A 144,179-nucleotide genomic window follows, 5' to 3' on the forward strand; every position below is an offset into this window, starting at 1 on the left:
AAATTGTAGGTTTTTCTTTAAGACAAATACGCTTGAGCCAACTAATTTTACCCAATTGCCCAATGCCCCGAATATTAAGAGAGATCGTACACATTTATAACAAAAATATAAACGAGAAAAAGGATGAGATGTTACCGAGCATTCCAGCGGATACCGATGCTTTGTCCGAATTCGTTTGTGTCAGTGCTTAAACCATTCGAGGAGCTCGTTGTCGGTTTGTTATTATTATGTCTAGAAGATGTCTCCGAGCCAAGGTTCTGTTTAGATGATTTATCTCCGACAATGGAAGAGGTTTTGCCTTGTTTTGTTAATTGTGAGAATCTTAGTTTTTGGCCACTCCGAGCGAGATGTTTAATGTATAGTATGTTTGATCTTGGGCGGTTTTTTGGGTTCGGTATTGGGGCAACAGGTGGGATGTGACTCACGGGATTGGTTTTGAGGATATCTTCTTTGGAACTCCATTTGAAAGGATGTTCTTTATCTTTCGGGATCAAGGTGGATTTTGTGCGCGCTACCGATTTTGGTTTCTTTTTGGATTTGGCTTTGCGAATGGAAAGTAATTCATCTAGGTTAAAAGGGTCAGAGGAAGTCGAATGGGTATGTGTAGGGGGTGGATCAGGCATTAGGCTAACCGGAGAGATATGGTGGTGTAGATTAGGGGATATAGGTGTACTTGGGTTCGAGTCTGGTATAACAGTTTCTGTAGGGGGAGAAACGTTATTTGTATTCGCATTTGGAGTAACTGGGTTACGGGTTGTGTTATAGATTGGGCCGCGAGGTGAATTGGGCTGGGATGGAGTGTTAATGGGCTCACTTGAGATGTGTGGGCTTGGTATTACATGGTCTCCGATAGGATCAGAATTAGTTTGGGAGTCTGGTGGGATGACATTGGGAGTGGGATCAGGGTGTGTAGGTACAGGAGTAGAATCATTAATATTAGTAGGTATGTCTACGTTGGGGGTAGGACCGTTAGGGGCATTTATGGGGGAGGTTGGAGAATTACTTTGGAAATTGTGAGTTTCCATACGTTTAGAAGAGTGAGATGTTGAACCATTTTCCGAAAAAGAATTACCAGGGTTGTGATCCGAGGTGTTACCGGAGTGGATGTTGACGTGAGTATGTTGCGAGGGATCGTAATGAGGGTTATCGTCAAGAAGATCATCATCATCGTCCATGTTTGATTCCTCATCGGAGATATGTTCGTTGATGTCCGAATCATAATCCGAATTGGATTCAAATGGTAAGTCATCCTGATAATTGAACATGGAAAAGTTTTGTACTTCTTTAACATAAACCGAGACATTCTTATTATCATCATGTATAATGACAGCTTGATCATCGATAGGTTTAAAGTTCATGGTCTTAATGATAACCGTACCATGCGATAAGTCTTGGTTGTTTTCGTTGGTAATGGAGCAATTAAAAGTTTCAACAATTTGGCCCCAATTACAAGCAATATCCCGAAAGGTGGACTCTAGCCAACAAGTGATCGGGACACCGAATATATTGATGCAAGCAAGACGGCCGGAAGTGGTATATTCTTCCGGATCCCACGGGTTAATATCGTCGAGCCAATTCCAAAGTGGGTTTTCCGGGTTATTTAGCATCTCAAGTGCAGGTCGTTTATCCTCGTAAATGAGCATTAGTTCATGACCCCCGAGATATTTGATAGTGAACCCGGCAAGATTTTCACTTTGACAAATTTCATGAAAATATTCGAGATATTCTAAATCCTTGACCTTACCGATAACCGCGTGACCTAGTAAATCGATTAGGGGTTCGTTGACATTAACCTTGATAGTTGGAATTTTAGATTTGGAAGGCAGTTTGTTGGTGATCACCTCCTTGAAACTTCGGTCGTCAGTAATATTAGAGGGAACAGGTTTGGGCTGTTGAACCTTAACTGGCTTAGTAGTCTGTTGAGTCTTGGGTTTTGGGTTATCAATTGAAGTGGTATCCCATGCCCTGTAAACCTTGAGGAGAAAGTCCCCGGAAACAACTAGACCTAAACGCCTAGCAAGTGAATCTTTGTCGAATTCCGGGACATCTATGAAACGAACAAACCCAAATTTTTTACCACTTTTAAGAGTTTTTTTAGGGATGTAAACTTCGTGGATGTTGCCATAACGTTTGAATATACCCCAGAAATCCACCGATGTCCAGTTTTCGGGGAAATTATGGAACATATACGAGGTGATGCGTGATTTATCAATCGGTTTCATGGATGGAGGGGTGTTAGATTTAGGTTTACCGAATTGCTTGATGAGGCTGACAGAGGCTTCACGTTGTCTAAAGTGATTGTAGATGAGATTTGAAGATGAATTTAGATTGGTGATATTAGATTTAGGGTTATGAGGAGCGGGGATAGAAGTGTTGGGTGGCGGATTGATATGAGATTTGGAAGGTGATTTCTTGTTATTCCGATCGACTGGTACCCAGATACCTTCGTTAAGGGGACGGTACTGGATGTGGTTGGCGGTGGCGCCGGTGGATGTTGGGCGGCGGTCGTTGAGCTTGGGGGTGAAAGGAGAAGTATGAAGGGGATACATGATACCAGAGGAAACAAATACAAAGCAACAGGATATAATATAATAAATTATAGAACATGAACGAATGAAATTAAAAAAAGCAAAAAGGATATACCGGAGTAGTACGCCGGCGGTGGAAAAGTAGAAGAGAGCCGTTCATATTCTAGAGAGCGTATGAGAGAGAATGCATAAGATATTTGCTCTTTACATAAAATAAAACATGATAAAAGCGAATTTATCAAAATTACAAGTGAAAATATTCATAACAAAAATTACTAAATAATTACTTTGTTGAACAAAAATTATTTACTAAATATTTATCTTTTCATGGTAAAGTAACCAAACTTTTTACTAATCATGTTTTGAATTCGATTATTTAAGTACCACATTTTAATATCGCAAATAGTTAATTAATCATGTCTATCAAATTAATTGTGATTTACAAAAATCAAATCGTAAAATAAAAAAAATATTTAACGCTTATTCCAGCAAAACATAATAATCAAATTTTCTTTCTCACTAATTTTTTTATTTTTTTTTAGAAAAGCAAATTATATTAACTAGGGGCGTGCATGGTTCGGGTAGAACCGAAAAAACCGAGGACCGAGTAAGAACCGAACCGAAACCGAAATACCCGAAGTTATTTGGTCCAGTTCGTGGTCCATATTTTTTAAATATTTCGGGTATCGGTCCGGTCCGGGTCAAACCCGAAAAAACCAATGTTTTGGACCGAACCGAATGATATATATTGGTGAGAGATTTTTTAGAGGAATAATATGAGTGTTCTATTATATTTATTATCGGCATTGCTCCTACATATCATATTACATTACGTCTATACATATATAAATTTAGAAAACAAGACAAACTCTTATAATAACTTCAAAAGGTTACGTATATTTAGACCCAAAAAGATAAATTCTCAACATCAACATAAACTCTTGTAAATCCCAACAGTAAGTAGATGGATAAACTCTTTTAATAATTATAATTTTTAATCAAAACAATATTTACGTATATATAGCATGTACATAACTTATAGCAAATAGCAAAAAAAATTATAATTGGTACATGATACATGCTCCTAATTTAATGATAAATCGGTGGTCTAATAATGTAATAATGTATGTGTGTTATATATTGATTGTATAAGTTTTTTCATTTATATGTCGTACGTGTTATATATTGATTGTTATATGTTATATGATGTAAATTTCTAAATATGGGAATGAAATAATATATAATAGGTTTTTAACAATATAAATGGGTCGGGTATTTACTCGAACCGACTTGGACCGAAGCTAGAATCGGACCGAACCGAACCATGTATAAATGGTCAGGTCCTCGTGTTCTTATTTTCCAAAAAATTTGAGTTTCGGTCCGGTCCAGGTATTGTCTGGTTCGGTCAGGGTATGGACCATGCACAACCCTTTAAACACGAGATAATATAATTAACCAAACACTAAAAAGTAATTATTTAATTATTATTTTATCAAAGTGCATAATTAAATTTAAACATCTTACTATATATCTTTTGTATATCTTATTATTTATTTATAGATTATAATAATCTAAAATTCATATTTAATTTTCAAAACGAAAAATTCAAACGCTCTGTTTTACATCAATTCAAATGTTATTCCATGATAATATGGTAATTTCAATAAATTTCCTCCGTCTCCACTCATACATACATTAACCAAATTCTAACAATTCTAAAAACACATAGTAGTACTATATGAAAATAAAAATGAAAATAAAAATGAAAATAAAAAATATATAATTGTAAAACCCGGCCAGCTAATCTTATTAAATTCTCCTTTTTCTGCATTTCCCAAAAATATACATATAAATAAATTTTACACCGCATTTTTCTCATTTATTCATATTCATTTCTCTTTGATCAAATTTCAATGGATCGATGAAAGCTCAACTACATTAACACTTCAATATCTCTACACAAATTTTCATTCAACTTCTTTTCTTCTTCTTCTTCAGGTATTACTTTTTCATATTCATTTCTTATTCAATTTTCATTTACATATATTATTGTATGTCTGTATGTGTATACGAATAATTGATTATGTTTTTACCTAACTTCTGTGTTAAACTTCATAGATCTATTTAATTTCACGAGTTTTAGCTTTATGTTTGTTCAAATATGTGAGAAGATAATGTTCTGAACTTGAAACCCTAGCTTCCTGCTTGTAGCTATAGATCTTACTGATTTCGTTTGATTTGACTTTATATTATATAGTTTAGTTTATGATTAAGCTGCTGTTAATTTGACTTTTATGAGTTTGAATAGAGTATATAATTAGGTTTGCTCTCTGATTTTTGGTGAAGTTGGAAATCGATTACATTATTTGTATTTTATTTTCTGTCATTTTTGCAATTTTTTTTGGTTTAGATTTGTGTGCTTCATGTTTAAATTACCGCTAATACGAATCTATAAGTTTAACTTAATTATTTATTTATGTTTTATGAATGATTTGAGAATTAATTGTGTTTTTTTGTCATTTGTTTGCTAATTTTTTTTCAAGTTTGAATTTGTGTGCTTCATGCTGCTAATTTAAAGTTTAAGAATCTGAATTGAGAATTCATTTGTGTTTCGTGTATTTTATTGAGCATTGCAGTTTTTTATTTTTTATTTATAAGATTTAAGGATTGGAGAATTAATTGTTGTTTTTTTCAATTGTTTTCAGGTGTGAATTTATAGATTTATAATGAGAAACCCTAACCGGTATCACCTGTTGGTTTTCTCATACTGTGTTCTGCTATTTACCACTGTAATTCACTTAGTTTTATCTGCGGATTATGTTCCGGCTGATAAGATTTTATTAAACTGTGGTGCCAATGGTGAATTAAGTGATGATGATGGGAGGCAATGGACTTCTGATGTGGGGTCAAAGTTCGCATTAGCAGGTGCCGATTCAATAGTTTCAGAAGCCGCAACACAAAAACCTTCGGTTCCAACCGTCCCTTACATGACTGGTCGTGTTTTTCGATCCGAATTCACGTACAGTTTCCCAGTAGCATCGGGTAGAAAATTCGTCCGTCTGTACTTTTATCCCGCATCATATGCTAGCCTTAACGCATCCAAAGGCGTGTTCTCTGTTGTTTTCGGACCGTATACCCTTTTGAAAAACTTTAGTGCATACGAAACGGCAAACAATTTGAACTTTGATTTTATAACTAAGGAGTATTCGGTCAACGTTGACTCGGGAGCTTTGAATATAACGTTTACTCCTGCTTCGGGAACGCCTGATTCATACGCGTTTATCAACGGTATCGAAATCGTTTCTCATCCCGATATTTATTCGTCTAACGGAAATGCGCTGATTGTTAGTACAAGTACAGCTTTCGAAATTAGTAACGACACGGTTCTCGAAAACGTTTATCGGTTAAACGTTGGTGGACAAGCAATTTCACCTTCTAAAGATACTGGGCTTTTTAGACAATGGGGAGGTGATAATCCGTACATATTTGGTGCATCCGTTGGTGTACCCGTTGCAACCGACCCGAACATAACCATAAGTTACCCAACGGGTATGCCCGATTACGTTGCACCTGTCGATGTCTACAAAACGGCTAGGTCAATGGGTCCCACGCCAGAAGTTAACGTGGGTTACAATCTAAGTTGGTACTTTGATTGTGACGCTGGCTTCTCGTACCTCGTTAGGCTTCATTTTTGCGAAGTTGGTCCTGAAATTTCCAAAATTAACCAACGAGTGTTTGAAATTTTCATCAACAATCAAACGGCTGAAACCGAAGCGGACGTGATTGCTTGGACTAACAAAAAAGATGTCCCGTATTATAAAGATTATGTCGTGTTTTTTCCTTCCGGGCCCCCACATCGAGATCTATGGCTCAAATTGCATCCCAACACGGCATCAAAGCCGCAATATTACGATGCGATTTTAAACGGTGTGGAGATTTTTAAAATAAACGCTAGTGACGGTAATCTAGCGGGGTCACTTCCAGCTCCGGCTCCGGTACAACCGATTATCGACCCGAATAGGGGAATTTCATCAGGAAAGTCAAGTAAGTCAAACAAAATTGGCATAATCGGTGGCGGTGTTGGTGGCGGTGTTGCGGCGGTTATACTTATTGGGTTGCTTGTTTGTTTCGTGACCCGTAAAAACAAGAAACGGAAGGATCCAAATTCGAGCGATGGACCATCCGGTTGGTTACCACTTTCGTTATACGGGAACTCACATTCTTCCGGGTCGACTGCTAAAACAGCTACAACAGGAAGCTATGCGTCGACTTTACCTTCGAACCTATGCCGACATTTCTCGTTTGCGGAGATCAAATCAGCTACTAAAAACTTTGACGAATCGTTAATTCTTGGTGTAGGTGGATTTGGTAAAGTTTATAAAGGTGAAATAGATGGTGGGACCACTAAAGTTGCGATAAAGCGAGGTAATCCGTTATCCGATCAAGGTGTAAACGAGTTTCAAACTGAAATCGAGTTGCTTTCAAAGCTTCGTCATCGTCATTTAGTGTCTTTAATCGGTTATTGTGAAGATAATAACGAGATGATTTTGGTGTACGATTACATGGCTAACGGAACGTTACGTGAACATCTTTACAAAACTCAAAACCAACCGTTAACTTGGAAACAAAGGCTCGAGATTTGCATAGGTGCAGCTCGTGGTCTTCATTATCTTCACACGGGTGCCAAACACACGATTATTCATCGTGATGTTAAAACAACTAATATTTTGTTAGACGAGAAATGGGTTGCGAAAGTGGCTGATTTTGGGTTGTCTAAAACGGGCCCCGCTTTGGACCATACTCATGTCAGCACTGTTGTAAAAGGTAGTTTCGGGTATTTGGACCCCGAATACTTTAGGAGACAGCAGTTGACGGATAAATCGGATGTTTACTCGTTTGGAGTGGTCCTTTTTGAGATCTTATGTTCTCGACCCGCTTTAAACCCGACTCTACCAAAGGAACAAGTGAGTTTGGCTGAATGGGCTCAACACTGTCACAAAAAGGGTATACTTGATCAAATAATCGACCCGAATCTAAAAGGAAAAATCTCGCCTGAATGTTTCAAGAAAGTGGCAGAAACAGCGGTGAAGTGTGTGGCGGATCAAGGTATTGATCGGCCGTCAATGGGTGACGTTTTGTGGAACCTTGAATTTGCTCTGCAACTTCAAGAAAGTGCGGAAGATAGTGGCGGCAAAGGCGCGATGGTGTTAGATGACGGTGTTTATGATGAGGTGCCGCTAAAAGGGAAAGCAAGTAATGGTGATTATGAAGGTGATGTAACCGATTCGAGAAGTACCGGAATGAGTATGAGCATTGGTGGAAGGAGTTTAGCGAGTGAGGACTCGGATGGGTTAACACCGAGTGCAGTTTTTTCACAGATTATGAACCCGAAAGGCCGTTAAGATGGCTGATTCAGGTGATACGCCGGAATTTATTTTATATTATTTTATGAATTTATATTTATATGTAATGTAATTCTTTTTCGTACACGAGGTTGATCAACTTGAGCTCTCTTTTTCTTTAATTATTTTTGTTTTTGGTACTAAATACTTTCTCTAATTATAATTTACGTGGTATATATGTACGAGGGGAAGCATCTAATAACTGTTTACTTTGATGGTGTTGATCATAACTAAAATAATTGTGTACTTGAGTACTTTTTAGCTGTTAAGTGTCAAATAAAGATAAAGATGACACACTATAACAGAATCATTACTGAACATTACTTATCTTAAAAATCATACTACTAAACTTCTTATCTTAAACAATTAACTAAACGCTACCATTTCATCTATTCATAACTGTTAGTCTGTTACTACCATGATGGAAAGGCTCATGTTGAACTTTATGATTGAATTGTGCGTGTAACGCCATCACTATGGCTAAGCACAACGATGATTATGTCGGATGAAGTAGGAGTGATCTTTGGGTACATGTACATTCTTGATGCACTTGTGGGTCAATTTTTGAACTGATTCTAAATCAACAATGGAATGGGTTATATGTTGTATTTTTTTATTTTTTTTTTCCGGCGAAAATAACAAAAACTCATATAGAAACCGAGGCCGTTTTCCAAAGGAAAATGCCCCCAACAAGGGTTACAAAAAGACGGGTGAAACGGAGAAGTTCGCATCTAGAAAGCAATTACCTAAACGAGAACAATCCATAACCGAACCTCTCTAACAACTCAAAAACCATAAAGACAAACTAACAAAATAAAATCGATTACAAAACGATGAAAAGGAAACACACCAAACGAACAAAACAAGACGGACCTGACTGCTTAACCTCTAGGATCCGCCCTTTTCAATTTATACGTTGTATTTCAACCAAACAATTATTATGTATTAATAATGGCCTAATGGGTATACATGGTCTATGGGTTGGCAAAAGACACAAGTCAAGCTCATTAGATGGCTGCCAGTTGTATCTTAAGGTGCTAAAAGTGTTTTAATAGCCGAGATTGAGTGGGATTATTATATTTTCCTTATTCGACAATACATATACGTTTGAATTTATAAATTCAAAATATATGATTAAACCTTTGGGATTAATATTGACATTTCTTTTGTAAATTTGGTACAAGTATTTATTCATGACAACAGCTATAAATTATAAATAACGAATTAATATACATTAATCTATCTATCTATCTATCTATCTTCTATAGTTTCTATTAAAATTCTATAATGATGATGTTATTATTAGGTTAATTTCTTTGTTAAGAAAAAATCAAAAATAAAAAGAAAAAAATCTAAGTCATCTTGATGATGTCATTAACATTAATTAAATATTTTATTTATTTATTTAAAGTTTTTATCATATATATCCTTCTTAACTTTAATAATAACATATTTACTCACTTAAATATGATTATAAACTGCTGCTAGCCTCCTCAAACGTACAATCGAATACTCCGTATGAGGTAAGATCCGTTGTTGTTAGATTTGAAGTTTTTTGGTATTTTTTTTTATTACAATCTGTGTTTGAATATATGGCTTTGATGGAAATTGATAGTATCATTTGCTTAAATTTTGATAGTCGACTAATTGTGGGGATAGAGGTTTTTTGTTACGGATTTGACACCACACCCTACTAATCTTAATTTTAGAAATTAGTTGGTATATTTTGCAGTAACTTATAGGGCCAAATTACAATATAAAAATAGATAGTAGCCAAATAAAACATGTTTTTTGCAGTCATCTACATAGCGACTCTAACTCGAAGCAAAGAACATAAATGGATCATAAATGGTCTATTCCTTGGCTAATACTCAGTAGTTCGTAGTATATTATTTTACATTAGCTTCACGCGTTTATTTTAATTTTATGTGTAGCTTGCTAGATGTTGAAATACATTGAGATTATGGATGAATTCGGAGTTGTTGAACTCGGGACCTGCACAAGATACTAATCAAAGGAACAGAAGGTAGGCATTGACATGATATCTAACGTGATACAATGAAATCATGATATATATATATATATATATATATATATATATATATATATATATATATATATATATATATATATATATATATATATATATATATATATATTGTCCATTAGTTTTTGTTTGTTTGGATCCGGATAAGGGGATGTAAGTTTGAAGGAAAAAAATTCCAATAGCAAATATAGACAGCGCTACTATCATGTAACACATCTACATTTTTATTATGTTATAATGTTACTTATATAAAGGTTAAATGATAATATATATGAAGTATATGTTATGATTATTTTAGTAGTCTTCTTTTTATGTTCTCTTTTAATGTGATACGTCTTAATGTCCTAATTTTTTTAACGACAATTATTCATGCTTGCTTTTTCTTCTTCTCCAAGCTGTGTACTATGATATTAAATACCATAATCGATACATGCTAATCATCTAATTCTCCTCAACGGTGTAAAGCTATTATAAGGTGAGAATACATAATGTGATCACTATTAGTTATCTTTATATATCTTTAGCTGAATGTAATTTTTTTTATTGTTATTAATTTCTCTTAATTAATAGGCTACGGATACTATAAATCACGTTTCGTCAAAAAATTGATATGTATATCTAACTAATTACAATTGTTTACTTCTTTTACTCACATCACCAGTAGCACTACAGTTTTTGTTTTGACAAACAATACGATGAAATAACGATACTGATTTACATACATATACAACGATATTACTACAATAATGAAAATGATAATGATCCACCTTTTTATTTTGGGTTGTCCCATTTCAAGTATCTACTTGATGCTTCAACCAATCAGAAGTGGTTATTCTGGAGAGAGAAGATTTCTGATTGGTGTCAAATGAAATTAGTGAAATTTTCTAAAACTTTGTGCAAAAAGTAACTCGACACTTGTAGTGGGACGGATGGAGTATTATCATATTATTATTATTATTATTATTATTATTATTATTCAAATATAGGTTTTCTTTACGGAATTAATTACGTTACATATGTATGCGAAATACATGTCTCAATAAAATGTCGTAATGTAACTTTTATGATAAGAAAAATAATAATTGTGATCAAAATTGGAAGAAAGTGGTGGGAGAATAAATGTAGTTCATTTATTCTGACTAAGTATATCCATATGTTTGTAAATACAACGACAAGTTTCTTAGTCGGAATATGTGATTTCACGGGTCATTAAACTAAATGACTTTAGCATTTACGTTCACTTAATACCAAAAATATATCATTAAACTGTTTCATTTAAACAAACATGTGATTCCACGGGTCATTTCACTAGTATATATATGATATGCTTAATCGTACTTTAAAGACTAAGTTTAACATTTTTCTTATATTATAACTATAAGCATTTTGTTAATGGCGACTCTTAGGACTATAGTTAACACGTTAAACCACTTATATATAGCAGTTAATTATAAACTTTATGGTGGTGGTTACCTAATAGTACAATTGTTTTAAGCATATTAGTTACAACTAGGTCTGTTAACGAATCGAACTCGAGCGAGCAGGAAGAATTTGAGCTCTGCTCGCTTAACTATTACTCGGTTCGAACTCGACTCGAGCTCGATTAAAAAAAATCATACTTTGTTCGAGTTCGAACTCGATGTTCGTTTAAAATTTGGAAGTTTCGTGCTCGAATTTTAACTCGAATTCAACCTCGTTTAAGCTCGAACTCGAGGTCAATTAAGCTCGAACTCGGGCTCAATTAAGCTCATTTAGATCTTAAAAAGATCTTTTTCATAATTAAAAAGAAGCTACATAATTAGTATAAAAACTAGAAAGTTACCGACCGCGCGTTGCGGCGGTGGCGTTCGGGTCATAATGTGGGTGCTCTGTTTGTGCTTATTATGTTTGAAACTATTTAGGATACGTGGGTCTTATGTTAATACACATAATGTAAACATTCATATAGGGAAAATGGCACGTGTGTTAAGTGTCGTTGTCAGAAAATCTATTCAGTTTGAACGTAGTTAGTTTCGTTTCGTTGATAAAATTATTTTGAGTCTAACGGCGCTAGAGGAAGATATGGGTTGTCATTGTGTTTAGCGTTTTTTAAAAAGTGTCCGTTTCAAACGTAATTCTTATCGTCTTGTTCATAAAATTATTTCGAGTAAGACGCTACTGTCGAAAAATTTTAACTCGTGGCGAGCGGGAAGATACGGGCTGTCGTTGTGTTTAGCGTTTTTTAAAAGGTATCCGTTTCGAACATACCTTTTATCGTTTTGTTCATAAAATTATTTCGAGTACGACGCTGCTTTCGAAAAAATTTAACTCGCGGCGAGCGGGAAGATACGGGCTGTCGTTGTGTTTAGCGTTTTTTAAAAAGTGTCCGTTTCGAACGTAGTTAGTTTCGTTTTGTTCACAGAAATATTTCGAGTTTAACAGTGTGGTCGGTGGAATTTAACTCGGAGCGAGGAGGAAGATACGGGCTGTCATAGGGTTTGGGGGGAGTTTTTTATTTTAATTAAGTAAATTGACGTTTTACCCCCTGGAGTTCAGGGTAGTTTATGTAAGGTGTGGATAGTTGAAGGGGGTTTTGTGCATTTTTTGGGGTGAAGGTTGGTCAATTGTCGTTTTGACATTTTTTGGGTGGGGTTGGGGGTCAAACGACCAAAATGCCCACGACTATTAGTATATAGGTATATAGGGGTAATAACTCAAAGATTAAAGATAGTTATCATATTGAATAATTAAATGTATGCATTTAATAGATAATACATTTTAAATTCCTCAAGTTGATAAATTTGTTTAACCTCTCTAATTATACTTGAGTCTCTCATTGTAAGTTTCTTCCACCATCCAATGTGGGATGAAGCTTTTTCACTTCTTATATTTTTTCATATTTAACAATAATTTTTTGAATAATATCACATAGATTACTTAAAAATTTATGTAAAATCTTTTCTTGTGTATATGTGACTGAAACGTAGAGATCAAATAAAATGAAGGCTTTCTGAAAGTTCTATTCCATTCTTTGCTCCATTAAAAATTTAAAACGGCATAACGCAAAGTTACACCTTTTATTCCTTTAATACCCCTAAAGTAAATAAAAGATAAAAAATTTCTTCCTAAATTAAAGGGATAACAATTTAAAATTCAACAAAAAAAAAAAAAAAAAAAAAAAAATAAGCACCCAACGACGATGATGATTATTATTAGATATAAATATATTAATATAGAGATTATAGATTATTATTATTATTATTATTTTCTTTAATAATAACAATAATAATAAGAACGTGATAAAAAATAATATCATTATTATTATATTGATATTGATATATACCGATATACGTAATAGACTAGACTAAAATATGGAGGGCGCTTCGCTAGGTCAAAATGCTTCGATATGTATATTCTAATTATTAACTATCGAAAAAGTTATGTATGTGAGCCATGTATTCCTTATGAGTCATGTATTGCTGCAAACGATTTCCCGCCACAATACTAGAGTTATGTCTATTTTAAACAATATTTAAGTTATTGAGCAAAAACATATCCCGCTACAATGCGCGGAGCATTATTACACTCGTTAAATAAATAAAATGACGGCCGGTGAACATGAACAAGAATATATGTAAAATAAATAAAATGACGGCCGGTGAACATGAACAAGAGTATATGTTAAATAAATAAAATGACGGCCAGTGAACATGAATACACGAGTTATAAACTAGTATAATTTTAATATTAATATATGAATAATATATTTATAATATTAGGAGAACTGGTATAATAATATAAAAGCTGCTAAAGACTTTTACAAACAAACAATATAAGACGTTTTCCCGGAATAGAAATATAAAAAGTAGAAGATTAAATACTATCAATAAAAATTTTAATAATAAAATGTCTTGCAGCTTAGTGGTAAAACATCGACAACTTATCACTGTGGGCGAGGGTTCGAAACTTTGTACGCTATACGTTACTGTATGTTTTTCTGCAAGGCTCTTGGCATGTATTGATCAGCTCTACTCGACTATCAAATGAGTATTCGAGTCATATAAACTCGAGTAACTCGTTCGAGTATTCGAGCGATCCGAGTTGAATATTAATTTTTTATACTCGGCTCGTGAAACTAATCGAGCAGTATTTTTTGTTCGAATTTGACTCGAGTTCGAAATCGTTAACGCTCAAATTCGAAATCGTTAACGCTCGGTTCGTTAACAGCCCTAGCTACAACCCTAAAGTTGCCGTTTACAAAATTCTCCATACTTGGGCAATGTGGGATCGTAACAAAATAAAACAAACATTCCTTTTAATCAATCAATCTTATCTCAATTTCAATCATCTGGAAATAGAAGAGCATCAAATTAGATCAACTTGATTATTATAGGTTAACTAAAAATTATCAACATGGCTTATAAAGATGAACAAAACAGTTATTGGGCAAGTTGTTTAAAACATCAAGTCCAAAGTAAACAGAATAACCCAGTCAATTTAGCCCGTTAAATTATAGATAAACAGACCTCAACTATTCTTGTTACATCCGAACGCATATAGTCAATAAACAAGCTTTTTTATAATATTATATATTGAACCAAGTTTAAGGATAAAAAAATAAATGAAAAACTTATCTACTCTAAATATTTGTTATGGGAATGAGACACAAACTCACCTTTTTAATGCTATTGTTATAATGTTCTCTCATTGTTTTTCTTCTCTTTTGCTAAATGGCTTTAAACTTGTAAGTAAAGTAATATAATGTATATGAAGTAAAAAAATTTAGTAGAGAATGAAACAGAACATCTTTAAAGATGTTACAAAGGTCCAAAAGGCTCAGGGAGTGTCTCAAATCCTTGATCAAATAATAGACCTTCATCAGTCTTATCATCTGCACTGTGCAGCCAGCTTGTGTTTTTCATGTCCTCTTTTAATAAAATCGTATCATACCTCGAGCTTTCGTACAAGTCCACTTCTGATGATAGTTTAGAAGATTGTGGACTTTGATCATCCACTGGTAAGCCTCTATTATTCCATGAATATCCATTACTGTAATTTCCATTATCAGATCCTACAGTGTTACCAATTGAACCGTCTACAGACCCTGGTCCAGTAAAGGTCCGTCCAGGTTGGGGTCTGGAGTTGCTGGACCGTATGCTTTGGGGGAAAAGTGTTGACCCGGAAATTGGACGCCCACCTCCGTTTCTTATATCCTGTAGAGAACAAAGACATCAATATAGCCACAGTGGAATTGAGTTGGATAATAGTAATATATGGCAAAATAATGTGGGGCGAGTATAACGGGCCAACGAGGTCCAAATTAGATTGACCCGTAAACAAATTTTCATCTATGTTCTTTAACAAGTTTACATAAGCAGTCTTGTAAAAGTATCAAAATATGGATATTTATATAAAACCAATTAGCCGGTCATATAGATTAAAATGACTCTTGACCCATTTGACCTTCTTGTAGCAAAGACAGCCTAAATCGACCCAATCATAAGTTAAGGGATCAAAAATTGCCCACCAGTGGTACTTAATAGACTGAAACTAAGAGATGAGAAGGATATTCATATTCATACCATATGTTTAATTGCCATATCCAGTGATTTCTTCGATATATTCCTCCCAAATCCGGTACCATTTTCTGAATTTGATGACTTCACAGGTTTTCTCGCCAATGACTCGGGCAAATGTGAAGATCTTCGAGGCTCAAAACTTTCGACAGCATGGCCATTACCATGCAGACGCCCTCTGATAGGGGGCTCCGCAACCCGTCCCCTGTTAACAATGGGGGAAGAATGCCGTCTGGTGACACTGCCATTGTTTGAAGCTTCTTGACTCCCCTTGACGGTGGTGGACCCACCTGGTCTGGACCTACCAACAGAGAGAGGCCTGTCTGGCAAAGTTGTTCGGAGATTTGGTGGTGTTTCGTGAGAGAAATCAGCATGATTAATAGGCTGAGGTGGTGCGCGTAACCGTGGGCTAGGTGAGCTTGGTCTGGAAGTGGACCCCACACTACGGGGAGTTGAAGATAAACCACGTCCATTAGAAGCTAAAGATGTGGTAGATGGCGAGAGAGACGGTGTAAGGCTCCTACGAGTGGGAGTCGATGGCCGGGAAGGTGTTCGTATGGTAGGTGAGTTCAAGTTTCCGGGTGTTAGTGGTCGGGACCCAGGAGTTGAAGGTCTTGTAATTTGTGAAGGTCTTGTTGAAGTAGTGGTGGAATTTGGGCCGGTTCTAGAAGGAGTTGAGCCTCGCGACGGGGTTGTACGTATAGACGGGGTTGTATGTATAGACGGAGTTGATGATCTTGTGGTTGTTGAAGAGCGGTTAGTTGGGGTGGATGATCTTATGCAAGATGAAACTGAAGCAGAACTGGTGTTTAAAATATTAGTGTTTCTGTTAGAGTAACTTGTATATTGGCTGGTGGAAATGGATGGACGTGTTACTGAACTGCTTCTTGTTGGTCTTGAAGGATGAACGCTTTCCGATTGAGATACAGAAAGCTGCAAATTGAGATTATTAGCTAAGCTTAAGTTGTGGTGAAAAATTCATATGAAAAACATGTATGTGTAAATAGCATCATCATTTGTTGTATTAGAACCATGCATTAGAAAACAACATGAAAAAAACTTAGCACATACCCTTGAAGTCGTCTTGCTTATAGAGCTTGATCTAACTGAAGACCTGCTTCTAGAAGCGACAGGTGTCGGTTGAGATTCTTTCGCATCTGAAGAAGGAAAGAGCGGAGTTCCAGGGGGAGTTAGGAGCCTGTTAAACAAAAAGGTATTATAATTCACTATTCATAATTCAAAATCTAAGAATTTTTTATTGAAGTATTGAACTGAAACACAAGTGCTATTATGTATTTATGTTCCAATTTGTACTTATATACAAATGTGATATTCAATTCTCACTCATTTATATATGTTTACAAAATACTCACTTCTGAATGTCCTAAAGGAAAGTCAAAATATTAGCAATATTTCCGGAATATTAAGCAGAATACAACGAAAATAAAACATATATCTTAGATAAGAGATGATAGATAACACAGATGACACAACAGCAATTATTCATTTACTTATAGATCAGCTACAGCCGATTATTGCAAATCAATTGATGTAAATGTGTTTAAAAGTGATAAAACTAGAGAAAATGGTGTGACACGCAATATGGATTGTTTTCCAAACAAAGTAACTAGAATAGGTGGTTGGAGATTACTTATAGTAGTTCGGTGTCAATGTGATATAAAGAGCATGTCCTTTATCTAACACTTAAGAGGTGGTTAAAAGCATCGGACTTCCATTTTAAAAAACACATCAAATGATTTCTTAAAATCTGCCAATGCGAATCAAACGACAGTTCACAGATATTCTACATCTAGCTTACTAACAGTTACAACATATTGCACTAGAAAACTAAATGAATATATATGATGTCACTATCTATGCCTACTTGCCAAAGCTTGTACTTATTTCTTCATTCAAAATCGTAATTACTCCTACCAAGGATCATGTGTATGAGCTAACAATACATCCTTACGCAAAATCCAAGGTTAAATCCATTGCACATGGACTTCCATCAGCCATCAATAAGATGTGGGGCCTGTATGCACATGATCTTCATTTCTTTATAAGCCAGAATCCGATAAGTAGATGTAACTAATCGATTATAAGTTATAACAGATCAGCCTAAATAAATAGATACTAGATCTGACTTAAAACCGAGATCGCCATATTCATTATTCATTCATTTGACATTAAACACCACATCAATAAAAAGCTTACCAATCATAATCATTCTTTCCGCCTTCATTAGACGCCAACAAGTCATCCAATACGCTTTTTGCAGGTTTTGCTGATCCAACCGAAAGCCTAGCTAGCCTCGCTTGCACTAAATATACACAAATCCGAAATAATCAACTAAATATACATAAATTAGAACCAAAAACAAATGTCAGCATCAAATAGTAGTAATAATTAAAACATACACATACTAATACATACGGAGTATGATATATGATACATTGATACTACGTAGTAATTGAAACTCTAGCATAAATCCAAAGCAAAGGAAGTATATTATATAAAAAATAACGCTAGATACTTATCGTAAAACGAAATTAATCATGTAATACAAAAACATAACGTCGTTCCGATTAATAAAACTTACAACTATCATTTTCAGTCAAATCGCATAGAATATGCATGAATCGTATCGATCAAAATCAAACACTATAACCTAAGCTGCTAAAAAAAAACTACAGAATTAAAAATGATACTAAAATTAAATCAGTAAACGTACAGTCAGATTCATCAGATGATGCAGCGGAAACACTATTCCGATTACGAGAAAACGGATCCGTGTTACTATAATTTTCACCGATGCTGTTTTTATTGAATTGAAGTCCTCGCTGGTGAGGTAACATTCCGGCGGTCATACTATTGTGATTGTTGTTGTTGTTTTGATTACGAGCTCCGGCGCCGACGAATGAGTTCCGATTCATGATTTCATACATCAAATTTTGAGATTAATAATAATAGTTTGAAAGCAGATCTGGTTGATTATGAAGTTGAGGAGTGATCATCTGCATAATTTTAATTTTTCGGTTACAGATATATTTGTGTATCCATCGTTTTTTTGGGAGGATGGATCTTAAATTATATCGGTGTATTTATTTATATATATTTATTAAACCAAAAAAAGCATATTTATTAATTTATTTACATTTATTTTCCTTAAAAGTAATGTTGATCTAAAGCATATTTTTAAGCTTTCCTTAATTTTGCCAAAAAAAAAAAAAAAAAAAAAAAAAAAGATATATGCCTAGTAGAACCAAAAAGCAAACATTATCGAAAATTTGTTGTAAATTAGTTTTGATAGATAAAGACATTTTTTTTATTCGCTACAGGCGAACTCACAACTTCGAAGTTATATTTTCCTATAATATCATTAGATCATAAGGCCTTTAGTAGAATGTTATTAGATGTATTGTATTTACAACATTAAAAAATTTCATTCCTCGTCCCTGAACTTTACATTGACTTTGACTCTCGGTCCTTTTTCTTTTTTTTTGTGCATTCTGAGTCCCTAATGTATCATAAATCTACATCCCTCATCCTCCCGTCTATTTTCTGTCAATTTTTCCGTTACCCTCCTATCACGTGCAGAACATGTGAGGGTAAAAAAGTCATCAAACTACAAGGATGAGGAGCGTAATTATGTCTTCTTCTTCACATAACAAAGTTATCATCTTTTATTAAATCCCATTTATCACCCACTCATTCTTTAGAAGAAAAAAAATCAAAATCTCAAATGGACCCAGTTCAATTCTTCATCTTCTTCAATCTCATCACATTTACAATCATCACCACCAAAATCCGGATTCACTCGAGTCAAACGTGAAGGTTCATATATATATAATCCAAAAACAACATCTCAACAGCTGAAAAACCAATTTTTATTTTTTGAAAGTTTGACTTTTTAGTTGACTTTTGGGTTTTGAAAATCGAGAAAAAAATTGGAAATTGTGTTTGAATGGAAAGCTTGGTAATCCTTTCATGAAGGTGTGTTCAAAATACCAGAAGCTAATTCGTTGTCATCACTGAGATCTGTATATTTTATTTTGAAAAAAAATTGAAACTAAAATTCAATTGTTCATCGATTTTGTTTGTGTTTCTGCAAAATCTAAGAATGGAGATGTGTTTAATGGTTGATTCTGCAGCTATTTGCAACTTTTCATGAAGTTTCATGGAGTTTTGAGGTGTTTTCCATTAACACCACCACCAACCACCGCTAACCACCCATCTTCGGCCACACTCTGTTCTTGGTGTTCGAAAACTTATGATGTTGCTGTTCAAAAACATAAAATATATATATATATATATATATATATATATATATATATATATATATATATATATATATATATATATATATATATATATGAAGAAGAAACAGCAACACCAGTAGTTACGGGTGGATTGAGTGTAATGTTTGTGAAGTTTGGCAGGTGGGTCCCATAATTTATTCTCCTTGTCCCTCCTTTTCCATACAAGCCAAAAGAAGCCAAAATGGGTGAACCTTTAATAATTAAATATATTTAAGACAAAATGACCTTTTTACCCTCACATGATTTGCACATGACTGAACAAACGGCTAAAATTGACAGAAACTAGACGGGGGACGAGGGATGTACTCTTTTCATAGTTTAGGGACTCGGAATGCACAAAAAAAAGAAAAAGGACCGGGAGTCAAAGTCGATGTAAAGTTCAGGGACGAGGAATGAAATTTTGTCTTACAACAACAACAATACCCAATCCCGCACATGCGAGGTATGAGGGAGGTGATATGTAGACAATCATTCCTCTACCGTAGAGTAAGAGAGAAGTCGTTTCTTTAACCATGAGTCGAGGCCCATAGGAAGAGAAAGTCATCCCCCTCCCTACTCCAGGGCAAAGAGATTGCTTTCGTGGGGACCTTCGGCTAAAAAAAAAGTTTAAATAAATAACATGAAAAGAAAAAGAGACTCCATGAAAGTTTAGATGTATTGTATTTGTTTGCATTTAAATTTAGCATTGAAATGTTACATATTTGAGTTATATATGTATATAAAACATAGTGCAATGCTTGTAACCAAAGTCAGATTATTGTTAATGATTAGTGCGCTGTATGAAAAGCCCCATCAACCAAGAGATTGGGAGTTAAAGACTCGTGATATGCGTTTATATATTCGTGAATAATATTATGTGGATGAGTGAATTTATTTTAAAAAAAATGATTATTTGCTAATAAAAGTATATTGACCCCTTCCATAATAATAATAACGAGAATTGGGTTTGCCTGCAGCAATGCACGGACATGATGATTGTCATTGTACAAAGTTATATATTTGTAGTTAAAAACTACAGGCGAGATAGCAATCATTGTATGCACCTATAAGAAATGAAGTTGAAATCATAACAACCATACAAGTAGTGCAGTACAACTACTGAGCCTAAACTAGCATAGTTGCATGCACCTATAAGAAATGAAGTTGAAGCCTTGAACAAAAGTGGGTAGTGTTTAAAGGAGATTATGTAATTGCTCGTGGGTACAAAAGAGGAACCATGTATATGGTTGATGTTCCTTTCGAGGAATGGCTAGGTGGTTTTGTAGGTTCTAAAAGTGTGACGATCGCTCCAAATTCATATGGACAATACGTCATTCATTGATTTCATTGTGAGGTATTTGACCTCTATATGATACGTTTTATAAACATTGCATTCTTTTGAAAAGGCACACCATAAATGAATATTTAAATCAAAGGTTTTCGACATCTGATGATTTCTACATATAGACAATCACTGTAAATAATAGTTTACAATAGTACTTCCATTGACAATGCAGTCAAAATAAGATACATGGTGATGATTTGGTGAATGCAACGTTTCCTTGAAAAATATGTCATATATGACTCCATGCACATAGCTTGTCTAACATATAAGCAAACAGCGAAAGACTTCTAGGAAACCTGAGAATAAACATGCTAACAAGTGTCAACACAAAGGTTGGTGAGTTCATAGTTTTAGTGTTTCGCATAATCTGTATATAAAAGTGGATCACAAGATTTCAGTTGTTTCATCCAGAAACGTTTTTCAAAAGTTTGTCAATAGATTCTACGTAACAGAGCACCCTGGTAACTAAACTTTAACGTTTTAATAAGTACCTCTGTTTTAACATACATGCAACCAACATGTACAATACACGCAAACTAACGTGTACTAACCTCAAATAGCATACGTCTGTTTTATAGTTCAGGCTAGGGTTTCTATACCAGAAACAGACGGGGATGTCAAGCCCTATGGATCCATATACTACTACTCGCGCCCACCAGTTCTTATAACTGGCAGTTAACAGTTACCAAAGCTAAGGGATTTTCGGTTCAAACTCAGTGTAGAATTTAGTATGTACTTGTATCCATTGCGTTTAAAATAAAGTGCATGTATTCTCAGCCTAAAAATATATATTGCAAAAGCAATTAAAAAGGGAGCAAATGAAACTCACAGTTTAATATTGATATACAATATTGCAGGAAAGCACGTAGATGCATCGGAGATGATAAACACGAGGTTTGATTCACAAAAATACCCCCGAACATTACCCATAATTTCCTTGGCAATAACCCATATTTTTCTTAGCTCTAGCTCGCTCGGAAACTCGTTTTGAAAATTACTTGGACAGCACTCTGTCGTAATATTTTATGTACATTATTATTTTTGTATGGCAAAAATAATAACACTAATAATAAAAAAAATAATAAGATTAATAATAATCTTATTAATAATAATAATAATAATAATAATAATAATAATAATAATAATAATAATAATAATAATAATAATAAATAATAAATAATAAATAATATTACGGAGTATATATATATTTGTGTATGTGTGTGATTCAAATCGAGCGAGAACACTGGAATTTATAGATGTGGCCTGACAAACACTGCCATGCGATCGCATAGGTTTGAAGGCCTGTGGCCATGCGATCGCATGGCCTCCCCTTCCAGCTCACATATTGTTTGTCATCAAGCTTGTCGACATATTTTAAAAATAATATATATTATATATAATTTATATTAATTATATATATAATATATTATATTCACGTGCATAGTTGACTTGTAATTTTCATTCCGATAAGTCGTACGTCGTCACTCGACTTATATCCCGGTTCCGGTTTTTCGAACGTCCTTTCGTATACTGAGATAACTTGTACTTTAAGTTTCGTGAATCGTACATTTGTCAAAATATAGTCTTAAATCATCCATAAACTATACCACTCGAGGTATAACTTATACATTTGAGTGTTTTGGTCATTTACTTCTATAGATCATTGTCTCGCTATTTGTTAATATATATATATATAATACATATATTTTTATTTTGAAATAGTGTTTTACTGTAGCAATTTACTGTAGCAAAGTCAATTTTTACTGTAGCAAATAGTGATTTTCGAAAACACTGTAGCATTTTGGGTATTGTAGCAATTTGAAAATACTGTAGCAAATTAGTGTTTTACTTGTTCATCTTAAACGTTTTAGTTCACTTATCTAAATACCAATCGAATTAACAAATGAATGTTACTATCGTTTACTAAATAACTTGAAATTATATATATGTATATATATATGTATATATCTTTATTTGATATACATAAATCAGTTTTTAAATACACATTGGAAGTTATTTATAATTAATTTTAATAATAAATATTTCAACTTATCATATATATTCAAATATATATTTAAACCAATAAGTTTAATGTACGGTATCAAACAATTAATACATTGTTACTTTTTCAAGTTATAGTATATATGTATCTATTTACATATAATTGTTCGCGAATCGTCAAAAACAACCGAAGGGTATTTAAATATATAAAAGTAGTTCAAAAATTTTGAGATTCAGTTTTACAGACTTTGCTTATCGTGTCGGAAATGTTAATCATACAAAGATTAAGTTTAAATTTGGTCAGAAATTTCCGGGTCATCACAAAAAGTCCTAACGGGCTAATGCTGTCCGAGATTGTTGAGGGGTCTTGTTTGAATGGGAGCTCAAGTGAAGTCGAAACTAGTGGAGATTCGAGTCGAATTGGGTACACTAGAGTCTTCGTTACTTCGGGTAGATCTTCTACAATTGCAACTTTGTTGCGATCGACCGAGGAAGATGAACAAGAGATTTTTCTAGGAGTCGTGGCATCCGTACAAGGGTCTAGGCTTATTTTGATGTTCAATTTACTAAATCAAAAACGCCTAAATTTGTCGAATTAACAAATGAATGTTACTATCGTTTACTAAATAACTTGAAATTATATATATGTATATATATATGTATATATCTTTATTTGATATACATAAATCAGTTTTTAAATACACATTGGAAGTTATTTATAATTAATTTTAATAATAAATATTTCAACTTATCATATATATTCAAATAGATATTTAAACCAATAAGTTTAATGTACGGTATCAAACAATTAATACATTGTTACTTTTTCAAGTTATAGTATATATGTATCTATTTACATATAATTGTTCGCGAATCGTCGAAAACAACCGAAGGGTATTTAAATATATAAAAGTAGTTCAAAAATTTTGAGATTCAGTTTTACAGACTTTGCTTATCGTGTCGGAAATGTTAATCATACAAAGATTAAGTTTAAATTTGGTCAGAAATTTCCGGGTCATCACAAAAAGTCCTAACGGGCTAATGCTGTCCGAGATTGTTGAGGGGTCTTGTTTGAATGGGAGCTCAAGTGAAGTCGAAACTAGTGGAGATTCGAGTCGAATTGGGTACACTAGAGTCTTCGTTACTTCGGGTAGATCTTCTACAATTGCAACTTTGTTGCGATCGACCGAGGAAGATGAACAAGAGATTTTTCTAGGAGTCGTGGCATCCGTACAAGGGTCTAGGCTTATTTTGATGTTCAATTTACTAAATCAAAAACGCCTAAATTTATGCTTGAAGAGGTCGATGAAATAGGTTGAAGATATACATGAAGATTATGTAAAGATAAGATGATGATGAACTTTGAACTGAGTACAATATGCGATGATGTAGATGAAATTTTGATGTTGAAATCTTAATGATATACGATGGTGAGATCGTGATATGATGATGAACACTTGAATCTGAAACTGAGATGAAGATTCAAGATGAAAAGTATTTGTTGATTATTTATCTCAAATGAATATATGATCGATGTATAAAGAGAGATTATGGGTCAGATTATGAGATGATAGAGAGATAATGATAAGATGAAATATGAATGCGTAAAATGAGATTGATGATGTTATGTGATGTATGGTGAGGATGATCACGTGTACAGATCTAGATCATAAAAGAATTTTTGTCTTTTTTTTATATTTTAATTTAAGAAAATATGCACATGAACAAAAAAGACAAATTTACCCTCACCATACATCACATAACATCATCAATCTCATTTTATACTAATAGGATTAATAATATCGTACACACAAAGCTAATGTTAAATTTCTGTATATACTAAAAGTGGTCAACATGTTTGTCGTTTTGCCTTTAACCAGTGCCATATAACACTGTTCATTACAAATTTTGTTATTTTACAACTTTTTCTTTTTCCTAATTCTTTTTTTTAAGTTGAATTAACCGATCAAAATCATTCATTCGATTAATCGAACAAAATCACCCCGCAGCAAAACGCGAGTTTTTTTTCTCGTTAGGTAACAAATTGTCATGTTGTTGGGGCCCGGAGTTCCTAGAAGGTTTCAGTCTTGGTAAAAGATTTCATATTCAAATCTCACTGAATTTGAGTGGCCGTAAAAAAAATTAAAACTATTACAAAATATTAGAATAAACTACATACATATAAGTAAAATGGTATTCTTCTTCTCTAAGTAGTCCGAAATAGAAATTTTGTATCCGTTTACCCGATTACCCGAAGTGAGTCGTGATGTTTATATGGGTACTAACTAAACCCGAAGTCCAAATCTTGTTGCTACTAGTATGCCTGAAAACCTTCGTTCAAAGAAAAATAAATCAGAATAGATACAAAAAAATGATTTAACTAAAGAGTCCCTAAAGTTATGATGAAGTTATTAAACAATCCCCAAGAAAAAAAAACACTGTTTCTAATGATGTTTGGTTTATACCAGTTCTTTTATGTGTTTTTTCAATGAAAATGATCCGACTTGGGTAAAAATATGTTTCAAAAATTGTTTTGCAATATATAAACTGCAGTACGAAACCACTTTAACTCGTTGTGCTAAATCTCCTCAACGTCTCCGGCGACACTACCGGCGACGGCGATCTTCACCGGGAAATCGATTTCTCGTTTTCCTCAAAATTCGTTTCTAATTACTCCGTACTTCGTATCACAACTTCATTTCCCTTTCAGGGGGGTAGTGTAGCTCTCTCCTTCATGTCTGTTCATCTTCTTCTTGGTTAGAAACCCTAATCTAAACATTCTGCTTTCGATTTTTTGATTCTAATTTCTGTTTTTGTTTTCTTCTTCTACGTGCTATTCTATTTGAAATACTCTTTTATCATGTCAAACATACCGACATCCCCTTTTACACCAAAAGCATCGAACAACCAATCCCAGTCGAAACAATCTTTCTTTGCTGATAACAAGCATATCCGATATCAGCCTATCAATCAGGGTATTTGGGTTAAAATTGATCATAATAAGCAAAACTCACCTTCAAAAAACCCTAACCCTAATTACAATAACCAGCAGAATCCAACCCAACTTGTCCGATCCAGATCTGGTCTCAATCATCACTCGACAAGGTTAAACTCATCCTACAATCAATTATACAACAACTTCAAAATACGGGAATCAGCCACCAACCTTATCAATCGTTATGGCAAGCCTTTTCCAGATGCGAATAATTCTAAAACAAATCAATTGCCAAAACCGATCGACAAGTCTAGAATTACTTCATACCTCTTCCACAACTTTCCCGAACACTGGTGTTCAACGGACTTATGGGATGTTTTCAAAAAATATGGCAATATCCACGAGGTTTACATCCCCAGGAAGACCTTAAAAAACGGAAGGAAGTTTGGTTTTGTTAGATTCTTAGACGTTCCAGATTACCACAAAGATTCTCTTGCGAGGAGACTAAGTCTCATTGTTGCGGGTGACAATTTACTCAAAGTATACAAGGCCCGTGATCCCGAAGGAAAGAAACAAGCTCCACAGCCTAACAATGCAAAATCGGGTTCTAGGAACAATGTTAAGGTTGCATTTAACTCACCTGTAGACGAAAGGAATTTCAAAGAAGTGGTCCTAAACAAGCAGGCTACAAACTACGGCATCCCCTCGATTAAGGTAAATTCTAATGATGATCTTATCCAAATACTTGGTCAAGCGGTTATTGCCAAAGTTAAAGATCTTGAATTCCTTGAATATTTTAATGAAATATGTGAAAGTGAAAACCTTGGTGGGTTTACTATCAAATACCTGGGCGGGCATGATCTAATGCTTATATTTGAGGAACCCAACCCGGCCCTAGACTTGATTAACAATTCGGAACACCCATTATGGAAATGGCTTGAAGATATAAACCCATGGGATCCCGAAATTTACAAAACCTCTGGTAGACTTGTTTATGTTAACATATTCGGGGTACCTATTACTTGTTGGTTAGAATCCACATTCATTGACATAGCAAAAAATTGGGGCGAGGTAATTGAAACGTTTAATTGCTCTATAACCAATGAGAACAACCAAGATTTATCGCATGGCTCGGTAATTATCAAAACAAACAATTTCTCACCGATAAACGGCCAAGTTATTATCAACCCCGGTGACGTCAATCAATCTAAGGCTTACATCATTGAAGTTCAAAACTTTTCTATGTTTAACACTTATGGTGATATCGATAATTCGTCGAATTGGGATGATGAAATTCTTTCGGACGATCACATTTCTGACGAAGAGTCCCACTTGGATTGTGAAAATCGAGTTGAAGGAAACGCTGAAAAGACCACCCGTAACAACAACCACGATCCCACGCCTCCTCACCAAACCTCCTCTAATTCCTCTAAACGAATGGATACTCGTCCCTTTAATAATAATGCCGATAACCAATCTCTCCAATCTCCTAGCATATCGAAACCCATCAACCACTTTGACACCACAAACCCTCACACCCATAATCCTTCCAATCCCGAAACTGTTTTAAATAATACTAGCTCTACAAAAGAAACTAGCCCATCGAATGAAACTGATCCAATTGAACCACCTCCTATTCCTGATTTTAATACAGCAAGGCCATATAATACCACCTCATATCAACCAAAACCAAAAACCATCCCTTTGGAGTCCACTGTAATCACGCAGCCCATTACCACCAATACCCCCCCAAGCCCACCAAGAGAGGATACCCTTGCAATCCCGCAGCCCAACACTGTTATTAACGGCCCATCGAATCATGTAAATGATACCCCTGTTACACCTAGCCACATCTCGGGTAAATCTAATATGGACAGCTCACCTCAACACATTCTAACAAATGATTTATGCTCACCAATAGTGACACAAGAACATGCATATTCTGTTCCCGAAACCCTCCCTCACCATACCACAAACGACACCCCCTGTACTACCCCTTTAAACCCTCAATCCAACTCTCCATTAAATTTTATGCCTGCCCCTAACGCTACACAACAAACAAATTCCGATCCTTTCAACCTCGAACCTTTACTTTATACGGGTAAAGAAATTTCTAAAAAGAGAAAAATTTCTAGCACCATCGCCAAACCTATCATTAAGTCAAAAAACACCTCTCAAAACCCAGATTTTAAAAGACCTAGATCCAATATGCTTTACATCAAACATCTAGCTAGAAGTGGCCAAAAGCTTAGAATCTCTCAACTGGCTAAACGTTGTAAGTCCTCGTCTAACGGTGGTGGTAGCACATCCTACTTCTCGAAGGGATCTCATATGGACATGGTACATAACAAAAAGACTAAAAAGACAGGTTCTACCTCTAGCAAAAGCTTGGATACGTTCGAATTCGGGAAAAGCATCGGGATTCGTCGCAACAACCCATGAATCCACCTCCGTCACATCGATTCTGTAAGTTTTTTCTCATGTGTACGATTTCTCTTAATATTCGGGGTATTGGACAAACGGGTAAAATAAGCTGGCTTAAACGTATTTGCTATAAAGAAAAACCATCAATTCTAGGCCTCCAGGAAACCAAATGCGGCCAAACACGTGACAACACCATTGAATCTTTCTGGGGTAATTCTGATTTTAAATTCGTCCAAAAGGATTCGGATGGTGCTTCCGGAGGTATCCTAACTATTTGGGATACTAATATCTTTTCGTTCAACTATGCTATTGAGGGTGAATTCTTTCTTGCAATTTGTGGCACGTGGGCGGGTCATGACTCTGAAATTGCCTTCATTAATGTTTATGGCCCCCATTCCCATTCAAAAAAACTTAGACTTTGGAGCGAACTCTCATCCCTTACTAACTCCCTTAATATCCCACACATTGTTTTTGGTGACTTCAACGAAGTAAGAAACAAAACAGAACGCATGAACACAGAGTATAATCAAAATTGGGCAGATAATTTTAATAACTTTATAAATAACTCTGGATTAATTGATCTTCCTTTAGGCGGTAAAAGGTTCACAAGGATTTGTGAAAAAACAATGAAGTTTAGTAAACTTGACCGATTCCTCATTTCCGATGGCATCTTCACTATCTGGCCCAACACATCCTCCAAAACTCTTGATCGGGACCTTTCTGACCACTGTCCCATTATCCTAAGAAATAACCTCCTCGATTCTGGCCCTAAGCCAATACGTGTCTTTGACACATGGCTAGATTTAAAAGATGCCGACACCATCATAGAAAAGGCTTGGTTGATCCCAATTAGTGGGAATAGGCCTGACTGCATTTTCCGTAACAAACTAAAAAACGTTAAATTAGAACTTAAAAAACATAGTAATCAACTTGATAACTTAGACTCCCAAATACGTGATCATCTTACTGAATGTAATAATTGGGAACAAACCGCCGAAACTAGACCTTTATCCGAAACTGAAAAACAAAAATGGATCGATGAAAAAATGCATCACATCGTCAAAGAAAAAAAGAAAACAAACATGCTTAAACAAAAATCTAGAATCAAATGGGCGCTTGAGGGTGATGAAAATTCGAAATACTTTCATAACTATATCAAAAGAAGAACAAGTAAAAACAACATCCACGGGCTTTCAATTAATGGTACATGGACTGAAGATCCTAATCTAATAAAACAAGAAGCATATTCCTATTTTAACAACATCTTCCGATCCAAACACTTACGTGACGAATGCCCTTTCGATCATGTTTCACATCTTGAATACATTTCTTCCTTGGACAATCAACTCCTAGAAGCTAAATTTAACGAAAAAGAAATATGGGAAGCCATATGTAATTGCGATAGCTCTAAAGCTCCTGGGCCGGACGGTTTCAACATGAGATTCTTTAAAAAACATTGGGAACTGATTAAAACCGACCTCATTAAATCTCTAGATTGGTTCTGGGAAAACTCAGAAATCTCCAAAGGATGTAATGCATCTTTCTTCACATTAGTCCCGAAAAAACCCAACCCAATCGGATTAAATGAATATCGCCCAATCTGTCTAATAGGTAGCTACTATAAAATTCTCACCAAAATACTCTCCAATCGCCTTGCCATGGTCATTCATAAAATCATTGGTAGTGAACAAACAGCTTTCCTCAAAGGTCGAAATATCCTAGATAGTGTCCTAATTGCAAACGAAATAATTGATGAATTAAAACGTAAAAAACAAAAAGGTTTAATCTTTAAAGTTGACTTCGAAAAGGCATTTGACTGCATTGAGTGGGACTTTCTATTTAAAACCATGCACTTCATGGGTTTTGGTCCAAAATGGATTGGTTTCATTCGGGCATGCCTTTGGTCATCATCTATTTCTGTACTAATCAATGGCTCTCCCACCAAAGAATTTTCCCCTGAAAGGGGAATTCGACAAGGTGACCCCATTTCGCCATTCCTGTTCATCATTGTTGCTGAAGGTCTTAACATACTTGTCAAAAGAGCATTAGCCAATGGTCATTTGCAAGGATTAAAGATCGGACATGACAATCTCAATATTACACACCTCCAATATGCTGATGATACAATCTTCTTCGGCGAATGGAATAAAAGAAACGCCAAATATATCTCCAAACTACTAAAATGTTTTGAAAATATTTCAGGCCTCAAAGTTAACTTCCGTAAAAGCAAACTTTACGGTATAGGTACATCTACGACCGAAACCGAACAAATGGCTTGCTACATGAACTGCTCTGCGGGTCATACCCCGTTCTCCTATCTTGGACTTCCTATTGGTGTACCCACATCTCACGCCTCCTCGTGGCAGCCGATCGTTGAGAAATTCGACAAAAGGCTTTCAGATTGGGCTGCTAAATCTATTTCTTTCGGAGGTCGACTTACGACCATCAAATCAATTCTTAGTAGTATCCCATTATACTACTTCTCCTTATTTCATGCACCATCCGCTATCCTTAAGGTACTTGAATCTAAAAGACGGAAATTCTTCTGGGGAGGATCTTCAAACGATAATAAAATTAATTGGATCAAATGGGACCAAATAATTTTGCCATACGATTGTGGGGGTTTAAACGTGGGGTCCCTCTTTGCTAAAAACATATCATTATTTTGTAAATGGTGGTGGCGTTTTAAAAACGAAGATAATGCATTATGGGTAAAAATAATCAAAAGCATTTATGGGCCGGGGGGAGGGTTGGATACTAACTTTTTATGCAGGAACATTTCAGGTCGCACCATTTGGAAAGAGATTATTAAAGCTGGAAAAGTTGCTGACAATATAGGCACAACCTTCACATCCTCGATTTCAAAGCGCATAGGAAATGGCACATCAATAAGCTTCTGGCATGATATATGGATCGGATCTGAGTGCTTAAAAGATACATTTCATAGACTATTCATGTTGGAATCCCGCAAAGAAGCAACTGTTGCTGATAGAATAATGAACGTTAACTCTACCTCGATCGGTAATTGGGATTGGTCCCGCCCTCCTAGTGGTCGTGCAAAGGATTATCTCACGGAGCTCAACAACCTAATAACATCTGTTATTATTTCAGAACGCCCCGACTCATGGAAATGTTCCCTTGACACATCCGGCATCTACACTTCAGCAGCACTGTCAAATCTGATCAATAAGCTTAAATACGGCACAAACTCTAGAAACCTTTCACTACCTCAAAACAAATTCGTTCCACAAAAGATATTCATTTTCTCATGGAGGGCCGTTCAACAAAAAATCCCGGTTAGAACCGAACTCGATAAAAAAGGAATTGACCTTCACACCATCTTATGTCCCTTATGTGAGCACCAAATTGAAACCATTGATCACGCGTTGTTAAATTGTCAAAAAGTATCTTCAATATGGATACAATTTCTCGATTGGTGGAATCAAAACAACATAAGTATCTCTAACATCAATGATGCCATCATCTCGGATCAAGGCATATCACATAATTCCATTGGTTCTTCAATATGGCAAGCTGCTAAATGGATTGCGTGCTACATTATTTGGAAACATAGGAACTTAAAGATTTTTTCCGGAAAAATATGGAACCCCGCTGTGATAATCTCCGAGATCCAATCTCAAAGCTTTAGCTGGATCTCAAATCGTTCACGGAAGAAAACACCTATCGATTGGCATCAATGGCTACTCAACCCGTCATTTTACGTGTCACCTCCTTCAAACCGCATAGGCGTCGGTTAACATAACTTAACTCAAATCGGGATGGTTTCGTTATTCTATATAGCCTATGTGGGTTAGATTAAATGGGTTGGTTGTGTGTCAACTTTGTAGTCGCTTGATCGGCACGGTTGTCCCCTCCTTCCCCGCTTGTTGTTCTTTTACGCAAGTTCGTCCCTCGTAGTGTTATCTAGTCTACGTCTCCCCCGATCATAAGTTCAGATAATTATTCCATATTTTCTCAGCTGATCCGTTTCGTTTATAGCATTGTATAAAAGCATATAGGGACTTGTATTGTAATATTCCATATAATAATAATAATATTTTTGCTTTTCAAAAAAAAAAAACTGCAGTACGAAACTATTTAGTCAAAAAATTAGAACCGAAAAAACATGTTTTGTTTTACAGGGACTATTTAAAGAAAAACCATAAAATCAAGGGCTATTTGTATAATAACTATCTTCAAAAACCAAAACAACAAACAATAACAAAATTGTGTTAATCTTGGTTTCCATATCCTCCAAGGAAACATTCTATTAATCCCAATCTGAACGCACCTGAGATTTGTTCATAAATTAAACACATTAATCAAATTTTGTTTCTATTTTTGTTATTGTTTTAAGAATTGGAAGAGAAAAGATGAATGATGCCGATGTATCGAAACAAATACAACAAATGGTTGCATTCATTCGGCAAGAAGCCGAAGAGAAAGCTAATGAGATCTCTGTTTCTGCTGAAGAGGTTCATTTGATTCACATTTTAAATCTATTTTGTTGTACAATGTTGTTGAATTTCATGTGTGTGATAATTGTGAGAAAATAAAAAGATGATCATTTTGTAATATGATCTGTTTATAGCCTTTTGCAGCATGATGATATAAGGATATATATTGTTGTTGTGATATAACATTGCTATAATATAACAAATCACGATTTAAAGTCTATGTGGTGTAATGTACATAAAAATGCTTGTATTCGTATATAATGTATTCAACTTTTAACCAACACAATAAAAATGTGTTAAAACGTTACACACAATAATTTTTTAGTCATACATTCTTATATATTTTCACGCATTTAACCCTTTATTTATGTGTAGGAATTCAACATTCAAAAAATGCAAATAGTCGACACGGATAAGAAGAAAATCAAACAAGAATTCGAGCGCAAGACAAAGCAAGTAGAAGTTAAAAAGAAAATGTTAGTTTTCAGTCTTGTACTTCTATCTAAATTCGCAAGTTACAAATTTAGATAACGAAATTCGTATCTTATAATTATGTTATCTTATAATTATGTGCTATGTAATTTGCAGTGAATACTCGATGCAACTCAATGCATCGCGTATTAAAGTGCTTCAAGCACAAGATGATTTGATAAGTGCAATGAAAAAATTTGCTAGCAAGGAGCTTCTTAATGTTTCTCATAACAAGAAGACATACAAAAAACTTATTCAAAGCTTAATTGTTCAGGTACCCTTTAAACCTTTGAACTCCCTCTTTTAAGGTTTAACAAATGTAAAATACAGATTCCATCAAAACAAATGATAGTATAGTATAGTAGTTGAGGTCTTGATACATATTATGGAATGACATTGGATAATAAGTTAGGCTATGACATGAGTAAAAATATTCGACCTTCCTGAAAAAAATTTATCCTTTAAATTTTGATCAAAACAATAACAAAATCTTAATAGAATGACGTTGATATTTTCAGGGTCTACTAAGGCTAAACGAGCCAGGAGTATTGTTAAGATGTAGAGAGATCGACTTGTCACTTGTTGAATCCGTTTTAGAGGATTGTAAAAAGGAATACGTTTCAAAGGCAAAAACACAGGCGCCACCCAAAATCGACGTTGATAAAACTGTTTATCTCCCACCTCCTCCAAACAATTCAGATCCTCATCGCTCTTCGTGGTATTATTATCAAACTTTATTTAAGTTGTAACACAATCAATAGTTTGTAGAACATAACAAACATCAAAATATACATAAACTAAGTTTTTCTTATGGACATCTAACTTATGTTTCTTGTATGATTTTGAAAGTTCCGGAGGGGTTGTGTTAGCTTCTTTAGATGGGAAAATTGTTTTCGAGAACACCCTTGATGCGCGACTAGATATAGCTTTTCGAAAGAAGCTTCCCGAGGTATGTATTCGATCTCTGAAATTGATTACATTGTTGCTATGTATTTTTTTTTTTTTTTTTTTTTTTTTTTTAACGGCAAATGAAGTATGTATTATATATATCAACACGAAATAATTACAATAATGTCACGCTTACAAAAACGGAACTACATCTAGGAAAACAAAACGACAAATATATAACCGAGATAGTAAGACTCCACAAGTGTGCAGGAAAACGCCGTAGTCCGTTCATTATCATTAAGGTCGAGATTGGACTTGAGAAGAATTAACTAAACAAGCTGGAGTGGGGACAGAGCACAGTGTTGGCAATTCAACGACAAAGCCCCCTGATCCACCTCAAATTCTCTCGACCAAAACGACTACTCCAGGAGTGGGGCAAAAAACCTGCGTGGAGAACAATTAATTAACCTATCCCGGATCTCCTAGACGATAAAGCTAGCGAATCATAACCTCGTGGATTTGCAAGCCAGACATCCCATTCAATATTGGTGCCTTTGATCCTATTAGAGATCCATTCGAAGCATTTAAGTTGGATGTCTTTGAATACCATTGCGCATGTCGGTTTTATCTTAGTGAAAGTGAAAGCGTTCCTACTTTTCCAAATCATGTATCCCGTAACCCATTCCGTAGCTTGCCACAACAGTTTTCCCAAGTCGGAGGTGAAGTTATATCCATTTCCAAGAAAAGATTCATTTATACCCAAGTTTGTAAAAGGGCCGAGCTTCCACCAATCATAGACACGATTCCAAATGTCAAAAGCGAAAGTGCATAAGATGATGGAGTGCTCTACTGATTCCAAACCATTGTCACAAACCGGACAACGTACCGTACCCAAGTCCATACCTCTCTTGTCAAGTTCAACTCTTGTAGGTAACCTTTTGTGTCGAGTACGCCAAATAAACAACTCAACTTTGAGGGGGACCAGTTTGTTGCGGAGCGACTTTATGCTCACGGTTGCGATGTCAGGGCTGCTCCGGACCAGAATATCCGTAAGCTTGTGAACCGAAAACGAGCCATACTTACTCCAAGACCATGACCATTCTTCTTTACCTGAGCTACACGGGACAAAACTAGATAAAAGATTAGTAAGAGTGGTGAGGTCCCCGGCCAATCTCCCCGAGATATCGCGGGACCAACACCACGTGGCATGAAAGTTCCCGCCCTCCCATCTCGCCCGGTCAAGAATTGTGGCAAATTTATTTGTGTCTAGTCTATAAAGCCTATTAAATTTGTCTTTAAGAACCATTTCCCCAAGCCATAATTCATCCCAAAAACATGTACTAGACCCATCTACGACTCTTTTTTTGAAAGAATTAGCGAAAGCGGAGTTTTCATTAAAGATATTTTTACCCACCTTAAGGATACCCGCCCAAGTAGAAGAAACTCGTGAGGAAGGGGGAGAAAAAGAAGTGTTAAGGCCCCCGTCCTCCCCGTAAATATTTTTAATAATAGACACCCAAAGTGAGTCATTCTCATGTTTAAACCGCCACCACCATTTTGCAAGTAAGGCACGATTTTTAAACGCAAGAGGGGCAATATCTAACCCACCAAATTCATGAGGCTTAAGACAAGTATCCCATTTAACCCATGCCATTTTTGAGACCTCGGAAGATCCGCCCCAAAAAAACCGACGTCTCAACCCCTCAAGTTTATCAATAACACAAGACGGGGATATGTAAAGCGAAAAGAAATAAAGAGGTAGACTAGATAATACCGATTTAATTAATGTAAGTCTACCACCATACGAGAGGGATCTAGCTTTCCAATCCGCCAGCCTCTTACCAAACTTGTCAAATACCGGATCCCATGACTTCGAGAGTTTCATCGACGATCCAAGTGGAAGCCCAAGGTAGGTAATAGGGAGTGTACCTGCTGCGCACCCAAGCCAGGCCGCCATATTTTCCGTTTCAACTTTTGAGACCCCGAGTCCATAAACACAGCTCTTATGAAAATTGATTTTTAGTCCCGATGTCAATTCAAAGCACTTAAGAATTTTAGTAAGATTTTGCACATTACGCCTATCCCATTCACCAAAAAATATAGTGTCGTCCGCGTATTGCAAATGCGTGACCTGTAATTCCCTCCGCCCAATTGGGATCCCAGAAAATCGGCTATGAAGTGCAGTAGATTTAATTAGATGGTTCAAACCTTCGGCTACCATGATAAAAAGATAAGGGGAGAGGGGATCCCCTTGCCTCACGCCTTTCTGAAGAGAAAATTCTTTAGTTGGGGAACCGTTGACCAAAATCGAAATGGAAGCGGAAGAAAGACTTGCGAAGATCCATTGTCTCCATCGAAGACCGAATCCCATTAACTCCATGATTTCCATTAGAAAGTCCCAACTAATGCTATCAATAGCCTTCTCAAAGTCAACTTTAAAAAAGAAGCCTTTTCTTTTGGTTACTTTGATATCATGAAGGACTTCATTCGCAATTAACACGCCATCAAGAATATAACGATTTTTAATATAAGCACTTTGTTCGAAACCGATAACCGAAGAAATAACCCTTTGTAGCCTTTTGGTCAAAACCTTAGATAGAACTTTAGAAAGTCCCGATTAACCTTAGATACATTGTTGCTATGTATAAAAGTATAAGATTCTTGTTGTAGAGGAGCATGCAATATGATTAACAACTCAGATTCTTTACATATATTAACACCAATACATTTTCCATAAAATGCAATATTCACATCAATCAATGCAAGTTTATAAATTTAAGTTGTTTTTCACAAAATCAACGACTGAATTTGTCCTGCTCCTCCTATCCATATACCAAAGTGGTGGATACTATTTCATATAATTTTACATGCTAAATGATTTTCACAAAGTTCCCAATTTTTTAATAATATAATTCTCACATGTTTTTCTCATTGTATATGTAGATTCGCAAGACCCTTTTTAGGGAGTAAGTGGTGGATTTTGGCGAATTTGAGGTGCAAATAATACCCAACGAGTGGGAAAATGATAACTCATTGACTTTCATGAGAAAAGTCAAACTCGTTGATATTCTTTATTTATTTAATTTAATAAAAAAATTGGATTGGATGTTTGTATCAATCACAATTGTTTGATGGGTCAGACAGAGTTATCTTATTACCTAGTTTATTTAATCTCTACCTTCCATATTTCGAAATCAATAATTAAATTCTACTCCATATACTTTAGCGAATAATCAATCAAATAGAAAGAAATAGATGATTAAATATATATGTTGTTAAAGTTTGTTTTCAAAAGAAGTATTCCGTATGTTTGAATACAAATGAACTGATGCATTTCAACAAACTCGTTTTATTATTCCACATATTAATCAATCAATCAGTTATGCATGTTGTAGTAATAGAAACTAGTCATAAAAAGTTTGCTCATTTGAAAATTCAAAAATATCACTTTTGTCATAAAAGAAGGCTCATTAATTTGAAAATTAGGAAAGCAACATTTAGATCAACGATTTCAACAAATGTGCATAAAAGGAAATAAAAGCCTAAGCAATAGGTATTGGTATTTTGCGTTATTTAAAGTACATAATATCTTTCTAATCATGGAAAAATTAATCTTGTTAAACAAGGCTTTATGACATAATTACAACATAACTATATATCTATCTATCTAATTATTAATAATTTATCGTTGAAAATACACTATGAAGTATAAACAGCAATATTATATTTTAACTTAGAGACTCAGAGTAAATTTATCTATTATTTTTATTTCTTTATTAGTGAATGATAAGTCAACATCATCCCGCCCTCAAATTCCCGCTATGTTAAGAAACACGACAAATTATTTATTTATTTATTTCACCTATTATTATAAGTTTATAACAACCCTAAATTCATCGTCATCTATTTATATTCATATATACGTATACGGAGTATAATAATATAAATAAAATAAAAACAATATCCTCGGAACCTTATTTTCTGTTGTATAAAATGAATAGTCAAATACACTAGTGGGTTACTTGCGTGTGTATTCATGAGTGGAATACCCACCCATCAACTATCTTTATCTTTATTGTCTTGAAAATTGGAGTATGTTAATGTTAGAGTATTCTACCATCCTTTTGATAGTCATCGATTCAGGTAATCTCATCCATATGACCATATCACATACAGATAAATCATATATACATTGTTAGAGCTTTCTAGCTAGCTTTCATATATTTCTAGCTTTCCATATATTGTATCTTTTATTGGCGCCTTTTATTTTTTTATGAATGCTTCTTGTTTTAAGAGTTAAGAGGAAAAGGAAAAGTAACTTTTTCTTAACTTTTCTTTTTCACAAACATTAACATTACTTAAAAATGAACATTTAAAAAATACTCTGTGATAAATGTTAGTATTATTTTGACAAGAAAAGACTCGAAGAATAACATTAATTAAAACACTACTCTGATGCATCTTATCATTTATTTTTTCGATCATTTTTCCCGTCAAAATAATAACGTTCATTACAAAGTATTTTTTTTTAATATTTATATTTTTATGTGATCTTAATGTTTGAAAATTCTTTCTTAAAAAATAAAAAATAAAAATGAAAATTTACTTCTCCCTCTCTCAAAAAAATAATTCCCTCTTGATAATGACTATATATATATATATATATATATATATATATATATATATATATATATATATATATATATAAAAGCAAAGTTGCAAAAGACGTGAGACGGGGTCGAGACAACCGGGTCCTAAAAAGGTCGAAACGTTCAAGACAGGGTTGAGACGGGGGTCGAGATGGACGTTGACCAAAATTGACTTTTAAATATATAACTATATAAATGTGTTATGTGTATATGTATACATATTTTAAAGCCAAAAACTTTAATTGATAAATTTATGCCCATAATCGCTATCACCGTTAATTTAATACAAAAAATTAAAACTAAAATACGACAAATTTGAAGGATTTTACCGACTTTCGGGCTTTTCTGAATTTTGACCGACTTTGACCCGATTATTTTCAACGTTTACCCGAATTTTGACTGTTGACTCTCATATTAGACGGTTTTTTCGAAACGGGACGGGTTGTAACGGTTCGAGACGGGGTGTTTTGCAACCGTGTGTATATAAGCATTTGTAATCTGGTGTGAACACACTGAAAATATTGGGAATCTACTTTCTTGGATATTTGACTAACTGACGTTATTCAAATATTGGGTTATCAACATATCATCATAAAGAAATCATTATTGTTCACTTTTAAATAATGGGTTATGATTCTTTTTAGTAATTAATTAGTAATCTTTAAAAGTTTATTGGCATATTACCTTGTGTATCTTTGACTTATGTTCTCCTCTATGAGCTTGATGGAACTCAAGAAAAAAGCATGAATTTTTGAGTTATTTGTTTTTAATCACGCAGTTTTGTGTTTCTTCAATCCAATTATCTGTAGTGAATTACTACAAGTTGTTGAATTTTGGAACCATATAATTTAAAGATGGTGGGATTCAATTCTGAATCATGTGGAAGTTTGAAGTACTTTTTCTAATCCTATAACCTTGTTCATGAAATCAATTGATACATGTATAACAAAATATGCAGAATTCATTAATTGATTATAAATTTCAGGATGATGGGCTTCAAGTTCAAATCATGTGGATGTGTTCTTTCTCTGTTTTTTATGTTATTGGTGATGAGTGCAGCTGCAAAAGTCACTGATCCTTCTGAAGGTGAACTATTAACTGCTTGAAATTCTGTTTTTTTTACTTATAGTTAATAGTTACTTATGATTATTTAGAGTCATAATTTTTGATAACTGATTTAAGGTTAACCAATTGCATTGAATATCATAAGTCATAGCACAACATGACATATGAATTTCATTGAGTTGATCAGAATCAAATCAAATTATCCTTATCAAAACTGACTAATTTTGTTGTTGATTTTATTTATAATTTATTTTCTTATTTTTTTTATTATTATTTTTTTTTATTGCAGTATCTGCATTGCTAGCGGTTAGAGGTAGTTTAGCTGACCCAATGAATCATCTTAGTAACTGGAACAAAGGGGACCCGTGTACATCAAATTGGACCGGAGTTATATGCGCTCATAAAAACAAAGTCGATAAATATTGGCATGTTCAAGAAATGTATGTTTATTATTATTATTATTATTACTAGTACTAGTTTTTACAATTTTGTTCTTGTTGTTGTAAATGAACTAATACAAAATCCTATCTTCATTTTATTGTGTTTACAGACAACTATTAAACATGAATCTTTCTGGACATTTAGCACCTGAACTTGGCCAATTTTCTCATTTGACAATTTTGTAAGTCAAAATATGAAAGTCAACGTCTACATAACTTCGCTCGTTTCTTTAAAAATTTACTATTAACTTTTTTTTTTTTTTTTTATTTTTTTTATTTTTTTTATGAATTGAAGAGATTTCATGTGGAATAACTTGACTGGCAGTATTCCCAAAGAGATTGGAAATATTTCATCATTGGTACTTCTGTGAGTACAAATTATAAGAATTGATTGTTTTTTTTTTTTTTTCAGTTTCGAAAAGCAAAAAATTAATTAATTTTGTGTTATTAAGCAAGTTTTAAGGACTAATCTCTTTGTGCAGGCTTCTAAATGGAAACAGATTAAGTGGAAGTTTACCTGATGAGCTTGGATATCTTAGAAACTTAAATAGATTCCAGATAGACCAGAATCATGTATCAGGATCGATCCCCAAATCATTTTCGAATTTGATTAATATTAAACATATGTAAGCGGATCAACATACAGTTTTTAAGGAAGTATGCGTTTGTTCACGTGATTTATTTAATGTTGTTCTTCGATTTTTGCAGCCATTTTAACAATAACTCGTTGAGTGGTCAAATTCCTTATGAACTTTCCAACTTATCTACTCTGATGCATTTGTAAGTGATACTTTTAACAACTTATGTAAATGTAATGTTTCCTTCAAAATTTTAAAAAAAATTTGTTTCAGATCCTGCTGCCAAATGACCCGTTTCAACCCAAACTCATTTTGACCGACCCGCATTGTGCTAACTTTTTTAAGTTGTATTATTAGGCTTCTAGACAACAACAACTTGACCGGGTATCTTCCATCAGAACTCGGGAATTTATTAAACATGCGCATACTGTAAGCATATTTTTCATCGGTTATATGAATATTTAAACCATTCCAAAAAAGTCAAGAGATTAATACTTATTTAATTGTCAATCTTATATTGTAGTCAACTTGATAACAATAACTTTAATGGCGAGATTCCTTCTTCATACGGAAACCTATCAGCATTAGTGAAAATGTAAGTTCCAAACTCTAAACATTTTGCCAACTAACTTAGTTCAGAATGACGAAACCTTTTTTTTTTTTTTTTGCAGAAGTCTTAGAAACTGTAGCTTGCAAGGAGTTCTACCTGATCTAAGCAGAATACCGTTTCTCAGCTATATGTAAGTTTGTATTGTGTACTCTGTTTTGTATATGTATGTGTATATGTATACGCTTGTATGTATACATTTATTGATAATGTGTTGTTTGGTTGATGTTTGCTGATAAATTTAACAGAGATCTCAGTAGAAATAGCCTCACCGGATCGATACCATCAAATAAACTGTCAGACAGTATGACAACTATGTAGGTTTTGAAGATATTTTCTGTTTTTTATAATTGCTCTTAAAACTGTTTTTTATATTTATATTGATTGGATTTTATTGCTACGGCTACTGTGTAGTGATTTATCAGATAATCAGCTGGATGGATCTATTCCTGAAATGATATCAGATCTTCCAACTCTTCAAAAACTGTAACGAGCTTTTTCATTTCCCGTTATACCCCTATTAAAAAAATAATCACAATGGAAGTTAACAATACTATATATGATTATATATATTATATAATTGTTGTATGCTTACAGATCCTTGGAGAACAATTTTTTCAACGGTTCCATCTCTTCTGAGCTATGGCAGAACAAGTCTTTTCGGGCAACTTCAAGACTTTTACTGTAAGAAACACAGCATAATGACCAATTTAAGTAGCTACAGAGCATAACATTTGACTCTTGAAAGTCAAAACTGTCTTTAACTATGTAGTCAATATTTATATTCTTTAATATCTTTGTTACTCATATCTTGACTGTGTGTAAAATTGTTACTCATATCTTGACTGTGTGTAAAATGTCTTCAATTGATGCAGCGATTTTCGAAATAATTCCTTTTCAAATATTATTGGAGCTTTGAATCCGCCTGTAAATGCTAGCTTAAGGTATGTCATCTTTCTAAGTTTTTTCAATGGACTTTATGAGTAGAGGTAGCAAGATGGGCATGTGTGGTGGGTTGAGTAAAAGGTTAAAACGGGTTTCCTTGGAAATAGGTTATTTTTGTGTAGCTGCAATGGGCCCGTTTACCGCAAGAACACTTGCTGTTCAACTCGTTTGACCCATTTTCTTTGTAGCAAAAATATTATTTGACCCGTTTGAGATTAGAAGTATAGAACTATTCCAAGTTGACTCATATATAAGTAAATGGGTCGGCATTTTCACCACTGTGTGTGTACTCATGAAATTGTGTTTCAGGCTAAATGGAAATCCAATTTGTCGAAATTCAAGCATACAAAACAAAGATCAGTTTTGCGAATTTACGGATTATGGAGATTATGCACGCAACGTTTCTACAAACTCAAATGCGTGTCCAATGCAATCATGTCCCACCGACAATTACTTTGAGTATGTTCCGGGCTCCCCAATCTCGTGTTTTTGTGCATCGCCTATTAGGATCGGTTATCGATTAAAAAGTCCAAGTTTTTCCTATTTTCGACCCTACGAAGAGCAATTTGAGATGTATGTCACTAGTTATCTTGGTTTGGACTCATATCAACTATTTATAGACTCAATTACGTGGGAAAAGGGACCTCGTTTGAGGATGTATTTGAAACTTTTTCCTAAAGCTGGCACTGAGCATTCGGGTACGTTTAGCACTAGTGACGTTTTGCGGATCAGAGGAATTTTTACGACGTGGGTTTTTCCCGGAAGTAATTTATTTGGACCGTATGAGCTTCTGAACTTCACACTTGTTGGACCTTATTCACACTGTAAGCTTTTTGTATGACCAAGTGTCTGTTGTGACCCATCTAGTCATTTACTTATGAACGGGCCAATTCAGCGTATGTTTTATTAAGTGTCAGTTCTGGCCCATTTAGTCATCTACATATAAATGGACCAAGTCAGTTTATGTTTAATTGAGTGTCAGTTCTGACCCATTTAGTCATTAACTTATCGACGGGCCAATTCAGTGTATGTTTTATTGTCAGTTCTGTCCCATTTAGTCATTTACTTATGAACACGCCAATTCAGCTAATGTTTTATTGTCAGTTCTGACCCATTTAGTCATTTACTTATTAACGGGCCAATTCAGTGTATGTTTTATTAAGTCACTTACGAATGGGCTGATTCAGTTCTTGTTTTATCTTTAATGGATCAGACGAGCTAGGTAAAACATATCATTAACAAACACATGTCAAATGGGTCAAACGGGTTGAGAGTCACCCACAATGTACTCTTTAAGCATAAAACCTCTTGAATAATCTTTTTTTTATGTTAAAGATGGAATATATTTCAATTATAACTGACACACTAATTATTAGAAAACAATTTGTTTTTTTTTTTTTTTTTTTTTTTTGACAAAGTTGGCTTAACCAGATCCGAATTTCAAAATGCTATCCATTTGACCCATTACTTGACCAAACATGAACCGCCTTTAAGCATGTGCACCTAGTTTCTCGTGTTCTTGTTAAGCTCAGATTGTATTTTTTTACTGATTCAGTGAACGTTGCAACACCGGGAAAAGGTGTAAGCAAAGGAGTTGTAATAACTGTTGTAATCGTGGCAGTTATCTGCGCTTTATTAGTTTCTTCGATACTAACCGTTTTGATCAAAAAACAACAAGAAAAATACAAGCAAAACTCATCAAGAAAATCGTTACGTAAGTTTCTGTTACAAGTTCAACTTACATTTAAATTAATAATACTACTTAACTAGATGATAACCAGTATGTTACTATTTGCAGTGTCTAAACTTTCCATAAATATGGATGGTGTTAAAAGCTTCACTTATCGAGAAATGGCAATCGCAACTGAAAACTTTGATAAATCTAGTCTCGTTGGCCGAGGAGGTTATGGGAAGGTTTATAAGGGAAACTTATCGAATAACATAACGGTAGCTATAAAACGTGCCGAAGTTGGATCATTACAAGGTGAAAAGGAATTTTTGACAGAAATAGAAATGTTGTCACGATTACATCATCGAAATCTAGTCTCACTTGTTGGATACTGTGATGAGGAGGAGGAGCAGGTATTATTTTGATTTATTGCCACCTAGTTGTCCCATTTTACGTGTCTAAATTGCTCGTTTTTGTTGTCTTAAAACAAGTGTCCATTTTTTGTGTTGGCCAATAAGTAATGTTTTCAGTGGTAAAGATGCACTTTTATTGGATAACCGTGTAACGACTCTAAAACTTTGTGCACTTTCAAAGTGGACACTGAAATTGGGACAGGGGAGGATTAAAGTTAAGGATACTTTTTTTAGTTACAATTGACATTTATTTTTGAATTTTGCTAACGCCAGTTGCCCAGTTCTTATGGCTGTCGTAAGTATGCTTTAAAGTGTTGTACTGAGCGGTTAATTACTGACTTGAAAGCGCACTTATTAACTTGTACAATTAATTTATACATGTTAACGACAACCCTCTCTAGCAAAATTTATGGTTAAAACAATTTGATTTATGCAGATGCTGGTTTATGAGTTCATGCCACAGGGAACACTGCGTGATTGGCTTAATGGTATAAAACTTCTGAGATTTGATCTTTTCAATATTGGTTTATAATATGGATATGCAATATGGAATTGATTATCTAACTATTTGTTATCCCTAGTTTATAATGTTTGGATGAACATATTCTTCTTATTTTATGGTTATTGACAAACTTTAAAATTTATCTTTTTATTCATACATTCATAGCCAAAACTGGAGAATCGTTGAGCTTTCGAAAGAGGTTAAATGTAGCGTTGGATTCAGCGAAAGGCATTCTTTATCTTCACACTGAAGCTGACCCGCCCATATTCCACCGTGATATTAAATCAAGCAATATACTTCTTGACTCCAAACTCACGGCCAAAGTTGCTGATTTTGGACTCTCTAGGCTTGCACCAATCTTAGATGATAATGGAGTCGGACCTAATTATGTATCCACAATTGTTAGAGGAACACCCGTAAGTCTTACTCCATCTTTCTATTAGTCGTGGAAAAAATGAACGGGTCGGGCAAGTTGGGTGACAGGTTGACACGAGAGTTATCATAAGCCATATATATGTCCCAAACAATTTTTTTATGGCGTCCCAACAAGTTGTTGAGATTTCTTATTTCAATGATTTATATTTGGTATTGCAGGGTTACCTTGATCCCGAGTACTTATTGACCCATAAGCTAACGGACAAGAGTGACGTATATAGCCTTGGAGTTGTACTTATGGAGATCTTGACTAGCATGAAACCGATATCACATGGCAAAAATATCGTCCGGGAGGTAAACTTTCTATCATTTATATATATCTGGCAATTGAGACCCATAGTCTCAAATTTGGGTCAATTGGGTCTTGAGAAAAATTAGGCCTAGCAATATAAATTAAAACTTAAAAAAAAGGTCCAATGGATTTCAGTCTAACATATTGGGTCATATACAAAATATAAAGAAACGGGTCGGTATCAATTCTCAAAGTTCAAAAAAATAGATATAGGTCTAATGGGTCTTGTAAATGGGTTAAATGGGTTGAGCATAACAAGTTTCATCCGCCAAATATTTATGAAAGCATTCATGGTTATATCATTTATTATGTATTTTATAATTTTCTTATATGTATAATAAATAATAAATAATGATAACGAGAATAATATAGTAAATGTAAAAGTAAATGACCTATTTGGACCCATTTGACATATGAACCGTTTCAAACCGTTACCCAACCTGACCCAGTCTGGCCCATTTGGACCCGTTTAATAGTTTGACCCATTTGATGCATGACCCATTTCAACCCAAAACCATTTTGACCTGTTACCCAAACCCACCCGTTTGCCGGGTATACATTTATAGTTATCTTTTCAAACATATTTGCTTATTATTTTATTAATTTTTTGTTTTTCAGGTGAAAATAGCTCATGAAAGTGGAACAGTGTTCTCAATCATAGATAACAGAATGGGTTCATACCCTTCTGAATGTATCGAAAAGTTTGTATCTTTGGCTCTTTGGTGTTGCAAAGATAAGCCTGAAAACAGGCCATCAATGTTAGCTGTGGTTCGGGAGTTGGAACGTATACTTGAAAACATGCCTGAAACGGGTTTTGACTTTTCGCAGCCTGAGTCAAAGCGTTTTGTAGAATCATCATCGTCATCCTTATTATTATATAGCTCTTCTAATGTTCCAGGAACTGATCTTAGCAGTGACGCTAACCCCGTCGTTAATCCTCGATGACAAAAATTTTGCACCAAATATTATATATATGTATATGTATATTTGTATAGACTATAAACGAGACGGCGCAGAGCAGTTTGTTGTACATTGTAACTGAAGTAAATAAACATTTTGGTGAGATCTCAAGTGTAATCTTATACTATTTCATATCAAATATATACTTTTGTACCTTAACAATCGCAACCTCTGCCAATGAACAAAGTTAACGATCATTATTACATGATGTGTAATGTTGAATTTAGTCAGAACTAATAAGGGTGATGATCCGTACGCAATCAAACATGCTTTAATGTGTTGTATTGTATAACATTATTAAGCGTATTTAGTTGTGTACGGTTAAAAATTGGTCGTGTACAAATCACTACCCAACTTATAATGATAACAATGGAGTATTCTTTGCAATGTTTGTTTTATAATTTTACCACGTATATGTGTTCTTATGGAAACTAATGCAAGAATTTGAAACCATTGGGACATCAGATATTTATGTTCAACCATGATGAGGAATTGAGTAATTGTCAGTGTGGGTCAAAATGGGTAGGGTCATGAACACTTGTACTAATTCAATACATTCAATATACTTGGTGTATAGATTATTTAAAATGTTTGGTGATCATTAACAAAACCGCTAAGGGTTTCAAAATCAAAATGACAAATCTGTATACAAAAGATCGCGCATCGTGAAATTGAAGGTTGCTTGTGTGGTGATAATGTACAATAAGTACATAATTATTGTAGATTTATCAAATTCACTGGTGAAAATTTCACCATCCTTTTTCGATAAAAACAATTTACTATGTTTAATACACTAGAGTATACCTGGGATTACTTTTGACCCGTATGACTCTTCTCCTACCCATTAAAACAAAAGAACAAAATCGACCCATTTGTAGCCAAACGGGTCAAAATTGAGTATGAATTACATCGAATATGGAAGGGCGACTTGTCAACGCGGTATATTTTTTTTATAGTTGGTAGTGACAGAAAAGCAAACAACAAACTAGATGATCATAATGATATCCACCAACAAAATTATATTTATATACAGAGCAGTTCATAACAATAATGTATAATATAAAAATATAAATATGTAACACAAATCTCACATGAATAAATTAAATAGATCTTATTTTACAAATGCATCACCCAACATAAAAAATAATGAATCACTCCTTACTCTACACTTTATACTCCATTATGTATCTAAGGTTCTATTTTTCTTTTTAAACCAACAAAAAAAAAAAAAAAAAAAAAAAAAAAACAGAAAATTGAATTAAGAAACTCGCTGGTCAGAATCGTCAGCCTATACATTTCATTTCAATTTTTTTAAAAAAATTATACAATATATTATTTATATAATCAGGGATTTATATATGTATGTATAGAATGTTTCATGTTTTTTGATCTTACTAACGCCCGGTTTTTGCACGCTTCATGCCACCCGCATTGAATGGTGACACACTACCGCTCGGTCCAGGACTATCTTCACGCAAATTTGAGTTCAACATCGCCAATTCTTGTAATTGTTGTCTTTTTATATAATCCTCGGTCTCATCCTATAATATAAAAATCAGTTATAGAAAAAAGTATAAGGAAATCATCCAAGTTATCACATGATTATAAGCATTTGACTTTGGGAGTCAAGTAGATGACTTTCAAATTCAAGAATTTCTTGCATTATGCAAAGTTCAGACAGAAGTTTGACCTAAAAAGTCAAATGCTGCAAGTCAAGTAGATAACTTTCTATTCAAATGCTACATTCTATTCAAGAATTTCTTGCAGTATGAAAGTCAAGTAGATAACTTTTTAAATTTGATGGAGGTAAAAATGTTGAGGGAATGTAGAAATTTTTTAGGATGTGTCAATTACAAGTTTGACCTAAAAAGTCAAATGCTGCAAGTAATAGAAAATGAGCAGTAGTTTAAAAAGAAAGATACCACTGGCTTAAGCAACTCTTCGATTATTTCCTGTGCTTGTCTCAGCCTTAAATTAACGACACTTGCAGGTAAATCGGCCTCGATCAATATATGAAGTGGCTCGTTTAGATGCTCATAGCCCGGTCTACCCCTTAGCTTCTCTTCCTTTTAAATGTAAACATCAAATTAACGATAATCAGATTTAAAAACCACATGAATGCATATCAATTAGCTCTTTAACTTAATCAAATTGTTATATAATATTGAAATATAGAACCTTATCAGGATCCTTGATTGAGCCTTTTCCTCGTATATACACACGGCAGCCCGTTGTAGCTTCTATACGTTTTAGTGAATTGCCTCTAGGTCCCAGAAGCCGGCCCACAAAGTTAAACTAGATATCAAAGCGAATATGTCATTGAATTTGGTGGAACATTGATGTACATTAGAGGTGGAGGAAATCATAGTCCATTTATATCAAATTTTAGAAAATAAGCTATATGCCAACTATATCTAAATCAAAATAATATAGTGTTGGTAAACATATTCACACAAACAAACTAGACAAAAAAGTGTTGGAGGATCCGACTAGGCCCGAATTAAATTATGTTATTTCACTTTCTCATTTTGACCCGTTACCCAACCCGCTGACCCGCCCATTTTACCAACTCCAACATAGATGAATCGAGCTTTTCTATTAAAAAAAAAGGTAACTTGGGGTGATTTTCAATTAAGTTTTAAAAATCTTGCAACTAACACTTACATTGGGGTAAGAGTCGACGGGAATCTCTAACCGCAAGATTCGCTTCACGGTGTAAGAACTCGGACTTGCGGGAGCTCCTTGCCAGTCCATATTCATTCCACTTAGCCTCTGACATGAACAAAAAAAAAATTTAATAGTTCTTTTCTATATTTTGGGATTTAAACAAGCGCTCACATTTTTTTAATTGAACGAAATAAAAAATCAGGAATAAGTACCTCTTGTTGAAAACCATTCCAACCACTATTTCCTGTCCCGGGAACGTGTGACATAAGATCTGAAGATGCCATCGGGCTCGGGCTTCTATGACGCAATCTGTCAAGTTCGTTAAATCCTTGGTTCTGCAACATGCTTGAAACCCTCATGATTTCTGAAAAAAAAAAAAAGAATAATATAATAGGATATTTAGAGGACCTTAAATGCAATTTTAACGGATTTATACTACTATAACTATGATATGAAAACAACATATTTTGATTGCAGCACACATTCTCTGTGTTTAAACCATTGTTAAGTGTTGTGAAAGATCATTGGTTATACAATTATAATCACTTTGTTCACTCGTTTTACTACTCTGTTCAAAGCTTAAGACATATAATGACATTTTCGTTCGATCAGGCTGGCTACTTGTTTGCTTTTTACCAGCTCACTATTTACTATTTTCAAGAATAATATTCTTTAGTTTATACATGCTGTATTGAATACTTATACTCCATAAACATAACAGAGTAACTTTTTCACTCATGGTTCAAGTAAAAGGACAAGTTAAACGTGTGAATATAGTAAAAAGGCACTTGTTACATACACCATGCAGTTAAAAACATAAACCCTAAAAATAAAGATCAAATTAATCAAACCTTGATTCAAGAATCTGGTGCATATGGGGAAAATTTGAATAAAAGGCTGAAGCTTGTGATGCTCAGCCAATAATTCAGCCAGATATTGACTGCATAACAAAACAACATCACAACAACCAAATTAATAATTACAACTAGGATTAGGAATACATAATAAAGCACAAACTTTAAGAAATAAACCAAAAATCCCACTAATAATAACATAAATTTAGTATAAAATTATCACAAACCTATCAACATCTCCAGTAGTTCTAATCTGTGGAGAAACAGTTCTTGATTGAGTGAAGTTGGGATTATGCAAACCTGACATGGGTTTCTTGCTTCTTGTTTGATTAAAAACCACCAAAATAAATGGTGGAAAATAAGCAGAAAAAAGGTTGTAACAAGAGAGGAAAGGTTAATTTTTATGTTTCTTAATTTTCTTGTATCAATATTTTGCTGATAATAAGGGGGCAGGCAGAGTCCAAAAAGGTCTGTCAAAGTTGAGCAGAAAATTTGAGGCAATTATTTTTCTTGCTTGTTTGGTATTGGAAATTATTATTTAAAAAATCAAAATTTTGCAAAATAATATCTTTATGAAGAAAAAGTTGCCAGCTTGACTTTTGATTGATACTGTTTAAGGTAAGAAAACAAAAAGAAATGAAAAAAGAAATGAAAGAAATATATACTATTTTCTCCCTTCACATTTGCAGTTTTTTAAGGAGTATATATATATATATATATATATATATATATATATATATATATATATATATATATATATATATATAATTAAAAAAAATTTGTCACATGTCATCTTCATAATATTTCTTAATTACCTCGAATATGTCTAGTTAAACTTTCCTTAATTATATATAAACAAGTTAAGGAGCTCGCGCTTCGCAGCGGAACTCCAAAGCAAACCCTAATGGAAAACCAAGTGTTTGAAAAACAAAAAGAAAATAATGTGTATGAAAGGTGACTCAAACCATTTAGCGTTATTTAAAAGGCATCCGTTTTGCGAGTAGTTAGTTGCGTTGTGTTCGTAAAATTATTTCGAGTTTAACGGTATTGTTGGAAAAATTTAACTCGCGACGTTGGGGGGTTATTTTGAAATAGTGGATGTTGGTATTATAATAATGTTGGGAATAGTGAATTCAGAGTTTCGGGGGCCGATTTGTATTTTGATCAAAGTTGAAGGTTATTTTGGAAAAATGGATTTTGGTAATAAAATAATGTTAGAAATAGTAAAATTATACTTTCTATTGAATATATTTATAATACATCGGATATAATTGAAAGAATAAACACATACTTCGTAAAAAACATCCTACCTACTACGGAGTAATATTTATGTTGATTGAAATATATTTTTTTTATTATATTCTGTATATAACTATTATACATAATTATAATAATTATAAATATAATTATAAATATAACCATAAATATAATTATAGATCAAATTAATTCAATCAAATTAATTTTCTTTAATTTCACCGTATATATATATATATATATATACTTGAAACAACTCACCATCATGAATGTATTTACTAATTACGTCAAACCACTATCCAACATCGTCACTTTTATTTGAGAACTCATCACCTTAGTGGATTACTTTAGTTTAAATTTATTTGTTTTATCAATATTGAATGTTGATCATGATATTCGGTCAACGTTATTTAAATACCCTAATTATGCGATAATATTACATGTATACCTTTTCCGCTCATTAACAGCAATGTAACGCACGAGCCTAAAACCCGATAATACGAAACATAAATTTACAAAATATGTGTAACGCACGTGCTCATAAATAATAATATGATAGTAATTCAAAACGTGTTGAAGAAGGAATGGAGCATACGGGCTCAAAAATCTACTATATCAGTTAGAGAACCAAGTAAGTTTTAATTTTTTTTATTTAAAAAACTATGCAACACACGAGCTCAAAAATCTACCATATCACATTTTTTGACACATTTCTATCTATAGTCACAACAATAATTGTTTGATAAACTCAATTAATTTTACACGGTTATTTTACCCACTCGTGCAACGCACGAGCTTTAAAATATATATATATATATATATATATATATATATATATATATATATATATATATATATATATATATATGCGATATTCATGGATAAGTTTAAAAGGGTACAAACCGAATAAGCAAAATTTCAAAAAAAATGAATTTTTTTAGAGTCCCTTAATATGCAAATAGGATAAAATGAAAAATTACAAGAAAAAAAGATAACAAAATCGTTAACAAATCGTTCATTAATGATAATAATCGTGATGAATAATTAATTTATCATTCATCAAACGAGTGATGTATGATTAATTTATCATTCATCACTCGTTTTGATGAAGGATAAAATTAATCATTCATCATGATTATTATCATCCATCACATATTTTTAAACGATTTCGAATATTTTTTATTTATAAAAAAATATATTAGGAGATCATTTTAATACAGATTTATGAATTTATGAATCTAAAAAAAATATTTAAAAAAATCTGCAAAAACTATTAAATATAATATTGTAATGTTTCTTCTTAAACTATATATATATACTGTATGTATATTTTTCGTTTTGGGAGGATAATTTCATGAAGCATAAAGTATGAAAATGTGGTGATGAACTAACGGCGGTCAAAATTTATTAAGTCAAAATATATGAAAAACACGTGTCATGCATGCTGGCAAGAAATGATACTCACCAAGAACAAAAGTGGGGCCCGTAGTCAGCATGCGGCCAATAAGCTGTTGACGTGGCCAACGTAGTTTTAGCTGGAATTACAGCTTGGCCCGACATCTACACTCAAAACGGCACCGTTTGTCCCCTCACCAATTCGCGCTTTATTATAACCAACTTTTAATTACAAAAAATTGATTGATTGATTAATAATGGTCAAAGCTATTAAAATCGTGATTTTATTCCCAAGATACAATACGATACTAGTGGTCAATGCCCGTGCGTTGCACGGGGCATGTTTGGTGGTGGACATGCCCGCTGAGGTTAACGGTTCCTGGTATTTTATGTTTCATGCGGTATACCATATTAGTTTGACATAGTAATGTACAAAATATAAAATGTCTATTCCAATAATTCCAAACGTCATTTATGGTAAGGGAAATCTATGCTGTTATTAAGGGGAGACATGTTTCAAGCGACTAATATATACATGGAATATGCAGTAGTCGGTGCATAACAAAACAGATGACCAGTTCAGTGTGTAACGGAAACGCGAGGCCTGTATAGACTAACTGTCATTTTAGAAGAGGCTGATTCAGCTATGGCACTCCCGATGGATCACATATTTGCTGCAGGAACAGATTGTGGTGTTTTTAAGTTGATCCGCTGGACGAACATGGATTGTACACCTGCACCATTTGAAGATCAATTTTATGTTCCCATGGTATTTGTTAAAATGTGATACACTGAACATGAATAGTCAATATATTTAACATAGCAAGCATTTTCAACAGGGTGGACAACACCTTGGACAGAATAAGAAGGATGAATGAAAAATAAACACAAAAATTAATCGACAGTTTAAATTAAAAGCAGAATATACAATTACAGTGATTATAGGTGACGCCGAGTACGTGGCGTGTCAATGTGATTGAAGTCTTGTAAACAACCATTAACATTTAGGTTGCGAAAAATGTGTAATAAACAGTAATGCTAAGCAGCTAGGGGTTATGTTGTGGGGATCGGACGATATAGATACACAAATTGGTCTAATATGCTTTAAGCAGCCTGAATTTGGTCGAATCTATAATCGGGGCATAAGGGTGTTCTAAGAATATCTAATTATTTATACAGGGGTGTTAAATCGGATATTAACAGGCTATGAGTAAAAAAGAATGTAGTGGTATTACAGAATATAGAATAGGGAATAAAAAGCAAACCTGCGAAGCTGGAGTTGATTTACTTTAGAACGCCAGGACTGAGACATGCCTGAACAGTGATAGGGTTGAATAACACCCCACCTGAAAAATTGTATGTATGTTAGGGCAGGTGGGGATTATGTTTTTGAAATAAAGAGTTAACAGAAGCAGTTAACATAAAGGGGAAAATGGAGTCAGGCGTTACCTCTAAATACTTTGGTTAAGGTTGTGGAAGGTTTCCTTGTAAACGACGTTTCTTGTGTAGTTATGAAGCCGTCCTTGAGTATCACCAACCATGACTATTTTTAGACCTTTAGGGTTAGTGACTCTTGATAGTGCGACGTATAGCTGTCCGTGGCTAAAAACTGGTTTCGACAAGTAGAGGCCGACGTAGTCTAGCGATTGCCCCTGGCTCTTGTTAATTGTCATGGCGTAGCATGGCCTAACTGGAAATTGAATACGTTGCATAACAAAAGGCCATTTTGTTTGGGCGGAAGTTAGCACAATTCTGGGTATGATGACCATGTTACCTACATGTGAACCGGTGATGATCTGAGCTTGAATGACGAATTTTTGGGACGCTGTTATGATGAGGCGGGTCCCGTTACACATGCCAGCGCTGGGGTATAAATTTCGTAGTAGCATTATTGGTTGACCTATCTTGAGTTTAGCTTGTGAGGAGGTACCCCGGGGAAATTTAGTTTATTTAAAGATTCGACCGGGTACGATTGGTGTTGATTGATTGCATCGGTTGAGCCATTGCATATTTCATCCGAGCTTTTGTATATCATAGTTTGTCCCTGTAGCTTTTTAAACATATGCTTGTTTATCTGGTCTGCGTCATCGTTCCGGGGCGTTAAAATTGCTCTCTCACTCAAGTAGTCTTCATTTTTATGTCTTTCAAGAAAATCAGGGAAAATGGTATCTGCGATCGCATCAATTGGAGGTTTATCTGATTTAACAATGAATTCGTCTGGGATCTCGATCCATGTTGGTTCCTCTTCTCCATCTTTACAAACCGCCGGGACCTTACCGTCTCCAATATCTAGTACCCATTTATTGAACTGCTGTTTTCTAGGGTCAACTTGACCATCCGCTGTAAACTCGTTGACCCGCATAATGCGGGAGAGGGTGTGTAGCTGACAGCTTTGCCATAACTCAGATCGGTTTATGCAGGCTTGCACAATTTCCTGTCTCTTTCCTTTTGGTATAACGGGCAATATTTGTCGAAAATCACCACCAAGTAAAATAGGTACTCCGCCAAATAGTTTGCTTCGGTTCGCCTCATTTTAGCACCTAAAATATCTTTTAACGTTTTGTCTAAAGCCTCAAATGCAAACCTCTGAGTCATGGGAGCTTCATCCCATATGATTAACCTGACTTCCTGCATCAGTTCTGCAAGATGTGTTTTTTGTTTTATTCCGCACGTGCTGTTTTCCATAAGTTCAAGAGGGATGACAAATCTACTGTGGGCAGTCTGGCCTCCCGGTAAAAGTAGTGAAGCGATGCCTGCATATACAGATTATTAGTTTTTCCATTGCGTTTAAAAATGCAGTCAGCGTATATACCGTTAATGATGGTGAAGTGTTTAATGTATTAATTTTTTTTTTTAATATATAAGTAATACGTTTTTGAGTTTTCCATGTATAATGAATTTTGAAGTGTCAAGAGGTCTGATGTAGTGAACTGCATATAAAACAGTACCTGCAACCTGTGATCTTTAATTTCAAATTGGTCATATATTTCTTCTATATAGTTTAACATTATGTTTTATAGCTCTTTGATTATTTAATGGTTTATATTATGCCAAACTTAAATACCATTCTCATTTTATTATTGACTGCTCATGTACGCAGCTATTTAAATATCACTTGGCTTGATATTAAAACATATTTTTATTAACATTAAACACAGGAAGTCTGAAATAACACCGATTGTTGCTTTAGTGCCATATGAGTATATGACACAGACAAAGTGATAGAAGGTGAAAGTATATAGAAAATGGGTTGCGAAGAATCCACCTGACTTCACTCCAGCTGGTTTTTGTTGTCTGTTCTTGATAGCAGGTACTGTGTATATACCTATTTACTATATATAATATTGATAAAGAAAATTAATTTTTATTGATGTTACTGATCGATCTTCATATATTTTTTTGCATTTACTATGCAGAATATTTGATATTGATAATTAATTCTTATTGTTGAAGCACCTTCAGGTGGGTTTCAGGTTTCCTTTGTCAAAAAACGTCACGGTGGCAACGAACACTGCTAACCTAAACAACGCTAAAGAAAGGAGTTATAACCACACAACACGACACAACACTTCTGATGAATGGAGCCACTAAAATCTCTCTCATAAATGAGTTAACCCATTCGAAACCTTTTTTTTTTTAAATATTAAGTGCAGCTTGTTTACAAATCTGGTCTTTGAAGGTTCCTTTTTAGCATTCTGAAAGGGAAAACATACATGTATCTAAATATACTACATAACTAAAGTGAGTTAAGTCTTTGATTTTGCTAAATGTGTGATGAGCTAACCAATTTTCTCAAGGGTGTTTTTTTTTTTTTTACATAAGGTAAAAAATGACTCATTTATATAGCTTCGAATCTAAAGGTTTGGAGAAGAGAAGTGATAAATCATGTTCGTAATTTATAATATAACGTGTTTGAGTTTAAAAGGAAATTACCTGAAGATGCAACGGCAAGTGCTATCAGTTTCTCGGACCTTAATTTTGTGAGAATGGTCTTGTGTCTTGTATACAAAAGTTTTCCCGATACCTCCGGGACCATATAGGAAAAAAAGGCCGCCTGTTTGTTGAGTTACTGCTGAGATGACTTGATTATAAATCTTAAGTTGTTCCGGGTTGAGGCAGCTATACAGGTTCTGATGTTCATTCCTCAATTCTGCGAGATTGTAGTTTAACTCTTCGTGAATAAAACGGTTGTCGAGCTGTGTCAGGAGGCCCAGGTTGAAATGTCCCGTTCATATTGATTATAAACGTTCCATATTAATTGGTTTTGTTGCGAGGTTTTGACCTCTATATGAGACGTTTTTCAAAGACTGCATTCATTTTTAAAACAACCATAACCTTTATTTTATCAATAAAGGTTTCAAAAGCATTACGTAGATTATCAAATAATGATAATCTAAAATATACTGTTTACACACGACCATTACATAATGGTTTACAATAGAAATATATTACATCGACATATGTTTCTTGAATGCAGTTTTTACATAATATCATACAAACATGGACTCCAAATCTTGTTCTTATTTTGGTATGCAACAGCGGAAGCTCTTAATATTCACCTGAGAATAAACATGCTTTAAACGTCAACAAAAATGTTGGTGAGTTATAGGTTTAACCTATATATATCAAATTGTAACAATAGACCACAAGATTTCATATTTCAATATACATCCCATACATAAAGATAAAAATCATTCATATGGTGAACACCTGGTAACCGACATTAACAAGATGCATATATAAGAATATCTCCATCATTCCGGGACACCCTTAGGATATGATATAAATTTCAAAGTACTAAAGCATCCGGTACTTTGGATGGGGTTTGTTAGGCTCAATAGATCTATCTTTAGGATTCGCGTCAATTAGGGTGTCTGTTCCCTAATTCTTAGATTACCAGACTTAATAACAAGGGGCATATTCGATTTCGATAATTCAACCATAGAATGTAGTTTCACGTACTTGTGTCTATTTTGTAAATCATTTATAAAACCTGCATGTATTCTCATCCCAAAAATATTAGATTTTAAAAGTGGGACTATAACTCACTTTCACAGATTTTTACTTCATCGGGAAGTAAGACTTGGCCACTGGTGGATTCACGAACCTATAACAATATATACATATATATCAAAGTATGTTCAAAATATATTTACAACACTTTTAATATATTTTGATGTTTTAAGTTTATTAAGTCAGCTGTCCTCGTTAGTAACCTACAACTAGTTGTCCACAGTTAGATGTACAGAAATAAATCGATATATATTATCTTGAATCAATCCACGACCCAGTGTATAAATATCTCAGTATTGATCACAACTCAAACTATATATATTTTGGAATCAACCTCAACCCTGTATAGCTAACTCCAACATTCACATATAGAGTGTCTATGGTTGTTCTGAAATATATATAGATGTGTCGACATGATAGGTCGAAACATTGTATACGTGTCTATGGTATCTCAAGATTACATAATATACAATACAAGTTGATTAAGTTATGGTTTGAATAGATTTGTTATCAATTTTCACGTAGCTAAAATGAGTAGTTTTTACCAATTTTGTTTTGCTCGCCATTTCTTCGTTTCTAATCCGTTTTGAGTAATTTAAGCGGCCACAGTTTCGTATTGAACTTGACTTTATGAAACTAAACAGAAAAGGTATAGGTTTATAGTCGGAAATACAAGTTACAAGTCGTTTTTGAAAGAGGTAGTCATTTCCGTCGAAAGAACGACATCTTGATGACTGTTTTGAAAAACATACTTTCACATTGAGTTTAACCATGATTTTTGGATATGGTTTCATGTTTATAAGAAAAATCATTTTTCCAGAAGTATAGCTTTTAAATCAAAGTTTTTCATAGTTTTTAATTATCCAAACCAAAACAGCCCCCGGTTGTATCTACGACGGCGTAAATCCGGTTTTATGGTGTTTATCGTGTTTTCGGGTTTTAAATCATTAAGTTAGCATATCATATAGATATAGATCATGTGTATAGTTGATTTTAAAAGTGTAGTTAGAAGGATTAACTTTATTTGCGAACAAGTTTAGAATTAACTAAACTATGTTCTAGTGATTACTAGTTTACCACTTCAAATATGATAGCTTTTTATGTATGAATCGAATGATGTTATGAACATTATTACTACCTTAAGTTCCTTGGATAAACCTACTGGAAAATAGAAAAATGGATCTAGCTTCAACGGATCCTTGGATGGCTCGAAGTTCTTGAAGCAGAATCATGACACGAAAACAAGTTCAAGTAAGATCATCACTTGAAATAAGATTGTTATAGTTATAAAAATTGAACCAAAGTTTGAATATGATTATTACCTTGTATTAGAATGATAACCTACTGTAAGAAACAAAGATTTCTTAAGGTTAGATGATCACCTTAGAAGATTGGAAGTGAGCTAGCAAACTTGAAAGTATTCTTGATTTTATGTAACTAGAACTTGTAAAATTTATGAAGAACACTTAGAACTTGAAGTTAGAACTTGAGAGAGATCAATTAGATGAAAAAAATTGAAGAATGAAAGTGTTTGTAGGTGTTTTTGGTCATTGGTGTATGGATTAGATATAAAGGATATGTAATTTTGTTTTCATGTAAATAAGTCATGAATGATTACTCATATTTTTGTAATTTTATGAGATACTTCATGCTAGTTGCCAAATGATGGTTCCCACATGTGTTAGGTGACTCACATGGTCTACTAAGAGCTGATCATTGGAGTGTATATACCAATAGTACATACATCTAAAAGCTGTGTATTGTACGAGTACGAATACGGGTGCATACGAGTAGAATTGTTGATGAAACTGAACGAGGATGTAATTGTAAGCATTTTTGTTAAGTAGAAGTATTTTTATAAGTGTCTTGAAGTCTTTCAAAAGTGTATGAATACATATTAAAACACTACATGTATATACATTTTAACTGAGTCGTTAAGTCATCGTTAGTCGTTACATGTAAATGTTGTTTTGAAACCTTTAGGTTAACGATCTTGTTGAATGTTGTTAACCCATTGTTTATTATAACAAATGAGATGTTAAATTGTTATATTATCATGATATTATGATATATAATATATCTTAGTATGATATATATACAGTTAAATGTCGTTACAACGATAATCGTTACATATATGTCTCGTTTCGAAATCATTAAGTTAGTAGTCTTATTTTTACATATGTATTTTATTGTTAATACACTTAATAATATATTTACTTATCATTTAAAATAATTAACCAAGTGTATCAATATCTTAATATGATTCATATGTACCTAGTAAGACGTTGTTATAACGATAATCGTTATATATATCGTTTTCGAGTTTCATAAATTAATAGTCTCATTTTTATGTATATAACTCATTGTTAAAATACCTAATGAGATACATACTTATAATAAAATCATGTTAACTATATATATAACCATATATATGTCATCGTATAGTTTTTGCAAGTTTTAACGTTCGTAAATCACCGGTCAACTTGGGTGGTCAATTGTCTATATGAAACCTATTTCAATTAATCAAGTCTTAACAAGTTTGATTGCTTAACATGTTGGAAACATTTAATCATGTAAATATAGTTTTCATTAAACATATAATCATAGAAAGGTTCGGAAAAGTTCGGGTCACTACAGTACCTACCCGTTAAATAAATTTCGTCCCGAAATTTTAAGCGATTGGAGGTGTTGGCTCATCTTCTGGAAATAAGTGCGGGTACTTCTTCTTCATCTGATCTTCTCGTTCCCAGGTAAACTCGGGTCCCCTACAAGCATTCCATCGAACCTTAACAATCGGTATCTTGTTTTGTTTAAGTCTCTTAACCTCACAATCCATTATTTCAACGGGTTCTTCAATGAATTGAAGTTTTTCATTGATTTGGATTTCGTCCAACGGAATAGTGAGATCTTCTTTAGCAAAACATTTCTTCAAATTCGAGACGTGGAAAGTGTTATGTACAGCCGCGAGTTGTTGAGGTAACTCAAGTCGGTAAACTACTGGTCCGACACGATCAATAATCTTGAATGGTCCAATATACCTTGGATTTAATTTACCTCGTTTATCAAATCGAACAACACCTTTCCAAGGTGCAACCTTAAGCATGACCATCTCTCCAATTTCAAATTCTATATCTTTTCTTTTAATATCGGCGTAGCTCTTTTGTCGACTTTGGGCGGTTATCAACTGTTGTTGAATTTGGATGATCTTCTCAGTAGTTTCTTGCATTATCTCCGGACCCGTAATCTGTCTATCCCCCACTTCACTCCAACAAATCGGAGACCTGCACTTTCTACCATAAAGTGCTTCAAACGGAGCCATCTCAATGCTTGAATGGTAGCTATTGTTGTAGGAAAATTCTTCTAACGGTAGATGTTGATCCCAACTGTTTCCGAAATCAATAACACATGCTCGTAGCATATCTTCAAGCGTTTGTATCATCCTTTCACTATGCCCATCAGTTTGTGGATGATATGCAATACTCATGTCTAGACGAGTTCCTAATGCTTACTGTAATGTCTGCCAGAATCTTGAAATAAATTTGCCATCCCTATCAGAGATAATAGAGATTGGTATTCCATGTCTGGAGACGACTTCCTTCAAATACAGTCGTGCTAACTTCTCCATTTTGTCATCTTCTCTTATTGGCAGGAAGTGTGCTGACTTGGTGAGACGATCAACTATTACCCAAATAGTATCATAACCACTTGCAGTCCTTGGCAATTTAGTAATGAAATCCATGGTAATGTTTTCCCATTTCCATTCCAGGATTTCAGGTTGTTGTAGTAGACCTGATGGTTTCTGATGTTCAGCTTTGACCTTAGAACACGTCAAACATTCTCCTACATATTTAGCAATATCGGCTTTCATACCTGGCCACCAAAAATGTTTCTTAAGATCCTTGTACATCTTCCCCGTTTCAGGATGTATTGAGTATCTGGTTTTATGAGCTTCTCTAAGTACCATTTCTCTCATATCTCCAAATTTTGGTACCCAAATTCTTTCAGCCCTATACCGGGTTCCGTCTTCCCGAATATTAAGATGCTTCTCCGATCCTTTGGGTATTTCATCCTTTAAATTTCCCTCTTTTAAAACACCTTGTTGCGCCTCCTTTATTTGAGTAGTAAGGTTAGTGTGAATCATTATATTCATAGATTTTACTAGAATGGGTTCTCTGTCCTTTCTCTCAAGGCGTCGGCTACCACATTTGCCTTCCCCAGGTGGTAACGAATCTCAAAGTCGTAATCATTCAACAATTCAATCCACCTACGCTGCCTCATATTCAGTTGTTTCTGATTAAATATGTGTTGAAGACTTTTGTGGTCGGTATATATAATACTTTTGACCCCATATAAGTAGTGACTCCAAGTCTTTAATGCAAAAACAACCGCGCCTAATTCCAAATCATGCGTCATATAATTTTTCTCGTGAATCTTCAATTGTCTAGACGCATAAGCAATCACCTTCGTCCGTTGCATTAATACACAACCGAGACCTTGCTTTGATGCGTCACAATAAATCACAAAATCATCATTCCCTTCAGGCAATGACAATATAGGTGCCGTAGTTAGCTTTTTCTTTAATAATTGAAACGCCTTCTCTTGTTCATCCTTCCATTCAAATTTCTTCCCTTTATGCGTTAATGCAGTCAAGGGTTTTGCTATTTTGGAGAAATCTTGGATGAATCTTCTGTAGTAACCAGCCAATCCTAAAAATTGACGTATATGCTTCGGAGTTTTTGGGGTTTCCCACTTTTCAACCGTTTCGATCTTTGCTGGGTCCACCTGGATACCTTCTTTGTTCACTATGTGACCGAGGAATTGAACTTCTTCCAACCAAAATGCACACTTTGAAAACTTAGCGTACAGTTTTTCTTTCCTCAATACTTCTAACACTTTTCTCAAATGTTCTTCATGCTCTTGATCATTCTTTGAGTAAATAAGTATGTCATCGATGAAAACAATGACAAACTTGTCAAGATATGGCCCACACACTCGGTTCATAAGGTCCATGAACACAGCTGGTGCGTTAGTCAATCCAAACGGCATAACCATAAACTCGTAATGACCATAACGCGTCCTAAAAGCAGTTTTTGGAATATCATCCTCCTTTACTCGCATTTGATGATATCCAGAATGTAAATCGATCTTCGAATAAATCGATGAGCCTTGTAGTTGATCAAATAAGTCGTCAATTCTCGGCAGTGGATAACGGTTTTTGATGGTAAGTTTGTTCAACTCTCTGTAGTCAATACACAACCTAAATGTACCATCTTTCTTCTTGACAAACAAAACAGGAGCTCCCCATGGTGATGTGCTTGGTCGAATGAAACCACGTTCTAATAGTTCTTGCAGTTGGCTTTGCAGTTCTTTCATCTCGCTGGGTGCGAGTCTGTAAGGAGCACGAGCTATTGGTGCAGCTCCTGGTACAAGATCTATTTGAAATTCAACAGATCGATGTAGAGGTAGTCCCGGTAATTCTTTCAGAAATACATCGGGAAATTCTTTTGCGACAAAAACATCATTGATGCTCTTTTCTTCAGTGTGTACTTTCTCGACATGTGCTAGAACATCATAGCAACCTTTTCTTATTAGTTTTTGTGCCTTCAAATTACTAATAAGATGTAGCTTCGTGTTGCCCTTTTCTCCGTACACCATTAAGGGTTCTCCTTCTTCTCGTACAATGCGAATTGCATTTTTATAACATACGATCTCTGCTTTCACCTTCTTCAGCCAGTCCATGCCAACTATTACATCAAAACTCCCTAACTCTACTGGTATCAAATCAATCTTAAATATTTCGCTACCCAGTTTAATTTCTCGATTCCGACATATATTATCTGCTGAAATTAATTTACCGTTTGCTAATTCGAGTAAAAATTTACTATCCAACGGCGTCAATGGACAACTTAATTTAGCACAAAAATCTCTACTCATATAGCTTCTATCTGCACCCGAATCAAATAAAACGTAAGCAGATTTATTGTCAATAACAAACGTACCCGTAACAAGCTTCGGGTCTTCCTGTGCCTCTGCCGCATTAATATTGAAAACTCTTCCGTGGCCTTGTCCATTCGTGTTCTCCTGGTTCGGGCAATTTCTAATAATGTGGCCCGGTTTTCCACATTTATAACAAACTACATTGGCATAACTTGCTCCGACACTACTTGCTCCGCCATTACTCGTTCTGACACTATTTGTTCCTTTCATTCTGTTAACCCCTGGTCCGTAGACCTCACACTTCGCAGCGCTATGACCATTTCTTTTACACTTGTTGCAAAATTTGGTGCAGAACCCCGAGTGATACTTTTCACACCTTTGGCATAGCTGCTTCTGATTGTTGTTGTTGTTGTGGTTGTTATTGTTGTTGAGATGATTGTTGTAGTTGTTGTTGTTGTTGTTGTTGTTGTTGTTGTTGTTGTTGTTGTTGTTGGGCCGTTTGTTGTAGTTGCGATTGATGTTGCGATTGTTGGGATAATTGTTGCGATTATTATTGTAATTGCTGTTGTTGTTGTATTGGTGATTCTTATCACCGTTTTCCTCCCACTTTCTTTTGACTTGCTTCACATTGGCCTCTTCAGCCGTCTGTTCTTTAATTCTTTCCTCAATCCGGTTCACTAGTTTATGAGCCATTCTACATGCCTGTTATATGGAGGCGGGCTCGTGTGAACTTATATCTTCTTGGATTCTTTCCGATAATCCTTTCACAAACGTGTCGATCTTCTCTTCCTCATCTTCGAACGCTCCCGGACACAATAGGCACAATTCTGTGAATCGTCTTTCATACGTGGTAATATCAAATCCTTGGGTTCGTAACCCTCTAAGTTCTGTCTTGAGCTTATTAACCTCGGTTCTGGGATGGTACTTCTCATTCATCAAGTGCTTGAATGCTGACCACGGTAGTGCGTACGCATCATCTTGTCCCACTTGCTCTAGATAGGTATTCCACCATGTTAACGCAGAACCTGTGAAGGTATGCGTAGCGTACTTCACTTTGTCCTCTTCAGTACACTTACTTATGGCAAACACCGATTCGGCCTTCTCGGTCCACCGTTTCAATCCGATCGGTCCTTCGGTTCCATCAAATTCCAAAGGTTTGCAGGCAGTGAATTCTTTGTAGGTGCATCCTACACGATTTCCTGTACTGCTAGATCCAAGGTTATTGTTGGTATGTAGCGCAGCCTGTACTGCGGCTATGTTTGAAGCTAGAAAAGTACGGAATTCCTCTTCATTCATATTCATGGTGTGTCGAGTAGTCGGTGCCATTTCCTTCAAAATAGTCAAATGGAACAAGTTAATCATACAGAATATTAAGAGTAGTTAATAGTATTTCGTAGCATAATATGAACTCATTTATAAAAGCTTTTTCTTCATATTAGCGTTTTATAAGTTTAAATTCGGGTAGTACCTACCCGTTAAGTTCATACTTAGTAGCTAATATACAATTCAACTACTACAATTCTATATGAAAAACTGATTATAATAATATTTCGCGTTCAAACTTTTATACAATATTTTACAAACTTACAATACCGCTTATTTTACATAAAGCATGAAATATAGCACACAATAACTTTGATACAAGATAGTTGTGAAGATAATTCTAGCTAGTACACAAGTCTTTCAGCAAAGGCAATAAAGACACGTAATTCATACGTCCAGAAACAAGTCATGCATTCTGGTTTTACTAGGACTACTTCCCATCCTTGGTCTTGTGGAACATAATCGTTATGGCCGTTGATAAGACAGCGTGTTGTAACGTCGTCAAAGGGATGAGGGTTACGTAATGACCAATAGTCTCGTAATAACCTAAAAACCTCATTTCTTACCCCAATTACCGACTCCGTCACTTGTGCGAACGTTTTGTTTAATAGTTGTAGCCCGATGTTCTTTTTCTCACTTTGGTGAGAAGCGAACATTACTAACCCGTAAGTATAGCATGCTTCTTTATGTTGCATGTTAGCCGCTTTTTCTAAATCATGAAGTCCTATATTCGGATACATTGAGTCAAAATAATTTCTTAACCCGTTGCGTAAAATAGCATTTGGGTTCCCCGCAATATATGCGTCAAAGTAAACACATCGTAACTTATGGGTTTCCCAATGTGATATCCCCCATCTTTCAAACGAAAGTCTCTTATAAACCAAGACATTCTTGGAACGTTCTTCGAATGTCTTACAAACTGATTTCGCCGTAAATAGTTGTGCCGAAGAATTCTGACCGACTCTAGACAAGATTTCATCAATCATGTCTCCGGGTAGGTCTCTTAAAATATTGGGTTGTCTATCCATTTTGTGTTTTTATACTGTAAAATAGACAAGAGTTAGATTCATAAAAAAAATACTTATTAATACAAGCAATTTTTACATATATCATAAAGCATAAGCACACTATATTACATATATTACACCACACGAATACAACTATCTTATTCCGACTCGATTGTTTCTTCTTCTTCGGTTTTGGTTCGTTTTGCCAAGTTTCTAGGGATATATGATGTTCGCCTAATACGAATTGTTGTTTTCCACAACGGTTTAGAAAAACCTGGTGGTTTAGAGGTTCCCGGGTCATTGTTACAACTTAAGGGCTTCGGGGGTTGACGACACATATAAAGTTCATCGGGGTTGGAATTAGATTTCTCTATTTTTATGCCCTTTCCCTTATTATTTTCTTTTGCCTTTTTAAATTCAGTTGGGGTAATTTCTATAACATCATCGGAATTCTCGTCGGAATCCGATTCATCGGAGAATTGGTAATCCTCCCAATATTTTGCTTCCTTGGTGGAAACACCATTGACCATAATTAACCTTGGTCGGTTGGTTGAGAATTTTCTTTTACTTAACCGTTTTATTATTTCCCCCACCGGTTCTATTTCCTCCTCCGGTTCCTCCTCTTCCAGTTCTGATTCTTCTTCCGGTTCTGATTCTTCTTCCGGTTCTTCTTCGGGAACTTGTGAATCAGTCCAATATATATTCGACTCTTCGTTATTATTAGGTGAGTCAGTGGGATTTGTGCTAGAGGTAGACATCTATCACACAATATCAAACATGTTAAGAGATTAATATATCACATAATATATACATGTTAATAACAAAAATGTTAAGCAATCATATTTAAAGAAAACACGGTCGAAGTCCAGACTCACTAATGCATCCTAACAAACTCGATAAGACACACTAATGCAAATTTTCTGGTTCTCTAAGACCAACGCTCGGATACCAACTGAAATGTCCCGTTCATATTGATTATAAACGTTCCATATTAATTGATTTCGTTGCGAGGATTTGACCTCTATATGAGACGTTTTTCAAAGACTGCATTCATTTTTAAAACAACCATAATCTTTATTTTATCAAAAAAGTTTCAAAAGCATTACGTAGATTATCAAATAATGATAATCTAAAATATACTGTTTACACACGACCATTACATAATGGTTTACAATAGAAATATATTACATCGACATATGTTTCTTGAATGCAGTTTTTACATAATATCATACAAACATGGACTCCAAATCTTGTTCTTATTTTGGTATGCAACAGCGGAAGCTCTTAATATTCACCTAAGAATAAACATGCTTTAAACGTTAACAAAAATGTTGGTGAGTTATAGGTTTAACCTATATATATCAAATTGTAACAATAGACCACAAGATTTCTTATTTCAATATACATCCCATACATAGAGATAAAAATCATTCATATGGTGAACACCTGGTAACCGACATTAACAAAATACATATATAAGAATATCCCCATCATTCCGGGATACCCTTCGGATATGATATAAATTTCGAAGTACTAAAGCATCCGGTACTTTGGATGGGGTTTGTTAGGCCCAATAGATCTATCTTTAGGATTCGTGTCAATTAGGGTGTATGTTCCCTAATTCTTAGATTACCAGACTTAATAAAAAGGGGCATATTCGATTTCGATAATTCAACCATAGAATGTAGTTTCACGTACTTGTGTCTATTTTGTAAATCATTTATAAAACCTGCATGTATTCTCATCCCAAAAATATTAGATTTTAAAAGTGGGACTATAACTCACTTTCACAAATTTTTACTTCGTCGGGAAGTAAGACTTGGCCACTGGTGGATTCACGAACCTATAACAATATATACATATATATCAAAGTATGTTCAAAATATATTTACAACACTTTTAATATATTTTGATGTTTTAAGTTTATTAAGTCAGCTGTCCTCGTTAGTAACCTACAACTAGTTGTCCACAGTTAGATGTACAGAAATAAATCGATATATATTATCTTGAATCAATCCACGACCCAGTGTATAAATATCTCAGTATTGATCACAACTCAAACTATATATATTTTGGAATCAACCTCAACCCTGTATAGCTAACTCCAACATTCACATATAGAGTGTCTATGGTTGTTCCGAAATATATATAGATGTGTCGATATGATAGGTCGAAACATTGTATACGTGTCTATGGTATCTCAAGATTACATAATATACAATACAAGTTGATTAAGTTATGGTTTGAATAGATTTGTTATCAATTTTCACGTAGCTAAAATGAGTAGTTTTTACCAATTTTGTTTTGCTCGCCATTTCTTCGTTTCTAATCCGTTTTGAGTAATTTAAGCGGCCACAGTTTCGTATTGAACTTGAATTTATGAAACTAAACATAAAATGTATAGGTTTATAGTCGGAAATACAAGTTACAAGTCGTTTTTGAAAGAGGTAGTCATTTCCGTCGAAAGAACGACATCTTGATGACTGTTTTGAAAAACATACTTTCACATTGAGTTTAACCATGATTTTTGGATATGGTTTCATGTTTATAATAAAAATCATTTTTCCAGAAGTATAGCTTTTAAATCAAAGTTTTTCATAGTTTTTAATTATCCAAACCAAAACAGCCCTGGTTGTATCTACGACGGCGTAAATCCGGTTTTATGGTGTTTATCGTGTTTCCGGGTTTTAAATCATTAAGTTAGCATATCATATAGATATAGATCATGTGTATAGTTGATTTTAAAAGTGTAGTTAGAAGGATTAACTTTATTTGCGAACAAGTTTAGAATTAACTAAACTATGTTCTAGTGATTACTAGTTTACCACTTCAAATATGATAGCTTTTTATGTATGAATCGAATGATGTTATGAACATCATTACTACCTTAAGTTCCTTGGATAAACCTACTAGAAAATAGAAAAATGGATCTAGCTTCAATGGATCCTTGGATGGCTCGAAGTTCTTGAAGCATAATCATGACACGAAAACAAGTTCAAGTAAGATCATCACTTGAAATAAGATTGTTATAGTTATAGAAATCGAACCAAAGTTTGAATATGATTATTACCTTGTATTAGAATGATAACCTACTGTAAGAAACAAAGATTTCTTAAGGTTAGATGATCACCTTAGAAGATTGGAAGTGAGCTAGCAAACTTGAAAGTATTCTTGATTTTATGTAACTAGAACTTGTAGAATTTATGAAGAACACTTAGAACTTGAAGTTAGAACTTGAGAGAGATCAATTAGATGAAAAAAATTGAAGAATGAAAGTGTTTGTAGGTGTTTTTGGTCATTGGTGTATGGATTAGATATAAAGGATATGTAATTTTGTTTTTATGTAAATAAGTCATGAATGATTACTCATATTTTTGTAATTTTATGAGATACTTCATGCTAGTTGCCAAATGATGGTTCCCACATGTGTTAGGTGACTCACATGGGCTACTAAGAGCTGATCATTGGAGTGTATATACCAATAGTACATACATCTAAAAGCTGTGTATTGTACGAGTACGAATACGGGTGCATACGAGTAGAATTGTTGATGAAACTGAACGAGGATGTAATTGTAAGCATTTTTGTTAAGTAGAAGTATTTTTATAAGTGTCTTGAAGTCTTTCAAAAGTGTATGAATACATATTAAAACACTACATGTATATACATTTTAACTGAGTCGTTAAGTCATCGTTAGTCGTTACATGTAAATGTTGTTTTGAAACCTTTAGGTTAACGATCTTGTTGAATGTTGTTAACCCATTGTTTATTATAACAAATGAGATGTTAAATTTTTATGTTATCATGATATTATGATATATAATATATCTTAATATGATATATATACAGTTAAATGTCGTTACAACGATAATCGTTACATATATGTCTCGTTTCGAAATCATTAAGTTAGTAGTCTTATTTTTACATATGTATTTCATTGTTAATACACTTAATAATATATTTACTTATCATTTAACATAATTAACCAAGTGTATCAATATCTTAATATGATTCATATGTACCTAGTAAGACGTTGTTATAACGATAATCGTTATATATATCGTTTTCGAGTTTCTTAAATTGATAGTCTCATTTTTATGTATATAACTCATTGTTAAAATACCTAATGAGATACATACTTATAATAAAATCATGTTAACTATATATATAACCATATATATGTCATCGTATAGTTTTTACAAGTTTTAACGTTCGTGAATCACCGGTCAACTTGGGTGGTCAATTGTCTATATGAAACCTATTTCAATTAATCAAGTCTTAACAAGTTTGATTGCTTAACATGTTGGAAACATTTAATCATGTAAATATAGTTTTCATTAAACATATAATCATAGAAAGGTTCGGAAAAGTTCGGGTCACTACACGGGTCAGGTTGGGGTAGATCAGGGAAATCGCTTAATGATTTACCATGTTTGTTCAAGATATCTTGAATTTCCAACAAACAATAGTTTCTAAGCTGCGACTCACTTAGGATCAAATCAGGGAAGTTGTAGAGTTTGCGTTTTTTGTAGAGGATATCTTCGGCCAAAGCCTCCCAATTCAGTTCCCACAGGGTCAGTGGTTTAGTCACATTGCAAAAAAGTAAAATTGTGACAAACAAATCCCGGAGCTGTGTACCAGATGCCCATAATCTTGCCTCAGTTATAACTGTTGTCCACTCTCTATCGTCATTGATCAACCCATACGCGAAACACGCATCTTTAAATGTGGGATGCAAAGTTCCATCGACGGTACGTATTTCTTCATACGTTTGGGGGCCCTTTACTTTGTTTAACAACAACCTGAGATAATAACGTTCGTCCGATGCTGGGTGTAAGTAGACGATGAGTCCAATGAAGCTGCCATGTTTTTGACGCGTCCACGTTTTCGCATCTTGATTCCAAACATAATTTTTAGGGATTTTTGCATAAGTAAGGTTTCGGGCAGAGGGGTCTCGTTTGTTAAGCTCAAACCACTCGGTAAACATGGTTTCTTTGATACTCTCCCTATGCAACAGTGCAGGGAGGTTATTTGAATCACGCAATGTGATTGTATGGTGATTCGGTAGATGATACGACAGCTTTATGACCGATGGCTTGGAGAAGTGAATGTCAAATGAAAACATTCTCCAAACAGCCTCACACGGCGATAGATACCGACGGTCCAAATAATTCTTGATTTCATCGACTTCAGTAACCAATTCTGGCATGGATCCGTTGACCGGGCCGAGGTTTTCTTGAATTACTATAGTTGCTCGATCGGGACCTTTGTTTAAGTATTTAAATAAGTACTTTATGGCCAGAGATCGATTACACCATTCTACATTGATATGTGCATTGTATTTGAGAAGGAGATATCTATTATAAGGTACAACAAAACCGTTGTCAAGTGTGCCCTTTCCTTTACTGACTTTTATTCCAGCATTTCACCGTCGATAGTGTGCGTATCCATCTTCATCTATGGTTGTTTCTGCGTTGTAGGGTTTCGGGAAATGTTTAGAGCACTTTTTATCGATAATGCAAGGTGCGTCCAGGATATTCCCACCGCATGGACCATGTAGCATGTATTCTGTAACAGCTTTATAGGCATCTGGATCTTGTGTTTTGGATGGGATTTCAGCGGAGATGATATCATCGATGTCTTCCGGGGTCTTACATTTAAAGTCAGATGTAAGCCAAATTAACATATGTACATGAGGCAATCCGTGCTTTTGAAATTCAATTATATAGATGCCTGCAAAATAAAGCAAAGAATGGTTACTTTCATCATGTGAAATGCAACCGCTGTGTTGTAATGGGTATCAAACGGGTGACTACTCACGTGACAGATGGATAAAAAAATGGTGGTGGGTACAGAACCTGGACTGGTAGTATGTGAACTTTTTATTTGTTTATTATACGATTTAATCTATAACTCATTAGTTATACTTTTTATTTATGATTTATTTAACATATGTAATCAATATTATTTAATTTAGTTTAATATATTAAATAAACCAAGAGTGCAACGAAGTCAAATATTGCATACTGCATATATATGAATTAGGACGTATTACTTATACAGGTGGCAATCTTATTCTTGTTATATCAATTCAACCCTTAGCTTCAGAAATTAGATTGTTATATACATTCAACCTTTTTTTAACAGCCCATCAAACCATTCAGGCAAGTGTTGGAGTGATTACAAAGTGATGACTTAAGTTATGGTGGTTGCGAAAAGGAGGATAGAATGATGTACCTGCTTCGCATGTGCCAAAGATGTGGGCTTTCATGATATCAGCCATCATGGCATCGAGCTTTTGCTTGAACACTCTTGCAACAATTTCTGGCCTATCAGGTGCCCGCTGACCTTCAATATAAGAAAGCATCCCTTCAATTTCGGGCCATTTGGGGTTTGACGTGAACGTGATGAATAAATCAGGGTTATCAAATTCTCGACATAGCGCCATTGCATCCTGGTAGCTCTGAACCATATAGCGTGGGCTACCTGTATGCGTAGACCAGAGAATTATCCGCTTTCCAATTGCGGTTGCCCGGGTGTCGCCTCGGGTAACAGCGTCGCAGACGTTATTGTATAGGTCGGTGCGTAGCTCATTTTGGTGATTCCTAAGCCACTTAAGTATCTGTTCTTCTACGGCTGTGTAAGCGTCTACTAAATATTGTTGGAATAGCCTTCCACCTCTAAGGATAGTTGTCCCTTCATTTTCCCGTTGTTGAATACGATAACAATAGAACTCTCGCATTGTCACATAACCTCGGTGAGTTTTCCGCCTGCCACTATTTGTATGGTATGCTATTTCTTCATGGTAGCCTGTTTCTCCGTAGGGAAATAGCAAAGGATACTGTAGTGCCATGTATAGTTGGTGAAGTTCTGATATTCGTTTTGGTGGGGATTTTTTTTTTGGACAATAATATCCCGAGCAGTTGTGCACTGGCCAAAGTCACTTGTTATCAATGCTGCAACCTCAGCCATGTTAGGGGCGTTATACTGACGCGTATTTGTAGCCTTAGCAATCAAGTGGAGCTCAAAGTTTGAAGTCGTGTTGTTAGTAGCCCAATCTCAGGCCATGCGAAAGGCCTGAGCAACCGCACTGAATTCATTTAACATAATAATCAGATCATTGGTGATGTTTTCATCTAAGGACTAACTTGATTCGGTCCCCACAAAAGCAGACATACGGTTTCGTACTTCATTCCGTGTGTCGTAAAAGTATAGCTGTGCATACCGTGGAGGTCCCCCTTCCTCTGGTAAAAGCGACCCAATCCTATGGTATGTTTGGCCACTAATGCGAAATGTGTAAGGACTGCGGCCACGGTTAATAGAGTGGTCAATCTTGGCCCCAAAAGATGTGAATGAAAACATACTGTTGTAGATCCTAATTTGCTCTCTGAATTTGGCTGTTGAGTGGTCACTATAGTTGAGCAATCTTTTTAACACCAGAGGAGGCTCTTTAAGCTTTGGGAGAAGAACTTTCCCATTTTGGCAACAGAGGGAGAATGTTGGCCTGGTAGTTTTTTTGGGTTTGTTACTCCTTTCCTCATACCACATACTTGAATGACAAAACATACACGTGTAGGAAGGGGATCCGTGGCTGTGGTAAGATACGGGTACACCCGAAAAGTAGGGCATATTGTTAGTATCTGTCTATCTCTAGATGTACATGGAACATTCATAATATCAGTGGTTAACAGCCTCTGTAGAAGGCGAGTAAACTACCTGAGGAATTTGCCGCTTTTTTGGTTACGGCGCTTTTAGGCTGCTGAGAGAATGGCCGACCTGTACCTGAGTGGATAAAAATTATCTTACGAAAACTGGGACTAAACCATGACGAAGACATAACGCGTAGGGTGTGACAAACCTGTGGGGTCGCTCGGCTGCATCTGACCGCTGGATGTGGTGGGTGGGGCTGACAGACCTGTTGTGTCATTCGTGTGCATTTGACCGCTGGATGCGGTGGTTGGGGCTCCTGAAATGAAATCAGTAGTTACCATTACCTAAACTTTACTTATATGGTAAAACGCAACTGCTACTGTTATTATGTTGTTAATAATTATTATTAGTAAAATTATTAATTTATTAAGTTTATTATATCTTTCTAATAATTTATATGATCAATAAGCTAGATTATGTTTAATTTTTTGATTATAATTATGATGATCCTTAATATTATAGTTTATATGATTATTTGTGATTATTATAGGTGCGATGTGTTTTTTGAATTTGCAAACTAAAACGCTATGCACTTACTGAAATTTGAACCCATAACGGGCCCGAAAAATTGCAGCCCAGTAAACCGTTGGAGCTGACCATGGATCGTGGTGTTGATTGACGTGATGTGGAATGATTAGAGCATCATTTCTGGAAAGGGGCCAAAATCTTCCTTTGCGCTGACCTCTGCTATGAAATAAAAGGGTATTGTTAGAAAGTGTCAGTATTAATACCAAACCTGAGCTGCCATAAGTTACATTGTGGGTAACGCTGGAATTACCTGCTGCCAAATCCCATTTGTCAGTTAACTTGAGAGCACATAACGTTTATGTTTTCCCTAGCTGGGTAGTCCCTTTTGAGGAGCAAATTGATAGACCATTAGATGCGATGTCCAATTTTACCAGGGTTGGTAAGGGGCCTGCGGACCAGACGGGAGGGAGGGGCAGTTGTATGTTTATTTAAAAAGAAAATTTAGTTCAACATCAGAGTGGTGCATGACATACCTGGTAAATCAGCCGCCGAGGTGGATGTATTCGCATTTGATGCCACGTGAGATGTGTGCATATGATGATGTAGAGACTATGTTAATATAGGGAGGTTAATGAATATATGTAGAGGCCTTTCCCTTTACCAAGGCCTTTCACTATCCTGGGAACATTGAATAGAAATTGGGTTAGTCATAAAGTGATAATAATAATAATAATGACTATGCAGAAGGTGAGTGGGCTGTGATATGTCGAAATAATTTATTATTATATGATTAATATTTAATAATATTAATATTAAGTAAATAATAATTACTATGCAGAAAGTGAATGGTTTGTATAGATGTTGAAATAATTTATTATATTATTACAAATATCAATATTAATTAATATTAATATTATTAATATTAATATTAATAATTAATAACTACATACATATAAAACAGTCCACCGGCCAAGACGTATTGCGTGGCATAAGACATTGCTGGCGGGAATTTTTTTCTTACTTGTTGCAATGTGTTGGGGACATTGTAAATGAGGGTGAGTGATGATACCTGGAACAGGATTTTCGTTGGAAAAGTGGTGGCAACAACAATAACATGGAAAGGACAGTGTTGTCGCCTTAAACCGCTCGGGCCCAAAATATTAAATCGAGTGCAAACGAATACACGATACCTGCACCTGGGTACAGGTGTGAGGAGAAGGGTAAAATTACAAACGAAAGGGGCGTAAATTTGTTGGTTCGTTAACGAACCTGGTGACTTCTATAACACAGATTAACAATCAGCATACAAAGAGATGTAGGTAAATTGGGTTCAAACAATGAGATATAATAAACACCATAACTTTATTCAAAAACCAAAACAATGAGTTTCTTATTTTTGAGGCCATAGCATAAGGCCAAACAGGGAAACCAAAAAAAATAAAAACTTGCGTTTAAACTGACAAACAACGCGCGTGTTTAAAACGATAAATAACATAACCATAACTCAGAACACGGAGTTATTTATTGAAATACGCAGACCCATTTCATGCCTTGCTCAGCCCAGCCTTATCCATCTCCTTAACTGCACCAGCAGGTGGGTCGTCTTCTGAGTCAGACGATGTGACAATAAATCTGCAGTGTACGTTAAAGAGTGATGTTAGAATGGTAGTCTATAGGGGTAGCATGGTAGTATATGTAAATGAAGAAGCGTAAGTGTATGTATCAAATGATGAACCAACTTAGTTCTTACTTGCGACGGCTAGGCCGTTCCAATGCCTTTGCTGGAGTGGGGATTTCAATTGATCTCTTCACCCCTTTTGGAGTTGTGGATGACGGGATGGTTGATGGAGCTCCTCCCTTAGCAGCTGTACAAAAGGTATCTGGTTCCAAACTTTCGGACATGACAAATGCACCCTACTTTTCATCCAAGTAAACTTTTATGCAATTAAAACTTTCATGTGTTCCATGCTCATAGTAGGAGTTGATCTTCAATAGCAAAACTTGGGTAGTAGTAAGCAGATTAGCGAGTGCATTTGGTAAGACGGTTGTGCAGGTCGCCTAGAGGTGCGTGGAAACACAAATATGTTAGTAATTACCACCGGCATGTTATGTGCACACGCTGATATATCATTAGTTACAGTTGAAAGTTATGAGCCGGAAAATTTACCACATCTTGTCCAGCCAATAGGGCTTTAGCGGTTGTCCCAGTCAGCGGTTCAGCTGTTTCATTAAAAAGCACCACAACGGTTTCAGCGGTCGAATCCCGAACATCAAACTGAATGCGAAACCTGCGAGAACATGTTTTTGGCAATCTAATATGTTAACAAAGATAGTGTTTATTGGCATGCTATAATAACTCAAACAGGAAGACGGGCAAAAAGGAACCTCGCAATTGGCTCGGGATCATTTTTGTCACATGATTCACACCAAAATCTGCCATACTATCTCGAAATGCTCTTCTTGGCCTCGCAAATACTACAGCTGTTGTAATACCAGCTGTTTTTCATCCGTATGTTGGTGAGTTCCACTTTGCATTTAAAAACATCGGCCTAATAGGTTGCACATTAAATAGGGTTTCCATAAATTATACGTAATTAGGAGCAGCAAAAACATATAACGCAAGCAATGTACATGCACGTACCACATTGTTTTTCCCTCTGCGGGCCAGTCCCAGGAGGTCGGCGATGGAACCTTCTATTTGGGCCAGGAATTGCCCTTGGGGAGCCAAATCTCCCGTGTCAGTGGGAAACTGCATGCCACTGCAATGAACCAAACCATGACATGTGAGGAGGGACTGGGGTGTGAAGTAAATTTTATATAGCAAGTTAGAAAGCCTGTTCGCACCTGATTTTCTTGATAAATTCAGCCAGAGTTGGGATCTGAGTGTCGTTAATTATCAGAGTCGCTGATGTGCTCGAAAGAGATGTGCCACCTGCAGATGTGGGGGGCAAAAGGTTAGGGGGTGGTATGTGGCAGCGGGAATGCATAAGGGGAGAGTAAAAAGCCATACCATAGTAGTCCTTTCTAACAGCGAATGAGGATAAAATGATGTTGTATTGGGCAGGTGCAGCTGCTTTCATAGCAAGGAAAGAGTCACCTAATTTACCCCACAATGTGACCCGGACTCTCCGACGGCTTAGACAAAAGCAAAAAAGGGGGTGGGTTAGAGGAAACAGTGAGCAAAAGCATTACATGAGTGTATTACCAATTAAAACCAACAACTAACCTCTCATCGACCAGTTCGAATTCAAGTGTTGTGGACCCGCTTTTCTGGGGAGTCACCGAGTTGACATTCAGTACAAACCCCACAACATCTAAAATATATATATTCGACGCGTTAGACGGTGGACAGAAGAAAAATATGTAGGTAAAACAGAATCTACAGTTGTAGTTGGAAACAGCGGTACCTATTAAGAATTGGCCACCATTTGGCTGTAACTCTTCAAAAGGTATGCATGCAAACGGATGACGTACAAACCCTTCATGCGCAGCATTTGATATTCTCCTGAGGAAGGTGGAACCATGCAACTGAATTAGGACCTTGTTATCCCTGAGGAGGCGGTAGTCGTCCTTATTGGGGATAACCTCGAATTTGTTGAGCGAGTAAACCGTTCCTTCCTTAAGTCTTGAGATAAAACAGTGGGCTACCGTGCTCCTAGCAGTCAACTGAATCACGTTACCCTGAAAAAGAATAGAAACATGTTATCATTGTAAATGGTGTGTTTGTATATACTTAACACATTCCAATGCATGAGTTGAAGCATTAGCTTTTGTAGTGAAGACATAGTTTATTGTGATTCTAACAAAATCTACAACAATTAAAGCAGGCAACGTTATGAAACACGTGCCTGACAGAATGCAGCTTTCATGCAAGCCTTTCATCATACACTGAATTTGCATTCAAGGGTAACTCAGCAAAAGGATGATATATTGTATAGGTAAAACCTAGAATTGACACAATTTAAACATGGTTTCTTGTTTGGAAAGAGCAAACATGACATACATTACATATTAAAAAGGAGGTTACATTTATATACACAATACACATATATAAACACGTAAATGTAGTGAATTCTAACCAACAAATCTTGAATGAATTCACAAAGTCGATTTCAGAAAAAAATAATCAGGCTAAACCTTCATGAATACAAAGATATACGAAAACACCCGAACCCCTATGTATATATAAGAATACAATGTAAGGCATCTGTACATTCAGGCATGGAAAGCTAAGTATAGGTACTGTATTGTTACTAAATACCTAATCAATAAGACAACATTCATGTGTTAGATGACCACTCATAAAAGGATTATATATTATAAATTCAAAACACAAACATGGAAAGGTAAGTATGGCTACCGTATTGTTACTAAATCCCTAATCAATAAGAGAATAAGCATGTGGCTACCGTATTATAAATGCAACAATCATGTGTGACAATCATGGGTATTTGTATTGACTTGTGAACACACAATGCAGCCATAACATTGTTGTCACATGAATAGAAGCTATCTACATACATTCATTTCAGCTCCAATTGAAAAGGGAGTGCTATTCTCTAATTTATAAGAGTTTGTCTGGTTTGTTAATTTAAACAAAACAACAATGGTTCTAAGATTAATGCAATTATTACTAACATAAACTGATTATTTAAACAGTAATAATAATCAGTGACAACTAACAGCATCTAATTGTAACATATCTGCTGATTTTCATGCCACACCTTCATCATTCTTCAGTTTAACATACAGTAATAATCACTGATGTCTATGTCGTGCCTATTTCATTAATTAGTTCAAATATATAGCACATATTACATATATAATAAGTAACACATATATAAATATCAAACCTGCTCATCACTTGCTATGAACTCAGTACTAAGGTATTTCCCATATTTGGTGTGGGTATCCCAAGTGCGGCATATCATGATTCTAACCTCCGCCTCCTGACCCACCTGCAATTCATTCAGGTAGGAATAACTTCTTTCGTTAGGTTGGACTGGGTGGTCTTGAATTGCAAGTGCCATTGTAATTGCTATATGTGTTTTTGGTGGTAATGCATTATACAATGGATGAGAGCTGCAATTTATAGGGGTTTACCATACAGCCTTTCTGAGAGAAGATGAAAGGGGTGACCCATCGAATTCCACATAGTAATTGTAGTAACTGGTACAGAACAAATTAATGGGTATTATCTCTATTAACTGTAAATTAAACATAACAATTAATTAACAATGAAGACATCCATGAAATCAAGGTGTTACCTGACAAAATTGACACCGGGTATGGAGGAATGATCGACAGCTATGAACCAATTTGGAATCAACGGGGTAACCAATCGGGGCCCCAATCAAAGGGGTGAACAAAGGGGTGACTTGGACGGGTGACGATGCACCCAACCCTTCACGTGCCGAGCTATTCGGTGGGACTTCTCCGGTTAAATACACATGCAGAAGACTTTGAGAGGTGTTGGTGTTGATGGCGGTCGTACAGGGTTTGGAGGGGAAGGATGGGACGTATAATAAATAAATTTTTTAAATACAACCGATGGAAATAAAAATAATACTGGCAGCAAATTTTCTTATATTATTCTTATATTATTAAATTCTTATATTATTATTATATTATTTAATTAATGTGTGTTATTGGTGAAAGAGTCATTTTTTACATTGATTATTAAGAGGCAAAACTTAAACACAAATACCTCATTTATGGAAGTGGGAGTCAAGTTTTATATGTATATAGATATAGATGTTGATTTCAACTAATTAAATTTATAGAAATAATTTTTCTAGATAAAACTAATTTAGATTAGTAAATTTGTTAAGCAGTCTTATTTTGCAAAAAGAATGAAACCAATTTGTGGCAATACCATTGGATGAAATAGCTGAATATGGAGTACTAGAAATGTTTATTTATAAGATAATAAGATGAGAGATTTTCTAGAGAAAAAAAAAAAAAAACTAGAGAGAGAGTGGGTGAGGAAAGGCACGGGTAGGGCAATACAACGGGAACTACAAGAGAAACGACAACGGGAGGATCAATCAAAACCGGTTAACATCGTACATGTTTTTCAATTTCTCCGATGAATGGAAGGTGGTCGACTTTTGGAAGATCTTCAAGCAATATGGTGAGGTGAGAGACGTATATGTAGCCGAAAAAAGGCTACTAAGTGGCCGGAAATTTGCTTTTGTTAGGTTTGCTGAAGTCCAAGATAGCTTCAAGCTTCTTAAATCTCTGTAAAATATTAAGTTCAACGGCGAGGCAATCAAGATTTTCATGGCAACAAAGAGGGCACCAAAGACGTCCGGTCAGGCACCATCGAAACCTCATGAAAACCAGGGTCAGCAGGCAAATAATACAAGTGGGTTTAATCGATTTCATGATGGCATAAGCTATACTGATGTATTAGGAAGGAACAAGTACGATCTTAGAAATGTTATTAATAGTAAAAAGAGAATGGAAGATGGTTCATTAGGGGCTGATAATAAGGGGGATGGTGAGGATAAGACTAAGACATTGCGGTTTAAGGATGAAGGTATTTTCTTGAATAACCAGGAGCTGCTAAAGAAGGCGGTTGTGGGAGAAGCCAAGAATATGGAAGTTCTCAAAAATCTTGAATCACTTTTGATTACAGAAGGTTTTGTTGGAGTGGATGTTAAACGCCTGGGGGGCCTAAATGTAATGATGATTTTTTCATCAGTAGAAGAGGCGATTAGCATGGTTGAGGGAGAGAACCCAATTAAAAAATGGGTACAAAAACGGGTCTATGGGATTTCTCATCTTGGCCGGAATGTCGTATGACATGGTTAAAAATGAGTGGGGTCCCGCTACCTTGTTGGTCGGAAGAAACCTTCACATCGATTGCCGAATGGTGGGGAGTAGTGTATGTTTTGGATAATTGCAAGCTTTCAGGAAACCAAAGTCTCTTGCACGGTCGTGTTTTTGTTAAACTAAATGAACCTGAGATTGTCAATGGATCTGTTAAACTAGTCTATAAATCTAAGGTTTATTTTGTTAATGTCATGGAAGAAAAGTTTGAAGATAGCTCGCAAAGGAACTCTTGTGTATGTAATCATGCATCGAAGAACTTATGGTATAACACGGATGTGCAATCCAGTGATGGATCAGAATATGACGATTCTGACTTCATTGATTCAGATGATATTCATAACTCTGAAGAAGATGAAGGTGAATACCCCATAGACGATGATGAAATAGGCTTGTACAACGGGGTTTGTCATACCCCGTCCTAATCCATCTGGACGAAGTCTTCAACAGTTGGTCCCATAGCGAGGTACTGACCTCTATATGCTATAAACGACTCCATGTAATATGAGCAAATGCACAGCGGAAGATTTCTTTCATACATGAGAATAAACATGCTTTAAAGTGTCAACCAAAAGGTTGATAAGTTCATAAGTTTATCATAAAACAATAAAAATTTATCATTTTGATAGACCACAAAATTTAAATCCTGCATGGTACAAATGGGCCCGAATCCTATACCCACCTGTAATGTACATGCTATATCTTTTAAATACAGTACCTCTTTCTCGTGTACGAAACCATTTTCATAAATCATAGTAACCGTACACATATCTTGTGCACAAAAATAACATACACATAATCTGTGTATAAAATCATTCTCTCGATACATAACATTCATATCAATTGGTGGCAATTATCATGTCCACATAATTAAATGGTGGCAATTATCATGTCCACATAATTCAATGGTGGCAATTATCATGTCCACATAATTCAACAATAATCTGCAGAACTTCTGTCTGCATAATAATTCATTCGAGGAATGTTTTGCTTGTATCTATCTCGTCAAACATTGATAAAAGCATTTCATGTATTCGCAGTTCAAAATATATTTCAAAGGTATTTAATAAAGCAGTTGTAAAAACAGCGCATGTATTCTCAGTCCCAAAAATGTAAAGAGTAAAAGGGAGCAAATGAAACTCACAATACGATATTTTGTAGTAAAAATATGCATACGATGGAACTGAACAATGCAAGGTTGGCCTCGGATTCACGAACCAATATCATTCATATATATTAACGCATATATTCGAAATTGAGCAATTTCATATATTATAACCTTGTACATTATATATTTAATTTGTATATATATTTAAAAATGATTATCTTTTATATAGTTATATATTTATGTATTTATTTATTCTAAAAGTATTTAATTTGTTATGTGTGAGTATTTATATAAAGATTGTTAATATAAATAATTTCTTACTTTTATGGAATATTACTTATAAGTATATTTTCATATATGTAATAATACTAATAATAGTTGTAACTGATAGTAATGATAATATAACAAAAATGACATTACATATAATTATTATAATGAGAATCATAGTAATAATAATAATAATAATAATAATAATAATAATAATAATAATAATAATTAATAATAATATTAGTAAAAATGATAATAATAATAATAATAATAATTATATAGTTGTAATGATAATAAAATAACAATTTTTGTAAAAGTGATAATAATTTTTAATAATAACAATACTAATAATGAATATAATACTTGAGTTAATAATAATAATAATAATAATAATAATAATAATAATAATAATAATAGTAATAGTATTAAAAATGGTACAATTACTGATATTTACTAAAATAATAATAAGTTGCATTATTTTGTCACTAATTATAATATTTAACATGGTAATTTTATTATGTTCATAGTAATGATAATAATAATAATAATAATAATAATAATAATAATAATAATAATAATAATCATAATTATAATAATAATAATACCTATGTAATATTAATGATAATAATAATAATACTAAGTAATAATAATATTGGTAATGATAACAATTTTAACAATACTAATTATTACCATTAATAACAATAACAATAATAATAATAATAATAATAATAATAATAATAATAATAATAATAATAATAATAATAATAATAATAATAATAATAATAATAATAATAATAATAAACATTTTTAAAATGAAACTACCTCTTAAGAGCTTAAAAAGAATAAACTCCTAGAGTCGGGACTCGAACCCGCGACCACCCGCATACCCACTAACACCCTCTACCATTCGTCTATGTGTACTTTTCTGATTATTACCCCTGTGGAAAACTTTATAACCCGTATATTCTATTCCTTGTTCTCCGCCCAGATTCAATCGGTTCCCATATAAATCAACAAGCAAATATTTATGTTCTTCGATATTAATAACTAGTCAATACTCAAACTTTAAATTAATTGAAAACAAAGCAAAAAAAAAAATAAAAAAATAACAAGAACTGCTACTGCAGTTCGTCGGTATTAATAGAAAAAAAAAATGATCTTGACTTTGAAAGAGTTTTAGGCCAAGCTTATAACATGAAAAAGTTTTTAAATTGATGTTAGAAACTATCTGGTTCGTTAATTCAGTTTAAATCATAACAGCAACTTCGAATTTGATCAAGAACGAATGTTTGACTTTTGGAAATCACAACTTTGACTCATGAATTCATGATCGATACAAAGAATTGTGTTGTGAAATTTTGCAGATACAATAAATAAGGGATTCCTAACACAATGAAATTTATAGATTTCGCCAATTATTTCATTTTCGAATTTTTAAAAAAACAAGTTGGAACAGAGGTTTCGTAAAAGAAAAAAAATATAAAAAACATCTGGTTCTTGATAAATTCGCAGAATTGGTTATGTGAAGCAGTTTGATAGATTGATTCCACAAATAATCATTGATCAAAAATTATTGTAGGGTTGTTATAGGTGTCGTTATTTGTCACGGGTATACAGAAAATATAAAGGGAATATGACAGATACATAATATGCGAAATTACCTGGCAATCCGTTTCTTTTTTTTTATTTGTGTAATTACTGTATTTATATTCATATATATATATATATATATATATATATATATATATATATATATATATATATATATATATATATATATATATATATACCTGATAATGCTAAAAACAAACATATATTTCATAGCATTATCCCTCAAGAAAGACAAGCTTTTAGTTGCAATTGTTCTCTTTACAAGTGATATTCGGTTAAATAATAAAAGGTGAAGACAAAAGATAGATTCGATGAATTGAAGACGCAAACGACCAAAAAGCTCAAAAGTACAAAATACAATCAAAGAGGTTCCAATTATTGATAAGAAACGTCTCAGAATTACAAGAGTACAAGATTCAAAATGCCAAGTACAAGATATTAAATTGTACGCAAGGACGTTCGAAAATCCGGAACCGGGACCAGAGTCAACTCTCAACGCTCGACGCAACGGACTAAAAATTACAAGTTAACTATGCATATAAATAAAATATAATATATAATTAATTATATAAATTATATATATATATTATATTTATATAATAAAACATCGGCAAACAAAGATCCAAAAGGTGTGAGCTGGATCCGATATCTCCGCGACTCGCGGAGTTCTAAGAGCAAATGGGCCGCGACTCGCGGAGCCCCAAATTTTGAAACTGCCTATAAAAGCTCGCGCATTCTGAACATTTTATATATCCTTTTTCTTCTTCTCTCATAAAACGTATTATATATATATATATATATATATATATATATATATATATATATATATATATATTATAATTTTAATTTTAATTTTAATTTTAATTCTAATAATAAGGGTATGTTAGCGAATGTTGTAAGGGTGTAAGTCGAAATTCTGTTCGTGTAACGCTACGCTATTTTTAATCATTGTAAGTTATGTTCAACCTTTTTACATTAATGTCTCGTAGATAAATTATTATTATGCTTATTTAATCCGAAGTAATCATGATGTTGGGCTAAAAATATTAAAATTGGGTAATTGGCCTTTGTACCATAATTGGGGTTTGGACAAAAGAACGACACTTGTGGAAATTAGATTATAGGCTATTAATGGGCTTTATATTTGTTTAACTAAATGATAGTTTGTTAATTTTAATATAAAGATTTACAATTGGACGTCCCTATAAATAACCATATACACTCGATCGGACACGATGGGCTGGGTATTTATATGTACGAATAATCGTTCATTTAACCGGACACGGGAATGGATTAATAGTTTATGGAATTATTAAAACAGGTGTAAAATTATGTACAAGGACACTTGGCATAATTGATAACAAAGTATTAAAACCTTGGGTTACACGCAGTCGATAACCTGGTGTAATTATTAAACAAAGTATTAAAACCTTGTTACAGTTTAAGTCCCCAATTAGTTGGAATATTTGACTTCGGGTATAAGGATAATTTGACGAGGATACTCGCACTTTATATTTATGACTGATGGACTGTTATGGACAAAAACCAGACGGACATATTAAATAATCCAGGACAAAGGACAATTAACCCATGGGCATAAAACTAAAATCAACACGTCAAACATCATGATTACGGAAGTTTAAATAAGCATAATTATTTTATTTCATATTTAATTTCCTTTATTTTACATTTAATTGCACTTCTAATTATCGCACTTTTATTTATTGTCATTGTATTTAATTGCACTTTTAATTATCGTACTTTTTAATTATCGCAATTTTATTTTATCGCACTTTTATTTATCGCAATTTCCTTATCGTTATTTACTTTACGCTTTAAATTAAGTTATATTTATTTTTATTATTTTACATTAGGTTTTAACTGCGACTAAAGTTTTTAAAATCGACAAACCGGTCATTAAACGGTAAAAACCCCCCTTTTATAATAATAATATTACTTATTTATATATTTGTATTTTTATAAATTAAAACTAATATAACGTTAAGCTTTGTTTAAAGATTTTCCCTGTGGAACGAACCGGACTTACTAAAAACTACACTACTGTACGATTAGGTACACTGCCTATAAGTGTTGTAGCAAGGTTTAAGTATATCCATTCTATAAATAAATAAATATCTTGTGTAAAATTGTATCGTATTTAATAGTTTTTCCTAGTAAAATATAAGCTATTTCATATACACCTCTGCGCACATCAATACCGTACCTATTTATTTATTTATCTGTATATATGGTATCTATCTATATGTATATTGTATCAATATTTATATCCAAATTTTTATATCTCTTTTACTTATGTAATTGTATTTACAATTTAGAATTTATCTTGTTAATAAATATAACTATAATAATGTTACTCTTAGTATTATAAATAATAGGAATACTAATGATAATAATTCCTATAATACTTTATAAGTAAAATAAAAATTTTTAATACAAATAATAACAATAATAATCATAATACTAATAATAATAATTTTTAATCATGATAACTTATACATATCAAATTCTATATATTTTATATATAATATATAATAATATTAATAATAGAAATATTAACATTTATAATGAAAGTAAGGTTAGTAACATAACTTTTAATATTTTAACTTATACTTAGTCTTTATTATTAATATGATATAAATGCATCTATTGAATTTTTAATATTTATACGTTTTATAAATATTCTCACATAATAGTTATTAATAGAAATCCTTTATAGCTATATAGATTTATACTAATTTCATATATCTATTTATATCTGTTTATAACATCTTAATTATTTTGTTTATTACTTTATACTTTTAATTCCAATTGAATAATGGTTATTTTATTTATTCAAAATATTACATATACTTATATTTATATTTATATATTTTTACATAATTAGTTTCTAACATTTACATCATAAATTATATTTCAAATTATTACTTATATAAATATACACACATATCGATTTACAATTAATTATTCGTGAATCGTCGAGAGCAGTCGAATGTCAATTGAATATATGAAACAGTTCAAACTTTTTGAGACCCAACCTTACAGACTTTGCTTATCGTGTCGAAATCAATAAAGATTAAGTTTAAAATTTGGTCGGAAATTCCCGGGTCATCACAGGGTTCTAATAAGCGATAATGACGATGATGATGTTTGCAATCAGGCTGATAATACCGTGGAAGATAATGTTTGTAACCATGCCGATGATGAAATATCGCCGGAAAAAATGGAGGAACAGCTAGATTTTGTGACAACCCGAAATTTTTTGACCAAATTTAAACTTTATCTTTAAATGATTTAACGTTTCCAACACGATAAGCAAAGTCTGTAAAGTTGAATCTCAAAATTCTTGAACTATTTAATTACCTTTCGATTGTTCTCAATGATTCGCGAACAATTATATGTAAATAGATACATATATATACCATAACTTGAAAACGTAACAAAGTGTTGAGTATATGATACTGTGCATTAAACTTATTGGTTTGATTATCTGATTGATATATTTAGATACAGAGTTAAAATATTATGCCAAACGATTGAATTAAAAGATAATTATTGAGTCCCTTAAGGATTATGATATTATTACGGGTCTCTGTTGTAAGGTCCACGTTGATTTGGGAAATCATTCATTCTTAACGGTATTCGGAATAAATGGTAAAGTGTTTATTTAAATAACATAATTTAGACACATACAATAATAAGGAATATTAACTGTTGGAATTAGATATATGAATAACTTGCGATATGTATTTTAAAACGTGTTTATTAATATTGAAAATATATATTTAACAATAAGATAAAATATAATATTAACTTGGTCATAAAAACAAATTGTTATTATATATTAACAAATAGTGAGACGATGATTTATAGAAGTAAATGACCAAAATACTCGAAAGTTTAAGATATACTTTGAGTGGTATAGTTTAGGGATAATTTAAGGCTATATTTTGACAAAGGTACGTGACACAAAACGTAAAATCCAAGTTTTTTCAGCGTACGAAAGGACATTTGAAAAACCGGAACCGAGACATAAGTCGAGTGATGACGTACGACTTATCGGAACAAAAATTACAAGTCAACTATGCATGTGAATTTAATATAATATATAATTAATTATATAAATTAAATATATTATATATATAATATAAAACTATGTCGACAAACAAGAAGTTAAAAATTTGTGAGCTGTCCCAGGGTGCCATGCGATCGCATGGCCTTGAAGCACAAATCCCATGCGATCGCATGGGGTACTTTTTCAGAAAAGGTTCTATAAATTACTTGACTTTTGGCTCAGTTTTCTTTCGCAAATCATATATTACTCCGTATTTATTTATTATTATTATTATTATTATTATTATTATTATTATTATTATTATTATTATTATTATTATTATTATTATTAATATTAAGATTAAAATTATTATTAATCTTATTATTATTAATATTATTAATTAGTATTATACATAAAATACTACGACGAGGTTATGAGCGTGTCACTTTCAAAATGGTTTTCAAGCGGGATAGAGCTAAGGAAATTATGGGTTATTGCCAAGGAGGTTATGGGTAATGTTCGGGGGTATATTTGTGAATCAAACCTAGTGTTTATCATCTCCGTTACGTCTACGTACTTTCCTACAATATTGAATTTCAATACTGATACGTAAGCACTCATATCTTATCTTTTATATATTAATTATGTATCCATGTCTAGTGCTCGAGTATATATATTTATATATGCTTGTATGCTAAATTTCGTCGTTAAACAGTTTATAATGAATCACTAATTAAATACATATATTACTGGTAAAAGGTATATGATATACATGTTTTTGGAAAGCTGGCGAAAAATCAATAACTTTTCATTTAGATATCGAATAGTTTCGATGAACGGATTAAAAGATATGATCAACTGAATTATGATTGACGTTAATTGAAATTGCTTTTGAATCTACAATTAAGATTTAAACAACTTGTTTACGAGATTGATAAAGTGAACTTTTAAATATTACCAACCGAGTAAATGAATCCTTATATAAGGCACGTCTCGTTTTGTTGAACTATTGTCAAAATTGACTTTTTGAAACGACTTTGGGTAACTATTATATGTCGATCTCGAGCATTAGGATTATGATACACTATGACCAGACCTAGCTTGATAGACATTTATTGACCATATATACTCTCTAGGTTGAGATCTACGGTTATTTGGTATTCCGAGTTTCGATCACATTTCGGTGAACAACTTTATGTGCTGCTAAGGTGAGTTTCATTTGCTCCCTTTTTAAATGCTTTTGCAATCTATATTTTTGGGCTGAGAATACATGCACTTTATTTTAAACGCAATGGATACAAGTACATACTAAATTCTACACCGAGTTTGAACCGAAAATTCCTTAGCTTTGGTAACTAGTAACTGCCGGTTATAAGAACTGGTGGGCACGAGTAGTTGTATATGGATCCATAGGGCTTGACATCCCCGTCTGTTCCAGGTATAGAAACCTTAGCCTGAACTATAAAACAGACGTATACTATTTGAGTTTAGTACACGTTGGATTGCGTGTATTGTACATGTTGGTTACATGTATGTTAAAACAGGGGTACTTATTATAACGTTAAAGCTTAGTTACCAGGGTGCTCAATCTTGTAAAATATTTTGATAAACGTTTCGGATGAAACAACTGAAATCTTGTGATCCACCTTTATATACAGATTATACGAAACATTAAAACTATGAACTCACCAACCTTTGTGTTGACACTTGTTAGCATGTTTATTCTCAGGTTCCCTAGAAGTCTTCCGTTGTTTGCTTATATGTTAGACAAGCTATGTGCATGGAGTCTTACATGGCATATTTTTCAAGGAAACGTTGCATTCACCAAATCATCACCATGTATCTTATTTTGACTGCATCGTCAACGAAAGTACTGTTGTAAACTATTATTTTTGGTGATTGTCTATATGTAGAAATAATCAGATGTCGAAAACCTTTGATTTAAATATTCATTTATGGTGTGCCTTTTCAAAAGAATGCAATGTTTACAAAACGTATCATATAGAGGTCAAATACCTCGCAATGAAATCGATGAATGATGTGTTCGTCCATATGGATTTGGAGCGATCGTTACAGTTGGTATCAGAGCGTTGGTCCTAGCGAACCAGGTCTTGCATGAGTGTGTCTAACTGATAGTTGTTAGGATGCATTAGTAAGTCTGGACTTCGACCGTGTCTACATGTCAAAAGTTTTGCTTATCATTTCTTGTTGGAAATTACCTGCTTATCATTCCTAGTCTAGACACGTTTTACTGCATTGATTGCATGAATAGTGTATAGACAAAATTCATATCTTAGCGTATCTGTTACTGTAAACTTTTCCTGACATCTTTCAAAAATTTCTCCGTGATTTATGAAATTTGGTATTATATATACATATGTAAATTATGTATTGAAGAATACCAAACTAAATTCTATAATCTAATTCATATCAAAAATTATCTCTCTAATTATATAAGATGGATCCCGTATCTAGTTCAAATTCCTTAAACTCTGACAGCTATTCCGATATGGATATTCACCTGAATTCCGAAGACAGTGTAATCGGAATGGATCAACCAATTAGCCATCATCTATTCTGGATGAATTGGGGATGGGTTCGTAGCTTACTTAATTATTGGAGACAAGAAGAAGGCGATCCCTTCCATCCACCACATTGCCCTCTTGGCGAAGAACCTGAAGCACTTACCGGCAAACCTGTTCGTAATACCATTTTCTCTCTCATCTCCAGAATATCTCGTCATGATCATATACTATCTCAAATCCTGGATCTTATTCATCCGCTCGTCCGAACCGCCAATCATCCCGGTGTAGTAGAAGAAGTCAACGAGCTTCGCGCTCGGGTAGTAGCTTTGGAGGATATGGTGCAAAGGTTACAAGCACCAGCAAAATTACCGGCATCAACAGTACCACTGACAACAACACCAACAGTACCATTACCACCACCAACAACATCCACACCGCAAGCCTAAACATCACAATATGTACCTTGAACATCAACGTTATACGCATTGTAGTTACCAAGAAATACCAGCAACAATAACCGATGAAGTATTAACTCATTTCCCCTGAAGAAATTTTATGTATATTTAATATATATGAATTTTGAAATCAAAATAAATCTTTTCGTACTAAGCTATTACGTGTGAATCTTAACTGGTAGGTACTACTCGGTTAGTTCATATTACTAATATGCAATGATGTACATCATTCCTTAACAACTTAACCATTGTTAACTACAATCTCTGTTTCAACTTAATGAATTCCATTTCATAATAAACCAAGTGTATTATTCAATTACATAATTGATTTTACATTTTCATTTTCGATGTACTCGAAACTTTCCAGAAAACATCATCTGTGCCTTGTAAGGTTCACAAAGATTCCACAAGCATCAACATCCTTCACCGAGAAATAAGAATAAATAATAAAGTATTGATTTCATTAGCGAAATACTCCGCAAAGATTATGTAATCTTTAATATTTTAAAGATTAATCATTTCTAAGTCAAGCCGAAAATCAAATGAGCTTAATATGATATTAACTCATCAAATCTGTATTACATCTGAAGAAAATATACATACATATATTTTCATAAAGACGGTAATAAAAATTCTTTTATACAAAGTATTAATTGTGCAATCTTTAACGGGTAGGTAATACTCGGGAAATATATAAGTTCACAATTAATATGTTATATTGTACATTCTTCAATTTTGATTCAAAAATCATTAACTATACTCACTATCTTCACAATGATACACAATCATTTCATACAAATTCAATCACATATTCTGATATCGACGGATCAGAATCCAAGCCATAACTCTGAACCGGTGACATCATTCTTAGATTCTTACATCTTTCAAATGCTATACTTTGACTTCAAAACTATGCTAGAACACCACTTCTATTCATAAACCCAGGAAAAAAATATTTTGTATCGTTCAAAATTCTAGAACATTATATGTATCTTGACAATTACAATCTTCATGCAAACCCTTCAAAATTTTGAAAACACCTCGAATTGATAACCAACGATTCAGTTATGATAACTATGAATGCTGATGAAGCAGCAAAAATGTAGACGACCTTAAAAGCCAAAAGTTTGATGATAAAGAATAATGTGTTGGCAAAGCTCAGAAAAGAGAAGGTTTGGAACTGGAAAACGGATTGAGCAAAGTATGAAGGAGGCTGTGGATAAATCACAAAGACTAAACCTGTCTTCAAAGAATCCAAATAATTCAGTATCTGCTGAAGCCATTAACGAATACCTTGCTTCCGAATCTAAATCCTTGCGGACAATATTCTTCATCATCCTCTGATATTAGAAATTCTAAGATATCATCGTATCTTTCATTATAAATATCCTCCATATTTCTGGAGATAATTCCATAATCATTCTTATCAGAAATCAATTTTCTCCTTGCGATATCTGTGTAACATCATAAAAGAAACTATTTTAGTTTCTAAATTCTGAAACCTTCGAGTTTAAAATATGAATATTTTTTAAGTGGTATTGGGAGCTGAAGCATGAGTTAGTATAATATAATGACACTTGATCAACGTGATTATATTACAGTAAGTCATGCTGAGTTTCTAATGGAACTTGATAAAGGTTCACAGATCATACCCTCATCATGAACCATGTTACATAACTCTTTCATTCTATTTAATCTCTAAATATATCAAGAAAATACTTTTCTTGATGATTCGGTCTTTTCCAGGTATTCTGGTAATTTGACAAGTCAGATTGTGCCATTACCGTTTCTTTCTTAGAACATTAATTATGTTCATTTCGAAATTCATACCTACGAATTCTGGACCATTATTCGCTTGACTTAAAGTCGGGAAGAGAAAACGAAAGCATGAAACTCCGAAATATAATGGAAAATATAAAGCCCGAAAACAACCCTGAAATTACAAACCGTGTATATCAATGCGTATAGCAATATAAAGACACGGGATAATGAAAAACAATATAACCCCAAGGTAATAGTAGAAGAAAATAACCTCCTCTGGTGGCAGATGAAAAAGAAGAATGAATGATATGATAGCCAATAAAATATCAAGAATCAGAACTGGATGAAGCATTTTCACAAATCTTTTATAAGTATGAAATAAGAAAGAAGATTATAGGAGTGGTGAAAATAAATGAAACGGAAGAGGTTAATTTATTGCAAAATATCAGACATAGCAATCGAGGCAGATTACGCATTTAATCAAAGGAAATCCTAATTTCCTTAAATTCCGAAGAATCAAATCTTATTTAGATAATGAAGATTTTCTATTCCTTAAATTCCGGAAATCAATCGTTACTACGTCAAGAGATAAGACGCATCTCTATTCTCCATTTCACTCTATTACGATAACTTCCCCTTTACGCTTCAGGTAATTGGATTGTTTTATTTATATTATTAAACGGTGAAAAAAAAATTTAAACTCATATTCGTCATGAAAACATTTTTATTGTTAGCCATGACGACCTCACTCAAATTTCAGGACGAAATTTCTTTAACGGGTAGGTACTGTGACAACCCGAAAATTTTTGACCAAATTTAAACTTTATCTTTAAATGATTTAACGTTTCCGACATGATAAGCAAAGTCTGTAAAGTTAAATCTCAAAATTCTTGAACTATTCAATTACCTTTCGATTGTTCTCAACGATTCGCGAACAATTATATGTAAATAGATACATATATATACCATAACTTGAAAACGTAACAAAGTGTTGAGTATATGATACTGTGCATTAAACTTATTGGTTTGATTATCTGATTGATATATTTAGATACAGAGTTAAAAGATTATGCCAAACGATTGAATTAAAAGATAATTATTGAGTCCCTTAAGGATTATGATATTATTACGGGTCTCTGTTGTAAGGTCCACGTTGATTTGGGAAATCATTCATTCTTAACGGTATTCGGAATAAATGGTAAAGTGTTTGTTTAAATAACGTAATTTGGACACATACAATAATAAGGAATATTAACTGTTGGAATTAGATATATGAATAACTTGCGATATGTATTTTAAAACGTGTTTATTAATATTGAAAATATATATTTAACAATACGATAAAATATAATATTAACTTGGTCATAAAAACAAATTGTTATTATATATATATTAACAAATAGTGAGACGATGATTTATAGAAGTAAATGACCAAAATACTCAAAAGTTTAAGATATACTTTAAGTGGTATAGTTTAGGGATAATTTAAGGCTATATTTTGACAAAGGTACGTGACACGAAACGTAAAATGCAAGTTTTCTCAGCGTACGAAAGGACATTTGAAAAACCGGAATGGGGACATAAGTCGAGTGATGACGTACGACTTATCGGAACAAAAATTACAAGTCAACTATGCATGTGAATTTAATATAATATATAATTAATTATATAAATTAAATATATTATATATATAATATAAAATTATGTCGACAAACAAGAAGTTAAAATTTTGTGAGCTGTCCCAGGGTGTCATGCGATCGCATGGCCTTGAAGCACAAATCCCATGCGATCGCACGGGGTACTTTTTCAGAAAAGGTTCTATAAATTACTTGACTTTTGGCTCAGTTTTCTTTCTCTAATCATATATTACTCCGTATTTATTATTATTATTATTATTATTATTATTATTATTATTATTATTATTATTATTATTATTATTATTATTATTATTATTATTATTATTATTAAGATTAATATTATTATTAATCTTATTATTATTAATATTATTAATTAGCATTATACATAAAATACTACGACGAGGTTATGAGTGTAGTGACCCGAACTTTTCCATGTTTATATATATTAATTGAGATTGATATTTACATGATTAAATGTTTCCAACATGTTAAGCAATCAAACTTGTTAAGACTTGATTAATTGAAATATGTTTCATATAGACAATTGACCACCCAAGTTGACCGGTGATTCACGAACGTTAAAACTTGTAAAAACTATATGATGACATATATATGGATATATATATATATATAGTTAACATGATACTATGATAAGTAAACATATAATTAAGTATATTAACAATGAACTACATATGTAAAAACAAGACTACTAACTTAATGATTTTTAAACGAGACATATATGTAACGATTATCGTTGTAAAGACATTTAATGTATATATATATCATATTAAGAGATATTCATACATGATAATATCATGATAATATAACAATTTAACATCTCATTTGTTATAATAAACAATGGGTTAACAACATTCAACAAGATCGTTAACCTAAAGGTTTCAAAACAACACTTACATGTAACGACTAACGATGACTTAACGACTCAGTTAAAATGTATATACATGTAGTGTTTTAATATGTATTCATACACTTTTTAAAGACTTCAAGACACTTATCAAAATACTTCTACTTAACAAAAATGCTTACAATTACATCCTCGTTCAGTTTCATCAACAATTCTACTCGTATGCACCCGTATTCGTACTCGTACAATACACAGCTTTTAGATGTATGTACTATTGGTATATACACTCCAATGATTAGTTCTTAGCAGCCCATGTGAGTCACCTAACACATGTGGGAACCATCATTTGGCAACTAGCATGAAATATCTCATAAAATTACAAAAATATGAGTAATCATTCATGACTTATTTACATGAAAACAAAATTACATATCCTTTATATCTAATCCATACACCAACGACCAAAAACACCTACAAACACTTTCATTCTTCAATTTTCTTCATCTAATTGATCTCTCTCAAGTTCTATCTTCAAGTTCTAAGTGTTCTTCATAAATTCTACAAGTTCTAGTTACATAAAATCAAGAATACTTTCAAGTTTGCTAGCTCACTTCCAATCTTGTAAGGTGATCATCCAACCTCAAGAAATCTTTATTTCTTACAGTAGGTTATCATTCTAATACAAGGTAATAATCATATTCAACTTGGGTTCAATTTCTATAACTATAACAATCTTATTTCAAGTGATGATCTTACTTGAACTTGTTTTCGTGTCATGATTCTGCTTCAAGAACTTCGAGCCATCCAAGGATCCGTTGAAGCTAGATCTATTTTTATCTTTTACAGTAGGTTTATCCAAGGAACTTAAGGTAGTAATGATGTTCATAACATCATTCGATTCATACATATAAAGCTATCTTATTCGAAGGTTTAAACTTGTAATCACTAGAACATAGTTAAGTTAATTCTAAACTAGTTCGCAAACAAAAGTTAATCCTTCTAACTTGACTTTTAAAATCAACTAAACACATGTTCTATATCTATATGATATGCTAACTTAATGATTTAAAACCTGGAAACACGAAAAACACCGTAAAACCAGATTTACGCCGTCGTAGTAACACCGCGGGCTGTTTTGGGTTAGTTAATTAAAAACTATGATAAACTTTGACTTAAAATTTGTTATTCTGAGAAAATGATTTTTATTATGAACATGAAACTATATCCAAAAATTATGGTTAAACTCAAAGTGGAAGTATGTTTTCTAAAAGGGTCATCTAGACGTCGTTCTTTCGACTGAAATGACTACCTTTACAAAAACGACTTGTAACTTATTTTTCCGACTATAAACCTATACTTTTTCTGTTTAGATTCATAAAATAGAGTTCAATATGAAACCATAGCAATTTTATTCACTCAAAACGGATTTAAAATGAAGAAGTTATGGGTAAAACAAGATTGGATAATTTTTCTCATTTTAGCTACGTGAAAATTGGTAACAAATCTATTCCAACCATAACTTAATCAACTTGTATTGTATATTATGTAATCTTGAGATACCATAGACACGTATACAATGTTTCAACCTATCATGTCGACACATCTATATATATTTCGGAACAACCATAGACACTCTATATGTGAATGTTGGAGTTAGCTATACAGGGTTGAGGTTGATTCCAAAATATATATAGTTTGAGTTGTGATCAATACTGAGATACGTATACACTGGATCGTGGATTGATTCAAGATAATATTTATCGATTTATTTCTGTACATCTAACTGTGGACAACTAGTTGTAGGTTACTAACGAGGACAGCTGACTTAATAAACTTAAAACATCAAAATATATTAAAAGTGTTGTAAATATATTTTGAACATACTTTGATATATATGTATATATATTGTTATAGGTTCGTGAATCAACCAGTGGCCAAGTCTTACTTCCCGACGAAGTAAAAATCTGTGAAAGTGAGTTATAGTCCCACTTTTAAAATCTAATATTTTTGGGATGAGAATACATGCAGGTTTTATAAATTATTTACAAAATAGACACAAGTACGTGAAACTACATTCTATGGTTGAATTATCGAAATCGAATATGCCCCTTTTTATTAAGTCTGGTAATCTAAGAATTAGGGAACATACACCCTAATTGACGTGAATCTTAAAGATAGATCTATTGGGCCTAACAAACCCCATCCAAAGTACCGGATGCTTTAGTACTTCGAAATTTATATCATATTCGAAGGGTGTCCCGGAATGATGGGGATATTCTTATATATGCATCTTGTTAATGTCGGTTACCAGGTGTTCACCATATGAATGATTTTTATCTCTATGTATGGGATGTGTATTGAAATATGAAATCTTGTGGTCTATTATTATGATTTGATATATATAGGTTAAACCTATAACTCACCAACATTTTTGTTGACGTTTTAAGCATGTTTATTCTCAGGTGATTATTAAGAGCTTCCGCTGTCGCATACTTAAATAAGGACGAGATTTGGAGTCCATGCTTGTATGATATTGTGTAAAAACTGCATTCAAGAAACTTATTTTGTTGTAACATATTTGTATTGTAAACCATTATGTAATGGTCGTGTGTAAACAGGATATTTTAGATTATCATTATCTGATAATCTACGTAAAGCTTTTTAAACCTTTATTGATGAAATAAAGGTTATGGTTTGTTTTAAAATGAATGCAGTCTTTGAAAAACGTCTCATATAGAGGTCAAAACCTCGCAACGAAATCAATTAATATGGAACGTTTTTAATCAATAAGAACGTGACATTTCAGTTGGTATCTGAGCGTTGGTCTTAGAGAACCAGAAAATTTGCATTAGTGTGTCTTATCGAGTTTGTTAGGATGCATTAGTGCGTCTGGACTTCGACCGTGTTTTCTTTAAAAATGATTGCTTAACATTTTTGTTGGAAACTATATATTATTAACATGTATATATTATGTGATATATTAATCTCTTAACATGTTTGATATTGTGTGATAGATGTCTACCTCTAGCACAAATCCCATTGACTCACCTAATAATAACAAAGAGTCGAATATATATTGGACTGATTCACAAGTTCCCGAAGAGGAACCGGAAGAAGAATCAGAACCGGAAGAGGAATCAGAACCGGAAGAGGAGGAACCGGAGGAGGAAATAGAACCGGTGGGGGAAATAATAAAACGGTTAAGTAAAAGAAAATCCTCAACCAACCGACCAAGGTTAATTATGGTCAATGGTGTTTCCGCCAAGGAAGCAAAATATTGGGAGGATTACCAATTCTCCGATGAATCGGATTCCGACGAGAATTCCGATGATGTTATAGAAATTACCCCAACTGAATTTAAAAAAGCAAAAGAAAATAATAAGGGAAAGGGCATAAAAATAGAGAAATCTAATTCCAACCCCGATGAACTTTATATGTATCGTCAACCCCCGAAGTCCTTAAGTTGTAACAATGACCCGGGAACCTCTAAACCACCAGGTTTTTCTAAACCATTGTGGAAAACGACAGCTAGTATTAGGGGAACATCATATATCCCTAGAAACTTGGCAAAACGAACCAAAACCGAAGAAGAAGAAACGAGCGAGTCGGAATAAGATAGTTGTATTCATGTGGTGTAATATATGTAATATAGTGTGCTTATGCTTTATGATATATGTAAAAATTGTTTGTATTAATAAGTATTTTTTTATGAATCTAACCCTTGTCTATTTTACAGTTTAAAAACACAAAATGGATAGACAAACCAATATTTTAAGAGACCTACCCGGAGACATGATTGATGAAATCTTGTCTAGAGTCGGTCAGAATTCTTCGGCACAACTATTTACGGCGAAATCAGTTTGTAAGACATTCGAAGAACGTTCCAAGAATGCCTTGGTTTATAAGAGACTTTCGTTTGAAAGATGGGAGATATCACATTGGGAAACCCATAAGTTACGATGTGTTTACTTTGACGCATATATTGCGGGGAACCCAAATGCTATTTTATGCAACGGGTTAAGAAATTATTTTGACTCAATGTATCCGAATATAGGACTTCATGATTTAGAAAAAGCGGCTAATATGCAACATAAAGAAGCATGCTATGCTTACGGGTTAGTAATGTTCGCTTCTCACCAATGTGAGAAAAAGAACATCGGGCTACAACTATTAAACAAAACGTTCCCACAAGTGACGGAGTCGGTAATTGGGGTAAGAAATGAGGTTTTTAGGTTATTATGAGACTGTTGGTCATTACGTAACCCTCGTCCCTTTGACGATGTTACAACACGCTGTGTTATCAACGGCCATAACGGTTATGTTTCACAAGACCAAGGATGGGGAGTAGTCCTAGTAAAACCAGAATGCATGACTTGTTTCTGGACGTATGAATTACGTGTCTTTATTGCCTTTGCTGAACGACTTGTGTACTAGCTAGAATTATCTTCACAACTATATCTTGTATCAAAGTTATTGTGTGCTATATTTCATGCTTTATGTAAAATAAGCGGTATTGTAAGTTTGTAAAATATTGTATAAAAGTTTGAACGCGAAATATTATTATAATCAGTTTTTGATATAGAATTGTAGTAGTTGAATTGTATATTAGCTATTAAGTATGAACTTAACGGGTAGGTACTACCCGAATTTAAACTTATAAAACGCTAATATGAAGAAAAAGCTTTTATAAATGAGTTCATATTATGCTACGAAATACTATTAACTACTCTCAATATTCTGTATGATTAACTTGTTCCATTTGACTATTTTGAAGGAAATGGCACCGACTACTCGACACACCGTGAATATGAATGAAGAGGAATTTCGTACTTTTCTAGCTTCAAACATAGCCGCAGTACAGGCTGCGCTACATACCAACAATAACCTTGGATCTAGCAGTACAGGAAATCGTGTAGAATGCACCTACAAAGAATTCACTGCCTGCAAACCTTTGGAATTTGATGGAACCGAAGGACCGATCGGATTGAAACGGTGGACCGAGAAGGTCGAATCGGTGTTTGCCATAAGTAAGTGTACTGAAGAGTACAAAGTGAAGTACGCTACGCATACCTTCACAGGTTCTGCGTTAACATGGTGGAATACCTATCTAGAGCAAGTGGGACAAGACGATGCGTACGCACTACCGTGGTCAGCATTCAAGCACTTGATGAACGAGAAGTACCGTCCCAGAACCGAGGTCAATAAGCTCAAGACAGAACTTAGAGGGTTACGAACCCAAGGATTTGATATTACCACGTACGAAAGACGATTCACAGAATTATGCCTATTGTGTCCGGGAGCATTCGAAGATGAGGAAGAGAAGATCGAGGCGTTTGTGAAAGGATTACCGGAAAGAATCCAAGAAGATATAAGTTCACACGAGCCTGCCTCCATACAACAGGCATGTAGAATGGCTCACAAACTAGTGAACCAGATTGAAGAAAGAATTAAAGAACAGACTGCTGAAGAGGCCAATGTGAAGCAAGTCAAAAGAAAGTGGGAGGAAAACGGTGATAAGAATCACCAATACAACAACAACAGCAATTACAACAATAATCGCAACAATTATCCCAACAATCGCAACATCAATCGCAACTACAACAAACGGCCCAACCACAACAACAACAACAACAACAACAGCAACTACAACAATCATCCCAACAACAATAATAACCGCAACAATAACAACAACAACAGCAACAATCAGAAGCAGCTATGCCAAAGGTGTGAAAAGTATCACTCGGGGTTCTGCACCAAATTTTGCAACAAGTGTAAAAGAAATGGTTATAGCGCATCGAAGTGTGAGGTCTACGGACCAGGGGTTAATAGAACGAAAGGAACAAATGGTGTCGGAATGAGTAATGGCGGAGCAAGTAGTGTCGGAGCAAGTTATGCCAATGTAGTTTGTTATAAATGTGGAAAACCGGGCCACATTATTAGAAAATGCCCGAACCAGGAGAACACGAATGGACAAGGACGCGGAAGAGTTTTCAATATTAATGCGGCAGAGGCACAGGAAGACCTGGAGCTTGTTACGGGTACGTTTCTTATTGACAATAAATCTGCTTACATTTTATTTGATTCGAGTGCGGATAGAAGCTATATGAGTAGAGATTTTTGTGCTAAATTAAGTTGTCCATTGACGCCTTTGGATAGTAAATTTTTACTCGAATTAGCAAATGGTAAATTAATTTCAGCAGATAATATATGTCGGAATCGAGAAATTAAACTGGTTAGCGAAACATTTAAGATTGATTTGATACCAGTAGAGTTAGGGAGTTTTGATGTGATAATCGGTATGGACTGGTTGAAAGAAGTGAAAGCAGAGATCGTTTGTTACAAAAATGCAATTCGCATTATACGAGAAAAAGGAAAACCCTTAATGGTGTACGGAGAAAAGGGCAACACGAAGCTACATCTTATTAGTAATTTGAAGGCACAAAAACTAATAAGAAAAGGTTGCTATGCTGTTCTAGCACACGTCGAGAAAGTACAAACTTAAGAAAAGAGCATCAATGATGTTCCCATTGCAAAAGAATTTCCCGATGTATTTCCGAAAGAATTACCGGGATTACCCCCACATCGATCCGTTGAATTTCAAATAGATCTTGTACCAGGAGCTGCACCAATAGCTCGTGCTCCTTACAGACTCGCACCCAGCGAGATGAAAGAACTGCAAAGCCAATTACAAGAACTTTTAGAGCGTGGTTTCATTAGACCAAGCACATCACCGTGGGGAGCTCCTGTTTTGTTTGTCAAGAAGAAAGATGGTACATTCAGGTTGTGTATCGACTACCGAGAGTTAAACAAACTTACCATCAAGAACCGCTACCTACTACCGAGAATCGACGACTTATTTGATCAACTACAAGGCTCGTCTGTTTATTCAAAGATTGAATTATGTTCCGGGTATCATCAAATGCGGGTGAAAGAAGATGATATTCCAAAGACTGCTTTCAGAACACGTTACGGTCATTACGAGTTTATGGTCATGCCGTTTGATTTAACTAATGCACCAGCTGTGTTCATGGACCTTATGAATCGAGTGTGTGGACCATACCGTGACAAGTTTGTCATTGTTTTCATTGATGACATACTTATTTACTCAAAGAATGACCAAGAACACGGGGAACATTTGAGAAAGGTGTTAGAAGTATTGAGGAAGGAAGAATTGTACGCTAAGTTTTCAAAGTGTGCATTTTGGTTGGAAGAAGTTCAATTCCTCGGTCACATAGTGAACAAAGAAGGTATTAAGGTGGATCCGGCAAAGATAGAAACTGTTGAAAAGTGGAAAACCCCAAAAACTCCGAAACACATACGCCTGTTTTTAGGACTAGCTGGTTACTACAGAAGGTTCATCCAAGACTTTTCCAGAATAGTAAAACCCTTGACTGCATTAACGCATAAAGGGAAGAAATTTGAATGGAATGATGAACAAGAGAAAGCGTTTCAGTTATTGAAGAAAAAACTAACTACGGCACCTATATTGTCATTGCCTGAAGGGAATGATGATTTTGTGATTTATTGTGATGCATCAAAGCAAGGTCTCGATTGTGTATTAATGCAACGAATGAAGGTGATTACTTATGCGTTTAGACAATTGAAGATTCACGAACAAAATTATACGACGCATGATTTGGAATTAGGCGCGGTTGTTTTTGCATTAAAGACTTGGAGGCACTACTTATATGGGGTCAAAAGTATTATATATACCGACCACAAAAGTCTTCAACACATATTTAATCAGAAACAACTGAATATGAGGCAGCGTAGGTGAATTGAATTATTGAATGATTACGACTTTGAGATTCGTTACCACCCGGGGAAGGCAAATGTGGTAGCCGATGCCTTGAGCAGGAAGGACAGAGAACCCATTCGAGTAAAATCTATGAATATAATGATTCATAATAACCTTACTACTCAAATAAAGGAGGCGCAACAAGGAGTTTTAAAAGAGGGAAATTTAAAGGATGAAATACCCAAAGGATCGGAGAAGCATCTTAATATTCGGGAAGACGGAACCCGGTATAGGGCTGAAAGGATTTGGGTACCAAAATTTGGAGATATGAGAGAAATGGTACTTAGAGAAGCTCATAAAACCAGATACTCAATACATCCTGGAACGGGGAAGATGTACAAGGATCTCAAGAAACATTTTTGGTGGCCGGGTATGAAAGCCGATGTTGCTAAATACGTAGGAGAATGTTTGACGTGTTCTAAGGTCAAAGCTGAGCATCAGAAACCATCAGGTCTACTTCAACAACCCGAAATCCCGGAATGGAAATGGAAAAATATTACCATGGATTTCATCACTAAATTGCCAAGGACTGCAAGTGGTTTTGATACTATTTGGGTAATAGTTGATCGTCTCACCAAATCAGCACACTTCCTGCCAATAAGAGAAGATGACAAGATGGAGAAGTTAGCACGACTATATTTGAAGGAAGTCGTCTCCAGACATGGAATACCAATCTCTATTATCTCTGATAGGGATGGCAGATTTATTTCAAGATTCTGGCAGACATTACAGCAAGCATTAGGAACTCGTCTAGACATTAGTACTGCCTATCATCCACAAACTGATGGGCAGAGCGAAAGGACGATACAAACGCTTGAAGACATGCTACGAGCATGTGTTATTGATTTCAGAAACAGTTGGGATCGACATCTACCGTTAGCAGAATTTTCCTACAACAACAGCTACCATTCAAGCATTGAGATGGCGTCGTTTGAAGCACTTTATGGTAGAAAGTGCAGGTCTCCGATTTTTTGGAGTGAAGTGGGGGATAGACAGATTACGGGTCCGGAGATTATACAAGAAACTACCGAGAAGATCATCCAAATTCAACAACGGTTGAAAACCGCCCAAAGTCGACAAAAGAGCTACGCTGACATTAAAAGAAAAGATATAGAATTTGAAATTGGAGAGATGGTCATGCTTAAAGTTGCACCTTGGAAAGGCGTAGTTCGATTTGGTAAACGAGGGAAATTAAATCCAAGGTATATTGGACCATTCAAGATTATTGATCGTGTCGGACCAGTAGCTTACCGAATTGAGTTACCTCAACAACTCGTGGCTGTGCATAACACTTTCCACGTCTCGAATTTGAAGAAATGTTTTGCTAAAGAAGATCTCACTATTTCGTTAGATGAAATCCAAATCAACGAAAAACTTCAATTCATCGAAGAACCCGTCGAAATAATGGATCGTGAGGTTAAAAGACTTAAGCAAAACAAGATACCAATTGTTAAGGTTCGATGGAATGCTCGTAGAGGACCCGAGTTCACCTGGGAGCATGAAGATCAGATGAAGAAGAAATACCCGCATCTATTTCTAGAAGATTCGTCAACACCTTCAACAGCTTAAAATTTCGGGACGAAATTTATTTAACGGGTAGGTACTGCAGTGACCCGAACTTTTCCATGTTTATATATATTAATTGAGATTGATATTTACATGATTAAATGTTTCCAACATGTTAAGCAATCAAACTTGTTAAGACTTGATTAATTGAAATATGTTTCATATAGACAATTGACAACCCAAGTTGACCGGTGATTCACGAACGTTAAAACTTGTAAAAACTATATGATGACATATATATGGATATATATATATATATATATAGTTAACATGATACTATGATAAGTAAACATATCATTAAGTATATTAACAATGAACTACATATGTAAAAACAAGACTACTAACTTAATGATTTTTAAACGAGACATATATGTAACGATTATCGTTGTAAAGACATTTAATGTATATATATCATATTAAGAGATATTCATACATGATAATATCATGATAATATAACAATTTAACATCTCATTTGTTATAATAAACAATGGGTTAACAACATTCAACAAGATCGTTAACCTAAAGGTTTCAAAACAACACTTACATGTAACGACTAACGATGACTTAACGACTCAGTTAAAATGTATATACATGTAGTGTTTTAATATGTATTCATACACTTTTGAAAGACTTCAAGACACTTATCAAAATACTTCTACTTAACAAAAATGCTTACAATTACATCCTCGTTCAGTTTCATCAACAATTCTACTCGTATGCACCCGTATTCGTACTCGTACAATACACAGCTTTTAGATGTATGTACTATTGGTATATACACTCCAATGATCAGATCTTAGCAGCCCATGTGAGTCACCTAACACATGTGGGAACCATCATTTGGCAACTAGCATGAAATATCTCATTAAAATTACAAAAATATGAGTAATCATTCATGACTTATTTACATGAAAACAAAATTACATATCCTTTATATCTAATCCATACACCAACGAGCAAAAACACCTACAAACACTTTCATTCTTCAATTTTATTCATCTAATTGATCTCTCTCAAGTTTTATCTTCAAGTTCTAAGTGTTCTTCATAAATTCTACAAGTTCTAGTTACATAAAATCAAGAATACTTTCAAGTTTGCTAGCTCACTTCCAATCTTGTAAGGTGATCATCCAACCTCAAGAAATCTTTGTTTCTTACAGTAGGTTATCATTCTAATACAAGGTAATAATCATATTCAAACTTTGGTTCAATTTCTATAACTATAACAATCTTATTTCAAGTGATGATCTTACTTGAACTTGTTTTCGTGTCATGATTCTGCTTCAAGAACTTCGAGCCATCCAAGGATCCGTTGAAGCTAGATCCATTTTTCTCTTTTCCAGTAGGTTTATCCAAGGAAATTAAGGTAGTAATGATGTTCATAACATCATTCGATTCATACATATAAAGCTATCTTATTCGAAGGTTTAAACTTGTAATCACTAGAACATAGTTTAGTTAATTCTAAACTTGTTCGCAAACAAAAGTTAATCCTTCTAACTTGACTTTTAAAATCAACTAAACACATATTCTATATCTATATTATATGCTAACTGAATGATTTAAACCTGGAAACACGAAAAACACCGTAAAACCGGATTTACGCCGTCGTAGTAACACCGCGGGCTATTTTGGGTTAGTTAATTAAAAACTATGATAAACTTTGACTTAAAATTTGTTATTCTGAGAAAATGATTTTTATTATGAACATGAAACTATATCCAAAAATTATGGTTAAACTCAAAGTGGAAGTATGTTTTCTAAAATGGTCATCTAGACGTCGTTCTTTCGACTGAAATGAATACCTTTACAAAAACGACTTGTAACTTATTTTTCCGACTATAAACCTATACTTTTTCTGTTTAGATTCATAAAATAGAGTTCAATATGAAACCATAGCAATTTGATTCACTCAAAACGGATTTAAAATGAAGAAGTTATGGGTAAAACAAGATTGGATAATTTTTCTCATTTTAGCTATGTGAAAATTGGTAACAAATCTATTCCAACCATAACTTAATCAACTTGTATTGTATATTATGTAATCTTGAGATACCATAGACACGTATACAATGTTTCGACCTATCATGTCGACACATCTATATATATTTCGGAACAACCATAGACACTCTATATGTGAATGTTGGAGTTAGCTATACAGGGTTGAGGTTGATTCCAAAAAACATATAGTTTGAGTTGTGATCAATACTGAGATACGTATACACTGGGTCGTGGATTGATTCAAGATAATATTTATCGATTTATTTCTGTACATCTAACTGTGGACAACTAGTTGTAGGTTACTAACGAGGACAGCTGACTTAATAAACTTAAAACATCAAAATATATTAAAAGTGTTGTAAATATATTTTGAACATACTTTGATATATATGTATATATATTGTTATAGGTTCGTGAATCAACCAGTGGCCAAGTCTTACTTCTCGATGAAGTAAAAATCTGTGAAAGTGAGTTATAGTCCCACTTTTAAAATCTAATATTTTTGGGATGAGAATACATGCAGGTTTTATAAATGATTTATAAAATAGACACAAGTACGTGAAACTACATTCTATGGTTGAATTATCGAAATCGAATATGCCCCTTTTTATTAAGTCTGGTAATCTAAGAATTAGGGAACAGATACCTTAATTGACGCGAATCCTAAAGATAGATCAATTGGGCCTAACAAACCCCATCCAAAGTACCGGATGCTTTAGTACTTCGAAATTTATATCATATCCGAAGGGTGTCCCGGAATGATGGGGATATTCTTATATATGCATCTTGTTAATGTCGGTTACCAGGTGTTCACCATATTAATGATTTTTATCTCTATTTATGGGATGTGTATTGAAATATGAAATCTTGTGGTCTATTATTATGATTTGATATATATAGGTTAAACCTATAACTCACCAACATTTTTGTTGAAGTTTTAAGCATGTTTATTCTCAGGTGATTATTAAGAGCTTCCGCTGTCGCATACTTAAATAAGGACGAGATTTGGAGTCCATGCTTGTATGATATTGTGTAAAAACTGCATTCAAGAAACTTATTTTGTTGTAACATATTTGTATTGTAAACCATTATGCAATGGTCGTGTGTAAACAGGATATTTTAGATTATCATTATTTGATAATCTACGTAAAGCTTTTTAAACCCTTATTGATGAAATAAAGGTTATGGTTTGTTTTAAAATGAATGCAGTCTTTGAAAAACGTCTCATATAGAGGTCAAAACCTCGCAACGAAATCAATTAATATGGAATGTTTTTAATCAATAAGAACGGGACATTTCAATGAGCGTGTCACTTTCAAAATGGTTTTCAAGCGGGATAGAGCTAAGGAAATTATGGGTTATTGCCAAGGAGGTTATGGGTAATGTTCGGGAGTATATTTGTGAATCAAACCTAGTGTTTATCATCTCTGTTACGTCTACGTACTTTCCTACAATATTGAATTTCAATACTGATACGTAAGCACTCATATCTTATCTTTTATATATTAATTATGTATCCATGTCTAGTGCTCGAGTATATATATTTATATATGCTTGTATGCTAAATTTCGTCGTTAAACAGTTTATAATAAATCACTAATTAAATACATATATTACTGTTAAAAGGTATATGATATACATGTTTTTGGAAAGCTGGCGAAAAATCAATAACTTTTCATTTAGATATCGAATAGTTTCGATAAACGGATTAAAAAATATGATCAACTGAATTATGATTGACGTTAATTGAAATTTCTTTTGAATCTACAATTAAGATTTAAACAACTTGTTTACGAGATTGATAAAGAGAACTTTTAAATATTACTAACCGAGTAAATGAATCCTTATATAAGGCACGTCTTGTTTTGTTGAACTATTGTCAAAATTGACTTTTTGAAACGACTTTGGGTAACTATTATATGTCGATCTCGAGCATTAGGATTATGATACACTATGACTGGACCTAGCTTGATAGACATTTATTGACCAATATATTCTCTCTAGGTTGAGATCTACGGTTATTTGGTATTCCGAGTTTCAATCACATTTCGGTGAACAACTTTATGTGCTGCTAAGGTGAGTTTCATTTGCTCCCTTTTTAAATGCTTTTGCAATCTATATTTTTGGGCTGAGAATACATGCACTTTATTTTAAATGCAATGGATACAAGTACATACTAAATTCTACACCGAGTTTGAACCGAAAATCCCTTAGCTTTGGTAACTAGTAACTGCCGATTATAAGAACTGGTGGGCGCGAGTAGTTGTATATGGATCCATAGGGCTTGACATCCCCGTCTGTTCCAGGTATAGAAACCCTAGCCTGAACTATAAAACAGACGTATACTATTTGAGTTTAGTACATGTTGGATTGCGTGTATTGTACATGTTGGTTGCATGTATGTTAAAACAGGGGTACTTATTATAACGTTAAAGCTTAGTTACCAGGGTGCTCAATCTTGTAAAATATTTTGATAAACGTTTCGGATGAAACAACTGAAATCTTGTGATCCACCTTTATATACAGATTATACGAAACATTAAAACTATGAACTCACCAACCTTTGTGTTGACACTTGTTAGCATGTTTATTCTCAGGTTCTCTAGAAGTCTTCCGCTGTTTGCTTATATGTTAGACAAGCTATTTGCATGGAGTCTTACATGGCATATTTTTCAAGGAAACGTTGCATTCACCAAATCATCACCATGTATCTTATTTTGACTGCATCGTCAACGAAAGTACTGTTGTAAACTATTATTTATGGTGATTGTCTATATGTAGAAATAATCAGATGTCGAAAACCTTTGATTTAAATATTCATTTATGGTGTGCCTTTTCAAAAGAATGCAATGTTTACAAAACGTATCATATAGAGGTCAAATACCTCGCAATGAAATCGATGAATGATGTGTTCGTCCATATGGATTTGGAGCGATCGTTACAGTTGGTATCAGAGCATTGGTCCTAGCGAACCAGGTCTTGCATGAGTGTGTCTAACTGATAGTTGTTAGGATGCATTAGTAAGTCTGGACTTCGACCGTGTCTGCATGTCAAAAGTTTTGCTTATCATTTCTTGTCGGAAATTACCTGCTTATCATTCCTAGTCTAGACACGTTTTACTGCATTGATTGCATGAGTAGTGTATAGACAAAATTCATATCTTAGCGTATCTGTTACTGTAAACTTTTCCTAACATCTTTCGAAAATTTCTCCGTGATTTATGAAATTTGGTATTATATATACATATGTAAATTATGTATTGAAGAATACCAAAATAAATTCTATAATCTAATTCATATCAAAAATTATCTCCCTAATTATACAAGATGGATCCCGTATCTAGTTCAAATTCCTTAAACTCTGACAGCTATTCCGATATGGATATTCACCTGAATTCCGAAGACAGTGTAATCGGAATGGATTAACCAATTAGCCATCATCTATTCTGGATGAATTGGGGATGGGTTCGTAGCTTACTTAATTATTGGAGACAAGAAGAAGGCGATCCCTTCCATCCACCATATTGCCCTCTTGGCGAAGAACCTGAAGCACTTACCGGCGAACCTGTTCGTAATACCATTTTCTCTCTCATCTCCAGAATATCTCGTCATGATCATATACTATCTCAAATCCTGGATCTTATTCATCCGCTCGTCCGAACCGCCAATCATGCCGGTGTAGTAGAAGAAGTCAACGAGCTTCGCGCTCGGGTAGTAGCTTTGAAGGATATGGTGCAAAGGTTACAAGCACCAGCAGAATCACCGGCATCAACAGTACCACCGACAACAACACCAACAGTACCATTACCACCACCAACAACATCCGTACCGCAAGCCTAAACATCACAATATGTACCTTGAACATCAACGTCATACGCATTGTAGTTACCAAGAAATACCAGCAACAATAACCGATGAAGTATTAACTCATTTCCCCTGAAGAAATTTTATGTATATTTAATATATATGAATTTTGAAATCAAAATAAATCTTTTCGTACTAAGCTATTACGTGTGAAACTTAACTGGTAGGTACTACTCGGTTAGTTCATATTACTAATATGCAATGATGTACATCCTTCCTTAATAACTTAACCATTGTTAACTACAATCTCTGTTTCAACTTAATGAATTCCATTTCATAATAAACCAAGTGTATTATTCAATTTGTAACGACCCGCCAAAATCGCTATTGACGCAGTACGTTATTCACCGGTTTCATTGCGAGGTATTGACCTCTATATGATACGTTTTGTAAACATTGCATTCTTTTGAAAAGACACACCATAAATGAATATCTAAATCCAAGGCTTTCAACATCTGATGATTTCTACATATAGACAATCACCGTAAATTATAGTTTACAATAATACATCCGTTGACAATACAGTCAAAATAAGATACATGGTGATGATTTTGTGAATGCAAAGTTTTCTCTAATAAAGCATGTATGACTCCATGCACATAGCTTGTATAACGTATAAGTAAATAGCGGAAGACTTCTAGAGACCTGAGAATAAACATGCTAAAAAATGTCAACACAAAGGTTGGTGAGTTCATAGTTTTAATATTGCGCATAATCTGTATATAAAGGTGGATCACAAGATTTCAGTTGTTTCATCCAGAAACGTTTATCAAAATATTCTACAAGATTGAGCACCCTGGTAACTAAACTTTAACGTATATCTAATAAGTACCCCTGTTTTAACATACATGCAACCAAAATGTACAATACACGCAAACCAACGTGTACTAAACTCAAATAGCATACGTTTGTTTTATAGTTCAGGCTAGGGTTACTATACCTAGAACAGACGGGGATGTCAAGCCCTATGGATCCATATACAACTACTCGCGCCCACCAGTTCTTATAACTGGCAGTTACTAGTTACCAAAGCTAAGGGATTTTCGGTTCAAACTCAGTGTAGAATTTAGTATGTACTTGTATCCATTGCGATTAAAATAAAGTGCATGTATTCTCAGTCCAAAAATATATATTGCAAAAGCAATTAAAAAGGGAGCAAATGAAACTCACCTGACAACTTCAGAAATAAATCACAGAGATGTGACCGAATATCGGAATGCAAGTAACCGTAGACCTCAACCTAGAGAACATATGTTGGTCAATAAGTGTCTAATAAGCTAGGTCGGTCCATAGGGTAAGTATAGTCCTATTGCTCAAGTCCGACTCATAAATTTAGCAAAGTTTAGCAAAAGTCATCAAAAGTCAACAGAAGTCAAAGTAAGTCAAATGTAAGTCAAACGCAAGTCAAACACAGTCAACATGATCAACACAAATAAACAATCTCATAATATTACCCAAGTTGGTCAAATAGTCAAACATAAGTCAAACTTAGGTTATCTATTTTTACTTAGAAAAAAATATTATTTACATATATGTATTTTTTAGGTATTTTGCAGCTGATTCTGGGTCCCACTAACTTTGATATAATACCTTAGGTTGTGACCATTGGAAAGTATATCATCCCACCTTTCTATAGACAGTTTATTTGACAAAAACGGAGTTACGGTTTGAAAGTTATGGCCTCGCGAAAACAGCCTCCCGAAACATAAACTGCTGATAAAATGTAAACTGCTGATAAAATGCTGTGTTCAAAATCAGCAACGATTACCCATTTTCACGCTTGTTTTAAACCTGTTTAGACTTAACAAAATCATACATATAATATATCGTTTTAAAGCATGTCGTAAATACTTTCAATGCCAATTAATAGTTTTTATCCAGACTTAACTAATTTCAACTTACGAGTCCGCAAAGTAGACCCAAGAGTCATTTTTGACACTTTACCAAAACTAAAAGTCAGCCTCAACATCCTGTTTTCAGGCTCATTTTAAACTAGTTTTGACTCGACAAAATCATACATATCTTATATCATTTTGAAGCATCTCATATCTACTTTCTGATCCAATTAATAGCTTTTGTCATAACTTAATCATTTATAATTTACGAGCCTACAAAGTGAGCCCGAGAGTCATTTTGACACTTTCACTAAAATAATAAAAAAAAATTTCATTGACAACTCAAATTCCAAATCATAATACTTGAGCATGTAAAAATCATGTCATAAGTTTAAAAATGATATTTTAGACGTGTTACATACCTTTGATCCTCAAAATTTCGCATATTGGTCAAAGTAGACGCGTATGACTCAAATGAGTCATAAATACCCATTTTGATCAAAACATGCCAAAAATCATTTTTAAAACATTACAAACTTCAAACTTACTTAAATTGATATATCGGACGTGTCCTCGGCGCCCGTTACCCATTTTGACACTTTTTGGCTTAAACGGGTTAAATGTCCAAACGGACGGTTTAAATTACATGGTTTATACATATACAAAATTACCACTTTAGAATACCCCACACTATATGAAATAGTTAATATAAGTGTATAAGTTCATACAAAAAGTTTCAAGTCTCAAGTATTGGTCATTATTTTTATAACCCGAAACATTTGCAAAAATACAAGTTTAAAACAAGGTTTACAGCAGCAACTTCTGTGATTTTTAGAAAAATCATCCCAACTCCAAATCAGTCACCGCCAATTGGAGATGAGGCGTTTTTAAGTGGAGAATCTACTCAATTTTTCGTATAGTCTGATTTGTCCCAGAAAAGCCCCAGTTACAGAATACGTTAAACTATGCTCGTGCAGTTTTCAGAAATCAAACAGCATTTTTATTAACATGTACCAAACTTTGAACGAGCGTAAAAGTCTAAAGGAAATTCGAATCGACCCAATTCTTGAGTCTAATATCAGTGGTTTTTCAAGTCCAATAACCCTATGAACTTATATTATCAGTTATATGTCATTTAGCATGCCAAAAACGTTCACCTTTATTCATAAAAAACATAACTTCAATCGTTCATAACTTAAGTTCTATAAATCGAAAACATATGATATCTAAACGAAAAGTTAATAATTTTTCAAGATCTTTTCAAATATTATCATGCCAAGAACAGATTGTAAACTCAACTTTTCCAGATTAGCAATATCAAATACGAATTTTCAAACCAAAATCAATTAATCACAATTTTTGATCTAGAAAACGAAATCGCGCAATATCTATATGAAAAATTAACTACTCTTCGATAGCAATTCAATTATGAACTTTGATTAACTGTATTTAACATGTAAGAATGAGTTCATATCAGTTTAAAAATGGGATTTCATTATAACTACTCAAATGATCAATTAAACACCATTTCATTTGTATATATTCAAGGACTTGAGCACTAGACACTATATCTACTCTAATATGTATCAAAAACATGAAAACTCAAAAATTAGAGTTTTTAAAACTTACCCTAATCAAGAAATTATTGGTATAGATGTGTAGAGCTCTTCGAGAGGAGTCCGAATATGTAAACGATTTTATGATCAAGTGATTTCTTGAAGGTGTTTTTGAGGAAAGAAGATCGATGAAGATGATGAATAGTAGATGGGTGTTCTTAAGAGAAAAATTGTGTACGTGGTTGTTTGATGAAATGAATCTGATATAGATAATATAGATAAGATAGAGTCACGGGTAAATATCTATCTCAATAATAGATATCACGGGTATTAACTGTATAGTCACGGGTATAGATATATCATGGGTGTAATATTAAATAAACACGGGTTATAAATTTTTGTAGTCACGGGTTTAATAGTAAGAAATATAGATATAATATATAGTCAAGGGTAATTAACAATGGCATTTACGGGTATCCCTAAAATATATATATTACATATTTATTAGATTTTTATCCGTTATCTAAAACCCAATGTATTTTGCCTTAACATGTTTCTGTGATTGATAAATTTTATATTTAAAAAAATACATCTATGTATATTGTTCAAAACCTTTTATATTTAATTCCAGTCAATTATTAAGATTATGTTTAAATATCACTATAATATTTAAATTATATGATAGAGTAATTATAATGTTTATAAGTCATGTGTTACGTAAATTATGGGAGTAGTTGGCAAGTGGGTTACGAATTTTTATATCCATTATATAATATAAAATATTATAATAATAAACTGAATTATTAGTTTAAATTATTAAACCGAATTATTAATTTGAATTATTAATTCATTTATTAGTTTGAATTATTAGTGTATAGAATAATATATCTAGAAACGTTCGTATAATACGCGTATAAATACTTGTTGAATAAAAATATAAGTATCATCATCCTACTTAATTAAAATGATTTTCAAAACTCAATTGTTATATAACCTAATTATTAAAATTAATAATCATACATTTTGTTGTCTTAAAATATATTTTTTTTTTCATTTTCACTAACCGTAGTGTTTTCAAAAAAATGTAACCAATATTAATAGTAGTATATTATAAAAAAAAATTTACATATAAAATTGTAGATTTTAAGTAACGGTTGTTATGTTTTTTAACGAAAAGTTAACGGAAAAAGTCGGGTTATTACAGTACCTACCCCTTAGAGAAAATTTCGTCCCGAAATTTTGGTTAGTGCGATTAAACGGCGTTTAGGAAAACAAGTGAGGATAGAAATGTTTGTCTTGAAGTAGTAAGATCGAGCATCTTGTAGTTACGTATGAAAGTTGGGTAAAACGAGATCATATTCCTTTGGTGACGAATACCTTCAAATAAACTGCTTGGAGTGCAAGTATGATATGACAAAGATGGGAAGGAAATCAAGTGTGACCTCAAATGATGTCACATATATAGTCAGAGTATATTCAGATGTCAGCAGAGAAAATAAATGAGTCATGTAACATGATACGTGGTGAAGGCAAGGTTGATCAAGCATTACCACCATCACGTTCCATTAGAACTTCCGCATGACTTACCGTAATATAACCATGTTGATCGGGCGTCATTATATTACACTAACTCATGCTTCCATTCCAACACTACTCCAAAATATTTATGGATATAAAACAAGTGTCATTTTCCAGAATTTATAAATCGAAATGATTTCAAAGAGGGGTGTACTAAAAATAGTACGAGAATATAATATTTAATTTATTTAATAATATTGAAAGGGTAATGACGTAAGAATGTCTTTGAAACTATTGAGAATCTTCGTAAGTCGGATAAGACTTCTTCCGATTTACAATTCGAGATGTCGGGAGTTTCCGAATCGAAGCACATAAGCACATAATATAAAACATATGATATCTATAAAAATATATAAGTAATAACTCACATAGGAATGTCGAGAATTTCGAAAGTCCTGAATGACACTTCCTAGTTTTTCACTAACCGGGGTGTTGAAAATGACTTGAGCAGGAGAATGCTTGTAATCAAAAGGAGAAATACTTTCTCACCGATAGTAATAATAATATTATATTAATGTCAGAATATGCACATAATCACGTATAAGTGTAACGACATGGTTGTAGACTAGACCACTAATGTATCCAAACAGTCCAGGTCAGACACACTAATGCACCTAACTCCCTACAACCAACGCTCTGATACCACTTGTAACGACCCGCCAAAATCGCTATTGACACAGTACGTTATTCACCGGTTTCATTGCGAGGTATTGATCTCTATATGATACGTTTTGTAAACATTGCATTCTTTTGAAAAGACACACCATAAATGAATATCTAAATCCAAGGCTTTCGACATCTGATGATTTCTACATATAGACAATCACCGTAAATAATAGTTTACAATAATACATCCGTTGACAATACAGTCAAAATAAGATACATGGTGATGATTTTGTGAATGCAAAGTTTTCTCTAATAAAGCATGTATGACTCCATGCACATAGCTTGTATAACGTATAAGCAAACAGCGGAACACTTCTAGAGACCTGAGAATAAACATGCTAAAAATGTCAACACAAAGGTTGGTGAGTTCATAGTTTTAATATTGCGCATAATCTGTATATAAAGGTGGATCACAAGATTTCAGTTGTTTCATCCAGAAATGTTTATCAAAATATTCTACAAGATTGAGCACCCTGGTAACTAAACTTTAACGTATATCTAATAAGTACCCCTGTTTTAACATACATGCAACCAAAATATACAATATACGCAAACCAACGTGTACTAAACTCAAATAGCATACGTCTGTTTTATAGTTCAGGCTAGGGTTACTATACCTAGAACAAATGGGGATGTCAAACCCTATGGATCCATATACAACTACTCGCACCCACAAGTTCTTATAACTGGCAGTTACTAGTTACCAAAGCTAAGGGATTTTCGGTTCAAACTCAGTGTAGAATTTAGTATGTACTTGTAGCCATTGTGATTAAAATAAAGTGCATGTATTCTCAGTCCAAAAATATATATTGCAAAAGCAATTAAACAGAGAGCAAATGAAACTCACCTGACAACTTCAGAAATAAATCACAGAGATGTGACCGAATATCGGAATGCAAGTAACCGTAGACCTCAACCTAGAGAACATATGTTGGTCAATAAGTGTCTAATAATCTAGGTTGGTCCATAGGGTAAGTATAGTCCTATTGCTCAAGTCCGACTCATAAATTTAGCAAAGTTTAGCAAAAGTCAACAAAAGTCAACAAAAGTCAACAGAAGTCAAAGTAAGTCTAATGTAAGTCAAACGCAAGTCAAACACAGTCAACATGGTCAACACAAATAAACAATCTCATAATATTACCCAAGTTGGTCAAATAGTCAAACATAAGTCAAACTTAGGTTATCTATTTTTACTTAGAAAAAAATATTATTTACATATATGTATTTTTTAGGTATTTTGCAGCTGATTACGGGTCCCACTAACTTTGATATAATACCTTAGATTGTGACCATTGGAAAGTATATCATCCCACCTTTCTATAGATAGTTTATTTGACGAAAACGGAGTTATGGTTTGAAAGTTATGGCCTCGCGAAAACAGCCTCCCGAAACATAAACTGCTGATAAAATGTAAACTACTGATAAAATGCTGTGTTCAAAATCAGCAACGATTACCCATTTTCACGCTTGTTTTAAACCTGTTTAGACTTAACAAAATCATACATATAATATATCGTTTTAAAGCATGTCGTAAATACTTTCAATGCCAATTAATAGTTTTTATCCAGACTTAACTAATTTCAACTTACGACTCCTCAAAGTAGACCCAAGAGTCATTTTTGACACTTTACCAAAACTAAAAGTCAGCTTCAACATCCTGTTTTCAGGCTCGTTTTAAACTAGTTTTGACTCGACAAAATCATACATATCTTATATCATTTTGAAGCATCTCATATCTACTTTCTGATCCAATTAATAGCTTTTGCCATAACTTAATCATTTATAATTTACGAGCCTACAAAGTGAGCCCGAGAGTCATTTTGACACTTTCACTAAAATAATAAAAAAAATTCATTGACAACTCAAATTCCAAACCATAATACTTGAGCATGTAAAAATCATGTCATAAGTTTAAAAATGATATTTTAGATGTGTTACATACCTTTGATCCTCAAAATTTCTCATATTGGTCAAAGTAGACGCGTATGACTCAAATGAGTCATAAATACCCATTTTGATCAAAACATGCCAAAAATCATTTTTAAAACATTACAAACTTCAAACTTACTTAAATTGATATATCGAACGTGTCCTCGGCGCCCGTTACCCATTTTGACACTTTTTGGCTTAAACGGGTTAAATGTCCAAACGGACGGTTTAAATTACATGGTTTATACATATACAAAATTACCACTTTAGAATACCCCACACTATATGAAATAGTTAATATAAGTGTATAAGTTCATACAAAAAGTTTCAAGTCTCAAGTATTGGTCATTATTTTTATAACCCGAAACATTTGCAAAAACACAAGTTTAAAACAAGGTTTACAGCAGCAACTTCTGTGATTTTTATAAAAATCATCCCAACTCCAAATCAGTCACCTCCAATTGGAGATGAGGCGTTTTTAAGTGGAGAATCTACTCAATTTTTCGTATAGTCTGATTTGTCCCAGAAAAGCCCCAGTTACAGAATACGTTAAACTATGTTCGTGCAGTTTTCAGAAATCAAACAGCATTTTTATTAACATGTACCAAACTTTGAACGAGCGTAAAAGTCTAAAGAAAATTCGAATCGACCCAATTCTTGAGTCTAATATCAGTGGTTTTTCAAGTCCAATAACCCTATGAACTTATATTATCAGTTATATGTCATTTAGCATGCCAAAAACGTTCACCTTTATTCATACAAAAACATAACTTCAATCGTTCATAACTTAAGTTCTATAAATCGAAAACATATGATATCTAAACGAAAAGTTAATAATTTTTCAAGCTCTTTTCAAATATTATCATGCCAAGAACAGATTGTAAACTCAACTTTTCCAGATTAGCAATATCAAATACGAATTTTCAAGCCAAAATCAATTAATCACAATTTTTGATCTAGAAATCGAAATCGCGCAATATCTATATGAAAAATTAACTACTCTTCGATAGCAATTCAATTATAAACTTTGATTAACTGTATTTAACATATAAGAATGAGTTCATATCAGTTTAAAAATGGGATTTCATTATAACTACTCAAATGATCAATTAAACACCATTTCATTTGTATATATTCAAGGACTTGAGCACTAGACACTATATCTACCCTAATATGTATCAAAAATATGAAAATTCAAAAATTAGAGTTTTTAAAACTTACCCTAATCAAAAAATTATTGGTATAGATGTGTAGAGCTCTTCAAGAGGAGTCCGAATATGTAAACGATTTTATGATCAAGTGATTTCTTGAAGGTGTTTTTGAGGAAAGAAGATCGATGAAGATGATGAATAGTAGATGGGTGTTCTTAACAGAAAAATTGTGTACGTGGTTATTTGATGAAATGAATCTGATATAGATAATATAGATAAGATAAAGTCACGGGTAAATATCTATCTCAATAATAGATATCACGGGTATTAACTGTATAGTCACGGGTATAGATATATCATGGGTGTAATATTAAATAAACACGGGTTATAAATTTTTGTAGTCACGGGTTTAATAGTAAGAAATATAGATATAATATATAGTCAAGGGTAATTAACAATGGCATTTACGGGTATCTCTAAAATATATATATATTACATATTTATTAGATTTTTATCCGTTATCTAAAACCCAATGTATTTTGCCTTAACATGTTTCTGTGATTGATAAATTTTATATTTAAAAAAATACATCTATGTATATTGTTCGAAACCTTTTATATTTAATTCCAGTCAATTATTAAGATTATGTTTAAATATCACTATAATATTTAAATTATATGATAGAGTAATTATAATGTTTATAAGTCATGTGTTACGTAAATTATGGGAGTAGTTGGCAAGTGGGTTACGAATTTTTATATCCATTATATAATATAAAATATTATAATAATAAACTGAATTATTAGTTTAAATTATTAAACCGAATTATTAATTTGAATTATTAATTCATTTATTAGTTTGAATTATTAGTGTATAGAACAATATATCTAGAAACGTTCGTATAATACGCGTATAAATACTTGTTGAATAAAAATATAAGTATCATCATCCTACTTAATTAAAATGATTTTCAAAACTCAATTGTTATATAACCTAATTATTAAAATTAATAATCATACATTTTGTTGTCTTAAAATATATATTTTTTTCGTTTTCACTAACCGTAGTGTTTTCAAAAAAAATGTAACCAATATTAATAGTAGTATATTATAAATAAAAAAATTACATATAAAATTGTAGATTTTAAGTAACGGTTGTTATGTTTTTTAACGGAAAGTTAACGGAAAAAGTCGGGTTATTACACAATTACATAATTGATTTTACATTTTCATTTTCGATATACTCGAAACTTTCCAGAAAACATCATCTGTGCCTTGTAAGGTTCACAAAGATTCCACAAGCATCAACATCCTTCACCGAAAAATAAGAATAAATAATGAAGTATTGATTTTATTAGCGAAATACTCCGCAAAGATTATGTAATCTTTAATATTTTAAAGATTAATCATTTCTAAGTCAAGCCGAAAATCAAATGAGCTTAATATGATATTAACTCATCAAATATGTATTACATCTGAAGAAAATATACATACATATATTTTCATAAAGACGGTAATAAAAATTCTTTTGTACAAAGTATTAATTGTGCAATCTTTAACGGGTAGGTAATACTCGGGAAATATATAAGTTCACAATTAATATATTATACTGTACATTCTTCAATTTTGATTCAAAAATCATTAACTGTACTCACTATCTTCACAATGATACACAATCATTTCATACAAATTCAATCACATATTCTGATATCGACGGATCAGAATCCAAGCCATAACTCTGAACCGGTGACATCATTCTTAGATTCTTACATCTTTCAAATGCTATACTTTGACTTCAAAACTGTGCTAGAACATCACTTCTATTCATAAACCCAGAAAAAAAAAATTTTGTATCGTTCAAAATTCTAGAACATTATATGTATCTTGACAATTACAATCTTCATGCAAACCCTTCAAAATTTTGAAAACACCTTGAATTGATAACCAACGATTCAGTTATGATAACTATGAATGCTGATGAAGTAGCAAAAACTGTAAACGACCTTAAAAGCCAAAAGTTTGATGATAAAGAATAATGTGTTGGCAAAGCTCAAAAAAGAAAAGGTTTGGAACTGGAAAACGGATTGAGCAAAGTATGAAGGAGGCTGTGGATAAATCACAAAGACTAAACCTGTCTTCAAAGAATCCAAATAATTCAGTATCTGCTGAAGCCATTAACGAATACCTTGCTTCCGAATCTAAACCCTTGCGGACAATATTCTTCATCATCCTCTGATATTAGAAATTCTAAGATATCATCGTATCTTTCATTATAAATATCCTCCATATTTCTGGAGATAATTCCATAATCATTCTTATCGGAAATCAATTTTCTCCTTGCGATATCTGTGTAACATCATAAAAGAAACTATTTTAGTTTCTAAATTCTGAAACCTTCGAGTTTAAAATATGAATATTTTTTAAGTGGTATTGGGAGCTGAAGCATGAGTTAGTATAATATAATGACACTTGATCAACGTGATTATATTACAGTAAGTCATGCTGAGTTTCTAATGGAACTTGATAAAGGTTCACAGATCATACCCTCATCATGAACCATGTTACATAACTCTTTCATTCTATTTAATCTCTAAATATATCAAGAAAATACTTTTCTTGATGATTCGGTCTTTTCCAGGTATTCTGGTAATTTGACAAGTCAGGTTGTGCCATTACCGTTTCTTTCTTAGAACATTAATTATGTTCATTTCGAAATTCATACCTACGAATTCTGGACCATTATTCGCTTGACTTAAAGTCGGGAAGAGAAAACGAAAGCATGAAACTCCGAAATATAATGGAAAATATAAAGCCCGAAAACAACCCCGAAATTACAAACCGTGTATATCAATGCGTATAGCAATATAAAGACACGGGAGAATGAAAAACAATATAACTCCAAGGTAATAGCAGAAGAAAATAACCTCCTCTGGTGGCAGATGAAAAAGAAGAATGAATGATATGATAGCCAATAAAATATCAAGAATCAGAACTGGATGAAGTATTTTCACAAATCTTTTATAAGTATGAAATAAGAAAGAAGATTATATGAGTGGTGAAAATAAATGAAACGAAAGAGGTTAATTTATAGCAAAATATCAGACATAGCAATCGAGGCAGATTACGCATTTAATCAAAGGAAATCCTAATTTCCTTAAATTCCGAAGAATCAAATCTTATTTAGATAATGAAGATTTTCTATTCCTTAAATTCCAGAAATCAATCGTTACTACGTCAAGAGATAAGACGCATCTCTATTCTCCATTTCACTCTGTTACGATAACTTCCCCCATACGCTTCGAGTACTTGGATTGTTTTATCCATATTATTCAACGGTGAAAAAAAAATTTTAAACTCATATTCGTCATGAAAACATTTTTATTGTTAGCCATGACGACCTCACTCAAATTTCGGGACGAAATTTCTTTAACGGGTAGGTACTGTGACAACCCGAAAATTTTTGACCAAATTTAAACTTTATCTTTAAATGATTTAACGTTTCCGACACGATAAGCAAAGTCTGTAAAGTTGAATCTCAAAATTCTTGAACTATTCAATTACCTTTCGATTGTTCTCAACGATTCGCGAACAATTATATGTAAATAGATACATATATATACCATAACTTGAAAACGTAACAAAGTGTTGAGTATATGATACTGTGCATTAAACTTATTGGTTTGATTATTTGATTGATATATTTAGATACAGAGTTAAAAGATTATGCCAAACGATTGAATTAAAAGATAATTATTGAGTCCCTTAAGGATTATGATATTATTACGGGTCTCTGTTGTAAGGTCCACGTTGATTTGGGAAATCATTCATTCTTAACGGTATTCAGAATAAATGGTAAAGTGTTTGTTTAAATAACGTAATTTGGACACATACAATAATAAGGAATATTAACTGTTGGAATTAGATACATGAATAACTTGCAATATGTATTTTAAAACGTGTTTATTAATATTGAAAATATATATTTAACAATACGATAAAATATAATATTAACTTGGTCATAAAAACAAATTGTTATTATATATATATATATATTAACAAATAGTGAGACGATGATTTATAGAAGTAAATGACCAAAATACTCGAAAGTTTAAGATATACTTTGAGTGGTATAGTTTAGGGATAATTTAAGGCTATATTTTGACAAAGGTACGTGACACGAAACGTAAAATGCAAGTTTTCTCAGCGTACGAAAGGACATTTGAAAAACCGGAACTGGGACATAAGTCGAGTGATGACGTACGACTTATCGGAACAAAAATTACAAGTCAACTATGCATGTGAATTTAATATAATATATAATTAATTATATAAATTAAATATATTATATATATAATATAAAATTATGTCGACAAACAAGAAGTTAAAAATTTGTGAGCTGTCCCAGGGTGCCATGCGATCGCATGGCCTTGAAGCACAAATCCCATGCGATCGCATGGGGTACTTTTTCAGAAAAGGTTCTATAAATTACTTGACTTTTGGCTCAGTTTTCTTTCTCTAATCATATATTACTCCGTATTTATTATTATTATTATTATTATTATTATTATTATTATTATTAATATTAAGATTAATATTATTATTAATCTTATTATTATTAATATTATTAATTAGTATTATACATAAAATACTACGACGAGGTTATGAGCGTGTCACTTTCAAAATGGTTTTCAAGCGGGATAGAGCTAAGGAAATTATGGGTTATTGCCAAGGAGGTTATGGGTAATGTTCGAGGGTATATTTGTGAATCAAACCTAGTGTTTATCATCTCCCTTACGTCTACGTACTTTCCTACAATATTGAATTTCAATACTGATACGTAAGCACTCATATCTTAGCTTTTATATATTAATTATGTATCCATGTCTAGTGCTCGAGTATATATATTTATATATGCTTGTATGCTAAATTTCGTCGTTAAAAAGTTTATAATGAATCACTAATTAAATACATATATTACTGGTAAAAGGTATATGATATACATGTTTTTGGAAAGCTAGCGAAAAATCAATAACTTTTCATTTAGATATCGAATAGTTTCGATGAACGGATTAAAAGATATGATCAACTGAATTATGATTGACGTTAATTGAAATTGCTTTTGAATCTGCAATTAAGATTTAAACAACTTGTTTACGAGATTGATAAAGTGAACTTTTAAATATTACCAACCGAGTAAATGAATCCTTATATAAGGCACGTCTCGTTTTGTTGAACTATTGTCAAAATTGACTTTTTGAAACGACTTTGGGTAACTATTATATGTCGATCTCGAGCATTAGGATTATGATACACTATGACCAGACCTAGCTTGATAGACATTTATTGAACAATATATACTCTCTAGGTTGAGATCTACGGTTATTTGGTATTCCGAGTTTTGATCACATTTCGGTGAACAACTTTATGTGCTGCTAAGGTGAGTTTCATTTGCTCCCTTTTTAAATGCTTTTGCAATCTATATTTTTGGGCTGAGAATACATGCACTTTATTTTAAATGCAATGGATACAAGTACATACTAAATTCTACACCGAGTTTGAACCGAAAATCCCTTAGCTTTGGTAACTAGTAACTGCCGGTTATAAGAACTGGTGGGCGCGAGTAGTTGTATATGGATCCATAGGGCTTGACATCCCCGTCTGTTCTAGGTATAGAAACCCTAGCCTGAACTATAAAACAGACGTATACTATTTGAGTTTAGTACACGTTGGATTGCGTGTATTGTACATGTTGGTTGCATGTATGTTAAAACAGGGGTACTTATTATAACGTTAAAGCTTAGTTACCAGGGTGCTCAATCTTGTAAAATATTTTGATAAACGTTTCGGATGAAACAACTGAAATCTTGTGATCCACCTTTATATACAGATTATACGAAACATTAAAACTATGAACTCACCAACCTTTGTGTTGACACTTGTTAGCATGTTTATTCTCAGGTTCCCTAGAAGTCTTCCGCTGTTTGCTTATATGTTAGACAAGCTATGTGCATGGAGTCTTACATGGCATATTTTTCAAGGAAACGTTGCATTCACCAAATCATCACCATGTATCTTATTTTGACTGCATCGTCAACGAAAGTACTGTTGTAAACTATTATTTATGGTGATTGTCTATATGTAGAAATCATCAGATGTCGAAAACCTTTGATTTAAATATTCATTTATGGTGTGCCTTTTCAAAAGAATGCAATGTTTACAAAACGTATCATATAGAGGTCAAATACCTCGCAATGAAATCGATGAATGATGTGTTCGTCCATATGGATTTGGAGCGATCGTTACAGATTTCGAAAAGGTGAATGTGGAAGATGAGGAGTCATGCTTTGTTGGAATCGAGACACTTTTCAACGATGACGAGGCAGTTGCAGAGACCATCGCAGACAATATCGGATATGCACCTGGTTCCAAGGAATATTGCTTTCATAATGATAACCCTATTTCCAAAGACAAGGTGGGCCACCCTTCACAACAATCGCAGGATTTATCTCCCAAAGAAAAGGTAATGGACGGTTTCTTGCCAAAGGCTACTGGACCTAATGACGAAGTTGGGCCTGGTAATAAAAAAAAAACCTTGAGAGTAACGTTGGGCCTGATGGAATCAATGGGCCAACGCCACATGTGGAAGGGGAGACACAGGATATTAAAGGTGGGCCAAAAAGAAAAGTCGGGACAAAAGGTAAGAGTAAGGAAGGGTATATGGATGGTGTCGCTAAACCCCAACGTAGTCGTGTATCAACATCAGATAATCGTACTGACAAAACGGCTGAAATATCGAGCTGCACAAACTGCTTTTGGATGGCGATGAGTAACTGTAGAGCATCATCCAGAATTATGAGATTGAAAAATAGGGCACGTTGTGGTAACAAAGGTGGGAAAACAAACAAATACAACTGCAAGACTTGTGGAAGGAAATCTAAAGGGAAAGGTATTGAGAATGTTACTTCTAAATCGCTCAACAATGAAGAGTTAAAGAAGTATGGTGAACAGATTGGCTTGAGATGGTCAACCGATCATCAGTAAGTTGGTTTTTTTATCCTTCGTTTGTTAATTGTTTTTTAATGAAGGTATTGTCTTTAAATATTCGAGGATTCGCAGTTAAGGGTAAATTCGGTTGGGTTAGAAGTATTTGTGTGAAAGAAAGACCGTGGATAGCGGTTTTTCAAGAAACCAAATGCAAGAATGTTAATGATAATTGGGTACAATCTTTATGGGGGGATTCAAATTTCGGATACGCTCAAAAAAAAGTAGTGGGAAAATCGGGGGGTCTCTTGGTTGTTTGGGATACAAGCGTTTTTGATGTCATTGATTCATGTGGATGCGAATTTTGTATAGCAATTAGAGGTAGGTGGAAAAGGTCGGGAGTTGAATCGACCATCTTTAACGTGTATGGTCCTCATAATGATCGTGACAAAAGACTAATGTGGGAATTGTTAGATAGGCTTCTCAATAGTATTGGCTCGAGTTGGCTTTCAGTGGGTGACTTCAATGAGGTGAGGGATTCTTCGGATCGCCTAAATACGCAATTCCATCAATGTAGGGCGAATCGGTTCAATGTTCATAATTCGAAACGGGTTGATCGAGATAGGTATTAATGGTAGGAAGTTCACTAGAATTAGTGATGATGGCATGAAGTTTAGCAAGATTGATAGATTTTTGGTTTCGGACAACTTTCTTGGACTTTGGGTGGATCTCTCGGTCATAGCATTAGATCGTCATCTTTCGGACCATTGTCCTCTAGTGTTGTGTGATAGATTGATTGACTACGGCCCGAAACCTTTTAAAATTTTTGATGAGTGGTTCAATTGTGAAGAGATGGATAGTCTTGTTTTGGAAGCTTGGAATCAGCCGGTACGTGGCACGAAAAGAGATTGTATGTTTAGAGATAAATTAAAAAATGTGAAAATGACACTCAAAACGTGGAGTAAAAATACTTTTGGGGGTCTAGACAATGAGATTAATGAGCTTAAAAAAGAGGCAATGGAATGGGAATCAAAAGCTGAGACACAAGTTATCGATGATTCGTATCGCGAAAAATGGTTAGAATGTAGACGTCGTTGGGTGGAAAAGGAGAGAGTCAAGGTGAATATGTTGAAACAAAAAGCTAGAATCAAATGGACACTCGAGGGGGACGAAAATTCCAAATTCTTCCACGCTTCTATCCGAAGAAAATACAACAAATGTAACATTAGAGGAGTCAATATCAATGGTGTGTGGGTAGAAGATCCGATGGTGGTTAAAGACGCGATTTTCGAACACTTCAAAAAGATTTTCCAGAAAATTAATCCTAACAGGCCACGTTTCATAGTAGCTGAATGAATTAGGTCATCACAGGGGGTGGAGAACTTGGGCCAAACTGATACACTGCAACAGGCAGTTGGGCCATCGCCACAATCTGTCAACTTTCGGCCTGTTGGGCCTTATCATCATTCTGGGCCGAATATTCCTGGTCACGTGGATACTGATGGAAATGATGCAATGGGGATCAACTCTTATGAAGCCTCCTTTTGTTTTAAACTATCACAATCGGAAGCCAAAGATCTTGAGATGCAATTTAGTGAAGAGGAGATTTGGGGTGCAATCAAAGAATGTGCAAGTAATAAGGCACCCGGCCCGGATGGTTTTAATATGAGATTCTTTAAAAAAATTTGGGCAACTATCCGTGTAGACTTGATCGAGGCGGTACATAAATTTTGGCTCACAGGTGAAATCTCTCCCGGTTGTAATTCTTCTTTTATCACTTTAATCCCAAAAAAGATTGATCCTACGTGCTTAAGTGAATATAGGCCAATTAGCTTAATCGGATGTTTCTACAAAATCATCGCAAAACTTTTGTCAATCCGAATTAGAAAAGTGATTTCGAATCTTGTAGGATTTGAACAAAGCGCTTTCATAAAAGGGAGGAATATCATAGATGGTGTTCTTATTGAGAATGAATCCCTTGAGTTTTTAAAGAATAATCGAAAAAAAAGCATGGTGTTCAAAGTGGACTTCGAGAAACCTTTTGATAGCCTTAACTGGGATTTCTTAGAGGAAATAATGACTATAATGGGGTTTGGTATCAAATGGAGAACATGGATCACATCGTGCCTCAAATCCGCTTCTGTTTCGGTCCTTGTGAATGGCTCCCCAACAAAAGAGTTTAAACTTGGTCGTGGTGTAAGGTAAGGTGACCCACTATCACCATTTCTTTTCATTTTAGCGGCGGAAGGCCTTAATTGGCTTACTAATTCGGTGGTTCACAATAAGCTTTTCGATGGTGTGGAAATTGGTAAAGATAAAATCCCGATCTCACACTTGCAATATGCGGACGATACAATTTTCTTTGGCACTTGGAGTATGGAAAATATTGAAAGTCTTATGAAACTCTTGAAGTGCTTTGAGTTAAGTTCCAGTGTAAAAGTCAATTACAACAAAAGTAATCTTTTTGGTGTAGGAGTGGACAAAAAAGACGTCGAGGAAATGGCATCCATTTTCGGGTGTAGGACTGGTTCTTTGCCGTTTATCTATCTTGGGTTACCAATCGACGCGAATATGAAAAAATTGTCAAGTTGGAAACCGATAATTGAGAAATTTGAAAAAAGGTTAGCGGATTGGAAAGCGCGTGCGATGTCATTCGGTGGACGGTTAACTCTCGTGAATTCGATCTTAAATAGTTTACCGTTGTATTATTTCTCGCTCTTCCGTGCCCCGCCTTCCGTACTTAAAAAACTTGAGTGTGTAAGAAATTTTTTTGGGGTGGGGCGGGTGATGAGACCAAAATCTCGTAGGTTAAGTGGGATGATGTCATTCGTCCATACGCGGATGGCGGACTAAATTTGGGCTCCCTAAATTGTAAAAATCTAGCGTTGATCGGCAAGTGGTGGTGGAGGTTCTTTACTCAAACTACTTCCTTGTGGGTCACCGTTATCAAAAGCATTTATGGGGATTCGGGGTTACTTAACTTGAGTGGGAATAATGTTTCTTCTTATTCTAATGGTACGTGGAGTAACATTGTTAAAGCGGGTTTTGAGATTGATAACTCAGGAGTGGACTTTTCCAAGTCTTTCGCGCGTGTAATCGGAAATGGTAGCAACACCAAATTTTGGGAAGATACTTGGTTCAGGGACAAACCGCTAAAGGAAGTTTTCAAAAGACTAGTGCGACTTGATCCGAACCCCAACACGAAAGTGGCAAATCGAGTTTCTTGGGATGAGTGAAAACCGATTTTCAAGTGGGATTGGTCAAGAGTGGTGGCGGGTCGAACGAAAGGCGAGTTAGAAAATTTGGAAACATTATTATCTTCAATGTCAATGGATCCGGAAAAGGAAGACTCGTGGTCTTGGAAGCTAAGTGGGAACGGTAAATTCTCGACTAAAAAACTAACAAAAGTTATTATGGGAAAACACTTTCCTTCGATTGCGAATCCGTTAGCACCTATGAAAAATTGCCTTGTACCAAAAAAAAGTGGGCGTTTTCGTATGGAGAACAAAGAGGGGAAGATTTCCCGTTTTTGTCGAGCTCGACAAACGGGGTATTGATCTTCATTCCGTTCTTTGCCCTCTTTGCGAAAATGAAATTGAATCGGTCAAACACTCTTTATTTGATTGTAAGCAAGTCAAGGTCATTTGGGAGAAAATTCTAGCATGGTGGGGGTTTGGTTCGGTCAATCTATCTTTCGGGAACTTCCTTTGCGATTTTTGTCCTTCTCAATGTTCCGAATTGGGAAGCAAAATATGACAAGCGGTTGAATGGACGAGTTGCTACCTTATTTGGAAGAATAGGAATCAAAAAGTTTTCAAGAAGTCAAATTGGTCACCTCCGATTGCGCTAAGTGAGATACAAGTCAAGAGCTATGATTGGATCGCGAAGCGATGTAAAGGGAAAAAGATTGAATGGCATGATTGGCTACTTAATCCACAAACCTTTCTTACATAAATGTAAATATTATTCGTGTAACTTGGTATAGTAGCGTAGGATTCTAGCTCGGCATCGTTACGTCTAAGTATACCGTGCGAACATTTTGTATTGAGTTTTTCTCGAGTTATAATATATCTTGCTTTTCAAAAAAAAGATAATAAGATGAGAGAAACATCAATTTGTGGCAATACCTATTAAACTTTTAGCTATATGATTTATTATTTATTTATAATTTAAATATAATTTTTTTTTGAAAGGCAAGTAGATTTAAATATAAATTTAAATGCTTGAATATATGATGTCCCAGTATACATACAAACGACCAATTATTGCAACATGTGCAACTTCTCTTCAACTCGATGGAATGGTATCCAATGAATTCCCCTAGCACATATTATAATTTAACCATCATATTTTTACAATAACTAAATTAATTTTTTTGCACTATTCTTAAATATTAAAATTAGTGGTTTGATGCTACGAGTATATGATTGAGAAGTACATACACATTTAACTGGTCTTTCAGACAAAAGCTATTATTTTATTTGTATTTATTAAATAAAATATGACAAAACAGATAACCGAAATGTATCACTATAAACATGAGAAATGATGAAGCCATAAAAAATTTAAACGATTACTCAATTAGTTGTATCACTTAAAACAAGAAACCAAATCAAATAAGACCATGAGAGAGAGTGAAAACAAGAGAGAGAGTGAAAACAAGAGAGAGAGTGAGGTGAGGGCGGATGCGGCAAGGAAGAGGGATGGGTACAACAGTTACTACGATCGTCATCGCAAGTGGTCAAGTCGAAATCATCTTACTTCGTTCATGTTTTTCAACTTTCCGAAGGAGTACAAAGTAGTAGATCTTTGGAAGGTGTTCAAATCGTTTGGATCAGTACGTGATGTCTATATAGCTGTGAAGAGGTTACGTAGTGGTATTCGATTCGCATTTGTTAGGTTTGCGGATGTAAAAGACAATGACAGCCTACTCAAGTCGCTCGAAGGGATCAGTTTCAATGGTGTCCAAATCAGGGTGTTTAAAGCAACGGAGAGGGGTCCTAAATCTACATCCAATATGGGAGATGCTCAACCCAAAAAGCATAGGAGTGACAGACCCATGGAGAACAGGTTCCATGACGGAAGGAGATTTGCAGAAGTAGTGGACAATGAAGACGACAGGAGGAAGAGGTGCAAAAGTTGCGGTCCCAAATTTGATAAGAGGAAGAGAAAATTGAACTCAGATTCGCCTAATTCAGGATCTACAAATAATATTTCAATCAGTAAGGTGGAGATTAAGGAATTCGGCGAGCAGATCGGGTTGAGGTGGCCAAACCTCAACCCTTAGTAAGTTTCTCGCTATCCCGTCTCGTCTGTTCTAATTTCATATGAAGATATTGTCGCTTAATGTTAGAGGTTTTAAAGTCGAGGGTAAATTCAGTTGGGTTAAGAGTCTATGTTGTGGTGATAGGCCTGATATCGCAGTATTACAGGAGACCAAATGTAATTATCTTGATGAAAATTGGGTGCAAGGGCTTTGGGGTAACAGCTAATTTGGTTATGTGCAAAAGGAATCGAATGGGTATTCGGGGGGTTTGCTCACTATATGGGATAGCTCCGGGTTTAAAGTCAATAATGCAGTTGGGAATCAGTACTTCATTGCAATCTGCGGGGAATGGGTTGGTTCTGGTCTTCCTTCAACGTTTGTGAATATTTACGGTCCTCATTGCGATAAGGGTAAAAAGGAATTATGGAACTTGTTGGATAACCTGCTGATCGGGTTAGACGGGCCCTATGTCTTGTGCGGCGATTTCAATGAGGTGCGATCTAGCTCGGACCGTCTGAATAGTAGGTTCAATCAAGCCCGTGCAACCAGATTCAACGAATTTATTAATAGAAACCATTTGATAGATATTCCGATTAGCGGCAGGAGATTCACACGCATAAGTGACGATGGGTTAAAATTTAGTAAACTTGATCGTTTTCTTGTAAATGATGAGTTTATGAACTTGTGGGAAGATCTATCAGTTATAGCTTTGGATAGGAGGAAATCGAATCACTGTCCCCCTCGTCCTGAGAGATAAATTTTTCGACTACGGTCCGAAACCCTTTAAATTTTTTGATGAGTGGTGGAATAAAGAAGGTGTGGATTTAGTTGTTACAAAAGCATGGAATAAAGAGGTTCGTGGGTCAATAAGAGACTGTGTGTTTAGGGACAAGTTAAAGAACGTCAAGTTTGAGTTAAAGGCTTGGAGCAAACGTGAATTTTGCAACTTAGAGTCTGAAATCGAAAGCTTGAAGACTGAGGTTGATAGATGGGAAAGTTTGGTCGAGAAAGGTGGGTTAAATGATAGTGATAGATTTTGTTGGCTAGAAACTCGGAAAAAGTGGATGGATAAGGAGAAGTCCAAATCGAATATGTTGAAGCAAAAGGCCCGCATCCGATGGATTCTCGAAGGCGATGAAAACACCAAGTACTTCCACTCCTCGTTACGGAGGAAGTATAATAAGTATAATATTCGTGGGTTTTACATAAACGGCGGGTGGTGTGAAGACCCGGGTGAGGTTAAAGAGTATGATTTTGGATACTTTAAAGACATCTTCAGCAACAAAAGTGTGAACAGGCCTGATATCTCGGGCTGCAGTAGTAGGCCAAATGGGCCGTGTTTGTTCAGTATCTCTAATGACGTTGCAAATGAACTTGAATGCATGTTTTCTGAAAATGAAATTTGGAATGCGATAAACGATTGTGGGAACGCGAAGGCCCCCGGGCCTGACGGATTTAATCTTGGATTCTATAAGAAATTCTGGCATGTCATAAAAGATGATCTGACTGAAGCTTTATTGAAATTTTGGGATACCGGGGTCATTACAAGTGGGTGTAATGCATTTTTTATCACGCTTATCCTGAAAAAATCTGATCCGATTAACCTCAATGAGTACCGACCTATCAGCCTAATCGGCAGCTACTATAAAATCCTTGCGAAACTTCTTGCAAACCGACTCAAAAAGGTTATTCCGAACCTAGTGGGGTATGAACAAAGTGCTTTTATTAAGGGTAGGAATATCATGGATGGGGCGCTAATTGCGAACGAGACTATCGATTTTCTAAAACGTAGCCATCTTAAGAGTCTTGTTTTTAAAGTAGACTTCGAGAAAGCATTCAACTGCTTAAATTGGGATTTTTTGGATGAAACCATGAAGATTATGGGGTTCGGGAATAAATGGAGGAAATGGATCATAGGGTGTCTCAATTCGGCATCAGTTTCGGTTCTTGTGAATGGTTCGCCAACGAATGAGTTCAAACTAGAACGGGGTGTTAGGCAGGATGACCCTCTCTCCCCCTTCCTGTTTATTCTTGCAGCAGAAGGACTTAATGTTTTAATGAAGATGGCTGTTCATAATAATCTGTTTGTTGGAGTGGAAGTCGGGACGGATAAAATTCCTATCTCACATTTACAGTATGCGGACGATACAATTTTTTTCGGTAATTGGTGTGAACATAATCTCAGAAACCTAATGAAGATTTTAAAGTGTTTTGAGCTTACCTCGGGTCTTAGAATAAATTACAAAAAAAGCATTCTTTATGGGCTTGGGGTTGAGAAAATTACAATTGAGAACATGGCCAGGAGGTTTGGTTGTAATGCGGGTTCGTTGCCTTTCACATATCTCGGCATCCCAGTAGGAGGAAAGATGTCCAAAATGGAAAATTGGTTCCCGGTTATTTCTAAATTTGAAAAGTGTTTATCGGATTGGAAAGCACGTTCGTTGTCTTATGGTGGACGCTTGACTCTTGTGAAGTCGGTGTTGAATAGTTTACCGTTGTACTTTTTCTCGCTCTTCCGCGCTCCGCAATGTGTGCTCAAAAAGCTAGAGAGTGTAAGACGTTCCTTTTTTTGGGGCGGGTCGGGAAACAACTCTAATATATCTTGGGTTAAATGGGAAGAAGCAATTCTTCCTTTCGGGTCGGGTGGGTTAAATTTGGGTTCCCTTAAAAACAAAAATTTGGCTTTGATCGGTAAGTGGTGGTGGAGGTTCAAAACTGAAACCGACTCCTTATGGGTTAAAGTCATCTCTAGCATTTATGGTTCGTCCGGTGGTCTTATTGGTGATAATCATATTGGAAATAAATCATACAAAACGGTTTGGTCTAATGTGATTGCAACAGGTAATTTGCTCGAGACATTGGGGGTTCAATTCAGAAAGTTATTCAGCCGAAAGATTGGTGATGGTCGCTCTACATCGTTTTGGAACGACATATGGCTTGGCGATACTCCATTGAATGTCAAATTTAGAAGGCTTGCAAGGCTAGATGCTAACCCGGAAGCAACTGTATTGGATAGGTTATCATGGGATGGTGAAAAAGTCAGTTCAAAGTGGCGGTGGGTAAGAGAGCATGCTGGTCGCGCTAAGGGGGATCTTAACGAGCTTTGTGGTCTGTTAAACGCAGTTTCCATAGAACCAGATTCTTCTGACTCGTGGGGCTGGAAGGGTAGTAGCAACAGTAAGTTCACCATAAAAAATCTTAGGCATTTGATTAACGAAAAGACTTTTCATGCGGGTGCAAACGCGATAGCAACATTGAAAAATAGTTTGGTGCCGAAAAAAGTGGAAGTGCTTATGTGGAGGGCGAGAAAAAGACGTCTACCGATTCGCAAGGAGTTGAACAAGCGAGGGATTGACTTACACTCGGTTCGTTGTCCACTTTGTGACGACGATATCGAGTCGGTGGAGCATTCCCTGGTTTGGTGTAAAAAAGTGGAGGAGGTGTGGCATAAGGTTTTCGAATGGTGGGGATTTAGTTTCACTAACACGATGAGTTTTGAGGATCTTCTTCAGGGCATGGTGAGTCAACAATGGTCCGAGTTGGGTAAACTTATATGGCAAGCGGTAGTTTGGATATCTATTTATCTCATATGGAAGAATAGGAATCACACGGTGTTCAAGTGCAAAAGTTGGAACACTCCGGTTGCTATATGCGAAATTCAAAGCATAAGCTTCGAGTGGATCGCGAAGAGAGTCAAAGGAAAAAGGATCGAGTGGCATAATTGGTTCCATAATCCGTCGTGTCTACTCATTTAAAGTGTCGCGTGAGTTTTAGGATGCTTCCTTAGCATCTTCTTGTAAATATATATATATGAAGAATTGTTAAGTGTGTCGAATTGTGAATGTATTGCTCGAGTGATCTGCATAAACTGTGCAGGTGATGTATTTGTATATTCACAATTGTGGTAATAAAATTATTCTGCTTTTCAAAAAAAAAAAAATCACTTAAAAAAGAAGTATGAAAAAGAAAAGAATTTGTTACAAGATTGGTGCACATCATATGTTAAATGATTGAGTGGTTATACACTTATACATGTGTAAACTTGTAAATTTTGTGTGTTTGTATCATTTTTCATTAATTTACTTAGGTGAACATAATCTCAATCTATTTATTTAATTAGATGTTCATATGAGTTATATTAGTTAACATATAATTAAAAACTAGTTGTGTTGGTTGTCAAAATGAGTAAATAACTCAATTAAAAACTAATTGAGTAATCTCAACACTAGTTGTGTTGGTTGTCAAATGGGGGTATTTCCGTTTATATATTTTGGAATCCCGATTGGTGCTAAAATGAGTAAATATAATTCGTGGACTCCGGTAATAGTAAAAATAAAAGAAAGGCTCTCGGAATGGAGGATGTGATCGATGTCATTTGGTGGAAGATTGGTACTCATAAAATCGGTTCTTTCGAGTCTCCCGTTGTACTATTTATCGCTTTTTCGTGCTCCGCCAAGTGTGATAAATATCCTTGAAAAAGTAAGACGTTCTTTTTTTGGGGCGGGACGGGTTTGGATTCTAAAATGGCTTGGGTTAAATGGGAAAATGTTATTTCTCCTTATGGGGTCGGGGGTTTAAACATTGGGTTCCTCAAGAGTAAAAATTTGGCTGTACTTGGAAAGTGGTGGTGGAGGTTTTTAACCGAGACCGACACTTTATGGGTTAGAGTCATCCGAAGCTTGTACGGGCCTGATGGAGGTCTTTTTTCCAAAACAGATGCTACTAATCGAGGCTGTACAGGTGTATGGCGTGATATTATTTGTGCAGGTCATTTAATCGAAGGTGATAACATCTTATTTAAAAGTTCGTTTGTCAAAAAGGTGGGCAATGGTTCGAATACGCTGTTTTGGGAAGAAGAGTGGTGCGGTTCTGAGAAATTTAGTGTTCTATTCCCAAGGTTATATAGACTTGAAGCTTCAAAATCTACAAAGGTCAGTGAGCGACTAGTAGGTGATCACGTTTCATGGAGATGGATTAGAGAACCAACGGGTCGTACGACAAACGAGTTGAAGGCGCTATTGGAGATGATATCTTCGATCTCATTGGATTCAAATAAAGTGGATTCATGGAGATGGGGTTTATCATCCGATGGCATCTTCACAGTGAAGAAGATGGCTACACTTCTAGATACACAATTCGTGGGTTCAATCAATAATGCGAAGGAAACAATGAGAAACAAACTAGTACCTAAAAAAGTGGAGCTATTTATTTGGAGAGCGTCAAAGAAAAAAATCCCGGTAAGAGTTGAACTTGATAAAAGGGGTATCGACTTGCATAGTGTGTGGTGCCCTTTATGTGACGATGATTTGGAATCGGTGGACCATTCACTTATCTTTTGCAAACGGGTCATCGATATTTGGAAGCGAGTGTACAATTGGTGTGATCGGGGAAACTTTTCTACTTCGAGCCTCGAAGACCTTTTCAGCATAAACCAATCGAATCAAGGCTCAAAACAAGGTCATTTGGTGTGGCAAGCAATTCGATGGATTTGTGCGTATCTCATTTGGAAGAATCGGAATTCCTTGATCTTTCAAAACAAAGCATGGAATTCGCCGGTTGCACTAAACGAGATACAAGTCAAGTCCTTTGAATGAATTTCTAATAGAGCAAAAGGAGGAAAGTTTGATTGGCAAACGTGGATAACAAATCCTAGTATCTATTTTGTTTAGTATCGTGTGAGTGTAAAGGGTTGCACCCTTTGAAACCTATCCCTTATTCGTGTTTTCATGATAGCTTGCGTTTGTATATGTGTGTGGGGTATGTAGGCATCTAAGATGCTTGTATGTCTTGTATCATTTGCAAAGTGAATTAATATATCTTGCTTTTCAAAAAAAAAAAAAAAAAAAAAAAAAAACAAACATTCAAACACCATTCACCACATTTTTTATTCTAAAATATATTCTAGTCACTTCTTTATCACAAAAAAATAACATAACGTTACATTAAAACACATGTTAAAACATCATTAGAGATGTTGAAACAAAATTTGAGAGACTTTTACGGCTAGAGACTAACAAGGATGCTACCATTAAGGATAGGATCGTGGATTCGGGTGCCCCCAACTTCGGAAGATGGGCGTGGTCTCGAACTCCCATGGTCTGCACAAATGGTGAACTTGAGGAGCAGTGGCGGAGACAAGGGTAGACTTGGTGGTGCTCAAACACCTTCAACAACCAAAGTTTAACTATTATTATTTAGTAATTTTTGTTCAATTTATATTAGTTTGAGATGATTTAATGTTAGAAAAATACTCTGTAATTTAAAAAAAAATCCATAATTGTTCTGATTTTGTTTCTTTTATTCAGTAACATACAATATTTAACGGTACTATCCTTCAAAAGATGTGACCACGTTTCTTTGTTATAAGTTACGCTTTATAAAATAATTCGAGCCCCTTATCTTGAATTTTTGTCTTCGCCTTTGTTGAAAAGCTAAATAACGTGGTAAGCTCTTGCCTTTTTTTTATCGCAATGTTAAAGATACTTGGAAGCGGGAATGTGATGCCAACGGGGTATTTTCTGTGTAAAAACTAGCTCACTGTCAGACGCAAATTTATTAGCGAATGTCAGCGGGGTCTTGCGGCTGTTCGGAAATCACTAGATCGAGAAAAAGTGGATATTTTCGTATGGTGTGCATTAAAACAGCAAATTCCAGTGAGGGTCGAGCTAGATAAACGGGGGATTGATCTCCATAGTACGAGGTGCCCAATATAAAGATAAATGTTGGACGACACCAATAGCGGTAAATGAATTACAAATAATTTTGTTCAATTGGATTTCGCAGAGATCAAAAGACGTAAAATTAGATTGGCATACGTGGCTCTCTAATCCCATAGTTTATGCTCTGTAGTTTGGTCGTTTTGGGCATAAGTTGCGAACTTTGCAACCGTGTTCGGGCTGGCCTGTTCAATGCGTAGCTTATGGGCTTCATGTCCGCTTATCCTCTTCATCGGATGTATGTTTGACTGCTTAGTGTTTGTGTGTTATTTTTCGGCTGTACAGCTTCTTTTGTTCGTGTTATAGCCTCTTAGTGTTTGTTCTAATTGCCATAGTATTCGTGGCATGTTAGACTCTGTATTGCATTCTATCTCTTTTTATTTATTTAATGATATTATCTTGCTTTCCAAAAAAAAAAAAAAAAACAAACAAAATCTCAATCAAACAATATTACGGAGTATTATTTATTTATTGATTAACCCCTTTTTAACCATTTAATTCTTGGTAAACTGTTTTAGTTAATCTAGTTGATTAAACATACATGCATGAGTACATTACGTCATTCCAGTTAAAATAAGAGGGTTACCAACTTGAATGTTTTGGGCCAACTAAACACTATGGGACACATTTATCAAATCCAACCAATTATTCACATGCTTTTCATGCTTAAATCTTAATGTCAAATTATCCCTTTATATTATTATTAGTTCTACCATTTAAAAAAAGTAATAAAAACGTGTTATGTATAATGATTTAATTTAATATTAAATTCTTTTAATCAAAAGTTTTAAGATACTATATGACAGATGGTTCTCTATACATAAAATCCACTACATACTATGAAGAAATGTTTGATTCGCAACGATTGACGTCCCGATATCCTCACTAAAAGTCTCGGGTTCAATTTTCATTAGAAGCATATCTTGAAGTGGTTGAAAATAGACACAGTATAACTCAATTAAGCCGCACCTTCTCAGTGTTGGTTTCCTGAATAGAAAAAAAAAAGTTTTACGATTATCCGATACATTTAGTTTGCACAATTTTATTATCAAATTAGTATTTGTTAAAAGAATTGATTTTGAAGAAATTGAGTTCCTTTAAGTGAAGGAATTTGATAAATTACAATTAGGTTCATGTTTAAGCGAAACACTTTTACAGAACTGGAAGATTTCAATTCCAGAATTTCATGAAACTTTGAGAATCAAATCCTAACTTGAATGTGTCCTTAAGTAATGACATTTATTTTCTTGACATCAATATTACGTAATCGAGCATCATGAAAAGGTGGACTGGAGAAACCTAGGGTCCAGGTCATACTTGCTGGATATGGTTGGTTGGTCATAAAGCCCAAAAAGCTTCATATCTTTTACTCCGTATATAATTACACTTTATTAAACCTTTACAGATGGGTGTGCACCAAAGTATATGTTCCCTTTACAGACCATTCTCTCATTTACCACTCTTTCACAACCATCACCAGCTCCAAACATGTGTCATACCATTAATTTTACTTGTACCTCTATGCACTTCATACTAGTAAATCACTCTTCCATGTAAGAAAAAGGGTAGGAAACTGATAATCTGGATTGGTTCTTGAATCGTGAAACACTTTCTAATTAAGTATTTCGCCCCTCACAAGCCTCGGGTTAACACGAAATACTAATTGAGATAAGACAAGTACGCTTTTGTTTCCAGGCAAGAAGAAATCAAAATCAAGTATATAGAATCTGTTTGTGTTCTGAAAAATGATGAATGCGGAAAACCACAAAAACCGAAACTATAATCAGTTTTTGGCAGTTATACCGAAGAGACGCAACTCTTCATTTTTGGCGGGAAAAACGGTTGGAAGACACATTATCATTAAAACGTATAGTGCCTTTTCGGTTGAGGTTTCGGGGCGCTGCAACGACCCCAGCCAGGGGCGCTGCCCCTTGAACCCCGCTAGGGGCCGCGGCCTCCTTGACCCCAGCAAATTAAGCGACAATTACTAGCCAACTCTTACGGCCGATTACTGTAAACTCCCCGAATCGTTGTTAAGTATAACTAGCTAACTCTTGCATTCAAGTAAAATCCAAATTAACTAAAATGAATCTTAGATGACACTAAAATCACCAACATTCCAAATGTAAGAAAACGACAAACAAAAATGGCACGTCGACCGCTAATCTGAAACAGAGTCGTAGTCTACAACGAGCCTGGTGTGGCCTTGAGAAGACAATGTGTATTCGAGAATGATCGTGTGGGCCTAATTTACGCTCAGTCACCGTCATTTCATTATTAGATAACGGGAATTTTCTTCCGTACAAACCGTTTACAAAACAGTTGATTTTCATTCATAATCAAGTTTACACGATAACAGTTCATAACATTTAGTACTAAATCATTCAACATTAATGAAAGACCCTTAGTAGAATACACAAAATTACATTGACAAGAATCAAATAACATTCACACGACATCAAATCATTCCTATCTACACAAGAACCCTAAAAAATATGAGCATTATTCGCACAATGTTACCAAAGAATGAATCAAAACATAAAAAACACCTACAAAAATATCAGCAGTTAATTGTAAAATAGTACCTAATGAAAAAGACCTCAAGGTGCATACTCTGTTTCTAGAGTCGGTTGTGTTCGAGTCACCATAGCCGCTGGTGCTTTTATGCTCCCAATCATGGTCATACGCAACGGTTCGCCACCTTCTGCAGCCCGTTCCATTTTATTCATCTTTTTCCTTCTCTTATACCCTCGAACACACACTATCAACAACGCTAACAAGACTAACAACAAACACGCACCAACTATACAACCAACAATAACCCAAACACTCGAATCAATCCCTCCACTTTTATGACCCAGTTTCCAAATTTCAGGTGTAGTCGATTTCACCACAATTGAAAAATGCCCATGTTTGTAAGCCAAACATCTATTCCCAGACACCACATTCGTAAAATTAACTTCCCCATTTAAATCAATCCAAACGCACCTAGCGGTTAAACCATCTGGCACAGGCCTAACACGTTCAAAATCTATCAAAATGGGTTCAACCGAAGCTTCAATATCCAACTCGGTTAAACTTTTAGCTGTTAAATCAGCAGCATCATAAGCAAGTAGACCCAACACAGGTGCTAAATACATGTAACCAGGTAAAGTATAAAACTTTGTTGACCAATTACCTAAATTCTGGTACACAAAAACGAGCCTTTCAACATACGGTTCTTCGATAACACCTTTAGGGATTTTAAACTCTTTATACATAGGAACACCTCTAGTAAACAAACTACCACTTCTAAGCCTCAATGCTGAAACTTGAATACCAGTTAAGTTCTTAGGAACACTACCATCAAACGAAACACCTGTTTTCGGACTAACATTAAGCGCGCGATAAGCGTAATCTTGTAAAATTGGATCCAGTGCCCTAGCTGACCTAATTTCAGAGACATTTAAGACTGACTGAGACTCAACTTGTAATTGTAACCACAATAGCATAATCAACAGAATGTGCATCACATGTGTTCGAAATCGGAGCTCCATTGATGCATCACAGTAATTACAATTGAATCGAAGAAATTAACAATTATGGAGTAATAAATTGTGAATTGAAGCTCAATAAGAAAGATAATGTGGATCAAGATGTAGAGTGAATACCTGAAGCTGAAATTAAGGTTAAAAAAACCCTAATTTGTAATAAAGGTCGTATATATCTGTTTCCGTACAATACGTATTTGAACTGGATTAATCGGATTACAGTAACCGAATTATTCCGAAATTTGTGGTGAATAGACACTCGTGAAGATATATATCATATCACTATATATCATCAATCAATATGTATATCTATATATTCGGATATGAAATCTTTGTGAAAAATTAGAAAGATTAGTACTCCATATTGAGTAGGGGGTGAAAGTGGAAGTGATAATTATTTAATGTATTTTGATATGGACAAAAGTGTACTAACAGAGATGACAGTGAATCAACCAGCTTTTGGTTGTGTTTTTGTATTTGTATAATAAATAAAATATATAAAGTAAATGAATGTGCCAAAACAATGAGTCAAAACATTGTATTCTCATTTTAGGTTGTGTTTATTTTACTCTTTGCGGATTGGGAGGTGGTGTCAACATTGGTTTGGGGTCGAAGAAACTCAAATCGAAGGTGGTAAAAAATAGTGTTTCTCTGGGTTTGTGGGATGTGGATGATGATTTCTTGTTTGGCGACGCAAACGTTTTTTAATTGTCCTTCGGATTCGCTAGGTGGTGATGAGATTGGTTCCTCGTCTGGAAAGTTTGCGGGTTTTTTTTTTTTTTTTTTTGAGAAGACTGTGAAAGGTTTTGAGGGCATTAGGGTTGAAGGCAAGCTTATTGATTCTAGGACATTTCCCTAGCCAGAAATGGTGAAGAGTAATGCTTACCAGGAATATGTTGCCTATGCTGCATAGTTTAGTGAGATTGGTGTCGCTCATTGTGGACAAGGTTATGGTAATAAGGAGAAAAATGGGTAAGGTCGTCATTTTGGTATCGAATATCCAATTTGGTAGTTTGGGTGTAGACTCGAGTCGTTCGTATGGCATTGGTTCAAAGGATTCTTGTGAGGCGCTCAAGCCGCCAAATGGCGATGTAGGTATTGGATCGGTCGGAAGCTTTGTGCTTCTTCGGATGTAGCGTGTAAAAGATTTTGCGTCGATTGGTTTCTACACAGCAAAAAATACCGGGATCTCGTGGTTAGGGTTTCTTCATTTAAGGGTGGTGCAAAGAAGTCGAATAGTTTGAAGAAAAGGGTGAACACGGATGAATCGCTTCACTTGTGGGATAATGATGTTGATATTGATTCTGACGATGTGGTTCAAAATTTGTTTAGAAAATAGCCGAGAGTTGATAAATGTAGAGACCCGTCCTAATCCATCTGGAAGAAGTCCATATCGATTACAAACGATTCACAGTAGTTGATTACATCGCGAGGTACTTGACCTCTATATGATACATTTTACAAACATTGCATTCGTTTTTAAAAGACAAACTTGCTTTACATCGAAAGTTGACGGCATGCATACCATTTCATAATATATCCAACTATAATTGACTTAGTAATAATCTTGATGAACTCGACGACTCGAATGCAACGTCTTTTGAAATATGTCATGAATGACTCCAAAGTAATATCTCTAATACGAGCAAATGCACAGCGTAAGATTTCTTTCATACCTGAGATTAAACATGCTTTAAAGTGTCAACCAAAAGGTTGGTGAGTTCATTAGTTTAACATAAATAATCATTTACATCATTTTAATAGACCACAAGATTTTCATTTTCAGTTCTCATAAATATTCGCCCCGTGCATAGAGACAAAAATATCATTCATATGGATTGAACATCTGGTAACCGACATTAACAAGATGCATATAAGAATATCCCCTATCATTCTGGGAAATCCTTCGGACATGATAAAACAACATCGAAGTACTAAAGCATCCGGTACTTTGGATGGGGTTCGTTAGGCCCAATAGATCTATCTTTAGGATTCGCGTCAATTAGTATAATGGTTTACTAATTCTTAGGCTACCAAGCAAAAGGGGCATATTCGGCTTCGATCATTCAACCA

The 144,179-nt window shown here is 34.2% G+C and overlaps 10 protein-coding genes across 11 annotated transcripts; 4 read left to right on the plus strand and 6 right to left on the minus strand.

Moving 5' to 3' along the window:
• Positions 1–4,404: 4,404 nt before the first annotated feature.
• On the plus strand, positions 4,405–8,052 carry LOC139873585 (receptor-like protein kinase FERONIA). The gene is made up of 2 exons (XM_071861524.1): positions 4,405–4,526; positions 5,234–8,052. Exon 2 carries the CDS (start codon positions 5,255–5,257, stop codon positions 7,928–7,930), a length of 2,676 nt encoding a protein of 891 aa, XP_071717625.1. The 5' UTR covers positions 4,405–4,526; positions 5,234–5,254; the 3' UTR covers positions 7,931–8,052.
• Positions 8,053–14,518: 6,466 nt separating this feature from the next.
• On the minus strand, positions 14,519–18,599 carry LOC139872396 (uncharacterized). The gene is made up of 5 exons (XM_071860262.1): positions 18,267–18,599; positions 17,750–17,855; positions 16,604–16,730; positions 15,539–16,465; positions 14,519–15,169 (listed from the first exon to the last, which is right to left on the minus strand). The coding sequence occupies exons 1-5, from the start codon at positions 18,478–18,480 to the stop codon at positions 14,774–14,776; spliced, it is 1,770 nt and encodes a 589-aa protein (XP_071716363.1). The 5' UTR covers positions 18,481–18,599; the 3' UTR covers positions 14,519–14,773.
• Positions 18,600–25,909: 7,310 nt separating this feature from the next.
• On the plus strand, positions 25,910–31,439 carry LOC139873086 (uncharacterized). 2 transcript variants are annotated; one of them, XM_071861021.1, is made up of 2 exons: positions 25,910–28,580; positions 31,323–31,439. In XM_071861021.1, the coding sequence occupies exon 1, from the start codon at positions 26,040–26,042 to the stop codon at positions 28,554–28,556; it is 2,517 nt and encodes an 838-aa protein (XP_071717122.1). In that variant the 5' UTR covers positions 25,910–26,039; the 3' UTR covers positions 28,557–28,580; positions 31,323–31,439. The 2 variants fall into 2 exon arrangements, with proteins under 2 accessions (XP_071717122.1, XP_071717121.1); XM_071861020.1 differs by having other exon boundaries at positions 31,312–31,438.
• Positions 31,440–32,911: 1,472 nt separating this feature from the next.
• LOC139873063 (V-type proton ATPase subunit E1-like) lies at positions 32,912–37,416 on the plus strand. Its single transcript, XM_071860994.1, has 6 exons — positions 32,912–33,013; positions 33,371–33,471; positions 33,584–33,740; positions 33,985–34,184; positions 34,316–34,415; positions 37,298–37,416. The coding sequence occupies exons 1-6, from the start codon at positions 32,912–32,914 to the stop codon at positions 37,322–37,324; spliced, it is 687 nt and encodes a 228-aa protein (XP_071717095.1). The 3' UTR covers positions 37,325–37,416.
• Positions 37,417–39,617: 2,201 nt separating this feature from the next.
• On the plus strand, positions 39,618–47,077 carry LOC139872718 (probable LRR receptor-like serine/threonine-protein kinase At1g06840). Its single transcript, XM_071860641.1, has 21 exons — positions 39,618–39,895; positions 39,989–40,089; positions 40,358–40,508; positions 40,619–40,690; positions 40,804–40,875; positions 40,991–41,134; positions 41,217–41,288; positions 41,444–41,515; positions 41,610–41,681; positions 41,758–41,826; positions 41,942–42,010; positions 42,108–42,179; positions 42,291–42,377; positions 42,569–42,637; positions 42,948–43,462; positions 44,194–44,352; positions 44,437–44,720; positions 45,157–45,208; positions 45,388–45,638; positions 45,817–45,951; positions 46,568–47,077. The coding sequence occupies exons 1-21, from the start codon at positions 39,858–39,860 to the stop codon at positions 46,892–46,894; spliced, it is 2,883 nt and encodes a 960-aa protein (XP_071716742.1). The 5' UTR covers positions 39,618–39,857; the 3' UTR covers positions 46,895–47,077.
• Positions 47,078–47,983: 906 nt separating this feature from the next.
• Positions 47,984–50,913, minus strand: LOC139872102 (KH domain-containing protein At3g08620-like). The gene is made up of 7 exons (XM_071859910.1): positions 50,658–50,913; positions 50,428–50,516; positions 49,789–49,940; positions 49,574–49,681; positions 49,088–49,204; positions 48,832–48,975; positions 47,984–48,450 (listed from the first exon to the last, which is right to left on the minus strand). Exons 1-7 carry the CDS (start codon positions 50,735–50,737, stop codon positions 48,304–48,306), a joined length of 837 nt encoding a protein of 278 aa, XP_071716011.1. The 5' UTR covers positions 50,738–50,913; the 3' UTR covers positions 47,984–48,303.
• A 3,617-nt stretch (positions 50,914–54,530) lies between these two features.
• LOC139870000 (uncharacterized) lies at positions 54,531–54,968 on the minus strand. Its single transcript, XM_071857855.1, has one exon. It carries the CDS (start codon positions 54,966–54,968, stop codon positions 54,531–54,533), a length of 438 nt encoding a protein of 145 aa, XP_071713956.1.
• An 11-nt stretch (positions 54,969–54,979) lies between these two features.
• On the minus strand, positions 54,980–55,441 carry LOC139870001 (uncharacterized). The gene has a single exon (XM_071857856.1). It carries the CDS (start codon positions 55,439–55,441, stop codon positions 54,980–54,982), a length of 462 nt encoding a protein of 153 aa, XP_071713957.1.
• A 50-nt stretch (positions 55,442–55,491) lies between these two features.
• LOC139870002 (uncharacterized) lies at positions 55,492–71,568 on the minus strand. The gene is made up of 2 exons (XM_071857857.1): positions 70,788–71,568; positions 55,492–55,832 (listed from the first exon to the last, which is right to left on the minus strand). The coding sequence occupies exons 1-2, from the start codon at positions 71,566–71,568 to the stop codon at positions 55,492–55,494; spliced, it is 1,122 nt and encodes a 373-aa protein (XP_071713958.1).
• Positions 71,569–140,983: 69,415 nt separating this feature from the next.
• Positions 140,984–142,227, minus strand: LOC139873438 (uncharacterized). Its single transcript, XM_071861365.1, has one exon. The coding sequence runs from the start codon at positions 142,110–142,112 to the stop codon at positions 141,177–141,179; it is 936 nt and encodes a 311-aa protein (XP_071717466.1). The 5' UTR covers positions 142,113–142,227; the 3' UTR covers positions 140,984–141,176.
• Positions 142,228–144,179: the final 1,952 nt, after the last annotated feature.

The sequence above is a fragment of the Rutidosis leptorrhynchoides genome, chromosome 10 (assembly GCF_046630445.1).
Source record: "Rutidosis leptorrhynchoides isolate AG116_Rl617_1_P2 chromosome 10, CSIRO_AGI_Rlap_v1, whole genome shotgun sequence".
In the NCBI taxonomy this organism is placed as follows: Eukaryota; Viridiplantae; Streptophyta; class Magnoliopsida; order Asterales; family Asteraceae; genus Rutidosis; species Rutidosis leptorrhynchoides.

Coding starts and splice junctions, on each gene's coding strand:
- LOC139873585 (XM_071861524.1), top strand. CDS start 5,255: ATGAGAAACCCTAACCGGTATCACCTGTTGGTTTTCTCATACTGTGTT.
- LOC139872396 (XM_071860262.1), bottom strand. CDS start 18,480: ATGTATGAAATCATGAATCGGAACTCATTCGTCGGCGCCGGAGCTCGT. Junction 17,856..18,266: donor ATCATCTGATGAATCTGACT/GTACGTTTACTG, acceptor GTGTATATTTAG/TGCAAGCGAGGCTAGCTAGG. Junction 16,466..16,603: donor TAAGCAAGACGACTTCAAGG/GTATGTGCTAAG, acceptor CTCAATTTGCAG/CTTTCTGTATCTCAATCGGA.
- LOC139873086 (XM_071861021.1), top strand. CDS start 26,040: ATGTCAAACATACCGACATCCCCTTTTACACCAAAAGCATCGAACAAC.
- LOC139873063 (XM_071860994.1), top strand. CDS start 32,912: ATGAATGATGCCGATGTATCGAAACAAATACAACAAATGGTTGCATTC. Junction 33,741..33,984: donor TTCAAAGCTTAATTGTTCAG/GTACCCTTTAAA, acceptor TGATATTTTCAG/GGTCTACTAAGGCTAAACGA. Junction 34,416..37,297: donor TTCGAAAGAAGCTTCCCGAG/GTATGTATTCGA, acceptor TTGTATATGTAG/ATTCGCAAGACCCTTTTTAG.
- LOC139872718 (XM_071860641.1), top strand. CDS start 39,858: ATGGTGGGATTCAATTCTGAATCATGTGGAAGTTTGAA. Junction 40,509..40,618: donor TATTGGCATGTTCAAGAAAT/GTATGTTTATTA, acceptor TTGTGTTTACAG/ACAACTATTAAACATGAATC. Junction 42,011..42,107: donor TCAGACAGTATGACAACTAT/GTAGGTTTTGAA, acceptor GCTACTGTGTAG/TGATTTATCAGATAATCAGC.
- LOC139872102 (XM_071859910.1), bottom strand. CDS start 50,737: ATGTCAGGTTTGCATAATCCCAACTTCACTCAATCAAGAACTGTTTCT. Junction 50,517..50,657: donor ACTACTGGAGATGTTGATAG/GTTTGTGATAAT, acceptor TTTGTTATGCAG/TCAATATCTGGCTGAATTAT. Junction 49,941..50,427: donor CACCAGATTCTTGAATCAAG/GTTTGATTAATT, acceptor TTTTTTTTTCAG/AAATCATGAGGGTTTCAAGC.
- LOC139870000 (XM_071857855.1), bottom strand. CDS start 54,968: ATGCTACTACGAAATTTATACCCCAGCGCTGGCATGTGTAACGGGACC.
- LOC139870001 (XM_071857856.1), bottom strand. CDS start 55,441: ATGCGGGTCAACGAGTTTACAGCGGATGGTCAAGTTGACCCTAGAAAA.
- LOC139870002 (XM_071857857.1), bottom strand. CDS start 71,568: ATGCCAGAATTGGTTACTGAAGTCGATGAAATCAAGAATTATTTGGAC. Junction 55,833..70,787: donor AGATATCTTGAACAAACATG/GTAAATCATTAA, acceptor CTGTATATGCAG/GCATCGCTTCACTACTTTTA.
- LOC139873438 (XM_071861365.1), bottom strand. CDS start 142,112: ATGGAGCTCCGATTTCGAACACATGTGATGCACATTCTGTTGATTATG.